This window comes from Ostrinia furnacalis, unplaced genomic scaffold (assembly GCF_004193835.3).
Source record: "Ostrinia furnacalis isolate ACB-3 unplaced genomic scaffold, ASM419383v2 OfSCF2680, whole genome shotgun sequence".
NCBI classification, from domain to species: domain Eukaryota; kingdom Metazoa; phylum Arthropoda; class Insecta; order Lepidoptera; family Crambidae; genus Ostrinia; species Ostrinia furnacalis.
In genome coordinates, this window is record NW_021132919.1 from 1 (window position 1) to 144179 (window position 144179).

General features: G+C 38.0%; 2 protein-coding genes across 4 annotated transcripts; one reads left to right on the plus strand and one right to left on the minus strand.

The window, feature by feature from the left end:
* Positions 1 to 3502: 3502 nt before the first annotated feature.
* On the minus strand, positions 3503 to 103323 carry FMRFaR (FMRFamide receptor). 3 transcript variants are annotated; one of them, XM_028309265.1, is made up of 5 exons: positions 103178 to 103323; positions 81328 to 81426; positions 52359 to 52421; positions 9023 to 9058; positions 3503 to 5084 (listed from the first exon to the last, which is right to left on the minus strand). In XM_028309265.1, exon 5 carries the CDS (start codon positions 4994 to 4996, stop codon positions 3719 to 3721), a length of 1278 nt encoding a protein of 425 aa, XP_028165066.1. In that variant the 5' UTR covers positions 4997 to 5084; positions 9023 to 9058; positions 52359 to 52421; positions 81328 to 81426; positions 103178 to 103323; the 3' UTR covers positions 3503 to 3718. The 3 variants fall into 3 exon arrangements, with proteins under 3 accessions (XP_028165066.1, XP_028165067.1, XP_028165065.1); XM_028309266.1 differs by having other exon boundaries at positions 103132 to 103323; XM_028309264.1 differs by having other exon boundaries at positions 103080 to 103323.
* Positions 6751 to 8376, plus strand: LOC114356152 (trypsin alpha). Its single transcript, XM_028309267.1, has 4 exons — positions 6751 to 7185; positions 7544 to 7718; positions 7835 to 8020; positions 8100 to 8376. Exons 1-4 carry the CDS (start codon positions 6812 to 6814, stop codon positions 8373 to 8375), a joined length of 1011 nt encoding a protein of 336 aa, XP_028165068.1. The 5' UTR covers positions 6751 to 6811; the 3' UTR covers position 8376.
* Positions 103324 to 144179: the final 40856 nt, after the last annotated feature.

The following is a 144179-nucleotide window of genomic DNA, read 5'->3' on the forward strand; positions in this document are numbered from 1 at the left end:
CAGATAGATAAAAAAATGAAATTACATACATACATACATAGAATAAAGTGGGCGGTACAAAATTATAGATGAAATAAGATTATAAATACATTACATTTTATTTACTTATTACATATATTTAACAGTTACATCTTTGATTAAATAACATAAGAATAGAAACATAAATATAAATAAATTATAAAATACGACTATAAAATCGTTCGCAGTAAAGTTTTTCGATGTAACGTAACATCGCAGTAACAAGGCATCGATATAACAAGGCTTCGCAGTATAGTAACATCGCAGAAAGGTTTTCGAAGAAACTAACTTCGATGTAACGTTTGTCGCACTCACGTAGGTAACCCAGAACAGGGTGAGTAGATTTTGTGTCACAGTGTTTACCACAGGACTCCTCCAAAACAGAGTCCTTAATGATCTCCAAATATAATAATATGTAACACCTAAATGTACTATTAAGGAAGCAATAAACATTATTGAGTATTGAAAACAGTAGGATCGATTCTCATGATTTTGTGTTTGTTATTTTTCATGCCCCTAGTTGCAAATCAATGCTTACTGGATCAGCTGGATGTATTATAGGTAAACGCCAAAATTAGACAACAATACACATTTCATATAGCGGGGATTACTTAGAAACCGCAAGACCACATTCAAATTATTTATGGTTCTATTTTACTGGTTTTACTATCTTTGAATGAATGTACTGTAGTGTTCTTCTTCAGACGTTGATGTTAGCATAAGTAAGGCTTCCATCGTCCATAGGAGGAACGTTTGACGCTGACCTCGTACGCCCAACGTACGCCGCGTACAGCGTATAATAGGAGACCATAGCCACATCAAATGGTGTGGCTAACTCAATTTTGTAGCTTTTGTGGTTGATTATATTGTACTGTGTTGAGAGTATGTGGTACTTACCTAATGCGAAGAATAATACCGCAATTGCAACTCCGTGCATTTATTTCCACACAAATAAAGGCACACACACACACACACCACACGTCTGTCAATAGCACAAGAAGAAGGAGAAGCGACAGTTCACAGCAAAGAAAGTTATAAAGAACACACAATTAAGAAGATCAGAGTTAATTAAAGTACTCGATTCTAACAATATTATGCACAAGAGGGTAGCTAGAAGAAAAGCTGGCGCACGAGCGACGCGCGGTCGGCGCGGGGCAGCGATGTTGACTGGCGAGCCGAGGCGCGCTCGCGCCGCTCGCTGGGTGCGGAACTGCGGACGCGCTAGCTAGCTATAGGCTATAGGCACTTTTAGTGCGACAGCTCTGAAATGTTCCCATGTATTGTGGTGAGCCCACTCATAACACCAAGCATATTAGCTCAACACGAGGGGCTACTAATAGTTAAATATTAGTGAAATGTAAAGTTAAAGTTAAAAAATGTACTAAAAGTCAAGCTAACCATTGCTCGAAAATTTTTTTTTTCTGATATTTAACCACTTGTCATTTGACATCTGTCAAATTTGACTATTGAACTGTCCTTGCCAGTGACAGCGGGGCGCCACCATCAAAATACCGGATCGCTGGTTCCGATTTTTGCCATATTGGAAACTATGTAGTTGAACGATGGTGGCGCGATGATGGCGGTGGGACATTCAGTGTAGGTCATCTATATTGGTTATTTTATCTAGGAATCAAAAAACTAAGCCTTAGTTTGGTGGGGAAAATAATTGTCGTGATCTATACTTTTTTACTTTTGCAGAAATGATCACATATAACTAATAAATAATAAACTACCCTGATACTTCGGCACTCCCCCATCGGTAGGTCGTCGGTAATACTTTCAATAGCAGTTAATTTATGCTACGTTACGACGCGTCATTAAAGCGCCATTTGTTAGTTTTGAGAGTTTATTTAAAAAAAAAAAACATATTTTACAATACACATTGAAAACAACTTAACTCGTTTGAGGTCGAAATGGCTTTTTCGATTTTTTCTTAGTAACTTAGAAATTAGACTTTAATGGAGCCTATCCATCGAATTTACAAAGGCTATGATAAATAAATTTACTATAGCATGATTTGAGAACTCATTTGTTTACCGCTTACCTTTACTTACATAGTCCGTAGAAGTCGCACCCGGCCGCGCGTCGTCGGGCCTCGCTCACCTCCAGTCGGCGCGACAGCCGGTAATTAACGAGTAAATCGGCGTCACGCCTCCGACGGCGACGGCGGGAATTTTTAATATCGTCCCACGGCTCGGGCCGCTTAATTCCCTTTATTGCAGTGTCAACACGCACTCCCTTCATTTAACAGCGATCATTATAATCGGATACATAATTAACTCGCCTCTGCGCAGTGGCGTCTTTCCGTTCTATACATAGCCAGAACGCAAGGGTGTGAAACTAATCGAGTATAGTTTGGAGATGACTTTTTTTACTAAGCTCCTCCAAACTATACACGACCAGTACGCATATGCTGCGTACTGCTCGCGTATACTTTGTAGTGACTTAGGGCAAANAAAGACGCTGCGCAGTGTGCACCGCTAAACATTCGCACTTTCTTGTGGGTTATACAAGGGAAAGTATGTACTCTTAATACTGTAGATAGAAAATTTTACTCAAAAACTTTGCCTTTACTGTTGAAAAGAAATAGAACTGCATTCAAAGAGTTCCAAAAAGATTGCCACACCCGGGAATCGAACCAACTAAAATTTGTTAAAAATTAACATTCTGTATATTTATTGCATTGATCGTTAATATAAGGATGATTTTGTTTTTATCCACAACGAAGAAGCTCTTGGCCTGTATCTCACCTGATGGTAAGTGATGATCAGGCCGAAGGTGGAAGCGAGTTTCACTCGGAATCCTTAACCACGGGGGAACTGGCTATCTTACCTCTAACTGCCGGAACACAACAATGCTGTTAACATTGTTGTTATGGCGACAGACTTAGGTAAGATGGTGGTAGCTAGCCAGGCGGACTTAGAACAAGCCCTACCACCAACCAAACCGAAGAGAAAAATCTGCCCCACTGGGAATCGAACCCGGGACCTCTGCGTCGGAAGTAGGTGGTCTTACCATGAATATCTCATTTAAATTGGCATTTAGCATGGATATATCATTTTAAAGACGTGTTTAACGTCTGTTGAAGTTTTTTTTAATAACACCAATTAGTTTACTTTGATTTTCGAGTATATTTATTGATACTATAGGTTACGGATAGAATGGTAAAAATGTTAGGTAATTTATACTTACTTCATTTATACTTACGTACACATACTTAATTCAGTTACCTAATTAAGATATTTCAGTCAGAAGATTAATTTTTCAATACAAATCGGGTAGATTTGCTAGTTCACAAAGTATAAATATAAATAAATAGAGTCAAATAAAACGTTTATTTGTTGAGAAACATCGAGGCCGCTCGGCGGCTTCTGCTCGCGCTCACATGAGGTATCAGTAACGAGATAATAAGTAACTATTTACAAAACAATACATTATCTATCAGTAACAATTATTTGATAAAGGTAACATTATTTTAAGAGTGGTCAAACCTCGTGGCTTGCTCTCAAATCCCTGCATAGAATGTCACATTATTGAGAAACAGAGTACAGAATCGCCAAAGTGGCATTTTAGTCATTTATCACTTGTACAGTTGTCCTCGCACTTTCGCGGTACTTTTTGCGTTTACAGTTCACGTGCAGCACAGATGCCACTCAATAGTCTGTGACGTCTCGTCCGGACAGCCGACGCTCGAGCCGGTTCAGAAGTGCACGCGCGAGTGGCCGTTCCAGCGCGCGGCGGCGGGCGGCGGCGTGTCGGGCTGCAGCGAGGCGCTGGTGAGCTCGGTGAGCGGCGCGGGGTAGTACACGGTGGGCGCGGGGCAGGGCGAGCGGCGCGCGCGCCCCGTCGCGCCCGTCGCGCCCGTCACACCCGTCGCGCTGCGGCTCGAGCGCGCCTCCGAGCGCCGCAGCGTGCCGTTGCGCGCCAGCCGCAGCGACACGCGCTCGCCGCACGACGCGAACGAGTCGTCGCGCGTGTGCTCCGGCGAGTCGCGCGTGCCGCGCCGCCAGATGCCGCCGCTGCAGAACATCTTCAGGAACACCCGCTTGAACTTCTCGCCGAAGATCACGTAGATGACGAAGTTGACGCTGCTGTTTATGGTCACCAGCAGGTTGCTCGTCTTCACCAGCGGGTCGAGCTTCTCGAGCTGGTTCTCGAAGAAGAGCTCGAACGAGTTGGTGACGAGCGGCAGGATGTTGCACAGGAAGAACACGAGCACGACGACCAGCAGCATGGTGGCGAGCCCGATCTCGCGGCGCTGCACGCGCGACAGGCGCGCGCGCTCGGCCTGCGCGCGCCGCACCTGCCGCACGATGCACGCGTTGAGCGCCGCCAGCGCCGAGAACGGCACGATGTACATCACGATCAGGTACATCCAGTGGATGTACACGGCCACGTACGCCTCGGTGCGGAACTCCTCGTCGGGCTTCACGCAGTACACCAGCTCGCCGGCGTCGGAGCTCTCGTACACCTCGGCCTCGAACAGCTTGGGGAAGTTGTAGGCGATCGCGAAGGTGGCCGTGCCGAACACGTAGAGGCGCGCGCGCGAGGACGTGCACAGCGCCTTGGCGCGGAAGGGGTGGCACACGGCCACCCAGCGCTCGATGGTCACGATGAGCGTGAGGTACACGGACATGGTCTGCGCCGCGTTGGCGATGGGGTACGCGTAGGGCGTGATCTTGGGGCAGATGTGGTAGTAGTAGAAGCGCAGGCGGCCCGTGTAGGGGTACACGGCCGTGAGCCCGAACAGCAGCACGGACGTGAGGATGAGCACGGTGTCGCAGGCCGCCAGCCCCACGAGCAGGCAGTTGACGGAGGAGCGCATCTGCGGCCGCGACAGCACCAGCACGGACAGCGCGTTGCCCAGCAGCCCGCCGGCGCCGATGCAGTTGAGCAGCACGCCGTTGACCACGAAGCGGAACAGCTTGTCGGACTCCTCCACGCCCCAGTCGGAGTCGCAGCCCTCGGACGCGTTCATGCTGCGCCCGCGCGCGCGCCGCCCGCGCCCGCGCGCATCTCGCAGCGCCGCGTCAACACGCGCGGCCGCGCCGGCTCCGCCTCGCCATCTGCGGGGAACAAAATTATTCTTGTAAATGTCTGTACCATTCTAGCTGCTGTGACCTATAATTCCCTTATTATTGTTCAAATATACCTACTTAGTTCGAAATTATTCCCCCCTAAATATTTAATACTACTGAAACACAGGTTTTTAACCTAGCTCAGGCTACAAAAGACTATGAACCGTATATGTAAACTCTAGCATAATAAGTTCTTGTAATGCTCTTATTTTTAATGAATAAACTATTTATTATTATTAAAAATACGTCCCCCCCCCCTCTAAAAAGTAAATTGTTGGCTTGAAAAATCTGGGAAAATTCGTATAGCCCGACCAGGAACATAAAAACCCTCGCCATGTTGCGGAAAACTAATGGTACTAATTTCTTTTAATGGCAACAGTAACTGAAAACTTCATTGACATGTCACCTTGCATGTCAGTCTATTGCTGTCAAAGTGTAAACAAACTTTATTTTAAATGTGCGCAATTGATTTTGTGAATTAAATTGCTAAAATCTTTTTATAGTCGTGAAAGAAAAGTGGTTCACAATGTGTTAAAGTATTTGTCGAAGAGAAATACTAAGGGTTCGGACAATATTTTCATTGAATAATGTTTCCGACAAAGGTTGTCAAATTGACTGACATTTTTATCGTATATGTAGTACAGTCCACTATGAAAATTAGCTGTGGTTTGTTTCAGCTACCTATTTTAAAATATTTTGTCACTGTCGTGTTGAATTTTATGGAATTAGGAAAGAAGTACCGAGTTTGAAGCGTTCATGAGCAGACATTGCAGTTGAATATTCAAGTTCTGAATTTGATTATTGATGAATAATAAAATAAATCCTACCAGCTCGATTGATGGTTTCATTTAATTTATTTAAACCAGGTTACCTATAATTATATTTTTTCGTTAATTTATGAAAATATCAAATTAGCCCGTAATCCTGAATCCTGATACATAAAGTTAGCCTATTAATTTAACACAGGTACGACTGTACTCAGTGTTGCACTATCAAATGCAATTGACGCGCCTCTATGCCAGGGTTTTTATGTTCCTGGTCAGGCTATAATAATAATAATGCTTTTCATGAACTTTTAAGAAAAACTATAACGGTTAAGATACATCACTTAGTTTAAGAGTAATAGTTATTTGACTCATGTATTATAGAATTTCTTAAGCAGTAAAAAACCTTAGAAGAAAATTTAATATGAAAAGTGACTTTAGATGAAGTAATTGCTTCCTTCTGAAATACGTGTATATTGTGGTAATGACGGACAACTACGGAACCCTATCGGTGGCACGACACGCACTTGGCCAATTTTTTCTTGGCTAATAATGTAACAAGCATTATTTTAAATACATTTAACTTGATTGAACGGTTTGGTTAGTTACATCAGTTACATCCACAATTCAGTTCAACATAATTTGTGAACCACAGGTAAGTTTCCAGCAATTCGTTTTAGGCAAACGTGGTGGAGTATCCACACTTAGCTGGCATTATTATGTAACGGTCGGAGGTGCAATACTTGGCTTACTTTTGCCATTTTATAGCAGTAAGCATAGGGCTCCATTAAAAAAATGAATGAATAAAATCTCCATGATGAAAACTGATCAAATATCTATTAAAAATCTGTCTCCCGTCATGCAAACGTCAATAGTGACTCCTACGTCAACTAAGAAGCGATTAAAAATGAAGTTTCAGTGTTTGTTTAGTAGTGCGTGCGTGCAGGAGCAATGCTAGGAGCCGCAGCGGTGGTGCTGCTCGCATGGGCGGGCTGCGCGGCGGCGCTGCGCCAGGCCAACGGCAGCCGCTACGGGTTCTACCGCAGCATGGGCAACCAGGGGCTGTGGAGCGCCGAGAGCGAGCTGGCGACGCGGCGCGTGTTCGGCGGCGCGGCGGCCGAGCTGGCGGCCTTCCCGGCGGCGTGCGCGCTGCTGGACCGCTACTGGACGGCGCGCTGCTCGGCCGCCGTGCTGGCGCCGCGCTGGGCGCTCACGGCCGCGCACTGCGTGTCGCCGCGCGTCGCCTACGTCAAGTTCAACGCGCGCCGGCCCTCCTCGCCCGACGGGGACGTCGCGGCTGTCCATTATCTTTACAGGCATCCTGGGTAGGTTGACGTCACAATACTGCGATACGTTCATAGTCCATGCTCAGTGCTGATAGCCATGTTTGTATACGTATTGTCCCGTAGTTTCTCTGCACTGCCTCCCGTCCGTACAGTGCCTCTTTCTTTATCTCGGCCAACAGTACAGATTTATGTACTGTTGTTAATTTTATAACAAAAGTATCATTTTAATTATCTATCAACTTTTTGCTTTGAATTCTAGTAAGTTGTTAATTTCGGAGGCCAAGGTTCACTTTGGGTCGCTGCGCCATCTCAGTTAGATAGTTATTAATGTAGTCCTAGCCCAGTAGAGGCTTAACGAAGTTCGTTCGGCGGGCGCTGAGAGCGTGTGTTACCGCAGCTACAAGGTGGTGCAGGAGGACGAGGGCCGCGGGCCCGACGTGACGCTGCTGCACCACGACGTGGGGCTGGTGCGCACGCGCGCCGCCATGGCGCTGGCCGCGCGCGCCGCCGCCGACCCGCTGCGCGCCATGCGCCTCTACAACCCCGTCGACCTCAAGAACGAGGAGGTGGAGGTCAGCACGAGCCCATTCTTGATGATTCTCGTGACAAAATAATGAACGACGATTTTGCATGCATCCAAAGTGATTTATTATTATGAAGTAACTTATTATTTCTTATTTATTGTCAGGTTCTAGGTTTTGGACGAACGGAGCGCTCGATTCTGGGCGAGGAGCTGTTCAGCGTGAAGCTGCAGCTGGTGTTCTGCGAGCGCGGCGCGTGGTTCCACTGCGTGTGCGGCGTGGCGGGCGGGCGCGACGCGCGCGGCGTGTGCTCCGGCGACTCCGGCGGCCCCGTGCTGTACCGCGGCGTGCAGGTGACGCGGCGCTCGCCCTGCTCACTGTCGCCGGCGTGACCGACTCCACGGCCTTCTGCATCGTCTGTGTTTGGCGCAGGTGGGCGTGACGTCGATGGGCCCGCTGGAGTGCGCGCGCGCGGGCGTCGCGGCGGGCGGCGGCGGCGGCGGCGGCGGCGGGGGCGGCGCGCTGCAGCCGGCGGCGGGCGCCACGAGCGTGTTCACGGCGCTGTACAACTACGCCGACCTCATCAACGCCACCATCCACGACACGGACGCGGCGCTGCGCATGCGCATGATCGGCGCCGCGCCGCCGCGCGCGCTCGCGCCCGCCGCCTTCTTGCCGCTGATACTGACGATCATGCCGGCAAGGTGAATGCTCCCACTTTTGTTTTAAATGATTTTGTCAATAGATTTATTTGAAAATTATTTTTGTTTTATTACTGTTCTGAGTTTGTTTGTTTCGAGTTCGAAGGATATTAATTTGATAATCAGCATGTTTGTTTGAAAATTTTGCTACCTACCAAAAGAAAATTATTTATTTATTTTATTTTTTATTTTTATTTATTTATTTTTTATTTTATTTATCTACCAAAAGAAAATTATAATAATACTCCTACAACTTGGTAGAAAATTTTGAATAAATTATAAGAAAAAAAATCTTAAGCACACTATGCCTAAGAGTATATTAAATCCCACCAAAAACATTCTGTAAAAAACTAGCCAAGTCTCGATGGAGCTGCTTGTTTATCTCTAAAAAGTAATGAAATCAAGACAAAGTCGTGCCAAGTCTATGGTTCTTTACTGCGATTTCTTTATTATTATAGTTAATGTTGTGTGACTTGGCCGTTGAAGGGTACAAAACCAGGTGCTCCATGACACCATTGCACCAATCTGCCAGTCAATTGTAGGCTTAATAAANCTTCGCGCTCGACTTGGCGGGGGCACTGCCGTGCCCCCAGATATTAAATAAATCTGGGAAGAGGCGAAATAAAAAGAACCCAACTCAATAAACTGACTTACCGTTAAAAGAAGTTGCCGCCGGAGCCGCATTTGTCCCTGAAACAAGTAACGCTCTGGTCATTACCAACTCCACAAAATTTTATTTGTAGCGTCATACCCGAAAAAAGAGTTACTCGGATCGAAGTTTTTTGCGGTATTGTTTGTAGCTTTGGAAATAAAAGCTTGGAATAATTATGGTGTGATAAAACCTATGGATAAAACTCAACCGGTACTGATCAAAGCTCAACCAGTTGGCGGTTTAAACTAAGTAACCGCTTTCATTCATACAAATTGCCTTTTATCTTTTGAAGAAATCAACGCTCTTAAATATTTTCACATTAATTAATATCGAAGTAGCGAAGTAGGTGACTTTCAAACGAACACTTGCTGAACGCGGCAAGTAAACTAGTTACAGTTTTGCTCGAACAATTAATTGTGTTGCTTCGGAACTTTTCATATCGTAGCTCCGACTCGGGCTCGCGGCGGACACACTTCGGAAATTAACGTAAATGAACGGCGCTATTTATTTTCCGTTCACCGAAGTTATAATATAAAGACACTTCTGTTATTCAGTCTTTACCTAATAGAAAATGTTTTCACTTTGAATTTTAAGGCTGCGGAAAGATGGTCATCTTTTTGCTTTAAAAACTCGCGCTGGGCGGTTTCACTCGGACTCGGCCAAAGAAACTTCGAATACATAAAACAAGCGCCTGTCAAAAGTTTAGAATTTGGACTCTAAAATTAGTCGTAAGGTAAACTTAATCACAAGTGTGGGGCTTGCTACGTGCTACGATAATGTTTTGGCTACGGGTTATTATATTATTATGCTACGGTTTCACAATTGCGTTGCTCTATACTTTGCTAAGAACTGCTTATTTGTTTGGTAGAGGTCAACGTGTCATGACGAAGCTTTTGATGGGGTGCCACTTTACATGCAGATTCTTAATGAGTATATGTACATGATTATGTGATTACAGCGCCGGGGAGCGCCACGCGTGAGATTGAGCGCGTCGGCGGACGCAGTGGGAGTTTCATTTGCATGTATATTGTGACGACACTTTTTTAAAATCTTCATTCGATTTAAATTGGAACTTCCTTCCATTAGAAGGGATTGTCTGAGTTAGGGTTAATTAAGGCGCGTAATGGCCGGCCTATGCAAAACGTATTGTGTAAATTGATTAGCAAATGTACCGGACGAGTAACGAATGGCGCGGTCCAGGAGGCGCTCAATTTGCCCACCCTTATCTAAATCTCTATTTGTAGAACAATTTATGAGCACCGCAAACAAAGCTTACTGCTCCGCGTTCCTTCGTAGAATCGCAAAATAAGCCCTATTTGTGATACGGGAGAACGCAAAACAGATTGCAAACGCGTTGTGAAACGGGCCCTGCTGACTCTAGAAACTAACAAACGTGAGCCCTTCCGAGTACACACTTAGCAATAATAAAATGTAACCAAGATCAAGAGGTTCAGCGGCCGAAGGTTTCAGCTACTATCGAACCAAGTCTGCCGTCGCTTTATGGCAACGGACTCGCGTTATTTATGTTAACAAAATTACCTGCCTGATCCTCACGCGACTGGAATGAGTATTACATTATCTGTGGTATTACCTTATTTATTGATTACGAGTTACAAAAATAGCAAGCAGATTTTGTTTCTGAAAGGACATTGGGAACTTTAATATGAGAAAATGCCCCACGGCGGACAAAGATGAAACGTATTTTATTTCAAAGCTTTATACTTGTAGGTATATTCACTTAAAGCGCTATGTTGTGAGATATGGGAATTCTGAGATATGACGAGTCTAAGTTTAAAATATATTTGTCTAAAATGATTTGATATTTTTACATGTTACGTTGTTGGCATTGCAGAGTAACCAATAAAAGTAAATAAAATAATATAAATAAATAAAAAATATAAATAAAATAATATAAATAAAATAATATAAATAAATAAAATATTATAAATACTTAAATTAATATTAGACAACATCTCATATATTACTCCAACCCAAAATAAGTAGCTAAGGCATTTGTGTTATGGAAATCGGGAACGACGAACCACAACACACCCAAACCAGAGACAATGTGAAAAGATCGTTATCTATATTGTCCCGGCCGGGAATCGAACCCGGGACCTCAGGATTGGCCCGGCACACCTTGAAAACCGGTGTGTGCGCCTCTCCGCCACGGAGGTCGTCAAAAATGTTACCTAAATGTAAAATAAAATAAAATATTAAAACTTCATTTTCTCAATATTCCCATATAAGAGAGAAAAAAAAATGCACGGAAATTCATTGGATATTAGTATGTATCATCTGTGATAGGTTTCGTTTGTGTCCGCTACTTTTCGAAAAGTGGGGCAAAAAGTTCCCAATGTCATTTTCAACGTTTTTTCTATTGACGTATATCGTTAATTACATTATAACTCTCTTCTTGCGAGCTGGAAGATCAGTTTTATAAAATAATGCCGTGGTACTTCGCGCCTGCTGTCACACGGCGGCTTGCTACTATACCACAAATCACCTCTCCCGCTCCGCTCCAGCGCCGCAGGAATCTACTTGGTTATGCGTTATCCCTGTAGATGGTGATATTGATACAGTTCCAGCTGGTAGAGTGAGTCCCAGTTTATTATTTGCGGGTGGGCGCTACCAGGCCGAGGCCGAGTGCGGTGCGACGCTCACACGCGGCAGAATATCCGGAGCGTTTGCAAAATATGCCGCTCGTGAGGGCCCGTAATGAGAGAGCTTCGCACCGCACAAAAATAAACGATAATCTATTGAACTAAGGTCGAAATTGTCGCGGCGGGGCGGCGAAAGTGATTTATGTCCCGGCATCGGGTTCGGCACAAGGATGCGTAATTCTTCACTCGAATCGATTTGCGGATCGTTACGACCCAATTCGACCTGTAAATCGCATCATCCATGGAAAATACGTCGGCTAAATCAATGTAAGATGAAAGTCTTTACACCCTAACAATCCCTGCTGGTTGGAAGTGACGACGCAGTGATAGCCAGGAAATAATATTCTATTTTCAACCGACTTCAAAAAAGGAGGAGGTTCTCAATTCGACCCGTATGTTTTTTTTTTTTTCTATGTTTGTTACGCGATAACTCCGCCAATTATGAACCGATTTGAACAAATCTTTTTTCGGCGTATAGGTAATACCTCAAGGGTGGTCCCATTTAAATTTAATAATAAAAAAAACAACCCCCAAGGGTGGAAAATTGGGGATGAACTTTTTTATACGCAATATCTCCACCAATTATAAACCAATTTGAACGATTATTTTTTTGTTGAATAGGCATTATGAAAAGGGTGGTTTCATGCGAATTTGAAGAAAATATTTCACCCCCAAGGGTGGAAAATTGGGGATGAACTTTTTTATACGCAATATCTCCGCCGATTATGTATGATACCAATTTTTTTTGGTCTCAGTGTACTGCCTACCTTCAGTGGTAACATCAAGGTAATAATTAGTTAACTAAAAAGCAAGAAATAAGTAAAATTTTATAAAAAAAAATAAAACCGACTCCAAAAAACCTTACACTAAAACGTAGAAAAATTATTACTAATTACCTACTTATTTATTAGGACGAATTATTAATATTTATGTAGGTATACCATGATTGATACTTTTGGAGTCGGTGCAAAGATTATGAAACATGTAAAGTTTGCCTGCACCGACTCCAAAAGTATCAATCATGGTATACCTACATAAATATTAATAATTCGTCCTAATAAATAAGTAGGTAATTAGTAATAATTTTTCTACGTTTTAGTGTAGGTTTTTTTGGAGTCGGTTTTATTTTTTTTTGTACTCTCGTATATTTTACTAGATAATATCACAGATAATATATACAACATCTTATCTGTTGAAAAGATTTTTTTTTAATCTGTACGTGTAAAATAAATATACGCGCATTCGATTATATTATTCATCGACATTATAGCTCGCACTAAATGTTTCGGTAACTCTTTTATAATGCGAACAGCTAGGGACTGGAATTCGCTTCCTGCTGCTGTCTTTCCTGAACACTATAATCCGAGCCTTTTTAAGGCGAGAGTGAATAGGCACTTACAGGGCAGATATGTACCATCCTAGACTGCATCTCACTTAACACCGGGTGCGGTCAAATACCTGTCATGTTATGCATTAAAAAATTATATTACATAATATTTGCCACTGTTATTTTTTACAATACAAATATAATAAAATTATTGTAATAAATAAATATGGTTAAAAAAACCGATGCATTATTAACATTTTTATAATGCAATAATTTATTACAATGCAGTGTATGAAGATCTCGAAGCAGGTTTCGTAGCATACTTGCTACGACGCGTTCATGCTACGACAGACAATTGCTACGGAATACAATTGATTTATTATCGTAGCAAAGCCGCTTATTTACTTCTCGTTCCTAACAGTCCGAGTCTCCTTAATTTCAATGTAGATAACGTTTACTCACGATCCTAAAGGGCAGATAAAGTAATTTACAGAGAGTAAAAATTGATAATCCAATTACTTGGCTTCATCAGTGCTATCTGGAGGCTCCTTGGCTATTAAATAATCCGAAACGGAGATGGTCGTAGATAAGCGGAGGTAATTAACGTTTTAACGGTTGGTGATTTGCGTAAACAATTGTACCTAAGGTACTCAGTGCTGTGAGCAAATAGAGGGGAGGTCGGCGGCAGCGGCGTGCGCGGGAGGCGCTTGCGACTACTGAAACAGAATCGCTTTCCAAATTTCGATCCGTCTACTTTGCACTAATAACTGAGAAACCAGTGGTTAAATAGTAAACAATTGTTAGTTTGATTGAACGAATCGCAGGAACTAATGCTCCAAATCGGTTAAATATTTTTGTGAAAAGGTTATAGGCCTTGAACTATCAGTCTATAATCAGTAGTAGCAGATTAATGACAAATTTTGCGAAAACGGGAATTACCTACATTCGTTTATTTCACAGAACAACACGTTATTTGGTTATACGAGTAATAAAATAAACTCAATTGCAACCTTCGAAGCCTATTCGTATACATCATACATTATGAGTATTATGTATCGGCGTTAATGACGCGTTTTGGTCGCGCTTAAACTACACGATTTATCCATTAGCAATCCTATACGACTGCGAACTCTTTCACATTCCTAGCGAGTAACGTTCGAGTGCCCTCACTCAAAGTAAAATCGTTTAATAGGATTTATGCATTTCTTTGTCAATGAGTTTCATATTTCGTTAGCTATTACCTAGGTAATAATAAGTTTAACAACATAATTAGGTATATTTTCTAGTTTCATTCTTAAATATAACCTTCTTTTATAAAAAGTAATTAATACTAACTATTAGCTTAACTGGATGTAAGGTAGGTAGAAAGTAGGTACTACAATTTTTTATGCATGGTTGTATGCGCTGATGCAATTATTATGGTATACACGTACATAAAGTTTGCAACGCGAACATAATTAATAGAATGGGATGCGGCATGCAAACTATTGGCGACTCGCTCTCGCTGCCCTCGCCGCCAAGGGGTTCATTCGCTTGATGTTTGTATACCGCGCGGCAGTGACGCCGGGAGGCCGGGACGCACCGCGAGTACCCATTTCTCCGTCGCTACCTTGAAATGCCACGATGTACGTGAAGTAATGAGAATGTTAGAAATATATCCAGCCCACACACCCCACGCGGGTCCTGTTTAAACTGTAGTAATTACACCTACATGATGATTTACCCCGCTTCATGAATTTGCGTACGTGTTCCATAATTAATAAACGTGCGTTCTTACATTGTTCATTAATTTGGACCTAATTAATAATACTCAAAAGTACTAGTACCTATCTCATTTGGTTGTATTTATTTATCACGTTAATTTGCCCTAGTCCGGCTTGCACAAAACGTTCCTTTTCGGCGTTTTTCCCCTCCCATACCTAGGTATCCTAGAGACTAGAGTACTTTAGTCCAAAAATGCTATTACAGAGTGCCGGTTGAGTTCAATTGATCCGTAGTCCATCAGAGTAGCTATTAGCGCTCGCTCCGAGTGCTCGCGCTCACCTGCCCCCCTAGACAAAACGCACTTTTTGATCGAATCGAAAATCGAATCCGTCAAAACTCCATACAAAAAAGGGGCTTTTCGACCACTTTTCGACTGGTTTGCGATTATAATTTGCATTTTGTCTAGACCCACTGCGCTCGCCGCGTGTCCGAACCCGGAATACTAATCGTTGGGCCGAGCTGCGACGACATATTTTTAAATTCCGAAACGTGACCTGCGTAGCATGAAGCGATCAACCTCAGCCCGGTATCAATAAACTATTTTTATAAACATTATGGAAGGCAGGATTCTAAATAAATGGGTAGTTGTTTCGTTGCGAATGTTTTGTACAGTATACGGAATTTAATATTCGGACTTTGTATAAACATTATGAACTCCCGATAGAGTCGTTTCAGAATTAATAAATGTTAACATTATTTCAAGTAAGTTATTGTAAGTAAACGGAGGTCGCGGTTCAAGGCTCAACGATATCCCAGCGTTTTAATGGGATGGGGACTAATATCAGGCATTAGTGCGGCGGCGCAGCCTGCGGAGACCAGTAAGCATAACAGAAACTGACTGACTAAATTGTCTATGTTCTATTTTTTTTTTTTGCTATGGTGGCCTACACTGTATGTAATCTATACTAATACCTATTATAAATGCAAAAGTAACTCTGTCTGTCTGTCTGTCTCTCTTTTACGCCTAAACTACTGAACCGATTTTGATTAAATTTGGCAGGGACATAGTTTGAGTCCCGGGAAAGGACATAGGATAGTTTTTATCCCGGTTTTTGAAACAGGGACGCGCGCGATAAAGTATTTCTGTAACAGATAAAATTCAACGTGGGCGAAGCCGCGGGCGGAAAGCTAGTAATTAATAAAATAATTGTGGGTGTCTATTATAGTAATTTTCTGCTTTTCAGAAAACAATCGAAGCGAATATAAGAATTAAGCGATAGATAACTGTGAAAATATTTTATTTTAAGTGCTAAATTAAATAAAGTTTAACGAAGTTTAAAACTATATGAAAAGGCAAATACCACTCGCTGATTGATCACGAAATCTCAAAAACTATAACACCTACAAACTTGAAATTTGGCAGGTAGGTTCCTTATAGAGTGTAGACATCAGCTAAGAACTAATTTTTATGAAACTCCATCCCTAAAGGGTTAAAACGGGGTCCACGCATACGAATTCACGTGGCCGCGTGTATGCTCAATATAAACGGGCCGTTGTTGCCGGGCTGCGTGCGGCGAGCGGGTATGCACTTAATGAACTCGAAGCCGCCGTGATTCCCGCGCGCCGGCGCTGCACGCTGCTCGCTGCACAGGCACTGGACATTCTCATCGTTCCACCTAGGTATTTGCAACGCGAGCTTCATTTGAAAATTGCAATGATTTATTCTTATAAAATATCGACTATGTATTTGTAATTAATCATATTGTTCCTAATAAATATTTTGAAGTAATTATTATAATATTGATAAAGTAGTAGTCAAAATTTTGCTTGCAAACGGATCAACAATCACCTATGTTATGAGAAAATTATTTTAGTTGATAAAGTTAAATTATACCTAATGTAGAACTTGTCAACATATTATGATGGATGCCGTGTTCGCATGAGGTGTCCGATCACGGCGTGGGCAGTCGGGCTGTCGCGGCGATGATCTGCCGACTCGATGGAAAGTTTCTGGCGCCACATCGGCCACTAATCGAGTACTCGTTACTCGATTAGATTCTAGAAGGAAGCGGGTGTGAATAAAGGGCGCCATTCTTTCTTCATTAAAAGTTCTCCGGCAGACGCCAGCCAGCTGCCGCGGTCACCGCGAGACAGCCGCTAACTTTTGTAATTAGGCGAAAGCAGTAAATAACGTACGTCGTGTGCTTGTTTATTATTTATATAAAAATATTATGTGAGTAAAGACAGAAGAATCGAGGCTCAAAATTTTTACCTGACTGCTCGACGCAAAGAAGGGTTAATAAAGTAAAGTAAATTAACTAATATAAATAAATAAAGCCAAATATTATGTATTTATCAGTTGAATATTTCGCTTTCACTTACTAGTGAATGCTAAGCCGGCGCAGTGCCGTTACGACCATATAATTACCATTCTACAAGGCGACCCACAATTTGCACTCCGTCGGTGTCATTAACTCTGAGTTAATATCTGTAAACGTTCGAGTACTTCCACACTTTAACGATTTTAAAAACTTTCATCTTAATCTATTCATCAAAAGTTTTATGGATATGAAAGTAACTTTGAACTTTCTTGCCTTTTTCGCCGTTTAAATTTGGAAATTCTAACATATTCTATTCAATTACTGATATGCAAGTCAATGCAATCAGTTTGTGCCGAGCACGGCCCGCCCGGGCTGGCGTGGCGGCCGCAGTGTCGCGGGCGGGCGGCCGCAATGTCGCGGGCGGGCGGCCGCAGTGTCGCGGGCGGGCGCACAGGGCGTCGCGGGCAGTTGCCGATCGGTTATTAGTAATTAAGCTACGCTGAGCCGATTATTGTTTGCGGCCGGCCGCGCTGAGCTCCGAGCAGATGCGATTTACATCTAACCTTTTGTCTATGGGCGCTTAACTGGAGAAGTCTGAAATAGAGCAAGGTTTAGGTCTGCATCCTTAACAAGTAAACTCTAAGGAAAAACACTAGGCTGAGTTGCACTACGTAACTTTAACCGTGACTATAACGATAATCAGTGTATTTTGTATGGAGTTTGACAGATTTTTTACATTTGTTAAAGTCAAAGTAAGGTGGTACAACTCAGCCTTAAACTGTTGGTCTGTTATTATTAGCGGTTGTAAATTGTGTATTTAACATCTGGGTTCTGTACTCATTAACTTTTTCTTCTAGAAAATTTCACTGATTTAATGTAAAACACAAAATTAACAACAGCATACATTAATGTTCATTGTTCAGTGTTTTACTTACGTTAGAAAAATGTAAGCCAGTTCTAGTTCTTGAAAAGAGGTGGAGTATTAAATACTCGTACTACCTTCAGGTTGATTGAAAGAAGTTGTGTGAACGAGAGATAAGAAAAACTTCAGCGACTTCATTTAAGTTGTTTGAGTACTCGCAACTTCGTTCCAGGAATCACAATACTGTAAGATGCATAAATGTTGTCAAGTAGGCATAACAATATTTTGATTTTTGAATGCATAGGTGTAGGTGATTGTAACCATTTAAGAACAAAATACCTACTAAAAATATGTAGTTAAAATTCCCACGTGTTTGCGTTATTTGCTAGCAACTAGGCTCATTGACTGTTGTTTTCGAGGTGTGCCCGTGGCGACGAGGCCGCGTCATTACACGCCCCGCACGTATCACGCTACCTACGAGTACATTGAGATAGCTCCGGTTACGGCGCCGTTACTCTGCGTGATTATACACGGCGTTATTACTATGCGCACTTACTGTTTGCCGGTGCTAATCTTAAAATAACATTGTTGTGAAATATTAAATTAAAAATATTTTTTTAACTTCATAGGAATATTATTTGCAGTGCATGGGGACGCGGTGAGGTGACAAAGTAGTGCAGCTGACTGCTCTCCGAATCGCATCGAAATGTTCCTTATATTAAATGCGTAGTGGCGCTATATCTTTTATGCCTCATAACCTTTGGCATATTGGAATCCTAAAGAGAACGTTAAAACTGTCATAACTCGATTTATTACAGAAACTCTTCCTTATAACCCGACTGAGGTTGAGGATTGTGATGCGAGTTAAAATTACGCAGAAAAATGAAGCATTTTGCAATATTGTTCTTGAGTATGACTAACATTTTGCTGCAGCTGACATTTTCAGCACTAAATCGTATTTTTTAATATTAATTATAAAATATTATTTTAAAAACTAGATTAGCTTTGGTCCGAAACTTTGCGCGGGTGATTTTTGGTCTTTGATAGAAAAAAACTATTTATTTAAATCACAATTAAAGTTATGAGAAAGAGTGTCCATTATATTTTATGTAGATCTCATTCTTTCATCATCATCATCATCATTTCAGCCACAGGACGTCCACTGCTGAACATAGGCCTCCCCCAATGACTTCCACATCGCACGGTTGGTAGCGGCCTGCATCCAGCGCCTTCCCGCTACCTTTATCAGGTCGTCGGTCCACCTTGTGGGTGGACGTCCCACGCTGCGTTTTCCGGTACGTGGCCTCCATTCCAGAACCTTGCTGCCCCATCGGCCGTCAGTTCTGCGTACTATGTGCCCTGCCCACTGCCACTTCAGCTTGCTGATCCGTCGGGCTATGTCAGCGACTTTAGTTCGTTTACGGATCTCCTCATTTCTGATTCGATCTCGTAAAGAAACACCGAGCATAGCCCTCTCCATAGCACGCTGTGCAACTTTGAGCTTCTGTATAAGGCCTATAGTGAGGGGCCACGTTTCCGAGCCATAAGTCATCACAGGTAACACACATTGGTTGTAGACTTTCGTCTTCAGGCACTGGGGTATTTTGGACGAAAAGATGTTGCGTAGTTTCCCGAACGCTGCCCAGCCGAGTTGGATTCGACGATTGACCTCCTTCTCGAAATTGGACCTACCTAGCTGGATCGTTTGTCCGAGGTAGACATACTTGTCAACAATCTCAAGAATCGAGCTCCCAACCGACACCGGGTAGGGCGCAACATGGACGTTCGACATAAGCTTCGTTTTGTCCATGTTCATCCGAAGGCCTACCTGTTGGGAAACTCGATTAAGGTCTTCGAGCATGGTGCCGAGGTCCTCCAGCGATTCTGCCATGACCACGATATCGTCGGCAAACCGAAGGTGAGTGATGTACTCGCCGTTAACGTTTATGCCGTATCCTTTCCATTCCAGGAGTTTGAAAGCGTCTTCCAATGCCGCGGTGAAGAGTTTCGGAGATATAACATCTCCCTGTCTTACGCCTCGCTGTAGAGGAATCGCCCTCGTGCTTTGCTCCTGTACTCGGACCGACATGGTGGCGTTTTTGTACAAGCACTTTAGTACCTCGATGTACCGATAGTCGATACGGCACCGCTGGAGAGACTGCAGCACTGCCCACGTCTCAATCGAATCAAAGGCCTTCTCATAGTCCACGAACGCCAAGCATAGTGGCAAGTTATACTCCTCAGTCTTCTGTATAACTTGTCGCAGCGTATGGATGTGGTCTATGGTACTATAACCTTTCCGGAAACCGGCTTGTTCGGGAGGCTGGAAGTCATCGAACCTACGTGCGAGACGATTCGTGATGACTCTCGAAAACAGCTTGTAAACATGGCTCAGAAGCGAGATGGGTCTGTAATTCTTCAGTAAGGTGTTATCTCCTTTCTTGAAGAAAAGCAACTCATTCTTTAATAAAACAAAAAACTCTACATCACGGTTTTCGGCACAAACCGCTCGTTATGAGCTCTGCAATGATTAATTATCGGAATACATAGAATTAGCTGCCTAGTTTTATATTGCTGTGTAATCCTGCTTGGCATCAGGTGTTTAATTGCACCTACCCACCTACTACTGTGTATTTATTATTATTACTAGTCGGGTAAAAAGATTATGAGACATTTAGAGGGTCCTTAAGACCAAAATATTTGACGATTTGTACTATTTAATAGTTTATACAAACAAAAAAAAAATACTTTGACTTACTATTGGTGCAGTTAACAGTAAGCACATGTGATCAATTATGGAGGTGCACAATGTGTTAGTGTCAATAAGTGAGACACAGATACACGCCTGTATTCACAAACGATGCTTGCTTAAGTGGAGCACCAAATCGAATGCACATACTCTGTGATTGGTTCGTGTATCACCCTGTGCGTCCACGCGTACTATGAGACTTCGTAGTAATGTTTGTGAATACGGGCGACAGAGTGGTAATGATTAATAGATATTGCTGGAGTCGTCCCGCGCGGTGCAGCCCGGCGGCAGGACGGGCGGCCGGGCGGCCACCAATCATGCTGTCACATTCAGCGCGTAATTGCTTCGCCGGCGATCGCGCAGTCCACCCAGATTGCGACGGTCGACGACAGTAGGTATTCAATCGACCTGATGCATACCAAAGTATGTTTCAGATAGTTTTCAACATGGAGAATTCATCTAACCTTTAATAACTTCACGCGCGCGGGAATTAGGCAGTCAGGCAGGAGGCGTCTGACGTCAAATGATTTATACTCGTACATATTAACGACACAAAGTTTTTTTATTAATTAATTTATGTAACTCAGTATTAAACTAAGACAGAAGTCGTGATCGAGGGAATAATAAAAGTAAGGATTTGCATCCAATGGAGCGGTTCATTCACTTTAACAATAAGCAAATGCTGCGATTCCTGGAAAATGGAATTCTTTGACTCGTAAGATATTAACTCAGCGGGAGATTTGTCGTCTCCGCCATGACGCCGCCGCGCCGCACGCACGCACGCGGTTCAACAGCACGGATATTGCCCGAGCCCGCCGAGGACCGTTTGCATAAGCAATACAGTTTTATTAGCGCACAGGGAATCCCTCTATTCCGATATTTTTCAACCTAATCTCTGAATGTTACTTTTATTATGTTCTATGGTATAGAATTACGTGAAACGAACAATGGGAGGAAAGAAAGATGAGAAGAAAAGAGGTGCTCTGGAATGCATCGACTAATGCGGAGAAACGTCAACTCGATGTAAAAACGAATACGACACTCGCATATACAGTTAAAAGAATATAATATATAATAAGGTAACAGAATTCCTTCATTCATTCCATTGAACAATCTATTAGTATTTCAAAACTAGTAAACCATACCCTATGTATAATTTTAAACTCACACGCACAAGTTATTAAAGCCGTATTTAGAATTTGTTTTCGAAAATCTTAATATTTGTGTGCGTTAAAGATATTAATTATGTATTTAGGTATATATATACTCATCGGCATTTCCGACAAAATATTTTTAATCACGCCTACGAGTATGTATCATCCTTTGATGAAAAAAATATTACCAAGGCACTTTACTTATGACCGAAGCTCGCACTATTTCTTGCATAATTTGGTATTTAATCATGAAGCTAACCAGAAAAGTTTGGTGCCATTAATTCCAAGTGGCTCCCCGGAAGGCTGCAGCGGCCTCTGATACGCGGAGACGTTATTTATAGTGTGGTCGCGGCGCCGGCATCAGCTGCTGCAGATAAGTCGTAACGAGCGGTTACGAGATTACTGATGAAGATTCGGCGAAACAACGCGCAACACATTTAACCGAAATAGTAACCATTACGTACAAATAACCGCTTTTATTAGAGGGCATATAAATCAGTACCTACTTTAGCGGCTTCTTGACAGGTAGTACTTTCCTGTAAAAAACTTTTTTTTTTACTTGAAACCCGTGTTTCTCTATTTTAGAAAAAACTTTTTTGTTTAACTCATATGGCAAATAAAATCAACACTAGGGTTCCTTAACTTGGAAATTGACATAAAAAGGCTGCTCGGTAAACTTGTTCGATTTAATTCGGAAACTCCTGAAAGCTTTAAACAACAGTTGACAAAACATTTGAATTTCTTGCTTCAATACATACATCTTTGTTCTTACACAATCAAAAACTTATTACTTAAAGGCCTGACTTGCTGACAATTGAAAAGTGGACTTGAGCAATGCCTCTTAGTTTGCTTAGTAGTAGGTAGAGTAGCAATAACTAATGTAAGTTTTATAACCTAGGTTAGGTACATAAAATATTTCTACCATCTAAAATACCTATATGTATATTGTAATGGTTTGCTAGTACGAGTATGGTAGCAATATTGCAACTAGCTTAAGTTGTAGAAATCTTCATTTTGTCGAATTTTAAAGATAAGAAGATAAACGCGGAAACAAAGCGGCATCATCAGGCGACCTACCCTCCGTTTCCTTGTCACGTTACCTCCTCTGGCAAATTACAGTCAATGAAAACAAACATGTTGATCTTTTGGTTATTGTAACTGTAATACAATTTCACTCCGTTCGACCCTTCACAAACTAATAAATAACCAAACCGCACGCTATAGGTCAAAGCCACGTCTGTTTATATAGAATTACCGCTCAATCGAATAAAGTTCGGGGAAAAATAAATAATAATAGAAAATAGGCAAAGGCAGTAATGTAGTTACTTTTGTTTTATTTTGGCTCTCATTTTTAGTATCTCAGCAGCTGAAATACGACTAATATATTTTTTGCATTTGCATTCAGCTCAGAGGACTATTCCATTGACTAACGAGTCGCAGGGTAGGCTGCGAGCATTTGGCAAGTCGCTGCTGTGCATGGAGGCCGCGCGCCAGCCTTTTAGCTAATGAGAGCAGGGCGCGCGTAATGACGGCCCTTTGACTCACCGCTCACAGCACGCGCGACTGCCGATTGTGTATGCACAGTGCACGTAACATGAAGCGTTTGTGGAGGAATCTCTATGATATCGCGAATACCATGTTATTGTTCCGTGTGGCAGCTTCATGTTAATTGGTTAATTAGAATTTCTAGCAATGTAATAGGTAACAGCTTTTGCCTGCAGCGTCGCTGGCGTGAATTTTGGTCTGTTACAGAATGATTAACGAACGGATCGTGGTGTTGTTGTGATGATGGTCTGTTTTCTCTTAGTTTAGTTTTTAAAGAAAATATTTTCTGTTCATGTCTATTTGATCTAAGTAGGTATTACTATTGGTTTGTATTATTGAAATTCAAATTCGTTAATTTCATTAACTTACCCTGAGTTGCTCTATCTTACTATAACAGTAACAGTAACTATAACAGTAACCGACGTTTTTTGTATGGAGTCCGACAGATTTTTAACGTGTATTAAAGTTATAGTAAGATGGTGCAACTCAGCCTTAGCCTAGTTCAGTTAAAAGTTGTTGGCGCTTCCTGTTAAGCAACAGATGTTGCTTATGCTAGGAAGCACCGCTCTTCCATAGCAAGATTAACAGTAATATTGGTAATATGTAGGTACCTAGATTTTATAAATCCAATAGCTTAATCATTTAAGTCGTTAATCTTCCTTCAGTGCATATTCAAATGGATCTCTCACACGCAAGCCCCGACATGGGCCTCTGTTTTTGCAAACCTTTCTTGAAATCTCACGACGTGTACTAACCCGTTTTACTTTCCGAATTCCAGAGATCGAATACAGAGTTTTATGGTTCGTTTTTCCCATTCCGGAACTTTTACGAGGCCTTGCGGCGCCGCGCCTCGTAGCTGGCTGCGGAGTCAGGTCCCGCCAAATGAGTGTATGTGGAAGGAAACTGTAAGCGCTAAATTGTATTCCTGAACTAGTTACCTCTGTTTGTATTCATCCGAGAGATTTCATTATTGAAAATCCATTTGGACCTTCATTCTACGAGTATTCCGTCTATACCAAATGGACTTCCGATCAATGGTGGAAGTGTTGAAAGGACATTGGGAACTTTAATATGAGAAAATGCCCCACGGCGGACAAAGATGAAACGTATTTTATTTCAAAGCTTTATACTTGTAGGTATATTCACTTAAAGCGCTATGTTGTGATATATGGGAATTCTGAGATATGACGAGTCTAAGTTGAAAATATATTTGTCTAAAATGATTTGTAATTTTTATATGTTATGTTGTTTGGCATTGCAGAGTAACCAATAAAAGTAAATAAAATAATATAAATAAATAAAAAATATAAATAAAATAATATAAATAAATAAAATATTATAAATACTTCAATTAATATTAGACAACATCTCATATATTACTCCAACCCAAAATAAGTAGCTAAGGCTAAGGCATTTGTGTTATGGAAATCGGGAACGACGAACCACAACACACCTAAACCAGAGACAATGTTTTCTATATTGTCCCAGCCGGGAATCGAACCCGGGACCTCAGGATTGGCCCGGCACAACTTGAAAACCGGTGTGTGCGCCTCTCCGCCACCGAGGTCGTCAAAAATGTTACCTAAATGTAAAATAAAATAAAATATTAAAAGTTCATTTTCTCAATATTCCCATATAAGAGAGAGAAAAAAATGCACGGAAATTCATTGGATATTAGTATGTATCATCTGTGATAGGTTTCGTTTGTGTCCGCTACTTTTCGAAAAGTGGGGCAAAAAGTTCCCAATGTCATTTTGACCATATTTCGTCTGAGTCATTTTTAATTATAATTAAAACGTAATAAGTTTGAGACATTATATTTAAATGTTATTGGTTAGTGATGATTTATTTAGTTACTGAAATACATATTATATTGACTTGTATAATTAGCTAAGATCAATATGCGTAAGTAAATAGCATTGTGATACGTGTTGCAGAAAAGTCTGTCAATTGGTTCTCGTGTCATGCTCGTATACCTAATAACAAGCAATTAAGAAAACGTTTGCTTTTTAGAGATAATTTGTGCTAATTTTAAATAAAATAAATAAATGAAAAAAACGCATTTCAATTGTAGATTGCTTTACTCGTAAATTCTAACCAACCAATTCACTCGCTGCAAATCGTTTCAAATATTGCAGCGATTATTGCGTGAAATTGTGGACGAGTCGTGCGAATAATGGGCGACGACCGGCGGCCGAGCGTCCGTCTCCCGGCACAATGCTCGTGAAAAATGACGCGCCTAGTAATTAATGTGCGTCAGGAACACCCACACTTGTCTCTCTGTCATACGGTTTGCAATGCAGGTAGCTCAACACCTAGCATTATTAAACCCTTAAAGCTACATATACTCGTACCTACCTATTTACCTCGTATGGGGATTTTTTTATGCACAACGTGAAGCCTCTTGGCCTGCATCTCACCTGATGGAAAGTGGTGGAAATCCTCAACCACAAAGAAACTGTCTATCTTACCTCCAACTGCTGGAACACAACAATGCTGTTAACATTAGAGACTTAGGTAAAATTATGGTAGCTAGCCAGGTAAAATTAGAACAAGCCATACCACCAGCCAAACCGATCAGAAAAATCTGCATCCCACTGGGAAACCCGGAAATCGGACAAGGGACCTCTGCGTCTGAATCAGATGGTTTTACCACTAGATCACAGAGGTAACTGTACCGACGCGACGCTGAATTGAGCTCTGAATCTTAAATATGTATAAAAGTGATAGGTATTATGAGATGTTTCACTGTCAAAAAAGGAAAAAGCACTGTTTCTCGTTGTCTGTGGAAAAGCTCTTAACACTAGGATTTATACTTAAATAACCGAACAACTACATGGATTGTCGCAAAGTTAAAGCCTAGGTAAAAGGAAGCAAATGTACAGTATGCAGAAGGCAATAAGATAGTTTCCAAGATTCACGCATCCCTTATACGAGTATTATTATCATCATAAGTAGATTCAACCCCTTATTTCCCATTCGGCGTCGCGGCCTCAGTCCCGGCGACAGCGAGTGTACACTTACAAAGCGAATATTACACGATCGGACCGATGTAATCTGAACATGACAACCACTAAGGGGGCAATATAGCTTGTACCTATGGATTTTTCCTTAATATTATTGTCATGTATTTTTATCGAACGATTATTACAGTTAAATTAATTCCAGCTTCGATTGGACCATTGTATTAACTCAAAGCATTATGCAGATCGAATCCCACTATTGCAAAAGCTTGTCGCCGTGGTCGTGAAGTGCACGAAGGCCACGTCGGAGGCGCTGCGGGCGCGCTGGAGGAGCCTTCATTAGCATGTCGTTGAGCTGCGGCCGGGCGGGCGCTGGCGACGTCACGCTGGACCAGCATTACCATATGCAAAATCCAAGTAACCACACTAATTCACGCTCGACAAATGCAAATTCTAATACATACAACTTTCCAAACTGAATACGATTACATCTCGATGTCGACTCATACTACAGCGAAAGTATCCTCGATCCGAATTAAATTGGATTTGGGCCTTTGACGGTATTTTATATATCCCAAAAAAGTTGTGGGAGCTATGTAATATTTGAAGTTACGGAGTTTATGTACCTACTACCAGTACCTATCTAAAATAAATAACAGAAACAAAGTTGATTCAATATAGGTAACTAAAAATTTTTGTGATTTGAAACAACTTAACGGCTTGCTCTGGTAAAGTAAACATATTTTTTTCACAACGAGGAAGGAGAACTATGGTTTTTCATATAATCTTTTGCTAAGACGACACCATAATATTTAGACTCGCACCGCACTGTCAAGTAGGTAGTTATTAAATCTCATGTAGAGTCAAGCTTATAACTCTAGACGCCCTAAATCCACAAGGCCTAGGTAAATTCACAAACTCTACACCTTACTCAAAATATGTGACTTGGTCGTTTCGTTACCGCCTCATAGGCATACGATGAAAAATGTCTTAACTGTTCATTTATTTTCTGTTAGATACAATATTTCTTGTATAGTTTTTGTTAACGGCTATAGAGTTCTACAGTAGTGCTACATTTCTTGTAATGCACGATATGTACTTTTTAGATTATTCATCCCGTTTTCAGCGTGAAATCAATATTGACACAGTTATACCACTGCCAATTTTTTGCCACTAAAATGACATACAAAGTAAAAACGGTTCAAATTCATGTTTGTACTGAGAGTAAAATGTGTCAATACTCTGTTTTGTAGAGTTAGCAAAGACCACGCCCGCGTAGGTGGTCCCTGACTGAAAGGTCGCGAATAATAGTTGTGGGAGGGCGCCAGTTTGGCATGCATGAACTATATGAACATACATTTTCTTTGTTTTTTACTGGATATTGGTAAAGTACAAACTTTTACCTACTCGTACTTATTAGAGGTAGGTAGTTTTATTAGTATTTGTAAATTGATATTTTCTTAAAATAAATTATTATTATTTGATGAGATATAATTAACAAGATCAGGCGTTACTTTGCGGTAATCCATAATTAGATAGGTATGATAGTCGGTGGGTGCGGGTGGTGTGGTTGAGTGCTTGTGCCGGCGTCACTAAGCGAAAATCTTAAGCTAAGTAATTTAATATTCTTAATACATAATCTAATATTTAATGAGTTCGTTATTATTTTATATTTAGATAAATAAATGGAATAAATTAGAAAGGCTTAAAACAGAGAGAAATAATTTTACAGGATTTTCGACTGTGATAATTTGATCATTATTATCAATAACAAACTTATTCATATTGCATAATTCCAACAAAAGTGCTACATCGCAATATCGTCGCGTGGCGCGGGCCGCTCGAGGCGCGGCGGCACTCGTAAGCAGTTCGGAATATATTAACCGGATCAGTTCAAATATAATTTCTCGTCCCGCCTCCAATTCTATAGAGATTTAGTGGAGTGTGATCGAATTTCTACCTAAATACGAGGACGCGGGTTCGCTTATCGGAAAAACTATTACCCAGGAATTCCAGCTATTCTAGGGATGGCGTAAAATCATATTAGTGTAGTCTAACATAGTTGTACTGATTCGGGGGTTGAAATCTAATAAATACGTCGATCGATCTGTACTCGTTTGCTAATAAAGGTGAGCAGACGACTCATTGCATTTGACCCTTAGTTTCTATAGGTACAATGGCAAAAAAAATTGGGATCACAAACTCTGTCGATGAATGGAGACAATATTTACATTCTTACGAGTTTGTACGGAATCCCCGGTGCGCGTATCCGACTTGCACTTGGCCGATTTTTTACCGAGTAGTAATTATGTAGGTAAGTAGAGAGAGATATTGGGTACACTGGTCTGCAAAATGGATTCATACCATAGGATCTCACCTCTGCACAGGCAAGCTGCCTGGACGGCATCCAGTGGAGGCTCCATCACTCACCCGAAACACTCCGACGGACCGTGAATCACGGCTTATGCTAATGACTCTTCGCTCGAAGAAAAACTTTCTCAAATATTCGTAAATACTCGTAATGACTTCTGAAACAAGCTTCGACCTCACTGTGCAATGTAGGTACAAAGTAGCTTGGCTCACTCATTCATGTCTATGTCATCTCTAGTGAGTGCATTACATATTCATGGACGCGTGTTTTCATAGAACTGTACACAGACTCTTGAATGAATATAAATTAGTAAAATACTCACTACTCAGAGATATAACTCAAGTAGAAGCTTGTCTGACTTCTAAAGCCTATCCTACTAAAATTTAATGTGACAGTTTGTGAGAGTGGATGGATAGATGGATGAATGTTTTAATAATGCTAAACGAATTTTAATGCAATTTGGCAATGAATGAGAACCACATGATAGTTTTTAACTATCCCGATTTTATAAAATGGAACACGCGCGCAATAATATTTATTGTGACAAACCGAATTGTACGCGGGAGAATCCGCGGGCAACACTTTATACAGTAAAAATGTCTTAGAAAAAAGTTCTTAAAATTACAAAAGAAGTTGCTTGAATGGCGAAAGTTTTTGTTGTTAGCAATAATGAACCTTTACAACCCCCGAAGGTTCTATAAATGTCGTGGTTTCTATAAATTCTTTCAAATAGATCTTAGGTGGGGGTGATCTTCTCTTTGGGCTTCTTTCAGCTTTTATCACAGCAAGCCCTTTTTGGAGACTTAACCCTTTATCCTAAAAATGATTTAATATCTGGGGGCACGGCAGTGCCCCCACCAAGTCGAGCAAAAAAGCGGCACGGCCGTACCATCCTTTTCTCGAAGCAATTCAGGCCATTTTCGACCGCCTGTAACTTCGTTGTGGATAAAACTAGAAGGCTGAATTTTCATTAGCTATGCAGGCATTGTAAAGACACGGTATATTTAAAATTTCATTCAATTTGAACCAGTAGTTTAAGAATTATAACGGGTCAAAGTTACTTAATTTTGTCACTCACTGACTATCCCATCAAAAACAATACTTGTCAAAAAAACCAAGTCTCGCAACTCAGTTGTTCTACGGTAAAAAGTTGTGAGATCCATGTAATACCAAGTCCAGGCCAGGAAATCTTTAACGTTTTACATAAATATATTGACTTGGCCATCGCATGAAAACACGTGTAAATTAAATTATTTAGTGCGATGGCCAAGTCAATAATTTATGTAAAACGTTAAAGATTTCCTGGCCTGGACTTGGTATTACATGGATCTCACAACTTTTTACCGTAGAACAACTGAGTTGCGAGACTTGGTTTTTTTGACAAGTATTGTTTTTGATGGGATCTGAGTAGTCTTGTAGGTAATAACGTAAGTAGGTATATAAAAAACATTTTATCCGGTAGTAAGGGTTATCACTTAATTTGACTCAAAACAATTTAATTAGATTTCTTGTTTAATAATTTAGTTGTTATTGAAGACTATTTTTCCCGTGGCTTCGCTCGCGAGTAATTATAATACCGTCTATCTATATTTATAGGTTATGTTATTCTGTGTGCCTACCATGAGTTTACGTTAGGTGCGCTCGCTAGCGACTGCGTAAAAAAATTACATTTAAATGTATGACATATTGTGCAGCGCCCCTAGCGGCTACTTTCAAGAAATAAAATCTTCATATAATTTTTTGACGTATTCGCTAGCGAGCTCACCTAACGTAAACTCATGGTAGGCACACTGATGTCTTATAAAAACAGTTACTGTAACGTTTCAACAAAATCCTTTGAGTAGTTTTTCGTGAGAGCGTAATAAAATCCATCCATCCTCTCAATTTTTGTCATTTACGAGTGTAATATTAGTGGGAAGTCATTGTGGCCGCGGGTGCGAAGTGGCGGGAAATGAGCGCGGAGTGCTGCGTGCCGGGACTCCGGAGTGCCTGGGGGCACTCTCCCCGCGACGTGCCCTCTCGATGGAACTCGTAATCCCTTACCCGCCGCTCGCAGAGTGCAGGAAACTTCTGCGACCACGAAGTTATGCAGTGGCTCAACGCATCAAGCGCTGGGGTCATAACGTGAAGTGCATCTTTGTGTAAAACTCCTCACTTAGTGTGCTGTAACATGAGCAAGTGGTTCAAGAGTATGTTCAGAACTTTCAAGTTGTTGCTCTGTGAAGCCCCATGAATATAATACGTAGTGCTACACTGTACCTACACCTGCTTGCTATTCGTTTTCACGAGAGTGTACTAGGTACGACGTTGTTTGTAAGTTTTATAAAAAAGTATTTTTGAAATGCATAGATTAGATATACTTGAAGGAAAAGCATCACACAGACTTGAGTAGCTGCAGCTGAACAATGCGTTGCCAAATGACTACGACTATAATATCTGTATAAATAATATTACTTTTCGGATTGTGCTAAAAAAACCTACTGACGGAAGTTAAACATTTTATTGAACTTAATCGTTTCTCCCGATGGTGTTTCAAAACTGTGGAGTGACCCTCTTGAGATCGTTTCCACTATGGTAGTCGTATGTCATGTGATGGATGAAGGCCTCAACCGGTCCAGCCTTTGCGGAGATTGCCTCTCCTATTACTAATAGATCTGCGAGTAATACACTGGGCCACATCAGATGAGATTGGGCTATTAAATCATATCCCGTACATAAAAACAGGATGGGAATTTACCCTCAGATATATTACGTTTCCATTATCGATTGGTATCTCGTAGTTTGACGTCAGACGGCTTACAGTAAATGAATACAAATGTTTGTTGCGATTAACTCAAACCTACAGTCCCTACCCGAATGACCCTAAGTCATTTGGGTCTTCTTACCCTTACTATACACATACGGGTAAGTATTGTACGAGTTTTTGTTTCTAGTTCATACCTACAAACGTCCACGATAGCCCTTCTTTTGCAGTTTGTGTGTCGTTTCTCAAAAGTATTGAAACTTGAGACTTCCAGCACAGCTGCGAGCTCCTTTGCCAACATATAACAATAGTGAAGGCTTTCATAATACCTATCGATGGTGATCACTGCTTACCTGCTGTACCTACTAAGTTACTAATAGTAACGTTACCAAATAACTACTGATGATCATAGTACACATTCATAAAAGAACATGTCAACATAAGAGAGTCTCGAAGGTTGACTCATGTTATAGATAATATGATAAGCTGTTACCCAACTTCCAGAGTTTTTATTTTTTTGCAAATGTTAATTTAAAGGGATTTAGATAAAGTAGCTGTATAGCAATCTTTAAAGCTTCACACTCTGCAAACGAATGGCCATGGGCTTGATCGAATGCCCATGTAACATAGATAGATACTACTTATTTTACGTTATAAGTAAATGTAAGATTTAATAATCTTGTGACATATCTTTTAATTAGTATCTGAGTGATTTTATCGTCATTTATCCACCTTGCATCAAAAGTCATCACTATTGAAAAGTTTATGTGTCGACAGCGCAAGCAAAAATTGGCAGCGAGCGGCCGGTGTCGAGAGCCATCCAATATCCGAGCGGGACGCTTTATTGAAACTCCGCGATGGACAAAGGATACCTACGAGTACAATAAACAAGTCGTTAAAACTCGCCGCAACTAATCGCGCGCACGCACTCATTCAGCTCTGGGAACTTTTTCGACACAACAATGTTACAGACGAAACTTAATAATTGGCTGAGGATCCAAACTTAGTATCGCGGTCTCCTCAGTCAAGGCATTAGGCGAAGTGCTTAAAGACACGCCATAAACTAAAATTCTTCATTACACTCTTCGAGCTGCCGACTCGTGTTATAATTACTTCGGGAACAATCCCGCCTCAGTGTAGGTAAGTTGACCCGATGTAGGATAAATGGATTATGAAGTTAGTTTTTAGTTAGCTCGTGTCAGCAAGTAAATTTCTTACTGTATCTTCCCGCGTTATAATAACAAAATAGGTAGCCATTCGGAACCAGAAAGTATTCTGTTCAGCAATTGTTATAAAGGATGTGCAAATAAAACGAGAATCGACTGTTTACAATGTTTTGCCGCGATACACAATCAATCCTCAATTTGAGTGTAGAGTCACGTTTAAAGATATGAACGAAAGGGGTGAGTTGTGCAAAATATCAAATGGAAAATAAGCACATAATATTTGACTTTTTTTTTCGTCAAGAAATGCATGAAACATATTTTTTTACCCCTACACGCTCCCATTCAGTTCACAGTGAATAATAAAATATTCTTCAGTGCGACATTAAGAAAGGTGGACTGCAGTTGCAAGCCAAAAGATGGGAGACGCTTTAAAAGAAACAGTGTCGTAAATATTATGAACCGTTTAAGTAAAAGTTTAACTAATTTATGATTGCATCAAAAATACTATCATTATCTTATTCAAAGGAATGTTAATCCTAATTTCTTGTTTCGCCAATTAAAAGCAAGTTTTATCACTAACATACCCGTAGAGGCCAGCTTAAACTCAAACACGTTGACCGGACTAATGAAATGGCTAATGCAATCAACTAACAGGCGGCCCGCGCCCGCCCGCGACCACCTGCATCTGCTAAATTATATTTGCATTAGAGATACACGCTACTCTGGAGATTGTCCTTGTATATTGCCCTTAACTAAGTCATCAATTCCCAATAAGTAATTAGATATGTAGCTTATCATATGAGTGTTAAAGACCATAATGAGTCATATCATTTAATACTCTTATGATAAGTGTACCAGTCTTTAAAGATATGATTTTAACGTCTACGTTACCAGTCTTTAAAGATATGATTAATAAAGAGTTCATAACGGTTAGAATACAAGGATACCTTCCTATACCCGCGCGTTGGTCTCTCAGACCGACGAACTAATAATTCGGAGATTTTTCAAAAAGTATTATCTCTATGACTTTGCGGTTCTTAGTAGCTTCATGATTTGTGGCCAGCCATTGTTTAGTGTTGGGCGATCGCTGCTGCCAAATGTATGTGTGTCACTTTTGGCTGTTATTCGGTCTGTGAGACCGACGCGGGTATACGTGTAACTACTTCAGGTATGTTACTATTGTTTTATTTTACAATATTACTCAATAAAATGTATTGTCATACTTTAGTGGCGTTTCATATCAATTAAGTATTACTGTATTTTATTATTATTAATTTGTTTTAGCCATTTTTGTCGTCACAATGAACGAAGAAAGGATAAGGGCGCTGTTAGAATGTGAAGATTCGGACTCCAACTATGATGACCAGAGTGACAGTGATGAGGTGGTGGATGATTTAGAAGTGCAGGAGAACAACACTGATTCTGAGCAGAAGGGTGATTTGTCAGATGAAAAAAGTATTTTTGTCATTATACGAGCATGCAGTTATGGTATATTCCGGTTATTATTCTACTGAAACCACTAGTGTTAAATACTGTTTTGTTCTTTTATATTACTAAGGATACTTCCATTTATTAAATTTTATAGTAATTTTTAGGCTTCTAAAGAAAAAAAGTTTATTTTTGTTATTAAATTAAGACTGATGTAAAATTTTGTTTGAATTTTAAGTCTGATTTAAAGGCTGATTAAAATAAAATATCTATAAATATAAAATGTGTTTTAATTTTTTTATGCAGTTAATACCTTAACGTATAATTTAAAGCAAATTATAGTACAATACAGTACACAATTATACTATAAAACACAATCTCAACTTTCGGTCTGAGAGACCGTGCGCGGGTATATGTGTAATGCTTTTTGGCGCGGGTATACGAAGGTTAAGAATAGAATAGTGAATTATGTTGACTAGTCAGAATCCACCTTGACAATCCAGTGTCTCAAAAAACGGAAATATTTATTTACTCATGCAACATAAAAAAAGAACATCACATCTTACATTTACATGTAAAATAAAAACTAGTTCAGTCGCTTTTAATATTAGCTACCTACCTACTTGGAAACAGCACGACGTAATGTTCAACATCAAAATGTCAATGTCAATGGGATCGCAATAGACGTTGCATTTCCATAATAGGGCGCCGATTTTCCTTGTCACGGAGTCTGATAGAACGCTCTCGGGAAGAAGGCTGACGCGGCTTTTTTCAGTAATTAATGACGCAAATTGATTTCACGGCTGCTCCGGGCATTAATAACTCGCCGCGCGGCCATTATTGAGACGTGATACCTACTTAATGCTCGGCTAACTTTTTGCGGACTCACTGAGGACAAGGCTGAACTTGAACAATGCTGGAGTGAAACACATTAATATAACTGGAGTTTAGAACAAGTAGAAGTAGAAATTGCTATATTTTGTGGGGAAAAAAAAACAGAAGAGTTAATTGTAATAATACCTACTCGTAAAACATTTACAAAGGATATTTAATATGTGTGGTAATTAACAAAGTGGATGAAGATAACTCGTATCATTAAATTCATAAAATAAATGTTTAGGATAGGTAGGTACTCGGTTTTAGGTCAGTTTCTCATTAATACGAAACATAAAATAAAAAGTATAATTTTAATTATCAGTATAGCTGACCATTATTTTTGACTTTTACGGTATACAAATAATCCTCATTACAAAAATGTTGAAATAAAAGTCGTGCTCATTAATTTAATTATTTTTAATTACGCAGACCATCATTACAAACTAAGGCAGTTACCGCAACGGAAGGAAACTTCTTAGGCTGTGTGCGGAAAATCGTTTTTAGGGCTACTATACAATAATAATACAGCCTGATATTTCATAATGGTAAAACTTGAACAAAACTTTAACAAAAGAAAAACAAAGCAGCTACAGTTTAACTTCTGAATTGTCGCATGTTGTTATTTCATTAATTGAATGGGGATCTTTACTCTTACACTAAATTATTAATGGAAAATATCAATTTTAGTTAGCCTTAGTTTGCCTGTAACGGTGTAAATATTTTATAAACATTACTTAAACAAAAAAAAGTAACGCATGAAATTGATTTACGCTATACCTGTATAAAATTGTTACATAAGCGAAGCATGTTTTAGGTAATAGAGGCAATTAATTTAGATTAGTTTCGCTTTCGGTAGCACCGCGTAGGTTCAGTGTGAACCCTTATAATAACGCAAAGCTTGCGAATTAGTTTCAATTGTTCTGCCGCGCCTACATCCTTGATCGCAAACTATTCCGAAATCATCCAGGCGTAGGTACTACTAAGCTAGTTATTTTGCAATCGAAACAAAAGTGGAGAAGGAAAACGGGGAAATCTAAGCATTTCCCCGTAAATGTTTTTTACAATTTCAATTGAATTTTACTTCATACCACCATTCCGTAGCAGTAATGGAATGAATAAATGTTGACTATTACGAGTCTTCTTGGTTAGGTAGCTTTCTCGAGGCTGCAAAGAAAGAATTTAATCATGTCTTCATTCCAAAAGGGATTTACTTGAATTAACAAAACGCTGCACTTCATTGAGGAACTTTTAGAGCGAAACTTTGTAATGGATCTGCAAATGAGGATATCAGAGAGCGCCGGAGTTAGGGCGCGTCCACACAAACGCAGTAGGTATTCAGAGTATCTCAACTACACGTTGCATTTTTATTACACAATGCGTGGGAGGCGCAATCCGAGTTGTTTCTGAAACATCGAGGTTTTTAGCAGACTATTTGCATGTGCGAGAGGATTGAAATGGTAAATATATTTTTTATTACCCAGCCCAGTGGCGAAAATAAAAAAGAAAACGAAAATACACATTTACAAAAGATTCTTTGGTGTAGTTATAGTAATATTTAGATATTGTTTTGGCACACGATCACGCCCTAAAGAAAACCACGTCAACGGCGAGTCGGCGCGTGACCGTGTTGAAACTTTTAATTGCTGGAGATGTTCACGACATCAATTTCCTACAAATTAAAATCACTTTGGGTGACATCATGAACACTACAGTATATGCATTTTAATTAATTAAATAAATAATAACATTATTTTGCTCTTAGTAATTTTCACACTTAAAAAGGTACTTACCTACATTTACATACGTAGGTATAGGTACCTAATAATCATGATAAAACAATTGTTTCATAAGATCGTCTTTGATGAATGACGATTGACACAGAATAATTTAGTCAAATACTTAAAATACTGTACTGTAGCAAAAATTAAAAGTAGGCTTGCTACCTAGTTCTTTAAATCATAATAATATTATATTTTGTCGTCATTAAAATTTCTTAGCGAATAGAGTCCCTTCTCTATATAATTTTGTCTCATGTTCAAATCTGACGGCTAACAAACTAAAAATTTTTTGCATTTTTTATAATCGTACATTCAGCCTCTAACATAATCCTCCTCTAATGCCTTGGTTCAAAACCAAGGTAGGTAGGTATCGTAATACTAAATACACAGAGATTGATTGCTCGTATACTCGTATGTTTCTGATAATAAACAGGGCTCATTGTTCTGAAATACTTTCTTAAAACCAACCAAACAACGGCGCTTGTCCTCATTGTAATAATAATACCACCTTCAACTTTTTAGAAAACTAATTCATCATAATGAACACAATACCTACGTCGACTGCGATCCCGAATAAAATTATACGAAGTAAAAGGTCTCAAAGAGAGCGACCCGAAAAGCGAGCGTTTTAGAAAACCAAAAATAAAACTATCACGAATGTTATTTTGACTAGGCTTTCTTACTTAATGAGATAACAATTTATGGTTTTTAGAAGAAGTGATGTTCTCTATTAGATCCCGTCGTCGCCGGGTCGTGATCTTAATAGCCGAGGCGCAGTCTTTGTGTTGGTGCGTGTCGCGGAGGAACAATATAATTTGTCTTTGATCAGCGACGCACCGCGGCGGCCTTTGACGGTAGCTAATCTGCATGTTCGGGCGGTCCTGAAATACCACACTTTCCGGCGGGTTCTCGTTAGGCTCGTCGAATGGATACATTGTTAAATGTATAATTATATTTGGACACAATGTGCGTCTCGTCTCGACTATCTCCTTTGATAGTCGACTGTGGTTTAGAATAGTTTTGTGGCGGATGGCCGCTTTCAATATACATATTATTATTTGTAAATATTAATGTTATTATACGTGTAATTAAATAGAGTGGATATCTGCTAGTCTGACTCTACTTTAACTTCGTAAAATAAATAGTTGCAATAGATAAGACTAACGTTTACCATTTTTATGGAAGCAAGACAAAGTATCAGCCGCTTGCAATGATTTATCTCGTTGCAAAAAATTGGGTTTGAGTCTAATCTGTACAAAACAATAGATCACCCTAATCTGAAAACCCCTTAGATGAGATCGTTATCAATAGGAAACCCATGCTACATAAAAATAGGTCTGATATCTATCACAATGAAAATTTGTTCCATCATCATTCTCTACCACGACTTAAGTAGGTATATCAGTGAGACAAGAGTTGAATTTCTATTGAAAGGGTTAATAAATAAATTAGGACCTCTGAAAATTTACTACCTACCTGCTCACAATCCAATTTATTCCAAAATTATTGGGTAACTAACTAGATAATGTGTCGTTCGCGCGCGCTGGAGGTTTATAATATCTGCATTTGTTATCGCTTTGGCATAGCAATTCCAATAACAAACGTCACTTTCTCTAGGATGGGTGTTTATTGTTTCGCAACGTCGAAAACAAGCCAAACCGCGTATCGCTTGATAAAACAGATTAAATAAATGCACGCGAAGCGTCCTCTGCTGAACTAGCGCTGCCAACACTATCCAACAATTGGCTAACTGTCGCCATTTTACTGTGTCCTATTTCTGTATAAGCTGGCTTATTTCGTGATTTGTTAAAATTGCGAAACCAGAACTGTCTGGAATGTAACGTAATAGACTTAAAATACGAGTTCAAGCTAACACTCGTCTGAAGCGGGAAGATAAGACGAAAGCGCTCTGTCGACATTCGTGAAGCTCAAGTTTCTACATAAATCATGGCTATTGGTAGCACCAATAAGTGCAGGGAAGCGGTCCCTAAGCGCTTTCGTTATGATTTGTAGGGCAGAAAGTATCGAGGTTCTTAGTCATGAACATGAACACACACATATTAAATGTGTCATATTTTTTTAAATCAGGTCGTTTCTGTCTAATTAGAGTTCAATTTATCTTTCATCGCAGATGTGCAACTTGAAAAGAACTCTATTTTTTATTTCTCAATTATTTTATTCTACTATTACTTGAACCCTATAACATTTTTATCACAATTAGCAATCTTTAGCAGCACGCGGCGCGCGCCAATACCTCGAAACATTCACCAGAGAGGTGATAATAAGGTGTAATAATCGTCCTTCTGGCGCAGTCGGGTAATTAAGCTGATAGTGATTAATTAAATTCTAATTCACTATTACAATTCAAAGCCAAGAATTGTGATTAATGACGATAAGGTCTATCAAACAAATACTTTGATGTGGGTAACTATTCTTCGGCAAAATAAACAATTCCAAGCAAACAGCTCTACGAAATTTTATTAAGATTACCTACATATTTGTGATGAATACCAGTTTGAGTGCAGAGTGCTTACTGTGTCAGTTTTCTATTTGAATATTTTAGTCACGGGTGGAGTGCGAGTGGAAGTTGCTAAGTTCGTTAGGAGTCCTCGGTCAAGAGTCGCCGACCACCGTGCACCGCCGTAACCTAATTGCCGCTGCTGATCAAATGTTAATGTTCCTTCAATGTCTTAAAGAAAGGCCCATTTAAAGCTGTTATTTTATCTAATCTTTAATGTAAACTTGTAGGTGTATAATATTTTGTAGACAGATATTATTTATATTAGATTTTGAACAATAAGGTATTTAATTTAAATATCTAACATTATTTGCAAACTACATCAAAATACCAATAACACTGAAAAAAAGGTAAACCGTTTAAGATTCTACGTTTTTACATTTCTGAAGAATTCTTACCATTTATGATAAAATCTTTCCTGAAGGGAAAATAAGATTCAGGGACTTTATCTTCCCTTTCATCTCTGGCAAAGGTCAGCCTCTTAGCGACATGTCGTATCGAATAGATTACCGTATTGCCTTTTCAGTAAACAACAGTAAATCATGGCTTAGGCAGATACAATAAGCTTTCTAATAGAAATAACATTTTATTGTTTACTTTGTCCCTGATTTAAGAGCAAAAAGAGCGTAAAGAAAAGATTTCGAGGGCAATAAAACTCTTGCTATGGGGCTTGTTGTTTGGCAGTCACTCTAATGGCTGAGACCAGCAACTTATATCGCGCTGACGTATGTACAGCTGTTCTCTACAAAGAAGCATATTGACTTTGACCAAAAACCTTGTAAATACAATAATAATCAGACATTGTTTTCATCTAACAAGCAAATATCTAGCTCTAACTTGTATTACTATGATGACTAAATAGAATGATAATGATGGCAACAAAATTACAAATAAACCGACTATCTCGGTATCTGCCGGTATGTTTGTACTCATAACAACTAACATTTGAGCTCTATGGGGCTCGTAAGTGCAATTTGTATTTGATATTGAAGAATATCGGAATAGGGTATGTATTCTACTTCTTATCGGGATCAATGGCTTAATAAATAAAATGATCGTGACATTACGGCTAACGCGCGTGTTCTCGCCAACAATAAAAGCGTGTAGTTTGGAGGAATTGAGAAAGAGGCCGAGTGGACAAAAAGAGGTTATGAAAGGGGTAATTGCCTCCCGTCGAGCCTCCTCGGGCTCCGGTGCCAACTGACGTAAGCGGCTCACCGAGTACTAACACTTATGGCAACATTAACTGGATGTAGAAAAATAGTAAAGCAGTAGATACAACATTTGATTTAAAACTCTTGCTTCATTAAGGAGGGCAAGATTAATCACATGGAATATTGGATGGTGCTAACAAAAGTTAGGTCTATTGTAAATTCAGAACAAAATCACAAAATTTAAATAAATTCGTGCTGATATTACAGGAGAAAATTTGTGTTAAAATTTTGATTGAATAAATATTATTTTATTCATGAGTTTAGTTATCGTTCAACTCTATATTTTCAGTTTTCAGTTTATAAAGAGTTTTCAGAAGTTTAATATCTATAAAAAAAACTGATATATTTTATAAATGAATTTAATTTAGTGGGCTTTCCCATTATTAAGCACTGAATGCTCTTTAATTAATGAAAATAACAAACATTTATTTGCAGACTAATTAATTTTCCTGTCATTCACCCTGAAACTGCTCCATTTACGATCATTTGTTTACACTGAAATTTACTTGTAGATCATGGCTAAAATGACACGCCACACTTTCGTGGATCTATCGCAAATGTAAATGGCGCGGCGGTGTAAATGAATTGAACATGCGAGCCTGTCCGAGAACCCAATGTAAAAGGCGCGATGAAACATAGCGCTTGATCAAAGAGCCTGCGGCGAGTGCGGGTGCTGCACTCGCAGGCTAACTTAAATAATACCTCTACGACTATGTTCAAGTTGTTACATTTAAATACTCTGTTAGATTATTATTACTTATTTTATTACAAAAAACTATGAAAAAACTAGTTATGAAAAAATGGTTGTAAACATCCAATAGAAACGAAAACGGGCAGAAGTTTTTGTCAACGGCCACCTGACTGAATTTATATTTTTCCAAATTATACGCTTCCCAAATAGACGTGAAGCAAAGTGTGATCAAAAGGCGGGCGAGCGGACCTTTCCCTTAACGAAATGGAAACCCTTTTGAATGACTATCCAAGCAAAAAACTGAAATTATTGTCGACGAAACCGTTCGTGCTCGTGAATCATTTCAGCGAGGGTTTTATTGTAGAACAAGATAAAACACTTATCGCGATGGAAGCGAGAAATTTATAATTTGCGGTGCGCGGGCGAGAATAACGACGCGTCGCTGCCAAAACTTTTCAATTTTTTACTCATAAAAAAATTATAAGCGTCATTAATGGCCCGCGATCGCAGGGAGCCATAGCGTATTTTTTCGGTATTCGCGTTGAACAATAGATGAAACGCGGTAGGCACTCTCCGACGCGACCTCGGTGTGCGCGATGCACAATAATATTCTCAGTTGTGTAATGAGGCTACTTGCTACGGCGATGCATTGCTAGCTTTGCTGAGTCGAATCACTGCAAATGTTAAAAAGTTGTATTGTGACAATCATACACTTTCTGATATCTAAATAAACACACATGTAGTATATCAGTACCGCAATCTTACTGACTCCACTTTAATTTGATTGCAACTCTCGTAACGCACAATTTATTCACATTCCATGGGCGAAATTTTTTTTATATTAGCGATGGCCTCCTTAAGAGGGCCGTTAATAGGCTATCAAAAAGAACTTCAGAGCTGTCCTCATTATTCCATCGTTTCACAGTTTTGACGAGTCCCAAATTAAATTGAGCATATCCGCTTCAGATTAAATTTACCAGTCTCTTTCAATAATAAGGTTAAAGTTGTTTAAGCGTACAATAGCTTTACTTGTGAAATTGTGATTACAATGAGTAGTGTTATGGGCTATGTGCATAGTTTTAACAAGGCTGCAGTATATTAAATTAACCATACTTAAACCAAAACTGATATTATTTTATCAATTATGTTTGGGAAACATACAGTTACAATGGTTATTTATTAGGTGAAGTAAAATAATGCACTAATCAATTAATTTTCCTCCATTAAGCACACACATAAAGTTGGGTAGATCACGGGAATATATTTTTTTTATGTGACAGGAGGCAAACGAGCAGACGGATCACCTGATGGTAAGTGATTACCGTCGCCCATAGACACCCGCAGACCCAGGGGCGTTACAGGTATTTTGTTGTAAAAATATGAAGTTGGGTACATATAAAACTTTTGTAAATATTGTAAAGCTGCAAGCACTGCGGCGCCCCGTAGCCCGCGGCTCTCCTAACTTCCATTATAAAATTGAAGAGCTCTCTTACATATAAATGAGACTTTACCAAAAATGATTCTACATAGGTACGTGTATGATATGAAGACACCCTACATATGTATTAATAATTTTTATAAAAAAATAAAACCGACTCCAAAAAACTAACACTAAAAAGTAGAAAAATAATTACCTACTAATTACTTATTTATTAGGACGAATTAATATTTATGTTATACCATGATTGATACTTTTGGAGTCGGTGCAGGCAAACTTCACACGTTTCATAATCTTGGCACCGACTCCAAAAGTATCAATCATGGTATAACATAAATATTAATTCGTCCTAATAAATAAGTAATTACCTAGTAGGTAATTATTTTTCTACTTTTTAGTGTTAGTTTTTTGGAGTCGGTTTTATTTTTTTATAAAAATTAACTTATTTCTTGCTTTTTAGTTAACTAATTATTAACTTGATGTTACCACTGAAGGTAGGCAGTACATTGAGACTATATTCTTCATGTCAAGTGTAAAATAATATTCCCTACAAAATACAGGTTATCATATCGGCAACCTAAAAAGACCTTAAACCGTCAGCCTACCTTAAAAACATAAAATAATACCACTATGGGTCTAATTGTACCTATAATATTTAAAAAAATATCCTCCAACTCCTAAGCGTTAAGGAGTTGACCAGTTCATCATGATGAGATTATGACTATCTGATGCAAACACTTGAATAAATTTAGAAACTATAGTCATCTATAAAATTAAAAGAATTATCCTCCAACTCCCAAGCATTGAGGAGTTGTACCTTCTATCATCAGCTCATCAATATGAGATGATGATTTTTAGGAGCAAATACTTGAATAAATTAAGAAAAAATATGAAAAACTATATACGTGCCTATAAAATTTGAGGGTTGCCCTCGATTTCCCTAGGATCCCATCATCAGATCCTGACTTGTTGACAATGGGACCACCTCAGAAGTGTACCCTATCGAACAAAAAAAAATTTTGAAAATCGGTCCACAATTGACGGAGTAATCGGTGAACATACATAGAAAAAAAAAATACATACAGCCGAACATATAACCTCCTCCTTTTTTGAAGTCGGTTAAAAATGCAGGATAATATAAGCGGTACCCAGCGACTTAAAACATTTTTTCATGAATACTCTTATGTGCAACAGTACAAGTATAGGTATAGCCATAAAACATTTACTCGTAAATCCATGGGAATTTTCAGACCCACTCTTATAAAAGTTACTTATTAATGGTACATTACCTCTAAAGGATTTTGTCATCTATTTTGTCTTCAAACTTTTTTTCTTAAAAGTGAGGGTAAATGCGATTATCCCGCCGTTAGTGGAAACCATCGGGCACCTTAAACACGAGTAAGCCGATTGGCGCCACCGGATAACAGGCCTCACTCACTACCGGCTCTGCCTCACATCCGGAGCTGAACCCGAAGTTTGTGTCGGAGGCTCTACCCGATGGATTCCGGTTTCTAATCGAAACTGTCGCAGCTCAGAAAATGTTTTATATCAGGTTAGTTAAAGATAGGATCAACTAAACTATTGTAGATTTGAAGTAAATAATACGTAAGTAATACGGACAAGCAAATTCACAAATTATAATAGCCCACCAGAAACCAATTGGAAATTATCAGATGTTGAGTTTAACTGAGTGTCAACAACGTTGACGAGCTTTAAGCACGCGATACTTTGCTCGATCAAAATATCATCTATACTATCTATACTAATATTATAAAGCTGAAGAGTTTGTTTGTTTGTTTGTTTGTTTGTTTGTTTGTTTGATTGAACGCGCTAATCTCAGGAACTACTGGACCGATTTGAAAAATTCTTTTTGTGTTGGATAGCCCGTTAGTTCCTGAAGGCTTTAGGCTATATATCATCACGCTAAGACCAATAGGAGCGGAGCACCAATGAAGAATGTTTCAAATCAGTGATTTTTTTCCTTTTGAGAGCTGACGCTGCGTAAACGGTTAAAGTTTCGCAAAAATCATGTATGACAGGATTGTTCCCCTTTAAAAGTTCTAAAAAAAAGTCCGCGATAGTATATGTCTATCTTTTAAGGTTGGCTCATAGTAACCCTTTTTATGCAAAAAGAAATCTGTTTTATATTAATGCATTATTTGCGGAGGTTTTTTCATAAACATGATATTAATCCTTATCCAAATAAATAAGTTATTCATCACAAGTATTTAATTTTAAACATACTTGCCCTTTACACCATTCGATTTCAATAAATATCTCAGGAGATATCGCAGTTTTAAAATATCATCGCAGCAAAATAATGATCAAGTACTGCGCGCGCCACTGATGGATCAATGCACAACCTAAACCGCTGATCGTAGAGACCTGAAACTTGGACGGTGTGTTCTTTGTAAGACGTAAGCATCTGATAAGAAAGGATTTTCCAAAATTCTACCCCTAAGGAGGTAAAAAGGGGGGGCAAAGTTTGTATGGGATAACGAGATTCCTTCGTTCAATTCATAAGCATTCTATAACAGAATTAATGGAAGATGTGTTTCGTATTTTAGTGAAATGCACCCCCTAACTATGTTAAAAAGGGGTAGAAAGTTATTTTAGTGGTGATTTGCTTCAAAGTTGATATTAATTACTCATTAGTGCATTTTTTTTACAATCATGTCATGTTAAAGACTATCATACTCTAGGGGCTTAACCTCGGAGTGGGTGCCCGCTGCGTGCGCTCGCCTAACAATGCATAGTAATGCATGACGGTCAATTCATGCCGCGGGCACCTGCTTGCGCTGTGTACATAAACTCATTTTCGCGCGAGAGTTTTGGCGGAGGCCCTCGAGGTAGTGGGAGTAGTCTTGAGGAAGAGCTCCTTCTCACACGGCCAGTGGCATGCTAGAAGCTTGGTGATTCTAGCACCCGTAGGAAAATAAAAAAAAAGTTTACCAATAATACTGCGGTAGGTGTAGTTTTCGATTTCGTTGTAAAAAGATAATACCACCGATCAAAGGCCGAGCTGCATATTCATAAAATATAAGAAAATTTTATTTTCATGTTTATTTAACCTTTAAGATTTTTATATTTTATAAGTATTCAAACATTTAGATAATAACGTTAAAAACATTTAAAAATCGTATGAGAACGTTTTCGACTTCTCCGCGGACGAAGTCGCGGGCAAAAGCTATTTGTAAAATAATTAGACTAAATTATTAAAAGTGCCTACCCAAAGTCATTATTCCACGCGGACGAAGTCGCGGGCACAGCTAGTCATAAATAAAATTAATCTACATCCATTTGTCTTGCACATACAATGAACCAGATGTTGAATATACGAGTAGTTACTGAACTTTTAAAGTTTTACATTAAAGTTTTACATCTTATTAATGAAAAATGTATTAAAAATGTGTTGTTGGTAGATCACTATCAATAAAATAAAAGACCTATTAATAATGTTTCTAAAAACAATGCATCTTAAAATTGCCCACCGAGTGAATCTGAAAGTCCTCTGAAATCTGAGGATTACGTTTGCGATTTTACTTCAAATCTATTGGAGATAAACTAATACAAATTATTGTACACTTTATCTTGAAAATAAATAATTTAAAATAATTATACAACTTTGTAACACTATCGCATCGATGTGACCGCAACGTACTGTCCGTGAATATCATGATAATAGACATGTTAAATCAATAGTACGAGTGTGGCAAAAAATGCCTTTACTGGTTTTATTAATTTTGATTCTGCTACGAAGCGAGCAGATGTCACAAGTGACACAAGAGACGATGCATCGAAATGGCTTCGGGGAAGATTAGGTGGAGGAGATAATCGCGTATAAGATGGACCCATTAATATCTCGAAAGTATTCGCAGCACAATATTTGTGCAGTTGATGAATGGGAATTCGCGCACTAATCTTAATTAATGGCGGCGCTTGTCAGACGCCGTCAATTGCCACGATTAATTACATCGCCGCAGCGATACTCGCGCAGGAACAAAAGTATACCAACAATTCATTACCAAATATGAAGATTATTCAATGACTTTCATGCTTTTGTTCTTCGAACTCACTTTTTCACTCAGGTTGGGAAAATATCGGAATGTCGTAGGTTTTTCAGGATTGTTTAAAAATAAAAGCTGTCTATGTAATTAAACTACGCGACAATTGCTATAAAACCGTCTGCCAGGAGGTTCGCGTGTCGTCAACACTTACACCTGTTTGGATAAATGTTTAATATTTATGTCTTTCAGGAAATACTTGTTTTTACTGGCCATTCATTTTCTTAGTTTTTAACTGGTTAAATTAGTAACTTACAATTCAAACATACACGCAAACAATCGTATCCTTTTAAATATTAGTAAATAATCGAGCACCTGTGTCGCAAGTAGCCAGGGCAAGGTAAACACGCGCGCTGTAAGCTCTCTGCAGCCGCTCGTGACATCGGCTAAGCCGCGCGCTATCGCCCAAACACACGTTTAAAAATATGGCCGCCCAACTGCAGCGCAAATGCGACACAAATAAACATTAAAGTATCTATTCTAAACGGAACACACGTTGTGGAGGATTATTTTCAACAATATTTGTTTTTATTTTATGAAAACAAATCTGTTATGCTAGATTTAAATGTTTTTGATGCTGCTACAAAATAATTTGAGTTCCTAGTAGGTACCTGTACATTTTGTATCATCAATTCAGTTTTACAAGAAAATACTGGGCATGTTTAATATAGGATACTAGTTTAGTGTAAACTTGCTGGTGATCTATTTAAATAAAAAAATAATAGGACTTTTATGCTAACTAAAGTAACTACGATAAAATAAGAGAATTCCTAAATAATCTTATGATGCAATAAAGATTTATAACTATAACTATTTGCTAATTGATCCATTCATTTTGTAATTGATTTCGCATTTGAATTGAGAATGGAGTGTCATCGCGCACCAGCTCCAGCCCGAGCTTCACAGTCCGCCGCATCGGAAAATGAGGACTTATGAACAGCTATTAGGCGCGGCTAAGTGAATTTAATGTTTCAAAGATTTAGACCCTTCAGGCTAACTGTTTTATAACTACGTTAAAAGCAGAGTCCTTTACTCAAACTAAAAAGTTTGACAGAAGTTTGAATTTAACTCGGCCGTGTTTCAGCAGGCTTTGATCTTTAGTCCAAGATTATAGCTATTTATCTTTTGAATCTGTTTATTTCAAATCACTTCTGACATTCATAGGAGGTCGCACATTTCTTGCGCGTTGTAAAAATTGCCCATTGAAACATGAAACAGCATTTGATTTGATATTGTTGTGCTTCATGGGGTTCGAAAATATACATAGAGCATCTCATCTCACTTGCCACCACAACTCCACGGTACTACTAATACAGTTACAAGTAGGTAGGTATATTTACCTACTTATGTATTTAGTCATACCTACACGTAGCTGAAATTCCCTGTCCCTATTTCCCTGACCTGCCCTAATAATGTCGGAAGAAACCGGACATCAATTTAAGTTTGGAATCTAAATATTTGTGACATACTTGTATCGTTCTGCTCTAGGGACGCGTCCTTAAAACTTATCCAATCAAGCGCGAGCAGTACATGGGCAGGACAACTCCCAAGGATCCCGCCCTTTGAAGGTACTTAACGGAACTATTCAACGTAAACACAGTCCCACAGAAACCCATCTATTGCAGGTTACGTATGCCGAGATAGTCTTGACGTTGTGACGATGATGTGGGTCAGTAGCACCGCTTTACATGGTGTCAAATCAAAATTAAACAATCAATGCGAGTTAATCTTTTAACTATAGGATTTATTTTTGTTTATTTATTTTTGATAATTGTTTTCTTCCCTTTTTCAAGTTACTAAATGAATAGTTCAGCGATTGAAAATACCCTACGTTACCAGCTGTTACGTGAAATTAGAAGACTGATGATGATGATGATGTCCTTGGGATATTGCCGAGATCATTTTTGTCATAAGTATTAAGACCTTTTGTCGAGGCCCAAAAATTGGGAAACATCATTAATTTTGATGCAAGTTCTTTATGTCCGGATCTATTTTGAGATGTATGAGAAATAGTGCCGCCTTTGGCCTCCCGTGTGAGTCTACGAGGTGTTTCTATTTTATGCCACATAATATTCTCGGTGTAATACTATTTTAAAGCGCCGACGGCGAGACGGAAGCGGCGGCCGCGCCAGCTGTCTTGACACGCGCCGGCCACGTCACCTCATTGATACACTATTCTCAACGCGCTACTGAACTGACCACTGTATCGGAAAAACTAGATTTACCAATACATTCTAGTTGAAAAGCGCTTTAATATGCATGTAGCATTTATATGAGAAGAGGTGAGTTTCGTGTAGTATAAACTGATTTATTCCATGACACAAGTATCTAGCTGTGAGATCGTAAACTGGAATGAAACACACTACAAACCCTTCCTTAAACAGCAACTTCCAGCTCATTTACGAATTACCTACATTACTTTTATTTTCTTCCTGATCTTGATCAAAGCATAGGATTGTGAGGTGAGTAGTACTAAAGGAAAATCTATACCTAAAACTAACTCTAAATTATACCTGTAAATAAGTAAGTTTCTTTGTACTCGAATCTAGTAAAATAAGGATTTCCAATTAACAGTTAAATATACTTAGTGTAATTATCTATACTATACGGATTACGGACCGGGTGTGACTAGCACGACCACTCTGGCAAGAGTGTATAGCGATGAAGAAGAAGAAGAAATACTTTGTTTCTAAATATACCTAAGTACTTTGTTAACCCTATCCACCGATTTGAAACCCCGAACCACCGAAGAGGCAATAGTATAATCTGGCAATCAGTTTATCATACCCGTTATTTAAATACTTCTTGGTAAGTACATATTTACTAAGATAAACTTACTAGGTCTGAGAAAAGAGTATAAATCCTTTTGTCGACCCTATTTCCAGAATAATGGCAAACCTAAAGAGGGTGTAAAACCTAGAAATACTACTCTCGCTTCCTTCCCCTCAAAGAAAATACTGCCTAATAAAACGGAAAGCCATTGATTCTGTTGTATTCGATGTGCCGAGAGCACACGTGCGCCATCTATCGTAAACCTGTTATGATCGTGTTCTGTGTCGTAAAGTGTTGTGAGCCCATAAATAACTTTCGCATGTCCCCTAAAACTTTATCTGACAATAAGACGCTCTGTCCGTAGTTTTTGTGGTTGGTCCATCTATAAACCGGCCCTTATGTCTCGTCAATAGTTTTTGTGAATGGGTTTCGAGAGTTTTTCAGCTTGACAACGTCTTGAGAAGATTTTACTTAACATTTCTTTTTAAAAAAACCTAATTTCTTTTCTACATGTCTAGTCGGGTTGAGAGAGCATAGTGTCCTTGCTATTGCTGCATGAGTCTTAAAAAAACTTTGCAGTTGTCTGTTACAGAACACATTATTATGTGTTAAATTCTGGTACTAAAATAACTTGACAAAGTTCACGCGTCATATTAATTAGCTCGAAGATTGATGAACAGGCAATAGGAAGCTTCGGGACATCGATCTTCGTGACAATATGGCGGCAAAGTGCCCAAAGTGACCGAATGGGCGCGACGGGAAAATATTACTTAGGTGACCGCTTCATGTCGGCTTGTCAGGTGCCGAGGCTTGAGTAATCACTTATCGTTAGGGACCCACTAAATGGAACCTCAGCGGTGACTCTGCGGTGTCTTTACAGGCTGTTGATTTCAGTACCTTTATCGACTTGAGACGTCGGCTCCAGTCGATCACAATTAGATACATTGATTCATTTACATAAACTTTGGATTATTAGTATTTAGTTAAGTAACCCTTGAGGTTTCATCGACATTCCAACAACTATTAATGATGGAAGACAAATGTGCGAAGAGAAACATTATGTGTCAACATGAAAGGCATGATTTAAAATGTTTCAAGTATTTTCATCAAGCGCAATTTTTAGGGGAAAGTGAAGTTTTCCCAACATATAAACATAAAAACCACTGAAAATTTCAAACTACAATAAAATCATTGCAGCGAAGCGAAAATGGGTTCAGAAACTGGATAACAATCTCTATCTACCATATTATTACTTAATCTTACGTTTAATACAATTTGGTCTCAAGTGAAAGACGCATGTCCACATAATGCCGACGATGTTTACCATTTTGGATTTGTTAATGGAAATTAGTAAAAAAATAGTAACGTGTGCTCTGCGAACTATGCGAGTACCTACTGAGCCCCTAGCCTCCTGATCATATTATACACGATTGCTAATGATAACAAGTGACGCCAGTTGACAACAACAAGCCACGGAAATATGACTCGGGGAGGAGTCGGGAACATGACGGATGACAGCCATGACAGCACACGGTTACTGGACGCGGTGAGAGGACAAGTGTAAGATAACGGCGTTGTACTCTTGTAAATTTCATGGTCTCTTACGAGTACATTATAATAATATTGCACCCTATGTATGAGGCATAACATTAAACATCAAAATATTAACACTATAGAAGTATAGATACTGTGCAATGAAATTATATTTTGAAAAATCTCAGAAGACCAATGTGCATAATGTGGAGGTATAAACAGGCACTCTATCTAAATTACTGTGTCTTCAGACAAAATCTACGGTTGACCTCTCAACGAAGAAATAGAAAAGAAGGCGGATGGATTTCAGTCCTAAACAATGAGATGAGTAGGTACATATGGAGCATACAATTTTAAAACCTATTTAATCAGGTTTTGAAGGCATAACGGTATACCTACCGATCAGATTATCTTTACATGATTTTACACCGCCAAATTAACACAGCAGATTTTTATGCCCATGCTAACTCGATTATCTCATGGCCCATTTGGGTTTTGAAGTGACAGGAATGACGTAGAGGCCGGATGCTGGCGCGCTGCCACCGCATCAGCCCGCGGGCGACATTCCGCTGCCCTTCAACCTGACCTCTGTAGGTCAACTTGTACGTGGATAAAGTAGTCAGTTTTGGATCATCCCTTGAAACAGAAACGGATGGTCTATACGACTTTTGTTCTGTAATGAATTGTATTGAAATATTTGTGCATTCCAAAAGGAGTTCAGTGTACCTACCATGAGTTTACGTTAGGTGTGCTCGCTAGCGAGTACGTCAAAAATCTCTATGAAGATTTTGTTTCTTAAAAGTAGCCACTAGGGGCGCTGCACAATATGTCATACAATTAATGTCATTTTTTTACGCAGTCGCTAGCGAGCACACCTAACGTAAACTCATGGTAAGCGCACAGACTTCAAGTTCTAGGCAATCGTAATCGCTTTGTATCGGCAGATCAAAGCGCATCGCATGCCGATGCCACGATGATCCAAACTTCATAATTTTCCAATGTTCTTCTATGCTGGGAGCATGCGCTGACAAACTTTCAGCTTTTAAAATAACGTAGGTCTGGCGTTCACTAGCTAGTTATCTAGTTTACTAAAAAAAGTCTATACCAGAAAATCGAGTATATGAACGTTCTAATATCACTCCCCATATCTTTTTATTTTATCGGCCTACGCCTCAAATACTGGCTGAAATATTATGTAAAAGAGCCGATATGTATTGAAATGTATTTCCGAGTAAGACCAACGCTTTCCCTGTAGGAATGGAAATGAAACAAATCACTAGACAATTCTTATTTTCTGTCTCCCACTAGTCGTTTGTTTTGCAAGTATTGTTACAAATTCATTCATTCGCCCGTCCATTGCAGTGATAAACTTTCTTTGGATCGACCATACAATTAGATTCCACAAATGAAACTACGTATAGTACGTACAGTAAATAGGTACGCATGATTTGAACTTACCTCAATTATTTGGTCCAAAGAGCTATAAAGCGTTCGCGGAGCATTAGCGGCGGTGTCAGGTCCCTGTAAAGAACACATAAAAAGTTAGTTAAACTTACACCGTGTTGTATATTATTGTGCGTAAGTAGTGTTGTTGTGTAGACAACTCTACATAAGTGTTGTTTGCGAATTTTAGTTACATTTTGAATAGCATTAAAGAAAAAAGAGCTCTTGACTAGATAAGTAAATATTTAATGAATATAGAATACTGGATGTACCTAAGTATGTGAAGTATTTTCCAAAATACCAAGTTGACAAACTCTACTTCCCGAGGTTTTCGTCCAAACGCAAAAAAAAATCGAGTGGTTATGCGGGCGTTGGTAGTTAAACAAATAAAAACTGTGGTTTAAAACTTGCTTCGCTCGAAACGAATTCGAAAACAACGAATATAAACTCTTGCGTAAATAAAATTTTCTTTTAGGTTTTTGTTTTAGAAAAAAGTAAGGCCATACGCTAGTGATATGAAATAAATATTTAAACAAAATAAAAGGTAGGTACATAGGTATTTTCCACAAAAAACTATCAGTTTTCGTATTACTGTGGTGCGACTGTGCGAGTAGATACGAGTATCAAATAGTATTTTTAGAAAGTAATTATTGCCTTGATAGCGATCGCTAACAAATTGATATTAGCCCGCGACGAGTCGCCATGTCCGGGCCCGGCCGATGCTATCGCGCGGTATGACTAATGGTCCCTTAATTGAACCGCCTTTAAAGGCCTTTTAAATTGATCAATATCCAACAATTTAATTATTTTCAGGAATAAAACTATAATTGCGTGTTCCAAAGCGATTTAAAAGCGATATCTATATTTTTGCATCAACTTCATGATGCTTGACAATTACCGATGTTTGTTCAAATTCGAACAGAATAAGATTGTATTCACAGCCCACAAATTTATGTTTAAAGATATTTCATTGACTGGAAAATAATTAGCGTTAGGAAGCGTGCCAAGTCGGGGCCGATGCTGACGGCTTCTCTTTTTACAACGCCTCGGGGAAGCGCATAGTTGTTATTGTGAGTTAGTGGCTAGGAATAGTAAACGATCGTCAAGTATTCGCATTTCTCTGTTCATAAAAAGCCCATAAATTCTATTTGATTCAAAATGCTTGGACTGAGGGATTTACCTAAAACGACATATTTACGAAAGTCAAACGCTCCATTTATGTAGGGTACGTAGTAAATCCATTCTATACTTTATGGAGCATGTAATTTTTATTTCCGGTTTAATGTCCTTGTGTGTAATCAGCTTTGGGATCACCTAAAAGTGCTTTATAAAGCCTATTTAAAATAAATGAGTTTTATGAGTTTTTTAAAATAAAAGCTTTTTATGAACGGCTCCAGTGGATTCTAGGCCTAGAAAATGTCTTCTCTTCTATTAGTGAACATTTCTCAATAAATAAATAATAAAATAAATAATTGTCTACCTACCTATAGGACTGCTCCTAAATTGACCTCACACCACCGTAAATCGAACGTCAAATTCATTCGAGATCGAAATATCACGTGACTTGTCGTCGGTTTAGCACGTCGGTTCTAATTTAAGCGGTTCTTTTATCGTCAGTTAACGTAGAAAGCCACTTGTCTGTGGGCTGTAATCCTATTTGCGTACTTGCGACTGGAATAGAGTTCTTTCTTTATGTAAATGTTATGTAAACATAAAAAACTTCGCGTTGGCTTCTCAATAAATCTAAAATTACAGTTATGTGTTCAGCTGTACGATGTTTGTTGGCATACATTCAATTGGAATCAAGACATTTCTAGTGATAAGAATACCTTTAAAACGTCTGTTAATGATCCCGATCAGTCTCGAATGTATTTTGTTTTATTACTAATCGATTACTAGGTTGTGACTGTGATTGTCCGAGTGGAATGCATACTCGTATGTGAACTGCAATGCATAATATAGTACTTATTTCTCAAATATAAAAAGAGTTTTGTAGGAATACTTACAGAATGCAGATGTAACTATTCAGTATTATGATTTCTACACAAGGAAAATCCTTGTGCTACGACGTTAGTCCGCGTAGTAATCGAAAGACCACTACTGCGTTCTCCGCCTCATAACACCGTTCCGTTCGTGTCATTAACAAAAGTTGGTAATACCAAAAAATCCCAAACGAATGATCAGTTGGCAGGTGAAAACCAATAGCATCGCCTTCTTGTACACTAACAAGAGCAATCAGCAGAGGATTCAGAAACAGAAATCTATTTGGATTATGACCTCCAAGTTCTAAAGGATCAATCAGTGTTGTAAGGTCAGAGTATTGAAGTATCGTCCAACTAGCGAGCTAGTCCGGCGCTGTATCGGGTGGCATTTAAATGAGTGTCGCCATCTGTGGCGTAATTAGCGCCAAGTTGGAGGCTCGCGCCGCCGCCTCGGGGAAATCAAACTGTGTTCACGTCAAACTAACTCCTCCTCTTGTCACTCAGAAGAAAGTTTGCAATTTACAACCGAGTTGTGAATAGAAATAGATTTGTATTTATCGTTAAATAGCTTATTAGATCATAAAATACATCTATGTTAGTAAAATCAGTAAGCTATTCTTATTATTGACTTGTAGTTCATATTTATAGCAATAATACAGCAGTTAGGTGGTATCTATTTTTTACCTTTTTACCTACCTGAAAATATTTAACCTCTATGATTAATTCACTTATAATAGGTGCGTACAGTGTTGATTTATGACTGAAAGTTGGTAAGGTACCTAATATTCACGCAATACACATTTATTCATCTGTTTGGCGCCAAGCTAAATCAATCACCGTAAAAGTAACCTTCGAGTTATTAAAAACAAACAGCGAACCGTTCCTGTATCTTAATAGAGCCGCGCCGGCTTCAATCATCCTCTATCGGCGATAAATTACTTTATTTTTAAACGTTTTTACGAAGATTTATATCGTCGCCGCGGCCTCGCTCTTGTAACGATGCTGTGCGCGTGATGGAAGCGTCGCATTAGTCTTGCGCCGACCAGCGTCACTCCGCAGGTAGTTATTTGCCAGCTTGTTAGAAATGTTATTACGAAATCGCAACACTCGAGATTCGAATGTTTATATTTGCGGTAGTAAAAACGTAGATTTTTTAAATTTAAATTTCGCGTTGGTTACGACTGCGCCGAAGGAGGGTTATTCGCTTTGTTACTTCATAATAAAAAGTAGCAGATAAAATGAAAAGTTATGAAATGAAATGAAATGAAATTATTTATTTGCAGAATGTGGTACATTAGATATTATAGTTATGCGATAACTATTACTTTGTAAATAAAACTATTATGAGTAAGGCCCAGAACAGACGGTGAAACGCAACTGCAACGAAACTGCAACTTTCTGATGATTCTGATAAATGAAACTGAAACTGAAAGTTTCAAACTGGTCGGGTCATGTGTGGTCTCTCAACGGACGCTATGGCAGAAACTTAGATGAAACTCAAAAGTAACTAGCAGTTGCATTTTCGTTGCAGTTGCGTTTCACCGTCTGTTCTGGGCCTAATACTCGTATATGAAACTACATTGTGCTTTTATAATGACGCTCATAAATCTGCTCCAAAAGCCGAATTTCGGCAAAATAGCACAATTTTCATAATGTAATAATAAACAGGTGATGATTTACGCGTGTATTAAATACATTCAATTGTTGGCAATTCATCCAATTAGGACGGGTTTACAACTGAAATAATCGAGTTATTATCCATGATGGTTATTTAAAACACGTATCCCGAGGGCAGACTACCACAATCGGATGCAATGCGCGGTATGTTCACTTCCCAAGCATAAACTCGGGAACCAATAAGTCTGGGAAATTGAGAGCTTCCAGGAAACTCATGATAGAAAAAAGAGCAATTTTAGTTTAAAATAAATTTAGATCAAGATGGTAAACTACTGAAAATTTCCTGAAAGGATTCAAAGGTGTGATAATTCGGCACGAGCACTGCTCCCGCGCGCACTGTCGCACGCGGCACGAGCCAGCCGGGCGGGTGGAGACAAACAAGATTCAGAGCTTATTAATACGCAACAACCGATGGCGAATTAATTCCATTCCTCTTAGTTTGCAATACAAAACAGACGTTATGCTGAAGCCACACAACATTTTCTGCTCTTACTGTAAAATAGTAATACTGACTGCCCGGCGATAAATCACTTTCTGTGACAATGCGATATTTACTCGGGTGAAGCCGCGAGAGAAGCTAGCAGATTAACCAAATAGCGGCACCGTTCAAGAGCTCGATGAGACCTTAACGACTAGCGTAAGAAACAAACGAGACCTTTTGTATGATCTCGAAAAAGCAGTTCTGTGTTATAGACACACTATGTTAGCAAAAATGAATTTTGTAGCAGCATGGCCGCTACTCCAGCGCTGCGGCGGCGCGGCCCGGTGCGGCGCGGCCTAATGGACCCGCCTCCGCGGAGGTGACAATTCAATGGCTCGGCTCCTCGGCGCCTCCGGAGAGAGTTATGTCCGTGAATGCCTTCCGGGAATTTACAGGTTCATCAAAGGACCCTCCAGTGACGACACAGTTCTCTACAATTTGGTAATTGTTCTAAAAGCTTTTCATCGACACGACATCACTTCTACGCGCATGCATCATAATATGTTTATCTAGTTTTATGTTCAACCATAATTTTATTAGGATTTGGCGAAACGCCATGGCATTCCCACTCTCTTTCTCGTACCTACTTACGCTATGTTTATGTTCTCACTCTCTACATTTACATAATTTCATTCACAAGGTGAAATTACCAATGTGTACCTACTAATATCCTAAATTAGAACAGTAAATTACACCGCTGCGTTTGTCTTTTGCACAGTGTCAAAATCCGTATCGTGCCATTCTATCTATTTTTATTCGCAAATGTAAACGCCGGTTATGAACCGAGTGAACAGCAAATTCACTTTATTTTAAATTAACTAGGTAGCTATTTATTGTTCTAGGGACTTTAAACATTTACTACTTACGAGTATTTACAGTCAGGCATTAAATTTTATTTTATCTTGTATATTATCTCTTTGGATATCCAAATAATGCATTATGATGCATGGTATAAACTACCTAGCATGTAAAGCGTCAATTGTATTACGACTTGGCTGGATGACGCCAACGAAGGCGATGTATGTACATCACGATTTGATTCTGCATTTTTATTCACAGCACTTTCAGCCGCCACGAAATATACAATTTAGTGGCGATAAAGTTTTATCTCCCACTGAATTGATTTGTTTTTCAATATTTTGGCCTTTGAAATTTCGGGACGCATGTTTACAAGCGCAGAGTCAGTTAAAACGACGCCTGTATAAAGGATTGTCCGCAGATAAGCAAGACTTTTGCCTGGCATTTCCTTCACAAGTCTTCAAACTTTCTGTGTAAGGGTGACCCTTTTTGTTTCAGGGTAATGTTATTAAGCGAAAAGTATACGAAACAAGGAAAATTATGAGCTTAGACTTGATTTGTACCTACTCGTTCTTTTATGCAAAATAAGAATAAAAGGTCGACTCTACAAAGTAGGGTTTTTCTTATTAGCAGAAGCTTTTTCTCTTTTTATTAGTTAAAAACAATGAATCAAAATTTTGCGTGAGTTAACAATACGGGGTCATTTATTTCAAAGACGAAAAAAACAAAATGTTATTGCATAACACTTAACGTGTTGAACTTGAACTTGAAGACTAAAGATTGATGGAGCTTACGTTAAGAACATAGTCATCACCTTGCTCGCTCTACCCCGCACCGAACGCAAACTTATTTCAATAGAAATATTATAAACCTAGTTATTAGCTATTCAAATGATAATACGAGTAGAACTAAGTAAATGCCATGTTAGCTACCTAGTTGCCGTAAAGCGTGTGAAGTTACAACGTGTACTTTGCAGCTAAGTGCGCGTCTCCGTGAAAGCTCCGAGGCATTGTAAAACAATTTGTGCGCTTCCGCTTCGCGTTGACGACTATGGGACAAGTTTCAGCGCAGCGAAGTTACTTCGACTCCGTGCGAAGACGTCAAATCATCTCGCATGTAGGTGAACCCGACACGAGACGACCTTCACTTCGCAGTTAGTAACGTTTACGCACAAGAGATTGCTTTGGAATAAGTATATTGGACATGAAAAGGTTTGCAAATAAAACGAAATACGAAGTAAAAGAGTTACGTGTTTGTGGCAACCTTTTTATTTATACACTTCTTGCTTTTATATCGAGCTTTAGTTAAATGGAACACGAAAAGTTAGTAGCAAACTATAGTAGTATTCTTTTCAGATAGACAGGTGTTAAAAAGGGATTACCTAAAAGTATTTACCTTAAAAAAAAATATAAAAAAAAATAAAACCGACTCCATAAAACCTACACGCAAAAGTAGAAAAATAATTACTAATTACCTACTTATTTATTAGGACGAATGATTAATATTTATGTAGGTATACCATGATTGATACTTCTGGAGTCGGTGCCAAGATTATGAAACATGTAAAGTTTGCCTGCACCTTTCTTGCTTTTTAGTTAACTAATTATTAACTTGATGTTACCACTGAAGGTAGGCAGTACATTGAGACCATATTCTTCATGTCTAGTGTAAAATAACATTCTTTACACAAAATACAGGTTACCATATAGGAAAATTAAAAAGACCTTAAACGGTCAGCCCACCTTAAAAACATGAAAGAATACAACTGTTGGTCTATTTGTACTTATAATATTTAAAGAATTATCCTACAACTCCTAAGCATTAAGGAGTTGTACCTACCATGACCAGATTTTCTTCAAATTCGCATGAGACCACCCTTTTGATAATACCTATTCAACAAAAAAATAATCGTTCAAATTGGTTCATAATCGGCGGAGATATTGCGTATAAAAAAGTTCATCCCCAATTTTCCACCCATGGGGGTGAAATATTTTCTTCAAATTCGCATGAAACCATCCTTTTGATAATACCTATTCAACAAAAAAATAATCGTTCAAATTGGTTTATAATCGGCGGAGATATTGCGTATAAAAAAGTTCATCCCCAATTTTCCACCCTTGGGGGTTGTTTTTTTTATTATTAAATTTAAATGGGACCACCCTTGAGGTATTACCTTTATGCCGAAAAAAGATTTTTTCAAATCGGTTCATAATTGGCGGAGTTATCGCGTAACAAACATAGAAAAAAAAACATACGGGTCGAATTGAGAACCTCCTCCTTTTTTGAAGTCGGTTGAAAAGTAAGGCTGCTGGTAGCCTGATAGTATAGCAAGTATTTTACAATACGCTCTTATTGGTATGAAAGTACTATTGTTAAGTGCAAAATCACAAAGTGCATAATATTGTAACAGCAAGTCAACAAAATAGAAACTATAATTAAATAGTGATTTGTCATGAAATGGTTTTTTATAATATATCGTAGTGAAATAAAGAAAAATGGCCGCATGCGCGGGCGCAGCGTCCTTGCAGCTGTCGCCGGCTGTCGGCGTCGACGCGGGTCGCGGCGGAACATTTTACAGTGTTTTCTGTTATTTTCGTTTTTATAAACGGTCCACCTGAAGGCCCGTCTTTCAAACACCTGTTATTATTTCGTTGGTTACATCGTAGTGGCAACCTTGTTAGAATCGACTATTTATAACTGGAATATGAAGTCATATAAACATGTATAACACTAGACTGAGTTGCACCTTCTTCCAATTAGGCCGTAACTATGACAATAACTGGTCTTCTTGTATGGAATTAGACAGATTTCTGACGTTTGTTAAAGTTAAAATAAGCTAGTGCAACTCAGCCTAAAAGTATTTTAATTAAAAAATAAAATAATAAATAAATAAATAAATATCCTTGGACATTTTACACTGCGCTTCTAGTCCCAAACTAAGCAAAGCTTGTACTATGGGTACTAGACAACGGATATAAACATACTTAAATACTTTTTTTTTGTAAATACATACTTATTATACATAGAAAACACTCAGTCCAATACAAACAAATACATATGTTCATACACACAAATGTTTGTACTGTGCGGGATCGAACCCGCTACCTCCGGAATAGTAGTCCGTTTCGAACCACTACAAACGGCCGACAATTGTTAGTTACTACTTTTTGTAGTTGAGGTTTAAAAAGAGATCTTAGGAAATGATCTTTAGTAATATACGAAAATTTCCCTGGAATTAGGGAACTAAAGTTTAACAATTCTAACGCTAAGTGGTGCTTAGTATAAATTATATTTAGTTATGATTAAAATTAATTAAAAAATACAATGCAAGCGCCAACCCCATACGCATAACTTTCATCAACATTAGCGATCGCTCGCTATCAGGTGACCGGCGCCGATTCGCCCTCACTCCACTTAATCCCATCCATCAGCGACGTCTCTCGTCACGGCGGACTGTCGACACTCGACATGCTTGCGGCGACCGAACTGCAGTTTATTTGCGGCGACGTCACTCCGAGCCTACGCCGTGCGCCGCGCGGCAGCATCACCCGCGAGACAGCCCGACACGGAAACACGACACGTGGCTCTATTTTGACATTTAACTAAATATAGATTAGTATTTATAGATGCTCTACCTAAAACCACAGAATAATAATAAGTACTACGTACAGATTTTTTACTTCGCGAAGGTATTTAAAAAAATTTATGCTCAATGTCCTTAACAATATGGTGTAATTTAGCCTGTCTCAAGAGTCAAGCACCATTTTGTTGACAAACGTCAGTGATCGGCACTGCGCCGAAGCTATAGGGCTGTGACTTCGGTAAAATGAAGTGACGTGAGGTGCCAAACTGCGGAAAATGGCGGAGGAAATACATGATTTAGCATGAATTATCATGAATAATATTAACTACTTATTTACCTCTCAGTGTCTTGAGGCAACTTTAAAAAGTACATTCTGTGTTTTTATTATTACTATTACTGCACAGTATTTAGTACACCATTTTCTGAATTTTCTTCCATCATACACAAGAATACGCGTGCTTAAGTCAATGTTCGCTCGTATGTGAGGCCTTGTCGAATAGTATCCTGTAGGTGGGCCATCGTGCGTGTTTTGTTTTCGATGTAAACTCGCGGAGATGAACAGGCCTGCTAAAACTAAAAGACATACGAAAGATAAGCCCAAAGATATTAGGACTGCTTTAACGAATGTTTTTTTTATTTGCCAGATTTATAAATTGAATGATTTTCCAAGTGATTACAAGCCCAAAAAAGATAGTGGCTATTTAAAAAGGTTTTTCTGAACTTAATGTAGAGATTACTATTAGGACTTATGGACTTGGGATGGTTTAGGATAAGCAAGAAAAAGAGTGGACTTCGGAAAATCGAACCTATCCTCGGTTTTTTAATTTGTTTGAAATTCTAATATATCTATAGTATCTGTGATTAAAGTACTATCTATATCTATACTTATAATAAATCTGTAGAGAGGTCAATTCTGTACATGAAATATATTTTCAAAATAACTATCAGGAGGTGATTAGTGATCGATACTGATGCCAAAAATGCAATCAGTAAAATTTTTGTCTGTCTGTCTGTCTGTCTGTCTGTCTGTATGTTCCTTATAGAAACAAAAACCACTTGACGGATTTTAACGAAACTTGGTACAATTATTATTCATACTCTTGGGCAGGTTATAGGATACTTAGGAATTCCCACGGGAACGGGAATTAGCGGGAAAATCCTTTTGTACGAAAAATCTAAACCGCTTAAGTTAGACGCTTAAAATTTGGCATGCAGGTACCTTAGTAAACTTAAAGCTTAATTACAACAGGATATTGCAAAATTCCCATGGGAACGGGAGTTAGTAGGAAAAAACATTTGTATGAAAAAATCTAAACCGCGTAAGATATACTCTTGAAATTTGGCATGCAGGTACCTTAGTAAACTTAAAACTTAGTTGCAACAGGATATTGCAAAATTCCCACGGGAACGGGAGTTAGCGGGAAAAAACATTTGTATGAAAACGAGTAAAACGAGATCCACGCGCACGAAGTCGCGGGCGGCCGCTAGTTATACATAAATCTCTATTTTGAGTAATGACATCATTGATGCATTATCTCGATATGAAAGAATTTTGCCCCCATTTTACCTACACGCTTCCCAATAGTAGGTCATCTCACTCCAGTCATTTGTCCAAATGTGTCCTGTTGTTCATCATGGCCATTGCGAAGGATAATGGCGCCCGCGTGTTGCAAGTTTTACGACCTATTTAAGAGGGGAATCTGTTTTTGCTTCCGTTGCCAGACAGAATATAACATTGGTGATAAACTTAAAAGGTTATTATTACAAATGTCCTTTAAAACGAAAATAATTATAACATGATAAAAAAATCGGTATTTACAGCTAAGATTGTCTTCTTACTACAATTCAATTAAAATGCGTACGTTTTACTACTGGTGTAATATAAAATAATTTACCATTTAATTAATAATGTTTAACGAAACACGTTTTTATAGAAAGAGAGGTTTGTAATCATTTTAATAATTAAATGGTTCACTTTGGTAGTACCTACTCATAAATTAATTGAAATATAATATAGCATTACTTTCTACTATTCGAGTAAAATCTGGTCTATTTTCTTATTACCTCACTAATTGGCGCGAGACGGTTTGTTTCAATAATCAAAAGCAAATTGACTTCTAAAACATCGTGAAGAACAATTACTACGACTACGAGACGAGAGAGAGAGTGTAGTAGTAATAATATAGTAACAATGAAAGATCTATTATAGAATGCTCGATTCCGTCGGCAAATATTTCACCCATTAGGAACGGGTTTGCAAAGTGTGTTGTCACTGGAAACAATTAGGAGTAAGACGAGGTTAGCTTTCCCCACTTCACCCAATCTCGGTAACACATGGAGGTCCCGCGTGATATACGAGGGCCACGGCGGTATTCTTCGGAAACATTTTTCATTCACCTTAGCACAATTTCGCGAGGATTTTTATAGAGTTCCGTATGACAGAATACTTTGCATGTATTTTTGCAAACACATTAAGAAACACTAAAGTTCTGTTTAAAAAAATAACATCATATTATTTACCATTGCTAGCCTTAAGCTTATCTATAAGTTTTAAGGTGCCAGTGTTTTCTATTCTTCCTCGACGTCGACCGTACGGTAATATTCAAGACATTCACAAACATGAAAGTAAACGAACATCGTTAGAAGCGCCGGCTGTTCACACGAATACTATGTAGAGTTCCTGTAACAAAAGTACGTAGTTCTTTGTATTTTCTATTATTGGTTCTTCAAAGTTCACCCCACGGAACTCTAATTGCTGTATCCCTCTCGTGCGTGTCCTCTTTTTTCCTACTCAATAAAATAAACAATATTTTCTTCGCGCCGTAAATCTCAATTCCAGTCGTGTTCGAGCAAACTTCTCCGATTCAATTCTCATAATGGCGTATCATATTTTCAAAGTCGGGAATATACAAACGCTACTCAGCGTCAGCCTCTCCTGCTGAAAGCTCTAGTCAATATAAATATGATCTAAATGTTTCAATTTTCTCCCGACGGTGACGCTAGCAAAAGGAAAGGAATGTTTGTGACCTAGCTGCCGTCTGAGGCGACACGAGCATGACATTCTCGATCACAATACAAATACAAGTGAACATAAATAAAAAGATAAATGTATCTCAGAGGACAGAGGAGCTTAAGTAAACAAGACAAATATTATTTTTAACAAAAAAATGTGTCTCTTCACAAAATGTATGCATCCATTTTATTCGTACTTCAAACTATTACTTAAAAGCTTTATTTATAAATACTCTTGTGCGGTAAAGTTGTTCTACGGTAAACCTTTACTGAATGAATATGGCTAATTAATATTGTTTGAATGCCTTTTATTGATTGAAAAATAATAAAATTAGAACACGTTTTATTATGTTATTATTAAACGTTCATCAGTTAAAAGTGTTTGTCGACTGCATGCAGCCGATCGATTTCGCTTAAGATCGATGGAAAGGTATTTGTTTAGCAGAACCTAGGCTGCAATGTGAATGGGACGTTCGCCGAGCGGGGACACCCCAAGGCGGCCGGACGGAGGATTGCTCCCCTTTACCCGACCGCGCAAAATTAATACTTTTTGTTCGCGCGATGCTGGCGCCGCACATTTTTGTGTTTCGTCTTGAAAGCGTGAAAAGTGTGTTACAAATTGAATACAATTACGCCATTTCCAACTGCTGTGAATTTCAACTCTGTTTTTTAACCCTTAACTGGTATCGTAAATTGGACATACGTAACTGGTATCGTGGGGGCCGCGCGGCCCCCATACTATGTTTGCTTCTAGGAAACATGTTTTACCTATATACTTGAATAAATGCTCATAAATGATATATATCAGGCTTTTTCTGTGTAATCATTTAGTTTTTATTGTATTAAATCTTCTTACTTACATACTTCAAGACATTACATAATAGTAAAAATTTTTTACATAATATTTTTTTAACTTTACAAATATCTATGAAACCTATCGTTTAGAAAGTTATAACCAAAAATTTTATTATTTTATTTAATCCATAATAATGTGAACTTAATAATAAATAACGTTTTATTGTAATGTTTAATAAAAATAATAAATATTTTATAAAAATAAATACATAAATATTATGTTGACAAACATTGGCAGGTGCTGGTGGATTTTCAGACCACTTGTATTTATTTTTTCATAATATTTCGATTGACTAGGTCCTACAACATCTTAATTTTCACTCTCTGAAGAAAAAACTTGAAAATCAGAATCAATATACTCATTATCGACCGAATATTGGTTATTGGGTCTTCACAATGACCTATAATTTTATTATCACTATATCCTTCTTCTGGCGTACTACTAATCACTAACTTGGAATCAAAAACTTCGTTCTATGTATCTTCTATTGTTTTATCAGTTATAAGTTATCAATACTGCAAAAAAACAAAAAACAAATAAAAATTGCCATGAAAAAAAAACTAACGTAACTGGTATCGTGGGGGCCGCGCGGACCCCAACACGTGCATATCTTCGTCCTGGTGAATGATGCAGTGCTGAAACGCCTGGACCAGACGCGAGTAGCGCCGAAATGAGAATACCAAAAATATTGACTGCCCACGATGCGTAGCTTCTTAGAAATCAAAGAAAACGTCATGCGTGGGGGCCGCGCGGCCCCCACGATACCAGTTAAGGGTTAAATTAATTCGAACAAATGTTTTTTGTTCATCGTTTTGCATTGTTCTAACTTTTTGGTTGCTGAATGTCCAACTTTTTTATTTGCTAGGCAACAACGTGGCTCGTATGCCGTTAAAGCTAAACGAGTGTGGTTTAATTCACTTTAAACTTTAATTCGTTGCTTTATTCTTATTACCTGTCATATAGGTACCTACAAGTAATGGATCTAAACAATAGAAGACCTGTCTGAAAGACCGTTTTTGAGCAGTAAAACTAAAACGTTTAATTTTTTCCAGTTTATTTTAAATAATATAGGACATTTTGATATCATCAGTGCTTGAACCCAAACAATAACAATTTCAATCCGAAAGCCGAAAGTTCGCAAAATTTAACAACTTAATTGGTAATGATGAAACAATTGTACACATCTACCACAAAATTACAAAATAAAACTAATTGATACATTTTAATTGGTTAAGTACCACGATTTAATTATGTGGGCTTAATCATCATCTCAAGTAATACAGTTACCAAATAAGTGAAAAGGTGTAATAAAATACCACCAAATATCGTGAGTCACATTCACGGCTGGATATTTGTGGCCACTCCTAATAGGAGCGCAGACTCCAAAATAGGCACCCGCATTGTTTCGTACTCTACTAAATATAGGCAGGCTGATTCCACTCTATAACTGCTGCTCTTGGCTACCCTACTGCTTTCAAATGTAAAATATATAAGTACATATAACTCTCGTTTTCTTAATTTTGATATTTAGGACAATATTTTCATTCGGAGTGATAACAAAGCCTGATTCAACAGGATTCACGATTCATTATGTTGGCAACTTAAGTTTTACTCAATCCACAATTCGCACGTTTCACGTTGATAGTCAGTCAACACGTCACGTGTGACGCCGAGTACAATGAAGTGATCTGATTGCAAATGACTCAAGCCCGACCACCGAGCAGAGCGGTAAGTCAAATCAGACCACTGTCCCGCTGTCCCGCGCAGACATTACATTATTCAAGGTTAACGCATCAGGGAGAGATGGCCAATAGAATACTCATTACCCGAGACTTCAGTGGCCCATCGCAGATATTGTAATAATGTCATTACGTGTAAGTTCAGACGCTTTATTGGCTAGGTAGTCTACAACTTTTGTTCAAATTGTTCACCGTTCATTAGAGAGGCAGGATTGTCGTACGCGAGCTGTCGAGCGTCACCTTCGCTTCGGTCCCGCGCGCCAGCTGTTCCCGGGTGGTCAAGGCCCGCGTCAGCGCGCGTCACGCGACGTCACGCGCGCGCCAGCACGCCGCGCCGCTCGCAGATTAAACCGCGCGACCAAAATACCTAAGTGGGCGCCGCGCCGAAGCGTAAAAATGATACGAGAATACCTTGCTCTATATAATAAATCCGATTAGACATCAAACGAACACTTGAGGCGACGAGATCTTATACAATTTCCTACATCGTCATACATTCCTCGATAGATACGGATAATGTATTTATGTAAGGATTATTTTGAATGCTTATAATACGTGGTAATGTTTAAAAGAAAAAATCTGGTACTAAACGCCGTGAGAATAAACATATCTTTCTTAAACGTGTCAAAGACATAATTCCGTTGGTCTTTCATAATACTACAAAAAGCCTAACGCTGATTGCCAACATCCGAGGGAAGTCGGCTTACAAGAAATAGACCCGTATACGACCAGTTGACCGACCGAAAAAAATCTACGCTGAGATGAGCTTGCAGGGAAACTCGTTAACGTTTTTCTTGGGTGAGTGAAAAAATATAAGCATTTAGTAAAAAGCGTGTTCGAATACACAAAGCAGAGGTTCACACTTCGCTAAATCCGAGCCTCGGGGCGCTCGCGAACGGATTCAAACGCCGAAATAAAGACGCACGGCCGTGCGCCCCCCGGACCTTTGATGTGGCCGCCTCCAGTCACGTCGCTCCACTATCAACTTGCTGTTTACTCCCCAGTGATTCACGGTGTAGGTCCGCCGGATGTTTATGAGATATAATTAACACGAAGCGACGACGAGCGAATGACAAAAATACATTGTGATGTATAAATACCCCGAGCCCGTGAAAGCGACCGGGAGACTTTTTGCCGACGGTGTCCAGACAAAGCCGAGATTGCTCGTGATAGCGGTCGAGCAGCGGGACTAACCCTCATTTAATTTCGGTTACCCGTCAGAGTAATCTCAACTAATCTAACTCATTTCAGTCAAACATTGGTATCATCATTCAATCGTCGAAGCGACCACTCGAGTCTTATCACTTTTCTTCATGATTCTGAAGCAAGCTTTTTTTCATCTATGAACACTAGGGTGGTCCTTATTCCTACGAAAAAAATTTTTTTTTTTAATATTTTGCGGGGCACCACGTAATTTGAATATATACCATATGAAAGTCTTTCATTATTTTTTTTTTAATTTTTAAAAGACATTTAGGGGTCGCTACCAAGGTTTGAATTTTAAGTAAAAACAAAATCTGTATTTGTTAGATTCATTTATTTTTAAAGCCAAAGCCAAATAAAAATATTACAAAATTATTGTTGTTGCTATGAACTAAGATATTATGTACAATGTACATATTTGAATCAATTATTTTTAAGATTATAAGAGTTTACTTGTTAGTATCTCGACGCGTCGGTACCATGGTCGGTATAGAAGAGGGGTTGAGGGGAGAAGGGGACAAGAAGCGATTGTCTATTCTATCTATGCGATGTTCATTTGCACGTAAAATGTGATATAAACACTTAAATAAAACATTTATGAAACCATGATTTAAGATTTTCAAAGCTTTTGTAAATATTTTGACAGCTGGTAGCGACCTCTAAATCTTAACTAAAAAAAAAAACAAAAAAAGCTAATTTCATATTTAGAGGTATATAATCGAATGAGAAAGTGCCCCGGGGATAATTCAAAAGTCGAAAAATAAGGACCACCCTAATGAACACGTCTAAGTTGATTGATTGCATTGTATTCAAAACTCATCAAACAGTTTTTTGGCTTTGAAAGATAAATAATAAGCGAAAAGGTCAATACCATTTAGCCTTTGAATTTGATGTAGCATCTTTACGTGTTGTTACATCTTTAAAGAAGTAACAAAACGAAATAACACAATTTGAGATTTTTCACATTTACATAATTAAGTATTTTTTGTAGAAAAGGGTTTGTTTTATTTTGCTGAAACGGAACAGCCCGCATCGGTTCACTGTTTGCGCACAAAGCGCTGTAATGTTCGCGGCTGGCGTCTGACCGGAACGCGGTTACACACGGCTGCCAGAAATCCTTTAATCTGTCGTCCCCTAAAAGAAAAAACAAGCGATAAAAGTCACCGGCGACGCGGAAGGAGCATATTGGCGGCGTTATTGCGCGCACGCCTCACGGCTCACGCCACGCTCACGCCACGCCACGCCACGCCACGCCACGCCACGCCACGCTCACGCCTCAAGCCTCGCGCGAGCGAGACGCTCAGTGGCGCCGTCCTATCGCCAATTACAGCACAATCGACAGATAATAGCGTCTGCTCCATACCGAACCGCACGATTTATCACGCTCCTTAACAATGCGAACTATTTATAGGATCCTGTAACTCGATTAGAAGTTATTCAGTTGCTACGAATTACATGATATGAATCCAATTAAGATTAGAAATATCTTACTTGATATGTGATTTAAGTATACGATAAATTCCTGAAAGAATAGTTATAAAAATAAATGTACTTAGCTACGAGTACCTAACTATATATTTTATTTTTTAATACACCTACTAACCTCTTCTCGTAGCTCACTGATGTGGATTTGGCATCGTTAAAATAAGACCTGTACGTCTCACGGCAACTACTGCAGCATGAGTTATGGAGGAGCCTGACATATTTAAAAACAGTGTAGTTTCAGAATATCTTGAAAGTGTAGTACTCGTAGATAGTTGTAAAAGTGGACGTCCAATTAGTTCTGGCAAATTTAGCCCAAGGATTTCAGAGCGCGGCGTCACAGGGCGTCGGGGTGCCATGAGAGAATATCCGCGGTTCGTGTCTGATTGGGAATTGAAAAATCGTGAGCACGCGAACATCCATGAAACCAATTACGTACAATAACAGTTTGTATAGGAATATTGAATAGTGCTCACGTTTATGGCAGTGAAGCATTTTATTCATTTCTGTATTTATTTTGCATATTTTCTCAATAAACTCGGTGTAGTTTGATAACAAAGTGCTTCGTACAGCATTTCTGATAGGTACCTGACCACCATAATTTTGTCACTGTAAAAACTTCTCGTGTCGTGATAGATTTTTATGCAACAGCTTAGACATTTGTTTTACGGCCACTGAGCAGCTCGGGCTCCGCCCGCCCGGTCAAACCATGTGTCTGCTTGCTTACGTCTGTTTGCACGCCTTGGGCGGTTCACTTCACCCCAAATATTGCGAACCAACAAGAGAGGCGGTGAAAAAATGCCCTGAACATTGATCAAACAGTACAGCAAGATTTATATCGAGATGTCACATCAACAGTGAAGATAAAAGCGGCAATAAATCAAACATTATTGACATGCGGTAGAACCCGACCAACATTAACATATTCATTCATCTAATACAACCACAATGGTCGCTTGTAACAATTTGAACGATTGCTTTGATTTACTAGGTGAAAACATAATTAAAGTAGGTAAGTAAGCAACAAACTATTTCTAAGAAACACGTAAAACAAAACATCCATTGTAGAAAACAGTGCTGTACAGTTTCGGGAATATTCTTCATTTTCTATGCTCTTCATCGCGAGGGCTGCGATCCCGTGTGTTTGATAGATATTATCAGAAAATACAGCATTTAATTAACTACGTAGGAAGTCTACCTAATCGCAGATACAATAAATCTTAACTCTAGTGTTTAACAAAAACAAAAAGAAGTAACATTTTGTTAAATCCAAATAAGGTTCGAGGAGGGTAAGTTTTAAGATTACATCAAAATAATTAATTACATTTGCAAAGTTTCTAATTTATAAGTAAAAGATAAAAGATCATTTATTCACATTTAAGTAGCATGTATTTACTGAGCAAGCTCCATTTATGGTTCTTTTCGAGTTTTAGAAGTGTAAACAAACTTAAGTTTGCTTTTAATCTACCTTAAAAATGCCAGCTTTAATTTAATTTGTGCTGGGCCTCCAAGTATGCAGGAGGCGTGACGCCTGCCTCGTGTAAAATGCAAAGGGTCGCCGGGCGCAGGGCGTCTTCTGTCAATTCATACTCCAGGCACTTTAATAAAGGCGGTTTTAAGAACAGAACATTCCAGTCGTTTAATTAGTTAAAGAAAGTTTCATTGGGCCCATTTCGCGAAGCGTTTATCGGATCCGATTAGCAAATTTATGACGATTGGAATAAAAGTTGGCCGTCTGTTGAATGGGTTCAGGCCAAAGAATATCCAATTAAATTACTTTTTTGCAAAGTTACTTTTTGTTAGAAGTAAATGAGTGAAAAATAATGTTTTTTTTATTCCTGCCAGTTTTAAATGACTGCTTTTAAATAAACAAACTTTGATTATGGAAAATAAATAAAAAATGCATTAAAAGCGAGGAAAAGTAAATTGAACTACCAGTGCAGCAAAGGTCACTGAAGCAGAGAGCTGAATAAGCATTATCTCAAGTATTTATGTCCTTGACTCAAGTAGGTACCAAGAGTCGGCTTTCATTGTAAAATTGTCAATGCTTCTCTCAAATCAAAGACAAAAACATGTCATTTTATAAGGATTAGCTTTGCTGCCGCTTCTCATTGGCGGCAGCACTGTCGCGCGATAAAAATGCCCACATTTATTTATTCTGTTAACGCCTGAAGACGGCCGTTATAAGGCTGTACTTGTTTCCGAGCCGGAATGGCAACCATTAATTTTATTTCTGTTATACTGTTGGTGGCACATTATAGCGAGATACAGCAGCTCGGATTGATTTCTGTGGCATATTTTACTTAAATAATAATCCAAAATATAAGATAAATATTTTACAATATTGTGTCACTTTTTTTTAATTTAGGACATGTAACTATTACTTTATGTTTAACGAAAAAAGCCTAGGTCCCTGCGGATCTACTGGAATAAGCTGTACACTGTGCTGCTGCTGTATATTGCCTCAGCGGAAAATCCGCAAAAAGTTAAAAGGAAATTGAAGTTGTTGTGTTGAGCTGTCATTTTAAATGATTACCCCGAGTTTCGCGCATTTAGCTACTTAAAAATACCACTCAGTGAATTTTGAAGTTTGTTTCCATCTCGGAATATACCCAGCGTTTTGGAGACCAGACGAAGCTGAACTTTGTTAGCCTAAAGCTCGGTGCAAATTTCCGAAAGGCGTAGGTTCGTAATGTGGCGGGCGTCCCGCCGCGGGCGCAGGGGCGGACGCTGACTGGCACAAATTGGCGCTCGCGGCGACGGCCGCCGCTGCCGGGCAATTACTGTAATCGACACCTGTTGTGCCGCCCACTACCATTCGGCTAATTGGCTTGAACGGCGAACATCGTCATCAAACGTTGGGTCCGAAAATATTGAGCCGCAGTGCCTTTGCCAGGGCAGGACACCCTGTTCCAAAATGTTTATACATCGATGACAAGTGACAAGTGTTCTTACAATTATTAAGGTATGTACATTTAAGTTCGTGTAACTTGAAATATTAATAATCAGAAATATTAAATCGAAACAATACCTAATTGATAAAAATGTAGGATCAACAAAATGGCTTAGCGTGGTCCGAATGAAACCATATTTCTTTTCGGATAATCAAGTTAATTTACTTAAACCGTATAGAAATATTAAATGTCTTTATACTTTGTGTGCTTGATCTCAGAGTCGAACCGTAAGCCACTAAATCGAGGCGAATATTTTACTGTAATGGGCTCTGATTTTTAAGTATACATTAAGAAGCAATTTATTCAGAATATATTTACATAACTTTTCCAGAAGCTCAACAAATTGCACGTTTATTATTTAGATGCACTTCTGCTCGATTTCAAGATTAACCATTCAAACAGAGTGAATTTATGAGAAGCGCTGGGCTAAAATCTCCTTATATTTTGACAAATGAACAAAAGAGTAATGACGTTTATCAGCGAGGGCCGGTTTCGCCCAAATTGTTTAATTTGATTCCGGTTTGTTTGGACGCAGATTAAAAAATATTGTCCGCGGAAGAAAGGAGCCATTACGCGGCGTCCCTGCTTCTTAATTAAAGCGGAGAGCGATGACGAAGCCGGCCGAAAGTTAAGAAAAACTGCCGCAAATAATGCTTTATTTGCAATTTAAAACAGTGTTAAAAACAATTACGTATTTTAAAGTCTTGAGATAAAGTTAATTACGTTAAAAAGCTCTTACATTTTATAAATACTGACCCCCTTCAGGTAAGACCCATTTCAAATGAGTGGTGGGTTCTTAAGTTCTGCTTTGTTGTGGAGAAAAAAATTTGAGTTTCGATTCTGATGACTGGCACCACGACCGAACGTATGATACGTGGACCCTACGTAACTGACTATATGTCACACTTCCGAAGACGATCTCAATCAAAGTTCATCGCTGCCTACACAAAACATATTCCTGAAATAGGTATCAAGAATGGTAGGTAAGTTAAACTTTTTATTCTACTAATTAAAAACGACCAAAAAATTGTAACTGCAACACAAGCGTGGTGGACCGACGACATCATAAAGGTAGCAGGAAGGCGCTGGACGCAGGCCGCTACTAACTGGGCAACATGGAAAGCATTGGGGGAGGGCTATGTTCAGCAATGGAGGTCCTATGGCTGAGATGATGATGATGATGAACACAAGCGTTTCAATTGCACTTCCATTCTAGACTTTCAAATGCCAATCGTTATCGTGTCGCCAGGTCACGTGACCGCGGGCGCGCTTCACCAATCGTGCATAAACACAAAGGGTTGGTTAGCGAGCATTGATCCCACCGAAAATAGACTGCACCTTTGAGTGGGCGCGAAAAGTAAAATATTCGCGGTAGTGCAGAGCCCGTGTCGGAAGCGCGAAAAAAAACAAATAAAGCATACTGAATGGAGCTAAAAAGACTACTTAATTCTATCCCTCGACCATTGATATAATGTAAGGAGTGCACTGATGTCGTCAGTGTCACGCCAAGACCAGAACATAATTGTGTCAGTTCTTCAAATCTTATAAATTATCATGATAGCATGTTACATAAAAATAAATACGGTTTGTTATGCAGTTTTAAAGGTCACTCTATAATCAATTTATGTAGTGTTTCAATGACCACGCTTCCGTTAAATTTTATGTAAGCTATTATTTTATTAATTAATATAACATGCCGCACCGTAACTGTATTTACCGCTGTCTTATTAGCGCTAATGTACCTACAAGTAATTAGTAGCTGCGAAATACGAGTATGTATATTATTTGCATAGCAAATATAGTCATTCGAAATTGACCTAAACATACAACTTTACTGTATGTACGATTAGCTCTACCTAGTTACGTTTGAAATATATTCGTACGTTAGGTCATTTTGTCTGCGCCACGTTCGTGAAAACATAGAAAAATTAAAATATCTGTCCCTGAACGTGTTGATATCGTTTCTCATACGTTTGTTTCCGCGCGGCGACACGCGCCCGGGCCGCGCCCGCGCTTCACGTAACAGCGAGCTTAAATATAATCGCTCATTTAAATAAAGTTATTTGTGATTGCTCACTGAACGCAAGACAGGTGTAAAATTAAATGGCTTGCACTCGAGTGGACGCCGAATCAACCTGTCGGAAAATATTGCGATAGTCACAACGTATCTAGATTAATATTCTATGCATATATTAACGATCACGGCGCAATTCGGAACACCGAAAACAATAAGTAAAGAATAAAGATATAAACATAATTTAACTGTGTTTACCACACACACATCGTAAGAATAGAAGGCGCCGGGTAGAAAGTAAAGTGTAAGATGCATAAAGCCCGTCAGAACTTAACACTTTACTCTTAGGTGTCGAACTTACTCAAAAGCCATTGAAAGCGTGTCAACAGTTTGTACATCCACCATATTAAGACATTGTCTTCTAAAGTTATGTTTGTAAGTCAGGAACTTCCTCTGAAATACATTCAATGGGAATGACTGAAAGAGTCCTTATTAACCCCCGACTACATTCGGAGGGTGCGAGGCGCGTAGTCACCGCCGTAGCTTCGTAGCAGCGTTGCTACGGCTCTCCGTGCGTAGCGCCTCTGTGCGTAGCGCTGCAATCTGCACGTGGATTTTATTATGTACGAATAGGCTTGCACTCTCTATTACTTTGTGTGGTTTGTTTCAACTTCTATCCGATCTAATTACCACTTGGATATTGAAACTCATACGAGTACTACTTCATCAGATTATACCCTATGGTATTCACTCTATAAAAGAATTAATAAAAGTCATGGAATTTCGAATGATAGGTTTTCTGATAGCAATGTCTACCAAATTCCGTATATGAGGAATTACGTTCCGCAGCCAGCGGCTGCAGCGCGGCCCTTCGCTCCGCGGCGTCTGTCGCGGGACAATTAACCGCAACCAAATTAATTAACTCCTTTCGTCATCGCGTTAATTAGACTTGTCTGTTATCTCATTTGTTTTCCCTAACGTCACGTATCCGTGGGATTATATTGCTGTAAAACTTTGTTCTTTCCTTATGTTATTTAATTAAATGCCTTTTGTTACTTTAACAAACAGCATCATGAAGTGGCATGTTTTTAATTACAAAGAAAGTTGTTTGCTTTCTTATTATGTTCTGACAAACGTCCTTATACATATGTACTCGTACCTAGTTGCTATTGTTATTGTTACAATTAGTCTTGTCGTTTCACTCTACTAAAATTGGAGATTGTCAAAGTTATATTAGTTACAAGCTGTGCCCGCCACTTCGTTAACATGGAAATCGTTTCCAACCTCCAAGACCTCTCATTAATACGAGACCGTTCAGTTGAGGGGTCGAACTATATGAATTTGCATCATAAATCAATGAACTTGGGTAATAAATACACACATAAGTACATACATACTGACTAAACTCTTTAAGATAAATACTCAATAGTTTAGTGCAGTGTTTTTCAACCTTTTTCATGACGCGACCCCCCTGGTATGAAAAAATATTTCGCGACCCCCCGACCGCTCGCTTTTTTTTCATGCATTTTATAATGTTACAAAGATATTGTAGGGACTGAATATTTCAATCCATACAATATTTTATGCATTTGGATAATTAGATTTCGGATAAATCATCATTATAACTTTACTGATTCTTTTACTGAGGTAGTTTTAACGACCTCTCGCGACCCCCTTACAAAGGTTAGGCGACCCCCCAGGGGGTCGCGACCTACAGGTTGAAAAACACTGGTAGTGATTAGAGAAATGGAGACTCTACGACCCAATCAAGTCTTTGCATTGATTGCGCTGAGTTGCACAAATTAAAAAGTTGTAGCTGTCTTGTTTAGTAAGAAAAATGAAGTTTTGAATAAACCTGACTGTCCAAACATATTATTATATATGACTCTCGCATATTTATTTAATCACAAGTCAACATTTTCATTCTACCAGCGATCCTCGCCACATCATTTCAAACTCTACCAATAGAAAGTGTTACAATTATATTTTGGCATTGAAGGTTAAAAATACTTTCTATCAGTAATAAATGGATGCAAGAAGAAGCTGAATTCTCCAAAATACAGGGTGTTTCAGGTGCACTCAAAGTCAGTAACTGGACGCTGAAGGGGCAGCTCGTTAACGTGCCACCGAATTCAGTTGGTAGTGGATGTATCAAGTAACTGTACGTACGTAGCTCCGGACAAACAATGAATTAATATGTTCTCTTGATTTCCAGGACAAAGTTGTAATGAGTACATGTTCTTTCTAACAGAGGTATTCTCTTGTGAGACCCGCGGCGCAGGTCACCTAAAATAGGATCTTCTCCGTAAAATTATTCCGATATATGGCCTCTACCCGGCGCTGCCACATAATCTAGAATTTCTTTGTAAGTGAAAGAGGTACTACCCGTTCGCGCTAAGTTTGCCGGTCCGTGGAATGCGCGTCCCCTCCCCAACCACGATTAAACTCAATTAGTTAGTGATTAAACGCAATTTTATCAATATTAATAAATAAAAAATATTTTCAATATAGTTTGCTATAGTTATAGACGCTTCCCTTCGAGTGACGTCATGTCGCCAGCGGCAAACTTATCGCGAACGGATAGTAGACATAGCTCAATAATTATTTCGATATCCGTTTGTAAAGTAGGACCCTGTAGAGACATCTTACAAAAATGTTATATCGTAAATAAACTTATGTTAATATAAATTTACTTACGTACATTGCAAATACGAGTATCACAAAACGTACTTAAAAGGCTCGCAAGCAGTGAGTAGAAAATACGAACTCCAAAAAACTAAGTAAACTGTTTGTAAACTATAGTGGATAAATGCTTTTATTCCCAAGTGCCGTCTGTTTGAATAATGGGCTGTTTTATTCCCAGTATCGCGAATGTAAAAATGTTTAAAGATAACATCCCTGTGATTATTTTACTTCTAAGCTGTTTCATTTTTTTTAGTGTAATTCATTCTAGTACAATCACTTTGAATTATATAAAAAAAAACTACATACCTAATTGTACTTAATAAAAATAAAGATTATTATTCAATTAATACTATTTTGAAATTACAAAACAAATAATTCTAATAAATATCAAAATGCTGTTAAATTTAATGTTATTCAAATACTCGTTAGGTATCATTAAAACAACAACCGAAACTTAGTAACTGCCGATCGATTGTAAAATGTTATCGCACAAAGCTCGGTGTTCCTCTTAACCTGTAAACTTGATATTAGTATTACTTACTCGCCAAGTTTGTGGGCGGCTTTGTCGAAACGATCATTGTTCCATAATTTATCGGCTGTTGCTTGCGACTTCAGATTGGCCGGGAGGTTTAATATTTAATTATCACGTTTCCCGGGCCCTTGATTGACATTGATTTTCTTTCATCGCCCTGAATCTTTATTGAAAGATGTTATTTATTTTGCGATGTTGATTTTAACTCTATGGATTGACTTCATGGAGTGAATTAGCAGTGGTTTTGAGAAAAGCGAAAGAGGAGCCGTTACAAAGTTCAGACCAAAAGTTTTATCGATTAGAAACGTAGTCATAAGAATAATACGAGTACAAGCCATTTGAACAGTGCGGTCGGGCATCACTGTCCGCGGGGATAAACAGGCGGACAGCTAGAATGGATTAGTGGTAATTGTCGTAATAAGAAAAGGCATAAAACTAATTTAACAGTGGAGACTTGTTGACACTGTACTGTCAAGTCAGTGTCAAATCCATTAGTAAGTGGCCTTGATTCTGGGTGATTATTAGGCACATACCTTCTTATCTAAACATTAATATAACAGTGCTAGGAAGTAAGGAAATTGGTGACAAAAAGAAGCGAGTTTATAGACAATGCCTCCGAGTTTATAACAGTTATTTCCCAAATGATTCTCATTTTCGTTTGGGGTGACTACAGCCCAATAAAAAATGAATATTACGTACGAGTATTTAGGTTGGCTCTTGTTTGTATCATGCAGGTATATCAAAGTAAATAATATCCTCGTACATAAAGTAACGTGTCAAACGATGAATCTGTTAATGTCATCTCCAATTCATTCCAATAGCAACATTCCCATAAGTCGTCGTCGACGCAAGCCCCGGGCCCGGCTTCGTAAGTCCCGCTAAGTGCGAAGGTTGGCCGCCCCTAGACACGTGTAAATCTGCTGAGGCCGCCCCATCGCCTCGGCCCGCTGCGAGCTTGTGCCCGCGTCGCTTTACGACTCGATTTCATTCACTTGTTAAACCACCACATTCCATGTCAAGTAAATGATCTTACAGAGCCGGGAGCTGAAACCCTTTGAGATTTTATATTTATGTTTACTAAATCAGGCTGAAACAAGGATTTAAAAGTTTTTACATTATTAATATTAATCTCCAAAACCGCTTCAAAAAGCTTCCCATTTATTCCAAGAACAACAATTTTACAAAATAAGAGTTAGTATGAAAGAGACTATTTTGATAAGTCATATTTACGAACAAACTTTGAACCACGACCCTTCAGGGTCCATAAAGCAGAGTTTAATAAGCCATAGTTCGGAAACTCTAAGAGTTTAAGCCGCAGCCCCCAGGGCGACGTAAGTACTAGTTTAATAAAATAAAGTGAGTATCCAATCCATTTTGGCGGATTCCCGGCGCCCGCGAGTCCTGGAGGTCGCGGCGACACAAACCATACGTCTCGAGCATAATGAGCTAGGTCGCGGTTGCCGTGCGGGCCAGCACCAGAGAAGAACTGACACAACTGCTGGAAGGATCGTCGAATTTTAAGTGGACGGACCGACCTACTGACCATCACCAACTGCTCCTGGTTGCTGGCTGCTGCTGGTGAGTATTAAAAGTACAGCGGGGTTGGTAGAGCGGGTCACACATTTCGGAGCCTCGCAAACTCCTTAAATGATGTGATACCAAAAAGGTCATTTTTATGATTCGTGCATCTTCTGTGCATTTTTTTATTGTGTATTTCGAATTTACCTAAAAATGTTTGCGGAATCCTACCTCGCTGAGAGGGTTGTCCACAATTTCGTTTGCTTCGGTTTCTGATCAAAACCTCTAATGAAGGTGAACTAACCAAATAACAAATGTCAATAGTGTTTTCATTTTGTTTATTGAAGCTAAAGATTCAAAGCCGATAAAAGTTGACATTGAACAGTTGGTCTAAATTCGTTTGTTAGAATTAAGGGGGGTCCTTATTATTATTAGAAAAAGTATGGAAATGTAATTGAAACCAATGTTTGTCCTGGGTTTGATTTTTTTGCAATAACGTAGGGCGTGTTTTAGAGTTGATGAATCTATTAAATGTTTATGATGGTCAATTTTGAGGATTTAAAGGGCAACATGAAAAACAATTACTCAAATAAATAGAATGAGGCATCAATTACTCACGGACTCTCATGCTCCAACTTGTGCTTGGCGTAGTTTGGCGTTTTTAACTAAGTTGCCCACATTTCGCATCAAACTAATAAATCGTTTCTCGTTTTACGACTCAATTCAAAATATATATACCACTATAACTACAGTTATTATCTTAATTTTCTATTGTATTTAGACGTTTAATGATAGATATTAATATAACTACGCTTAACAACATAATCCTCTAAAGTAAAATCCCGGAGAGTTCGCAAACTTAGTTGTACTTAAGCTAGTTCTAAGCTCGCTGCTTAACAAAAGAATATTTCTGAGATAAAATCGCATAATTTGCTTATCTTAAAGAACTTGCAAGAATACTCGTATTGTCGTGACTCTGAATAAGTTTATATGAACCACGTAGTTACTTTTTATAGAAATGCATAATAAAAGATGCACCGAAATACTTGGTGTCTTGATATTAGAAATTACATATCTCGTAGATACCAGACAATCAATCCTGTGCGAGCTCTCTGATTATTTAAAAAAAAAAAGACAAGTATCGAACTACGAACTGCGTCTAAGGCGATTCTCTGCGGCGCGCAACGTTACGCATATTTATAAACTTTTATTGGTGTCTATTAAAACGCCCATTAAAGATAGCCAGTTTTCGATGGATCAATTTGGATAACGGTCGGGTGGCAAATTGCGTAGCTATATCAAGTCCCGTAAAGCGTTAAGTACAAGCACTCCACTGAGTAGTTACTTAGACTGCGCTCACGCAAGCGGATTTGCTATAAACATTTTAAATGAATTGAGAGCCAATGATACCAATCTGACAGTATAATCATAAATAACAGAGTTCTGAGATAAAATAAAATAAAATAAATAACAAGAATAGTGAAATATTTATGTAAGAATACTTTTAGCTTACAATGAAATTCCGTAGATGCTTGCGATATCAATTATATATTGGAATTGGAATATATTTAGACATTTTTATCAAAGGATTGCGCAATAAACCTTTTAGTCAAATACTAAATTCAGAAAAGCTGCCGTTGAAAATCATAAAAGGCTCTGCCAATATAATAACAGAAGTTTCGCGTATATTGTTTCTAACAAAGCGAATATCAGGTTTATAATTTACGTAATATCGGACTAAAATAGAATTGAAACTCGTGCTAGCTACCATTACTTCAAATCACAAACAAAATATTTAAGTCGTAGCCATAGACTAGTACCTACTTAATATTCAAGTTTGTGAAGATGGATGGTTTTTTCTCTTTCCGCAAATAGAAACTAGGTACCTACTGATAGGATTTGCATGAAATTACTGTATATTTATTGCATTAAAACATTGTCTTGGTAAATTAAGTAAAGAAAAGTCTAAAATACATTTTGTATTTCAAATGTTTCATAGCTTGATGGCAGGTAATATGTAGAGATTGGTGTAATCTGAAGCTTTCTGAAAAGGATTTGTTGCGTTTTAGAGATTAAACTGCCTAGATTGAACCGCGCCGAATGTTTTCACTGCTCTTTCAGCTATTTACTTTGTGTCGCGCAATAAAGAATACTCGTCATTAAAAGGCCCACTCGTCGGTTATTGTGGTTGGTTTTTATTAAAGCACTTCATTATCTTCAGGCTGAGAATTAGATCCAAAAATATCAATTGTTCTGAGATGATCGATTCGTTCGTGCCTTTGTAATCTACTTATTTAATTAGTTAGAACCCTAAACCAAATGGAAATACTTGAAGTGCTTTGTTATTAATACTAAACAAGTCAATAAGAACAACATTTTCAAGTAGGATACTTGAAACTGTAGTGTACCCATTCATTACTCACCAACTTTCTGATACAAAATTATAACAATCTAAAGTCTAAACTTACCCGCCTTCGCGTCTCAACGGTCCGCTGTTCCCAAAACTTCTTGATATTTGTTCTCGTTCACCACTTTATTAAAATACACCATACATCCTTGAGTGATATCTGAAACAGAACAAAATCAATATTAAATAAATAATGCAAATAACTCTAATCTAAAATAAATAAATTCGAATTCAAATTCTTAATTGTTCCATGTTGGTTTACAAAAGTTCTTAAAATATGAACAAATAATTAAAACTAATCTATGTAGTTATTCTAGTGGTCGCCAGTGGTGACCGAGCCAGTAACACGGCTGCCATGGTATTTCAAATGGTTTCTACCAATGGGGCTGGGTTCATCGAGCGCCGGTTATCTATCAGTTGGTCTTCCTATTGTCAGTGGTTTATCAATTCTCAGCATTGACAAGGAAGCGCCATTAATTAACTTCCTGCTAATTTGTCAATATTCCGCGAATAATTGAATGGGGTGTATTAATACATTGCATTGTTACTACGGAACCGATTTAAATGAGTGAGCATTCGTATCAATCTTGAGTTACCGTTAAAGGGAAATGGTAAATGCAACAATAATGCTCTATTTTAAAAAATATCACCGAAAATTTTAGGCTTCTCGAAGAAAGAGATTTTTTTTAAAATATAACATCCTTTTCGAGCGGGAGGCGGCATTATTTTCATGATCGGACAAATATCACTGGAATTGATTCACAACCACAATCCTAACCAAACTGATCCCGAGCACACAGAGTTGTCTTCTTTGCTTTGTGTTGCGTGAACCCGTATTATCCGCGTCAAGGACGAGATCCAAATGCGATTCGCCGATAAATAAACATGAACATTTTCCACTAACCATCTGCGAGGGCGCGGTCACGGCAGCGCGTGAAGCCGAGCGGGGATTACCATTAGATTTACCTATTACTGCCCGGAACTATTAAACAAATGAACGCAACCCGAAAACTTTAAGGAGTTTACAGACTAGGTGTACGAAAAGCACAAATAAAATGGAACTATCATTAATGTTCTTAAAAGGGCTAATAAAGAATTTGAATAATATTGCTCATCATCTTCATTAATACCTTAGGCCTTATCTTTAATACAGTAGGTACCTACGTGAACTGGAATTTAGAATTTTGGAAAACCCAGTTTTAAATATTCAATATTTGCTAAAATTTCGATTGTATGGCGATACGGTTTGTAAGTAAATATCTTGCGGGACGTATTAAAGTGGTCACTCTATTAATATTCTAGCTCTTCTTCTCTAATACTAAATCTTCATTAGATAATGAATAAATAATGTGCCAAAACCCCACAGCCTAAAAAAAGCCTAATATGAAAACGCCAAACGACCCACTGTCAGCCGTAGACCTCATTTGAAATGAAAAATTAATTATGAATTCTCTGTATCTACCCTCGCTCGACACACAAAGTATCCGCGGCTCTTTGATTGAGGACGAAAGGATCTAAATTCAATTCCAGAAGCTTAGCATAAGCCTATCTTATTTGTCTGGGAAATCACGACCCACTTATTATGTCTCGCTTTCAACTTTCGGTTTATTCTGTTTGTTTGTACTACTCCCTTCGGGTTATCCTCGTCTTAAATTGTCTGTTAGTGTCATTTTGCTGTACTGCGAGCCACCGAAAGTGTGTGTTACGGCTGCGTAGAGCGCTGCGTGGGCCTGAGCTCGCGTTGCGTGTTATAGAAAATCACTTAGCCCCGCTCTAGTAAATTTCGATCAATTTCTATGATGTTAAGAACATATTTGTGATAATGCCGCCCACATTTTTGGCAGCTAAATGGTATCGTTTTGTTGCTGTTTACTTTGTACAATAAATGTGTACAATAAAAATGAGATAAAGTTTTGATGGGCATTATAGAAAAATGTGTTTGGATTAATATTTGCTTGGGACAGTACTAACTATTAGGTATCTAAAAGGAAACAATTGACATGTTTTTTTTTTCTTACATAAATAAAGATGAAAAACAAAAAACTTTAAATTAATAAAACTCTTGAAAACTGGTAGATTGATTTAGGTGATCTCTTTTTGATTTGATGGCAATTGACGGCATACACACAGGTCTACTTATGTATAGGCACAGATCACCTTAGTTAGTCTGTATTTGTAACATGAAGTTGGTGAAAATAAAAATATAAATTATTTAAACTTTATCTCTAACTAAAGTTACCTTCAGTTAGTTAAATCAGGGACTATTCCTACCCCTCGTTTCCACCTTCGTAGCTAGATTCTACAGCTTGGCCGCCAATAAGATAATTGACCTAAAATCTCACTTGCTGTTAGTCCAGAATAACTAACATTTTAGATATCCGACCCGCATTCCACACCGAAACCACCTTTAGTTCGCTGGTAGCTCACGATAAGGATTTGTTGAATTTAAAATTTCGTTTCTATCGCAACTATCGCTTTGGCTTGGGCTTGATCTGCTCTAGACCAGGATCAGACAATCTTAATGTTCTTGTAGAAGCCTTGAACGTGAGCGCTGTTAAATATCCACTTTAAATTCATTTCATTTTTATGATAATATATTGCAAAGCGTTTGACAATATTTATGGTAAATGCCTACTTAAGTTTAAAATTCACAAAAACCGTTTTTATTAGAACAGCAGAGTTAGCTTTCAGTCTCAAGTATTAATACCTAATGTAAGCAATACTTTGGAGATTGCACGTAATATCCAAGCGCAAATAGATGTTTGGCGATCGGACCTACTTCATATTTCTTCGAACAACACACGCTCAAAAGTTTTCCCAACTCCGGCTAATGTCACTTAAGTTAACAAGCCAGGAAAGGGCTAGAGAGAGGCTTATTAAGTAGATTATTATTTGAAAGATACACTTCCACGCAACAAAGTGCTTGGGTCGCGTTTTCTATGTAAATGCATGAGTGGAACTGGACAAGACGCCACTGACAAGGAAGTCGTAAACGAAGTCTACAAAGGAGGCTTGCTTCTTTTACGACTGACCCAATTACACCATGAAATAGACAACGACTTCCCCATTCATCCATGGCAATCCTTTGGCCGACAAAGCTAACTCATTAACATACTGGAGAGCCACCGTGCCCGCGCACTCCCACGCATACCAATTAGCGGGTCGAACAATGGTTCATTAGCGACATTATGGCGGTCATCGCGGGCTGGTTTACTATCATATGTTTAAATGCGTGTGGTAGTAAGGGGTGGTCTTAAAATGAACCAGTATTTACAAAATATTGTCTAAAAATAATTTTCAATAGGTAATATTTATTGCTGGCTATCATATTGTTATACACACTTGAACCCTTAATGTTCAGCAGTTGTATTTGCAATATTGCGCAATTGTTTGTTATCCCAAATAAAATAAAATAAATAAATAAACCCTGCGAGCACTTTATTTAATAATTGACTCAAAACTCTTAACAAGTTTTCAACATTCTTAAATCAATAAAAAATGCGATGTCATATGTAAGTTATTATTTCTCTAAAGAGTGTTTGAGGTTTTGGATACAAAAAGGAACACGTTGTGTATATGTAGCCTAATTTCCAAATTCTTAATTATTATATATGTATGTGTTTAAATTGAAATAAGAAACGTGCATATTGCACACCCTGTATACATTGAACTCATGAAGTGATTGCTATTTTATTCGTTTTGCGCGCACGTACGCGCAGTATTTATCCAAAGATTACATCATTTCATTGATTGTGTCGGATAGGCTACGCCACCACACTTCATAACATCATAACTCTGCTGTGAAGCACGATAGTCGATGCACACCAACTACGAGTATGTCAATATTGTCAATGTAACAATATCTAACCGTGTTATTGGAACAAAAGCAAGATGACAATGCATGCACATAATATCTATGCATGCAGACGAACTGGCGCAGTCTCCTCCGCGATCAAAATGCGAATGGCGCGATGTGTGACCAGCTGCAAATTGACACAATTTTTCAATCTCCTCAATTCAGACTCAGCAAAAAGCAATTTGAATGTAGGGCCGTGGCCTTTCTACGGGCGGGGAGAAGTTCTGATGGATCATATTTTCCCACTAACATGGTAAAATAATGCTCCGTCCTTTCGGATATCAAGCTCGCTCGTCTATATTCTATTTTGTCGTCAAACTTCTTATGAGCGCGATACGATGAAAATAGTGGCTAGTGACGATGGTTTTTCGATAGCATCGAAAAACCGGTTGGGTCATAAAAACTAATCTACATTTGAGGAAAGATGCATATTTTTATTTAATAGTTTTTGGTATTAGGAGTTCCAGGCAATGGACAGACTTCGTATTAGGTACTTACGTACAGGACAAAATTATTCTTGCGTATTTGTGTACGTATTAATGCATTAAATACTGCCAGAGCACGACTTGCAATCATCGATAGTTATTTTATCGATAAGTACACAGTTCCCGTCACTAGATATAAACGCTGGCGCGATACTCCGGGATTCATTGGCCGTAAGCGTGCGAGTGATGCGATGCGAAGTATACAGAGTGTTGATTTCATTGTTCGGAATATTTACGGAGGGAGCTCATCAATGCGAATGACTTGTATGGGTCAACAACAACGTCGTAAAAACGGTCATGCTCCATCACTGTCGAGATACGCATAATTTTGTAGGGTGAGGCGATAACTCTTGAGAACCCAGAGATTCTATATTAAGAATGAATAAGTAGAAAATCCTTATTTTATGACTTTTTACTTGATCTTGATAAAAAAAATCTCATCTCGTGGAGAAGTGAGCTTGACTGAAGATGTCTATTTAAGATCCCTAGCATACATACTCTCCTGGAGTATTTAATGGACATCCTGTACCCTCTACAGTGGGCCCGGCAGGATTAGCCCGGGAGCCGGCGCGGCGCCGCGGCTCGGGCCGTCGAGAGCTGAGCAAGCTTCCCGGTATACTCATTAATGGCCACTAAGAGCGTTGCCACATAAACCCAAGCGGTACTTACTGCTCAATCTGCTTTGGCCTATACAATACCTAATAGTTTAGTTTATTAGCTAATAGTTTTTACTTTTTATGAGCTGTAAAAATTCTGTTTTTCCGTCCTACACACAGGAATAAAAGGTTTTATCATGATATCATGCGTAAAGCTTTCGTGCAAGTTTTTATACTTTTACCTACCTACTAGTAAATACCTATGTTCATTCATAAAATACAAAACTGTTATTAGTCGTGATCACGATTAATAACAGAACTCGATGATGACGCTAATGATTCATCCGACCGATTTATACGGACACCAGTTTCACACCTGCTTTAAGCTTAGTATCATAAGATCACGCACTCCAAGCTCCAAGCACTTTCGATATTAGAGGTTTTCTTTCATTCAGAGGAGAATTTTCTAAAATAACTTTGATCACATCTACATTCGACAGAAGGTGAGCTCTCTTTGCTTCTTGTAGTGATGTAAATATTTGAATATTGTTTAAAATCTGGCGAAAAATGTGAGCACCAAGTGCGCCTGCCATAAGCTGGTCGCTAACGTGACTTAAAAAAGACGTTAAACGATGATTTAGCCGCACGAGTGTGTGACGCCAGCACGCGAGCACGAGAAACCCCCTTCAAATGAGATTGCCGAATTATTTATGACACAATCTGTTACCAATTTACAAGATAATGTGTTGTTTTATCGCTGTAACCAGTTTTGGAAGCGGTATGATCTGATAACTCAATTTCCTGATGATGGTTTGTAATTAAATTGGTATGTTGGGTTTGATATTAAACTTGAGGAAGCTTAACAAACAAGCACTGTAATAAATAGGCTCTTTTGTTAATTAAACACTTGGTACCATTATAGGTTAAAATTACATCTAATGCCGATATTTACTTGTATGTAAATTAAACCTACCTAAGTACTTGTACCTATCATTGTTGAGTGCCTAAATGTATAATTCAGTTTAAATTACTAAGGCTGGGTTGCACCATCTTAATTTTACTTTGACAAACGTCAAAAATCTGTCATACTCCATACAAAAAGCACCGGTTATCGTTAAAGTTAGGTGGTGCAACTCAGCCTAAGTATTTTAAAGAAACTGTATATTTTGGATACGCAACCTCTGAGGACTGCTGCTGTGCCTCGATATAAAGGTATAGGAGGTATATACCTCCAGTTTATATAAACAGGTTAATCTTCAAGCGTACGAATAAATCATGCATGTTGACTAAACCGCGAAATCAAAACTTTCAGGTCCGAACCCGAACAAAGTAGATATTCATTTAGCGCACACATCCCACTTTCTCATATACATATGTATCCACGCACACACTGCCCCATATACATATTTATACGGCATTAAATCGCGACAGTGCTAAGTTACGACGGGTCCCTGCACTTAAAGCGGGAATCCAAGACGGGCTAATGTAATGCCCAACTCGTGGTGTTAATATGTTTAAAACTGAAATAAAACAGACTTTCTCCAGCCAGACTAAGGCTGGCCACTCACGGATCGCTGGGAAAAGCCTAAAAGCCTTGAACCCACAATACAGGGTGTTTGGCGCATCGTGTGCCAAAATGATTTGGCGGATAGAATGGGTCATTTCCTATATTTTCAGCCCCCATAACACGTTCCATGCCAGGCGGCTACTTTTATATTAATTTTTTTAGTAATTTCACCAAAATACCCAAATCGCATCATTTAATTTCGATTTAAAAAAAATCTACTAGGCGTAGCCTCAAAGTAAATATTTTGTTTTGATGTGCATTGATGTAGGGTTGCATCAAATCTAAATTTACTGGCAAATATCATCTAGTTTTTTAAAAATCAGCTTTGAAGTTTTCCGACAAGTTAAAAATGGACTGAACATTTAAGTTTACATGACTATAAAAAAATAAATGAAAGAGATAGCGATCTTCGGATTTTATCAAAACTTTTCTAGTTTATCCCCATTCAAACGGTATACTAATCTTGTTTAAATAATAACAATAACTTCACAAAATCCTTAAATTAGTGAAACTTCAAAGTTGAATTAAAAAAAAAACTAGATGATATTTGCCAGTAAATTTAGATTTGATGCAACTCTACATCAATGCACGTCAAAACAAAATATTTACTTTGAAGCTACGCCTAGTAGTTTTTTTTAAATCGAAATTAAATGATGCGATTTGGGTATTTTGGTGAAATTACTAAAAAAATTAATATAAAAGTAGCGGCCTGGCATGGAACGTGTTATGGGGGCTGAAAATATAGGAAATGACCCATTCTATCCGCCAAATCATTTTGGCACACGATGCGCCAAACACCCTGTATATGAGCTGCGAATTATATTCCCTTGTGCGATTTGACTTCTCTGTATATCCTCATAATATTCAATTTGCCATTGTAATTCTGGCATGCCGTTGTAAACGTTAGTTATCAATGATTGTACATACATTGACCTATCTGATTGGTAAACAGTCTGCGAAATGACCAATCATCAACCCGTTAATGCTCGCCCGTGTGTGGCCAACCTTAAGTAGAAAAGTTTCACTGAATATGTGCTAGAGATTCTCCCACGAGATTATTTAAATGAGGTTATGTGGAAAGTTGGAGTGAACCCTTATGAGTGCGTGGTTATCTTCTTCTAATAACATCAGGATTTATCTTACCACCCTAGCGACAGTGGTGCCACCATTTTGATCATCTGTAACTTTACGTGACAAACAAAAAAAGATGAGTAAAAATGCATTTAAAATTCTAATAATTTTACAAAAGATGTAATACATTTACATGTAATATGTTATTGTATTATTTTTATTAATATTCAAATTTTAACCGAAACGGGTTTAGATTTGAAAAAATATATTATTAAATAACTGTGGACTGGTTTGTCGTTTTAATAATCCTCATGCGTTATCTAAACAACCTGCCTCAATTGGCGTAGATTGGCCAGTAGAATAAGTAATTGGTATCGTTTGCGAATCTATCATTATGGGGCTAATAAAAGTAAAGTGGCTCAGACCGGTCGCCGGCGCGGGCGCCCCGGGCAGTGAGGTGAGAATATCACAGTTATGAAAGGCACATCTTTCTCCACGTTTTTGCGTTAAGTATTATGGCATGAAACCAGTCTGTGGCTGACTAAATGTGAATTCTCAATGGGCTAACCAGTTTTACGTAGAGCGAAATTCCATTAGAATTTAGGTGAGCACGCGCTTCTATTATGCCAAATCAAAATGTTAGTATGAACAAGTTTTGCTGTTCTCTTTTGCTGCTCTAAGCGGCTAGTGAGCGAGGGACCAGCTGAGTTGCCGGATGTGAATATGTACTGCACTTATTAATCTCTCAGACGCCGCGCGACAATACCAAACTTTTGAAAGTGGTGAGATGAAAAATGTCCTGAGGAATTTTGAGCTACTATAAGTATTAGTCAAAACCGAAGTTTACCGAATACTTACAACACTTTCCTTGACAGTAAACTGCTATAGCCGTCATAACAATTAAGCTTCTATTGTGTCTGGGTTACTGTCCGGGAAACTGTTAATATCAAATATGTAATACCTATTTCGAATCATTAAAGATTATTGAATGATAATCACATTTTTATGATCGTATATTAACAGTTCTGTTCAAATTATGTGTTTAAAAATAAAATAGTATCAATACTACCTATTGTCGGATAGGTGTAGAAAAAATTTGTACATACGAGACTAACATGAGAGGTAGTCCCTATAATTTGGGTTGAGTGATAGTGCCTCTATAATTTGGTGTTACCTCCCGATGCGAATTTAGTCACATTTCTAAGTCACGTCCAATAGATTCCGAGCTCTGCGGGCAGCGCCGGCCCCAATGGCATCTATCTTCACGTTCGCTGCCCATGCCCGGCGCAAATTTGGCACAAATGGAACTTATTGGGCTCGGACTCCACTCGAAATTCAACTGAATCCGATACCAAAGAGAACTTTAGGCACATACTTACAACTTTAGATACAACTTTAGACAAACACTTGGAAATAAGATGCACTGTCACTGTACCTACGTGTAGGGGAATGTTAGTCGTTGCACTGTTATAATACTATAATACTAATGTGTATATTCATACATACGTGTTTTCTACGCGCATCTATGTTCATTCAAAGGATTTCAAACCAATACGGCAACTTGTTTTAAAATTATGTGCTGGGAGATGGATTAGTTAGGTATAAAATTACTTACTTCATCTTATGGGCTATTATAATAGCCCAACGCTGCTCAAAACACCGTTCAAAACTTTCAAGATTATTAAATAAACTATATTTTACGAGAATTCGACTAAGCTTTAAGCACAGAAATCATTGTCATTATTGTAGTATAAAGTTCATTTCATATTACGTTGGTAGGGCAGCTCTAAGGTTGCGAGCAAATCTTACTTAACTCCTTCACCCCTATAATCGACGCATTAATACGAATATTGTAATTTCGCTCCTGGAATAGAGATATCGATATCTTACGCCTCGGCTTGTTGGAATAGTGATCGAATGGAATTTGATCACAAACTTAGATAAGCTCAGTCGATTTACTCAAGACGGAATCGGGCTTCGGGAGTATTATTCGGGAATTAGGATATTTGACGAACAAACTCTGCAAAGTCAGACGTGACTAGATGTAGTAGGTGCCGTCTCATAGAGCTGAACGTTACCGGAGGAGATAAACTTGTCTTCAGTTTAAACTTACGTCCTATCTATTCTACTAGTACTCTAGGTAGATCAATGGTTTACTCGTAGTACGTAAAGCAACAATTGGGCAATTACATACCAATCATTTTAAGACACTAAAATACACAAAATTCTCGCTATGAAAACTCAATTACTTAGTTTCCGACTGGCGAAAACGTGACGTCATAAGTTTGTTTTTACCAACAAAATCGCATTTCTGCATTTAGACAGCACATAAAAAGTATGTCAATTGACGAATGATGTCAACCAGCCATACTCGTATATTTCTATAGTTTCAAATGTTGTTGAAGTTTGTTGTGAATGATCTCCCAAGTTTACTTGCACATTTCAAAAACATAGTTTAAATATAAATTGTGTCTTATTGACTCATCAAGAATCTCCATGACAGAACAAAGCCGTGATTGATAAATGGGTTACCGTGGTGGGCCGCAGGAGCGACTGTGCCTGCGCAGCGAAATCACAACTCGGCCCGAGGGAGCTCGCAGAATACGCGGGCAGAAATGGAGCGACGCCGCAATCAAGGTAAGAGGCCGCCTTGTAACGCAGAGTGCTTCGCGCTGCACTACTATGACATATGGCCTTTTTATTTACACTTTAATAAGGATTTTCAGCAGTTTGAAAATTTTAAAAGATAAACATTTAACACAATATAGGGAACTGATTTATCTTTCACGCAAGAACAACATACTCGTATTAAGTTTTTTTTATAAGTCTAGGATAGTAAGGGAGAGTCCGCTAATTTGGACCAGTTTTTTTCAATCCCATTTTACACATAGTTTTCTTTTGTTTTTGCTAATGTCCATGGTAATAAAAGATAAATTATTCAACTTTCTATTTCATTACTATTAATTAACATGATTGTTGTATATTTAGCACAAATTAACAAAATACGAGCTCAGAGCTTCGGTCCAATTCAGCCAACCGGTTCGATAATTTGTACCACTGGGTTACTAAATTGGATTTGAATAAATTTCAAGCCTATAAAAAACTATGGCAAAATATTATACGATACATTCTTAAAAAAAAAGGAAACGAAAAGAAACAGTAGTTAATAACATAGACAATCGATATTGTTTTACACGTTATCACGATTTTGAGTACAAGTTTTGTAATTCTAATTATCGTAACGCACACTTGTACCTTATCTACTTTGCCAGTATTTTGCTTTCATTTATTGTTAGTCAAACATAACTACGCTATTATAACTTCAAAATATGATTTACAAAAAAAAATTCAAAATCCTTTGGTAAAGTTCCATACAACTTGATGTGGTACAATTAAGCCGACTAGGTGATAGTGCTTTTAAAAAATCGGTAAAAAAATATAGCATAAAAGTACCGAAAAAGTTTCAAAAAATTGTAATCCACACTAATTTACGCTTCTAAATAATATATTAGAAACACCATGTGATTAAATTTAACAAAATTACAAACTAAACATGCATTGTCAAAAGTTACTTGAAAACAATGAAAAAATACTTTTCAAAATAAAACACACGTGTTTGTTGTCACGGCAAAAACCACATGGCCGATATTAATTGAATTTAGTTGTGTATCGCTGAGTGTTGCAATTACAGACATTCAATAAATACTTTACGAAATATGAGGGTGGTACAATTTACCCGGCGGTACAATATACCGAACTCTCCCCTACATATCTGCCCTGTAAGTGCCTATTCACTCTCGCCTTGAAAAGTGTTCTATTAATCCAGTTCCTCAATCATAAAATAACTATTTTGAAATCCTGAGATCATAAATTCCCACAATTAGGAGAGTAAAACTTGCTGAAAGATAACTACATATCATGAAAAGTCATGAGATAGCAATTTGTTGTCACTTTGATCTTTCAAGAACATTTTATTATTTACTTATGATCATATAATTATATTTTTATTATTTATCCGTGAAAAATATGCGTAACTACCTAGCTGTTTTCACTGGCTATCTCCAGTCGGTCGTAAACTGAGCAATAATTTATATCCGCGTGCAAATGTAACTCCACAACTATTGCAAAAATACTTTAATATCAATAAGACCCTCGTCGAGTGGATCGCCAGTAGCTTTTGTATCGATTCGAAGCAGTGCAGACTAAATCGAGTCTAAAAGTATTGGGACGTGTAACGGACGTAGAAAATAAATGTCTTGAGAAATAGAGCTGGCTACTACTTGCAAGCAGTGCACTTGTTTCATTTCTTGGAAACTATGCATGTATGCAATACATATTTTTACAAGCTATGCTATATAGGCACTATATGTATGCTATAAAAGTGTCAAAGACATTGACACACATGTATAACATAGAGCTTTTACTCTATCTAAAAGCTCTTTGTTTAAAAGTTACCTTAGCGTACATACGTTTCATAGCCATCAAACGAGTGTACTTTTATCTCGTACTTCCAATCATCTAAATTACTTTAGCGGTTTTTGTTTAGGTATAAAGTCGGTATTTTGTAAAAAAAATAACACTTTAAATATATACTTATCATATTATCATCATAAGATATTGAGATAAAATCATTATAAATTTCAAGCAGTTATTATTTGATAGTCCCGGAAGACACAAATTCGCGTTATAAAAGTTTGCAAGAGGCGCGGCCCACGGCTATGAAATACTATTTTGCTACTGGATCACAAATCACTACGATATGACCTACAGAACAGGCACAAATGTAGTAGGATCACCGCATTAATAAGAGAAAATACAAACACACACATCAACGCAGTGTGCTGACTGCGACTTAGTGGTTGCAATTTTAGACAGCATTTCAAGCTAATAACTCAATTTAAAAATAATTTGATACTTTAAAGGGAACGCTAAGACCAGACTGTTATGCTAGTATTACGCTCACATGAGTAGGTAATGGTAGCTATTGCTACATTTAATAATTGAAATTAAACACCATTAAAATATTTGACTTTGAAAACGTGTCCAAGAAAATAATGGCCAGAATTTCCAGTCAGATCCAGATAGGGATAGCCCTAATACTTCCACAAAGAAAACCCAATTACGCTTCTTTGTGTTGCAAAGTGATTCAAGGATAATTAATAACATAAAATTACCTAGGTAATATTTTTCATGTCAATATGTAAGTAAGTTTAATTCACGTGTATTAGATTGAATGAAGAACCTACTGGATATTTTTTAAGTCTGTGTCACTAGTGTGAATATATTTAAGAGTTTCGCCGATTCGTGTTTAAAGAATACATAATGGGCAAAGGACATGCTTCTTCAGATCTCGGCACACGTTCATTATATTATCGCCATGGATATTAATATTTAGTCGCCTTGAAATTTTCACTTGACGTTTCATTTTACAAAATATAGGCCATGCTCGATATTTTATTTCGCCAACGCGTATAAAATCATCCGCCATTGTACGTACACTTGACAATAGCTACTGGTCCCGTGCCAATGACATCCGCGAGCATCACAACACAGAAATAAAAATATGCTATAAATAGCTATTGATATTTAGTATCATCAACGTGAAAGTGTACTTGTTTTTATATGGTACTGACGCACTCTGAATCATAGACTATTATTTATAAGTACTTTAAGTAAACCATGTACTTGTTTCTTTTAATAAAATAAGTGCTCTTTAAATGTCACTTTACTGAAAATAAAATGTTTTTTTTATTATTTTAGATAATACTTAGTAGGTATATCTTGTTGCCGAAACCAACATTATACAACCATATACTTAGGTATTATGTTGGTGACTACACTAGTTGCTGGTAAACGCTCACCTATACATAGAATTGCTGATTAGCACATATTAGCATTCCTGCAAACAGATGTCAGCGACTACCATTGACACCGACTGGTCCCTGGAGATGTGTCTCTCTCTGACTTTGATTACAAGGCTCGTCGGTTTCAGTGAATATCTCAATTAAATTTTCATAAAAAAGAGCTTGGCGTACCTACTATATCAAGCGAAAGATACTCGTAGTTGCCTACATACATGTAACGAAAACAATTTGATTTATTTTGGTTATACTGGGTGAAAAACGGAATAGTATAATAAGTTACAGCATATATCGACTACGAAACCCTTTGACAAGTCGTCCCAGTGCCGGCACTAAAAGTGGCGCGCTCATCGACGGGCCCTTCGCTGACGCGTGATGGATCTGTGTCGGGGCAGATGTGATCACTCTTAGGCACTCGGTTCCTATTAGGTACCCACGCACGAACTAGGAAAAGGTGCTGACACAAGATAACCTCATATACCTATCTCGTTACACTCATCATTTCTGATAAATATTCATCCTTTGATTATGTAATAATACTTGAGGCGAATAAACTCGTTAATATAAGAACAGCGCAAATACATTGTTTCTCCGAAAGACTAATTGGAATCACAGAAAAGGTAATTTCATTAGAAACCCTACCTTGACTACCTACTGCCCCTTGGGACTAATTAGCATCAATAAGAAACGGCGCAAGCTTTTTCTGATCGTTAATATTATCTACATAGTTTAGATCATTATTTGTGTAATTTTCGCAATAAAACTGTATAAAACCGCTTGTGGATGTTTTGTGGTGACTATAGATAGGGCTCTTTTTAGGCATTTGAATAGCAGCATTATTAACATATTAACAGAGTTTGTGACAAACTTAGACACGTCTCACAAAAATTTAATTAAGTCTCACAAATTAGATCTTTTGTTTCGTCCGATTGAGGCCCAAAGCAGACAAAAAACAGACCCTATGTTTGTTCGTGAAATACAATAATGTCCCGAGGCAGTCGTCCCCGGGGAAGTGCCTATTGGAAGTATTTTTTTCATTTTATTAACCTCAGGCTGCCTGTAGCTTCGTCCCCTGCGGTCGCGCGGCAACTGTGCTGTAAGTAGCGCTAGCGACGCAGGTTTCAGCCAAGCTTAACGAGTTTGACGCGGTTATCTTCTTCCTTTTCTCGTAATCCCGCTGACTGGTTATGGTTGGTTGACTTGGGGCAGGTTTGATGGGTCTAAAGGTCGAAGAATCATATTTTTACAGACTGACCTTTTATAATCGGATTAATTTTGGAATGGCCTCCTACTAAACATTTTAGTTAAAAGATTCCCAAAAGACAGACCTGTTAGCTCAGATTTCTGTCCCCAAATATACACAAACCAACAAGGATTTCAAGCTTTGACTAACTTACCTAACTAATCTTTGACTAAGCTAGTCAAATGTGAATATCGCCCACTATAGTAAAACCAGAGCACTGCGTAATCTGGTAACATTACTAAATAACAGTCGGATCTGGTATAATTAATAGTCGGCCAAGTAATTATCCTGTGGCAGAAATATGATCCACTTAATGGACAATAATCTCGGCAAACAATGATAAGGATGATTGCCCCAATGAAAGGCCACTCATCGACAAACATTGCAGGCCAACTCTCTTCTTGCCACGAGTACCTAACGTAGGTCAATATCGTCACGCTATAGAGATCATCGAAAGATAAACAAGCAATACAGTAAACCTTTTAAATTTAAATGATTGATAGCTACAGAATATTGTCACACGGGCTGTGTCCTACGATATGTCCATATCCATACTTTTCATAAGACATGTAGAGTTTTCTGATGGCAAAGAATCTAAATGAAAGTGGGAAGAGTTGTAGCCATACGAGTGATTCGACAGATTGGCGCCCTCGTGCCATATCTCAAATATAGTTGGGGGCTGGCGCAGCGCTACACACAAAGATTGAGAATCCCACACACGTAACTGCCATATTACCCTTGAGTGCGCAACTAAGAACTGAAACATTGTGCTTTCAGCCATGTAACCATCTTAAAATATCTGTATTAAATAATTCTAATTAATAAATAATTCTGCAAATCCATCGTATTTGATATTAAGTTAGCATTTTTAAAAGATTGCTCAAGGTTATATGTAGTATCTCCCCTTAATAAACCTTTCGGTACCTAACTGATTACGAAAAAATAAATCCGCGCGGGTAAAACTTCAAGGACTATTCCCTTTTCTAGAAGGTTTGCCACGAATAAAGCCAATTGTATTGCATTCCTAAAGTTCCTTTGATCTTGGCCTCGATCAAACTCTACAAATAATCCCATCTCTACAAATAAAACTACAAAAATGCTTTTTTTTTTCAATGTTCTGAGGGTTAAACCGTTTCTCAAACCTAATGAAGTCGGTTAAAAACTTCAACAATATTTCAAACATCAATTGTTGATACAGTAAAGACTAGTCTATAAAATCAATCAAGACAGATTCAATGATAAATAAACCCGTCTGGAGAAAAAATAGCTTTACTCTATGATTTATTATCGCTATGGTTTCATATCTGATTTCGTTGATGAATGAATTATTTACTCACATTAACCAATTCGTTGCTAAACAAAACAAATATCTGACCTAAAATATTTTGGGAGTAAACCACCAAATAAACTATGCAGAAATGACATAGGTACAGTACTGTCCTCCAGACAATTTTTCCAATTTTAGTTTTTGTAAAACCTTCGATAAGTTATTTTATTGAATACAATAATAGCTAATTCAAGCATGAATGTTTACCAAATCGTAAATATTTTTTCGGTAAAATTGTGGAATATACCACACAGTACTAATTTTGAAGTCTTGCCACGATAAGTAGCCCCATAAAATTTGGACGCGTAAACAATATTACCCATTATCCGAAACAAAAGGAAAGCATTAAGAGAAACACTCGTAAACAAAGGCAGGGAAAGGGTACACAAGGAAAAAACAAAGTGTTACAGCATCGGTAACAAAGACAAGGAATTAATAGCTTAAGGTGAAATTAGCATGAAGGATTATTTGAAGGTAAAATATGAGTCCTAATCCCCGCTTGGACTTATTTGTGGCAGCCGTGCAGGTGTGTTTGTGTCACCTCGTGTGTCGGGGCTACAGAAACATTAATACCTTTCTACATTAATAGGTTCAGAGAAGACATAAAAAACCTTTTCTACTTTGTCTACTGATGGGTTTATATTTAGATCAACTCCGTCTAAAACAAACAAATTGGGACGTAAAGCTTAGCAAAAAAGTAACTTTCTTCACCATGTTTTTATTGGACAGCTGTGGAACACTTTATACGGTGACCCTATTTATTACTTGTTGCTGAATTTTTATTCTGTTATTATTAAACATTGTTCATAATTCTTATTGTCTCTACATGATAAATTTTATTTAAGATTAATTATTAATTACTTTTGTCTCCAAGTAAGCTGCTATAACGTAGAATGAAAAGTAGGAAAAATACTGGCATTATCTTGAGTTATTTATCTGTGCGCGACAAATAATGGGGCAATTGGGGAATTCGTTAAGCTTATAAGCTTCGTTTCATACTGATATTCAATTTGCGGAGAAAAGCGTGGTGGAAGTCGTCAATTCATACTAAAATTATTTAAGAGGTCAAGATGATTGTTTAATGTTAAAATATGAAAGTAGGTACATTATCATCTACACTTCTACAGAATACCTACATAGATAGATTAGATAAATAATATCTAACATAATCGCTATAACATAGCTATAATATAAATCTGAAAAATTCCTGAAAATGACGTGACAAATTATGGGATAATTTCACCTCCCATTCCCATTTCCGGAGTAACTGCGGAGCCAAAAATTCCGGAAGAAAGTTAAACTCTCATTAGAGTCACAACAAAATCGATTTGAAGAAAATAGGAGTTCGGAACTAAGATTGACGTCCCGCTGTGCCACCAAAAATGTATATGTAATTATGTAGCCTTTACATAATTAGATACATGATGGACAGATATGTTTGCAAGTGTACATCTCCCATGGAATAAGAATTAATCGGATAACCGGTAGAAGAAACAAGGATACAGGAATGAAAATATGAAAAACTAAATACAATGAAAAATCTTCTTCAAAAATATACGCTATTGAATATGCTGATGCAATTTTTTTACTTGTTTTCTGCTGTGACCTGTGACCGACTTCGTTTGCGATTGTTTCTGCGGAACAATGGCGATAGAGATCGCACAGCTTCCTCATAACGAATGTATTTCCCTAACGAACGCACTAATTACCGATGAGTTATGAACACTGCGGTCGGAACTCGCTCTACATTTCTGCTACTAGTTCCAGTTGCTCCGAGCAGTCGCCGTCAAGACCACAAATTCACCGGTAAAGTGAAAAAGCGGGCACTTAAGTGCATCGTATCATAATGTTGATATCAATCCACTTCAAGCATGGTGTGGGCCGTAATACCCCTAATATTGCAGGATTTATGAGCCGCCACAGGCGGTTGTGCCGCGATCGGTAAACGTAACGGTCCATATTTCTTATCGGAATGTCAGATTGATCCATACATACAACTTTAACTGAAATAAAGTCAATTATTTCACTACTTTATCCATCCTAAATGAGAATCCAACCTGACACCTCTGAGACAAAAGAATACATGATACGATCGCCAACACATATCAATTTACCTATAAAATTACTAATAAAAAAAATTACATATCTACTTATTGATATCGTATCATCCTTGTCTTACTGTAGTATTCCACCGACACCTACATAGATCCAATTTGTATGCTACTACAATACAACCTGCTTCCAATCGTTATCCAAGTAATGGGAAAATTGTATCACAGCTGAAAACGTCGTCCTAGACAAGACTACCTTCATGTTAATAATGTTCATGCATATTCATAGTACTAAAGCTCGGGCAAGCCGTTGGCAATATTTCATATTAATGCACCAAACTTCAACAAAGCAAACTGACGTAACTACTTCATACATAATTGTCTGGAACTTAGCAGAAGTGGCGCTCGTAACTGGCCTTCTGACTAAGTGCGTAAGTAATATAATATCACAGCTTCCTACGAACAAAGCTCCGAGACACAACCACTTACGTCACGAAGTGACTGAGTGCCTCCCAGCACACCCAGACGCAGGACAATTTGGATAAGTTAAGAAGAAAATGCGTTGAAAGTATCGCACTATACCATCGGTCCATAAACAAATACATAGAACGTATCTAGGTTATTATAGCAACCGACAAACACTATCAATTTTTATATCCGTAATTTCAGGAAGCAAATAAAGGCACTGTGAAATACGCGTTGACAGATTTGACGCATATTTTATGCCCTGTATATTCCTATCGCGCCAAACGCGACGTAATGGGCGCCGCTCCGTGCCGCGTACACCGCCCCAATAAACGGAGCTCGGTGTCTTATACAATGTCAAAGAACTAGTTAATTTATACAGCGAAGCGAAATTAAACGACTTAATATAACACTAAAGAATGGAGACGAGAAGTTATGAGAACTCAAACAATAAGTAGAATTGACAAATTCATGATTAAAGACCAGTCTACGCGTAGGTAGGTACTTGTAGATTAATTTAGACAGGAAATTAATTTGACTAAATTGGACACTAAAATGATACAGTGTGTCAGATCACAATGAAACACGGACAAGAAAGTATCATAAAACATGTTCCCCTTTTAGCTGCATGAAAATTTTATGATATAAATAAGTATGCGTCAGGCTACATAGTTACTGTTGTGTTCGAGCTACCTGAAAACAGATGTTTACCGGGGTGTATTCATAATATACCTAAAATACATATTATAAGCACTGGACACACATCAGCATACTTAGTTCAGACTAAGAATGCAACCTGTCTGGAACCCACTGCGTCCAATTTGATTAACAACAGTTTACGTCGAAAATCCATAACGGAATAAAAACAACAGCTATCAGAACTGTGGACTGAGATTGATGCATTGAAATTGGTCGACTGCCAGTGCCACAAGCATTGATAAAGTGGTTTTAAATAGAGAGAAATTGTGTTTTCTGCAGCACGTAGACCGTGCAACGAGTAGGTTTTAATCACTGTCGACGTTGTTAAAGACCTTTGTGTGCGCCGCGAAAAAAATGCACAACGTGTGATGTAATGACACAACACGCGCAAGGGAGCACCATGTCGGGTAGTTGCTAAAATGTGATCTATTCATTTATTAAAAACTACGCTACTACCGATTTTCATTCCTTATTATTATCCTGGAGCAGTTACTAAATGAGTAGAGGCAGGAGACACAGAATATGTACCTGTTAGTAAGTAGCCAAAGGCTTGTCGTAGCGTGGGTGAGACATAAACGAGCATTATGTTAAAGACTAGCTTTCCGCCCGCGGCTTCGCGCGCGTGGTCTACATTATCTACATATTTTACGGAACCCTATTTTTTTCCAAAATAAAATTAAGCCTATGTTACTTGTGGATAATGCAGCTTACGAATGGTGAAAGAATTTTTAAAAACGGTCCAGTAGTTTTTGAGCCTATTCATTACAACCAAACAAACAAACAAAGTTTTCCTCTTTATAATATTAGTGTATATGACAAAAATGCTTTACAGTGTCGTCACTGAAACGATTTCGTTATAAACACGACTTTATCACTTTGTAAATGAATTTCCCAGAACATGTTTGGAAGTGAGTCTAATTTAAATTTTAATAAGATTTTCGATAAACCACAGAAAAACAAGATAGGTTAAACTTTTAATAGTATCACAACCTGCTTCTAAGATTGGTAGGTAAATAAATTGATGAACGTTTTGGCTGTATTGGCTTTCCACCGCTTTTGGTCATAATGTTGCCATAGCGCGTGCAGTGAAGCCACTTCCTTGCGCGAGCGCACCCACGGGCCATCTTGCACAAAGCGATAACGGTATTGTATCCGAGGAAGCCACCTGGTGCTGTGCAACTGAAACCTTGATCTTAAACTTTAAGTACCTACTTCAGTTATCGTTCCCCAGTGCAACAACAAGCGGTTGATGTATGACCGCCTAGAGTCTAGACCAGTCACTCTATACAGTGCACCCGCGGGCCGTTTCTCGCGAGCGGCGTAGTAACGAAATCTTGATAATGCTGTTTTTATTATCGCCCGTATTTGGGACAATTGGTGTTTAGAATAGACATTAAACCAAACATGTCACGTTTGTTTTAGTAATTTCCATATTTGTCAGGTCGAACATAATTAGGGTAAAGAACAACGAAGCCACCGTGTTGCGAGTCTTCATCTGAAGCCAATGGGCCCACCGGTAACATTATACCTACACCTAAGTGCATGTTTATTGTAGAGCCCTAGCAAGTTTGTAACATGAATTATGGTACATTTAACTTATCACTTTCATCCTGTCACCAATAGATTGGAACATGCTATTTGTAGTTTAATTAATGTCAATAGAAAACAGTGCGAGTGCTTTATCGCAGGAAAAATATTTAGCAAGTTAATTCCTATCATCCTAAAGTTGAGTATATTAGGACAATATGTTAGGTATTTTGATTTAAAACCAAATCAAAGCTTTCAAATAAAGCAGATCATTTGGTAGCCGAGCAGGCTTTGTTTGCTTATGTACCCACCTCCAGTGCCTAAGTAATTACTCCAAACTGAGCAATAACTTTGAAACCTTTCGATATCGACAACATTGTCTATTTTGCGCCCTTTTGGCAAAATGAATAAGTTGAAGGGTCCGAGTTTACAAAATGGCCCCAAGCGATACAAATTCTTATACTAGCAATATAAATAAATTGCTCGAATAAAACCTAAATATTTTTCATTACACATAATTGAGTTCGGGAAACTGAAGCGACGCCAACAATTTTCAAAGAAGGTTAAGTTTTACCGAGTCTAATAAAGTTTTCGCAATCTAAAGACATTCTTTCAATTTTTCGACATTAAAAATAAAATTTCAGTGTTAAGGAACTTGAAGGTCTTAAAAATATAAGTGGATTGGAACTTTGTTGAGAAGATGAATCATTCTTATGTAACTTTCATCAGTTTTAGCATTTTTGAGATTGCGGATATTTCATGAAAGTGTCTTTCAGAAACTTGAAATGGCACTTAATCCTGCAATTTGTGGAAAATAGTTCTGAAAATATTTCTAATATGGAAGAATGCATAACCACTTATTTTTCCGTCAAATATTTTTAACGACTTCCTTCGAATTTCTCACTTTAAAAAACCTTTTAAGATAAACTGACTTTCCCGAAAATTTTAAAGTTATTATTTCTTGTTTTAAGCCATATAAAGTGTGCAGTAAAATATACTTTTAGTTTCGCATTTTGTACTTTCAAAAAAGTTTTAACCTAGCCAATTAAAAAAATAACAACTCACGATCAGTTTCGTCCGCCTTACGAAATAAAAAAAGTTTGACCAACTTTCTTACACTTGACAAACTCGTGAAAACTCCGGAAAAATCTCACACAACTTACAATAACGTGTTGGGTGCACTTCACAATCGTGTTCACTGTCACACACGCACTGCACTGTCACTGCGCGTCCCGCGGCGGAGCGGCGACGGTCGAGGACGGCCGGGCGCGGCGGGCGAGCGAGGCGAATGGCGCGCTGGGCCGTTCTGGCGCGAAGCCGCGCGCCCGCGAGAGATACTGAGATGAAATGCATCGCTCAAATGTATCTAACTACAAGAAATTATGTAAAATAAGTATAATTTCTAATATAAAAATGGATCGCAAAATGTGTTGGTAAGAGCATAACTCAAGTCTGGACCAATTTTAAAAAGTCTTTTTTTTTATTGTTCATTGAAGTCCAAGGATGGTTTTCACGGCGAGAAAAATTCGAATCATTTCCGGGAAAACACTGGTCGAAGCCGCGGGTGGGAAGCTAGTTACAAAATAAAAAAGTTCTATAGAAGAAACTTGATGTTCATGGAAGTTTAACTTGATTGAAACTATTTTGTTATCTAACTTTTTGTTTAATCCCGCGATTTAAATAGTTTTTTTCTAGGCTGCCGACACTCGAAATCAATCATTGATTTTCAAATGTGTTAAGTAATTACCTACTCAATTAGACACCGCGAATATTTTAAGCAGGTCATCAGAACAGCTCGATCTGGTTTTTTTTGGTGAACATGTTTTATGTATAAATTAATGGCTTCTTTGGCGAATAAGACCGGTCTAATTCTTGAATATGTTACATTTCGCATGGTTTAGTTAACCGTACAGTTAGATTAAATTATGAATATTTACAACAGCATTAGTTTTTTAATTGTACACGTCAATGTTCTTTTTTTCTTGTTCAGTGCGTTTATTCGAATCCCAATAGAAACGTGTATCATTCTCAGTATGTAATACAATTTTATAGTTTCAGCTTTACATTCCAGAAATGATACCGCCAGGGAACAATTTTTCAAACTATTTTATTAATAAAGCCCATATCTGCAGTTTCAATTTAAACTGTAAGGAAATACTTCAGATAAACATTGTCGTAAGCCTAAGCGTTATCTACCCACTTGTATTTCTGGCAGATAATTTCATTTCTAACTTTGTTAAAGATACTCGTATTAATTAATTGAATTAACGTTTGGTATACCTGCTTTTTGTTCGTTATAATTCATGCCAGCTATGTTTTACTTATAACAGGAAAGTATACGGTAGTTTGAAACGAAAATGATCTCAAAAAATAATTATGCATAACATTTCAATGATACTTAACTTAAAAACGTTTTCTAGAACGGCCCTGACTTATTACCCTCAATGTTTGTGGAAAGGTTTGCAATGCAATGAAAACGCAAAATTATTTACGAGCTGGCCCGAGTCACTGTATAATAGGGCCTGCACTGAAATAGCAGGCGCATAAAAATGCGTTGAACTAAGAATGGGCTGTAACGTACTACGCTGCGCTGGGCCGATGCCAGCCGCGACCACGCGGGGCCATACTGAGGGAACAGAAGGGACGCTCCACGTGCCTTGCAGATCATTTCAGACGCTCTACGATGCTTGATCTCAAATTCTGACACCGGAGATCTTACAATCATCGTAACAGAAGAACTAGTGATCATATTTTACTCCTTCTTTCACAGCGGCTTCATCAAGGGCGCAAGATTTGCTAAGAATTTATTTTTTTCATTTTTCCAGCAACAATGCAAGGTCAAGGGATTTTCATCCTTTCCAACTTGTAATTTACATAAAAACTACATATAAAAAGAAATGCTGTCAATCAATAAAATCATGACTATATTACGGACCTACTGTATTTAAAGATTCCCATTGTGGCCACTCGTAAATTAGAAAATCGATGTTTATGACCGTTTTATCGGAGCCCGTATTTTTCGTATTTTAGCAATATTTGGAAACCGCCTACGTTTACCCGCAGTTTCACAAACATTCATAATTTAACTTGTTTTATTTGATTTGTCACCAAATGGCGTTGTATTTTTCCAAATTGCTAAATTGCGTGACATTCATACTGCAACGTATTTTGCTTAATTGCCTCTCTGACACCAGCCCAAAATGCTAACGTAGTTGGCTTGCTATCTACGAGACCTGATTTGTAGTACCCACCACCACTATTGCTAACTTCTATGACGCTCCTGGATTGAGATTGATATAGGTATTCTTAATTCATTACTTCTCCCTCGTCAGCTAAGAAATATTGGGTCCAATCTCGGCATCTCATTCCTAATGGCCCCCTCCTTCCTGGAACACCCTGTGTGTCTGTTAGTTACATTATACTATCGACGATCCGCCCATTGAGCGTCACCATAGTTCCCGGCATCTGTTTGTTCTAGCCGGCGATATTGTGCGTAATCGCTGGGAATCGAATATGGTAACACAATAAATGTGCGGTCTGGCGCGATGGCGGCGGGACTATTGCGCCACAGTGAAAATAGATATTTCATTTGCAGGTCCGATGGTATCCACGACTATATTATTCATTGAATTAATGCTACTATTCATGTTGTGTTTTGTAATGAACTAAGGGTAGTTCTGTTCTGGGGAATTGTGCTCATACAATAAGAATAGAATCTTTAAAAAAAGGCATGAAATAACAATTACGAATCACGAACCTAATATGATTCCAAAAGCAGGTGACAAACGACAATACCACGAAATAACATTGAATATAGAAGCAAATTGTATAATTAAAATGTCATTAATATTAATATTGACATGAATTGGAGTGTACTCGTACCCACTCAAGTATCTCAATGGACCACGCAATCTGTTTAGCGGGGTCGTTGATTTTTGTCAGCTTCAATAAAAATTAACGATGTGTTTTACGGTTCCCTGTACATCCGCCAGAGACGGAACCATCGGCAACACGGCAGAGAAGTAACGCAGTAATACCACTTCACCTAAAGTGATTTTGAATTAACCTTACGAAAGGCATGACCACTGACCGCCCCTTCGAAATCGTTAAAATAACTGCAAGCGGTTAGTAAAAGTTTGTCCTATGCCCGTTTTCACCATCAATCCCTAACTTTTAAGTGACCCCTATGGTAACATTATAACAGGAATTTTGTTACAATAAGGGTCACTTAAAAATTAGGGATTGATGGTGAAAACGGGCACTAGACTCATTTACTTTCTAGGTAGGTATCTGGGAAGTTAAATTGACTAGTACCTACTGAGGCAAGTAACAACCATATAGCAAGAAAGAGTAGAGTTTAGCATTTTAAAATCAATTTATATGTGAATCGAAAAATAAAATTAAATAAATAAAATACAATGAGTCGATTTTCGGTATAGGTACTCGTAGAACCCACCACATATTTCTTGTACGATGTATTCGCACAGCACAGTCGATTAGTTCAACAATCATCGTGTAAACGTTATGTAAATGTAAATGATTGGCAATCCGTGAAACAGGCAATTTAGATTCGCTGTGTAATGGCGGGACGCGGCGCGGCGTCCCGGCCCCGGCGCGGAACAAAGATTTATCTGGCCCGGCCGCGACCGCGCTCGCTGATGTACCCCGTCCACAGGTCAGCAACTCTATCTAATATGCAGCCACTTTTCTTGCCGCGACTCTTATGTCCCAGAGCATCGTTACTCTGAACGAGAGGATCGGGATCGGAATACATGTAGAGCCGAAATTACATCAACTTAACATACTCACTCGTACATTTAGTAGCTCAAGCTCTGCATTAAGATGATACTCGTACAGCTGACTAGTTTTCAATATAATTTTGTCGAAAAACGAGCTTCAAAGACATCTAATGCAAATTCACAAACTACGAAAGACGAGTTAATATCTGCATAAACAGTGATACAAAAATAGAATTTGGCAGACCGATAAGAACATTAGTATGATAACAACTTGGATGACAAAACCGGTCCCCACATCGCATCACCACATCCTACTAGAAAAAATTTGCAAGTCGTCTGCGGCTACAAAATGTAGCTCGAACTTCTGACAAAGCAGCGTGTAATCAAAAACTTTTCGTGTAAACGAAAAGGACGTGCTGAAGGGAATTTTGGACGGCAAATTGTATGTTGTTTATACGAGCGCTCCTAATCATGTTTAATTTTGGTTACATAGGGCGCACTCTACAGGTGGGAGAGTCTTAATCGCGTCGATCGTATTACGCATACGATTCAATTATACTTACCATCTGAATGTTAAACCCTCCCCATCATAACTGTAATCTTGAGTTTAATTAATTAATCATGTTAAAGCATCTAAAAATACGCGATAAACTAGCGGCCAACTGACAACTCGTAACTACGAGTATTCTTAGCACAAGTACGCGGGATAATTTCGGAGTCACTTTTGAAGGGATATTTTAGGACAAAGGAATAAAGCTGAAGGCTGCTTGAAAGGATTAGGGAGCATCGCTTCGGCTGAGGCGGCATGTCGGCGATGGGCGCTGCGAAAGTCTTTTATGAAGGGAAATAATTAAGTATACGAGGCGAGCAAGGAATTCGGGACACAATATAAACCTTATTCTTGTCGATATAACAAAAGCTATGGTTACATATTAATATTTTACCGAATATTATTTTAAGACAGGAAGACGATTGCAGCTTTCCTCCAGTTAATAAAAGCACATTGTGTAGCTAAAGCCTTAAATAGTGATGAATGAAAAAAATGAAGTCTAACTCGCATGAAAATCATCTTTTATTCTTGACACCAACATTCACAATCACTTAACGGCCTTACAGTATTGTAAGTGAGCCAATACATTGGTCCGAAGTGTAGTCCCGAGCCGGCTTAATGAATAGATAACAGCGTGTCCGCGCGGGACAATGAATAGGGCCCTGATTGGACACCGCCACTCCGCACAGCCCAGTGCACTCCGCCGGGCTCCAATGGGAAACTTTACCCTCTGATTTTGATGAATGTTGAACCTAAGTAATTATTACCTTTGAAACACATTAGTCTATTTTAAACAGGCATAGGTACGAACTGATTATTTAGATATCTCATTTTAACTTTATTAAACAGGTAGCCTTTGATTGCCCGAGCGTGTTTTGTTCGTTTTGTATTAAAAAGGAAATTAATTATGATCTTTTGTCTAAATTGCGCCATTCCAAGTTGTTATATTTCTTCTGATTTCGAGTATTTTGTGGTGTACAATAAACAATACATCTCAAACAGTACTCCTATCTTACTTTTGTACCAATTATGTAATATAATTTCGGAATATCGTTAAATTATTCCCAGTAGGCACTCTACGAAAATATTGAGGCACATTTACCTTATTACACCTAAGAGGAACGAGTATCAAGAGTATACTTCCATTATTTTAATAACAAGATATTGCAAAAAATGTTGTACGTGCTTTGAAATGAAATTAATAAAATGAAAAATAAAATGTCTCAATAGGACAGTTAAAATTTAAGCTTATATCGCGTCTATAAAATCCTCTATAAGAGCAATAGTCCTTACTCCTTACCTATAATATCACCGATTCAAAAGTAATACCAGATTAAATTAATGATCAGGTCCCTACATTGAAGGCACCTGGCGACGGTCGCGGTACCGACCCGAGGCCCGCCGCGCGGGGCCTCAGTGCAACCCATAACCCAGGAGGAGAAGCCAGCCCGCTTCTTGTTGGATGGGGCAATAAAAAATAACGTGGTAATTTTTTTACACTATATAAAATATCTATGTTTTACTCCTATTTCATTCCTTGCCTTGGTGACCAGTCTACAAAATACATTATAGAAGAAATAAATTATTGTAATTTTTACTGAAATTCTTCAAGTTGCTGATGATAAAGAACATTATTAAGTGCATTAATTTCAAATAACATCACATGTTTAGGCGCCACTACGAATACCCTATTTTATTGGCATGCGTCAAATGTGCCCTACGCACCACACTAGCTCGGCTCGAATGTCGCTCCACTTCACCCGTGGGAACAAATTGCAGGACGAAAATAAACGTTACTAAAAATTCAACAGCATCGAATTTCATACAGGTAAATATTTTAAACATTAATGTACACACACTTCTCACACTTTATTAAACTTGAACATGCAAACTAAACGATTACCATGACTCATAATAAAAATAATGTAGAGATATTATTTTTCTTCTTGTTTTATTTTTGGTTCCAGTCTTCCGTGTTCCGCATAATGTAAATATGCACTCTCTAGACCCTACTTCGCAAACGAATCCAATAACTAGATTCTATTTTATGTGTCTCCTCTCTACAAGTTCTACTTGAGTGATAGAGACGGATAAAGAAATGTTTGCAATAGTTTGGTAGGGTAGCCCCGACCTGTCATCACCCCACCAATCAAAACTGTATCTGCACAGTAAAACCAGCGAGTGGATTATGAACTTGTCTGTAAACACTTTAGATATTGGAGGTAAGCTATGCGGCAATACAGAACAATATAGAAGGCCTGTGTAGTAAAAGTAGGTAGGTATATAATTAATTATGATCATAGCTATTAGACGAATTACGAGATAGACGACTGACTCGTCAATTTCGCGCATTATTATTTTTCTCTTTGACTTCTTCCAGAAATCAATTAGCTAATTACAATATTATCAAACGCTATCTTTTTATTGCGATTTCTACATCGTTAGTTGAATTAGTCTACCTACTAATCTACATGGAGTAGATTTCAGTCTACAATTTTCAGATTGAAAACTGTGAACAATTATAATATCGTTTGCTCTATCTGCATATCAAATCCAGGTTATTGTGGAGTGTGCAGCGGCCTTACTGCTCGCACTCTGCACTACTTGCTATGCTATAGCTTCGGCGGAGGTGCGAAGTGAGACACCGCTGCGCGCGCGCCGCTAAATATACGCGGACTTTGTCCTACTGCATTGTAGCGTGGGCAAGATCAAGAGCTATTTTAGTCTAGTAAAATAAATTAGAAAGTCTTCAATTAAGTAGTTTCGTAACTTATCAACTGTATGTAGGCCTAATTAACACATTATTACAATTCGAAGACAAATAGAAATATCGAAATCAATATGGAGAATTGTGTTTTGCGTCAATCGATGGCTCATAATACAAAATAAAGGGAAATATTTTATGAAAACTACCAATTTTCAGCAAAAAATTATTACTAAATTAACAAGCCGTATTACTTATTCGTAAGTATTAAAGTACTTATTATTCTGTGGTATTAATCGATGGCTCATAATACGATATAAAGGAAAATATTTTATCAAAACTACTAATTTTCAGCAAAGCAATTATTAAATTCATAAACCACATATCTACTCATACGTAGATACCTATTACGCATGTAAAATCCCTTCCACTAAAATGACTAGTTCGTTTTACAGTCACAACAAATATACATTAAACTACGTTACATTTACCATCTCATTTTAAAATCATTATCATCCAATAAGTATTTGTGAAAAAACCATATAGAAGCGATGAGCTAAAATGTACAGATACTAGGAAAAAGGATAAAGAAAGAGCTTTAGCAACAAATTGTAGACAAAATTGATACAAACCGTGGAGTCGTTTTGAACTTATCGTTCGTTCGTTTCAGCCAAATGACGTCCACAGCTGGACAAAGGCCTCCTCCAAGGTTTTCCACAGTGCACGGTCCTGCGCTGCCCGCATCCAGGCTTATGTTTTAACAAAAAAGCCTTCATTTAATTATTCAATACATACGCGTATAATAAACTCAAGAAATATTATAATACACATCATTAAGTATAATTTATATTTAGCGATAAATTCTGGTAGTCCCATAATTTTGCTTTGTTTGTAATTTATTGGCACATAACCGAGGAGAAAGATTTATGCTCATGAGAAACAAAGTCAAAGTCACAAAGTTCTCATGAATTATCATAATTTTCACCGATTACTTATTAAATACTTAAGTAAGTAGCTAAATTGTTTTCAATACCTATATAAAGTGGCAGATATTATTTTGATTACAAAAAAATTAACCAGGTAGCATATTTTGTTTATTTTGAAAATTTTGCCTAACTAGCATAATTTCAATAATTAAGATTACCGGCGTTATCTGCTTGTATTAGTAAACGTATAGTCATAGTCATAGTCATAGTCATTTATTCCATAAATAATAACATTATCGTATTGGAAATATTACAAAAAACATGAAAATTAAAAAAAAAAATATATAACATAACTACATAACTACATAAAAATTATATAACATAATTATAACATAACTACGTGAAACGCACCACCAACCAAAGTTAGAAACATTGCTGCAAATGCAATACCTACAATACAACTGCAATGACTAGTGTTACGACGTCAAACTATCCGGAGATGTCCACTAGTGCTGGTTTTGAATTCGATGCCACTCCAATCTTCCTGGAGGGCGGGCGGAAGCTGGGCGGCATTGTGTCGCTCGCTCCGTACGGGGACGCTTTAATTGCTGCCACGACTGCACACGCTTCACATGGCTATTATCGCTATAGTAAACGTCTTGCTTGAGATAATTGAAGCAATTATACTCGGAACAATACTACCGATAAAGCTTAGTTAAACGGTTGTTACACCTAAATACTGGTCGATGAAGTAGTTAAATCAAAAAAACCAACATCTAATTAAATTATACATCAGAACGCTGGGCAATGCACTGTGGTCGGAGTTTTCTAAAGGATTAAAAACTGGCTAGACACCTAGACTTTCGTGAATAGAACCTAGTTAGCAATCTAAAACTTTATAGCAGCGAGATAGTCTTTGAAGTATCTAAAAACTAATAAAGTGTGTACTTTCTTAGCTTCTGAAAAGAATATCATACGACTGAAAAACGAAAAAGAAGTGATGTTCATACAACCAACTAGTGATAAATGGACAAATGCAATTCATAAACAACAGAAAGATATTAGTCCAGTCAATAAAGCATTATAGATGGAAATCCGTGGAACACAAATTCTGACTTCGGGACTTTATTTAGGCTAGTTAGGAGGTGAACATAGCAAAAGTCCCCGCCCTTAGCCCTTGAGCCGGCGGGGAGAGGGGGGTTTAAAGGTACCACTTTTCGGTTTTTCGCTTAATCCTCGAAAACTATGCGTCCTAGTGACATCACTACTATGAACCAAAAAAAGCTTATTCAATTTGCTACAGGTGAGATATTCAAGTTTTTCTATATCTTGTATAGTTTTCACGGCATCTGCTTTAGAAGGTCTGTAATATTGGAAATTTTATTTTTGTCTTACATGTTCCCATCAGGAGAAAATCGACTAAATCAATATTGATCAAACATTCTAGACATGCGGGAGCATGTTAAGCCTAGTTCCAGGGAGGGGACTGCACCGTGCCTATATTTAGACGAACCACTTGCAGCCACTTTTGACTCCTCTTCACTCAAAAACTACTGTGCATTAACACTTTAAATTTGGCTCATGTGTTGAGACTTACGAGATAAACATCAGCTTCAAATTTCATAAATATACCTCAAACGTTTCTTAAGGTATTGACGTCCGAAAATCTACATGTCTGACTTATAGACCAAATTCTAACCACTTCCAGATGACCTTGAAGGTTCAAATTTGGCATCCAGATAGGTAGATGTGTAAATACAAAGGAAGAAATAAAAAACCAGTAAATTTTAACATTTCACAAGTAATAGATAGATTTTAGTGTCCTAAATGTCGATTTTTGAACGTCAATACCTAAATAACCGTTTGAGGTATATTTATGAAATTTGAAGCTGATGTTTATATTGTAAGTCTCAATACATGAGCCAAATTTGAAGTGTTAATGCACAGTAGTTTTTGAGTGATGAGGAGTCAAAAGTGGCTGCAAGTGGTTCGTCTAAATATACGCACGGTGCAGTCCCCTCCCTGGAACTACGCTTAACATGCCTCCGCATGTCTAGAATGTTTGCTCAATGTTGATTTAGTCGATTTTCTTCTGATGGGAACATGTAAGACAAAATTAAAATTTCCAATATTACAGACCTTCTAGAGCAGATGCCGCGAAAACTATACAAGATATAGAAAAACTTGATTATCTCACCTGTAGTAAATTAAATAAGCTTTTTTCGGTTCATAGTAGTCATGTCACTAGGATGCATAGTTTCCGAGGATTAAGAAAAAAACCGAAAAGTGGTACCTTTAAACCCCCCTCACCCCGCCGGCTAAAGGGCTAAGGGCGGGGACTTTTGCTATGTTCACCTCCTAACTAGTCTAAATAAAGTCCCGAGGTCAGATATTGTGTTCCACGGATTTCTCTCTACACCGTCGTTAAGGCATTCATTGACTGGACTATATGTATACCAAGATGTTAACAAAACATTGTGTTCTTAAAACACAACCAAAAAGAGTTTATGTACAATGCATCGTCATTGTCAAATTCATTATTCATTTCCAACTGTGTACATACGTAATTCTAATAATTATAAAAAATAAGAACATATGAATCTAGATTTGTACGATAATCGTTAACAAGTACGGCTTCGTATTATTTTTTCTCATATGTTAGTTTTGTACAAACAAACCTTAGAATCAATTTCAAATCTATAGACGTCCATTTTCGCTCCTCGACAAATAAAATTACTACCAGGAAAATTTCAACTTCATGAATCCCCAATCAGTGTATCTTTAGAATTTTCCAGCAAAAATACTAAATAACAAGTGGCTTGTCATGAAAAGACGTCGGAACAAGCTCATGGATGCCCGCCCTTGAGCAATGCGATAGGTAATTTTAGGCAATTACTTAGCAAAATGAAACGCCATTGTGAGAAGATGGCTCCTGCCAATACGAGAGTCATGGCGGCCGTTGCTCAAGACACTCAAAGGATAATAAACGTTCATCAAAAAAAGTCGCTGTATTACAGAGTTTCGGCCGCTTTTCTTTGCGATTTTAATACCTGTCTAAGTCTATTTGCCTTATTTTCTCGGTCTTAGATTTTAAATAATTCACAAAATAAATTATTATACCTAACTTAAATAAGTATAGGATATAATGTTACCAATAGTGAAATTATTATTGACTGTAATATTGATGACCACATAGCAAACTAAGACGTAGTCCCTTACTATGGGTCTCATATGAAGGCTCAATTTCACCCAAAGGGTGATGGAGCGTGCTATTCTCAGAGTTTCCGTAAGTACCCGACATTACCCGTGGAAATGCCAATTTATTTCAGCTTGGCAGTGGGTGGGGCACGTAGCTCGTAGAACTGATGGCCGTCGGGACAGAAAAGTTTGCGAATGGCACAACCACGGACCGGAAGACTTACTCGTAGTATCTTGTAGGCCTCCCATTCGGTGGAGTAACGATCTGGTTGAAGATCGTGAGAAACCCCTAGATACAAGCAGCATCAGACTATTACTTATCATAATTACGGTTTCTACTACAATTCAACAGAAAAAACCATTTTCAAACATATTCTAATATAATTTTAAAATGTCAACTATCAAATGTTAGCAACGAAAGGATTAACGCTGATTTGGCTATCAAATTACACCTGAGGAACGCGGGGAGTCGTACGGGATAACAAAAATTATTTCTATGAGGCATTCGAACGTTGGCCGCGAGATAGAACGCCATGAGCCGAGAGCCTTCTAAAGTATTAGTGTGTTATGTACCGATGATTGATGGCTTGATTTGGTAAATTATGGTATTGGTGAATAAGTTGGTTTCAGACTATTTGTATTTAATACCCAATTTGTGAGTGAGTATGTGTATGAATTTAACACAAACTTATATTTTCTATTCCAACAAATCGTTGCTATTGGAAGCGCTCGCAGTGTTGTTGTTGCGCCGACAGTGTTGTCGCCGGCTATGGAACAACAACCGGCAGCGAGCGGGAACAGAAAGTCAACATACCCGCAGACGCGGAAGGACACACGGACTGGCTGCACAATTTGTAGCGGCGACTACAGTGATTTATCGAGTTCCTGTATACTCAGACTACGACTAGATTCGTCGACTAGCGTTACGGAAATTTTCAGCTTTTTAAATGTTTACTCTAAGGAAGCATTTTATTATTACAAACTTCTATTTCGTACCAGGGTGAATTTCATACTAATTTAATAAATGAAAAATATGACTTCCTGTTACATTATTATTTATCATCAAAATACGAATGAAACAATAAACGTTTATCTAAAATTGACAAAAGTATTAATATCGCTGTTTGACATTCAAAGCCGTAGGAGGTAAATTGAACTCTTGTTGCTCGGCGCCAGATAATTCCCTTTCGCGTGTTTGTTCCCGAGCCTGTGTAATCTAAACGGAATTAATTCGCGATACACCGGAGCGAGCGCGGGCCGACATGTCTCGGCGTGATACAATATTATTTTGAACACCAAGTCGTTGAGAGTGCGGATAAAGCGCCGGAGCAAATAACGAATTATGTATACTCATATGCATATTATTATATTATACTATCTATACTTATAATAAATCTGTAGAGAGGTCAATTCTGTACATGAAATATATTTTCAAAATAACTATCAGGGGGTGATTAGTGATCGATACTGATGCCAAAAATGCAATCAGTAAAATTTTTGTCTGTCTGTCTGTCTATCTGTCTGTCTGTCTGTCTGTCTGTCTGTATGTTCCTTATAGAAACAAAAACTACTTGACGGATTTTAACGAAACTTGGTACAATTATTCTTCATACTCCTGGGCAGGTTATAGGATACTTAGGAATTCCCACGGGAACGGGCATTAGCGGGAAAATCCTTTTGTATGAAAAATCTAAACCGCTTAAGTTAGACGCTTAAAATTTGGCATGCAGGTCCCTTAGTAAACTTAAAGCTTAGTTACAACAGGATATTGCGAAATTCCAACGGGAACGGGAGTAAGCGGGAAAAAACATTTGTATGAAAAAATTTAAACCGCGTAAAGGTTCGGACAAACCAACGCGATCACAGCGCGATCAACCGGCGTGCAGCGATGGCGATCAATGCATTTAGGTCTGGTCGCCATCGCTGCACGCCGGCTGATCGCGCTGTGATCGCGTTGGTTTGTCCGAACCCTAAGATAGATGAAGGGGGTAAAACGGGATCCACGCGTACGAAGTCGCGGGCGGCCGCTAGTATTAAGTAAGTCTAGATATATACAACGGATATTTCATTTTCATATAGGTACATGAATTTCCTTGTGTTACAGCAACCTTGGCATTTACAAATTATCATTACGTTTCATCGTCAGTATGTTCCACTTATAGCTTAATTACTCACGTTCGCGTTGTTAGTAGAGCTTCACATTAAAAGATTATTTTATTCGACGCCCTAATATGAATCAACGCCCTGATATGAATTGATTTTTTTAAAGGAAATTAACGTATGAACGTCAGGAAATCAATTCCATAAGAGGTTTCCTTCCTTCTTTTATTGTGTGAGAATAAATCTAATAGCACTTCGTATATTTCGAATTAAGCATTTAGAAGTGAAAAACGGCACAATGCAATTTGATAAAACCCGAGGTTAATCTGTCTCTTTTCAAAGATTTATTAAAATCCCCGACTTATGTCCTTAGTATTATTTATCTCGAACGTATTTATTATGCCGAGATTACTTCCAAATTCTCCCAATATTTCGTTGAAAGAGAAATAATGATATCAAAAGATTGATTTCTTTGCTTTTTCGTGTTATAATTTTATATTTCAGGATAGCGAATCGATCACTTTCATAAGGTTACTAAGCCAATAAACTGTTTTACTATTCACGGTTCTTACTTCGTGTGATGTACGCCTGGCCACGTGTCTGCCCAATGCCAAATTGGTCGTTCGTCAAAGGTTTTGTGCACTGACTTTTGGCACCTTCTGTCTGACTCTGAGATGCTGTCATAAGCAGAAACAAAAGACAGAGCTGAATACGGGAACCGTGACGCATTTCAATTAAATCTCTTTCACTGGAGTCATTCATGAACGGAAACTGATAATTAAAATGCTACAGTAGTTTTAGGTGCTGATTTATATAAATATCAGTGACTAATAAATTATGGGATACCTATTAGTGACCAGCCGGTATCACAGCGACGGGACAAGGCCGTGGGAGCACCGATAGCGCGGCGGAACGACGCCCACCGCGCGCCCGAAGGACTTTGACGCATATTTGTATTTGTGGAAATACAACAGGTATTCATACTCTGCCTATACATGAGGATCGGCAGACTGAAGCGCTTCGTCAACGATGTCTATAAGTAATAGGTGCGCGCACTATTGCTGCACCTTTTCGCTTTATGGGACCAAATGACACGTGTGATCTGATTATCCAATTTAATATTTGTTTAAAGAAATCAAATAAAAATAAACACCCGCAAACCATTAATCACCAAAGGAAGGAGTTATACCAATGCTTTTCTCCTAAGATCTCAATACATGCTTCATTTGGTTAAAAAACACTGTTGGTGGTTCAGCCAAGATAGACAGTTTTAATTGATTTGAAGTTATTTAAATTCATAGTAAAGAATGAGCACACAGCACGCACACAGCACGCATAATTGACGGCCGATGGGGCAGCAAGGTTCTGGAATCGAGGTCTCGCACCGACCGAGCGCAGCGTGGGACTTCCGCCCACAAGGTTGACAGATGACCTTATAAAGGTTGCAGGATGGCGCTGGATGCAGGCCACTATCAACAGGCCAATCTGAAAATCATTGGAAGAAGCCTATGTTCAACAGTGGATGTCTTGTGGCTGAAATTATGACCTCTACAATTTTTAACGAATCATGCTAGCAAATACTATGACGGCACCGTCTTAATACTATCTACATTTTTTACGGCAATAATATAAAATCAGAAATACATGTTCGTTCTAAGACGTACATCGAACTTGTATCACAATCGTTTGTGGTCGTCGCCTCAGTGACCGATATTGGCCGGCGTCAATTGGCGCAGTTAGCGGCCATTACCGGCCCCGGCCTGGGGCCACTCGCGCCAATCACCGGCAAGTGGCAAATGATGCCTAGTCGATGTTGGGCAACGGGTTTCTGAAAAAGATTTAGTGGGAAGTCCTAGCCAATCCTTTTTATCTTTTAGGTCAAAATATGTTCAGTTCCAAGTAAAGGTTAAACTTTTTCAATATACAATCACTTAGTTATTTAAAAGCAAAATATCTGTTCATGCCTTTTCATGCTGACAGTTTACACTTCGAAACAAATTTTGATAAACAGCAAATTAATGGATAACAAAATACTAAACGCGGATGTTGTCGTGGAAAACTGATAGTTGACGTAAAAGCCCAGCACAAATTCGGCGTCTTTTTCAAAGTGAGTGGCACGTATTGTTACCCAAGTTAAGCCTTTCCTGACAATTTCATTTTGGTGTCAAACAAACTATAAAGGACACAATCTATTCTATGCCCTTAAATGTCCAGTACAATGTATTATGTAGGCGGCTGGGATGGGACGCGTTGTCGTTGATTGGGATGAATAGCCCCAAAATTCAAAACCTTCTCCTGACGTCATCTATGACCGGGCTATTTACGGCGACCTCCACCTACGTTGTTTTGCCTTCATTTGTTACAGATACAAAAAATATTGTTCGTGTTATGGTAAGAATAAAACTACCTATAGAACTAACTAACTGGAATCAGCTACTTAACTAACTTTAAAAACTAATCGACATGAGCTGAGAAGCAGTTTTAATTGTTTACTATAACTATAGGTTCAGTCGTAGTTTCTTTTATTTATACTAGGGCAACTTACAGAAAAAAATATTACTGTCGCATAAAACACGAAAAAACATCACTTCAGGAGCCGTCTAAAGCCGTGCCTCCGTCCCGGGCGCCGGCGCGGGACGTCCCGGCTTAACCTTATTGTCCAATAAGAGAAATCTCATTTATCCCTCGTAGAGTACGTTAAGCCCACCCCGTTACTACATCTGTTAGTGGTCATTACAACAGCCATGTCCGGCGCCATGGCCTCGTAAAGTCTGACTCCGTTGTTACAGCCTACAAGTATAAGAAACCTAACACTGCACAAATGCTAGAAAAGAAGTGGGTATTATTAGGAAAATTATGAAGAACAAAGCACCGCAGCCCTCCGTCCCTCCGGACGTGCCTCGGATCTAAGGGGTTAATTACTTCATTGTGCGCGACAGCACAAAGAAAACGGCCGAACCGTATAAAACTTCCTTATTGCGTGGACTCAGGACGCATTAACTGCGGGGATTGACTGCTTTGCTACGATAGACGTGTCTTTATGAGCGCTAAAGATATAAAATGCTAAAATAAACTATGAGTTGCACAAGAATCGATTCCATTTGCGTCAGTACATGGACTAGTTAAAGAACAAGATAAGAACCTTACTGTTGACCATTCTGATAAGTAACGATAGAAATTAAAACAACTTTTGAGGTTAGTGATCCGGAAAGAACTAGCGGACCTCGATTCGATCTCTAGCGTTGTGATTGGTTGAATTTAAATATTTGGGCCAACAATCACGACCTTTAATATAAATTCAAATTTTGGGTCGTTTCACAATACAGGCTTTCGAGGGCCGAGTTAGATGTTTACAGCTGATAAGAGTTATCAACGTTCACCGCAGAACACAGGAGTGGTGTTAGTCACCATGCAGCGATGGCGTGGCATCGTTAACCCCTTGATGGCCGGGCATCCGCGGAACTCTACTAATGAGGTGTTCAAGTCGCTCTGTACAACTGCAACCGCACTTACAGTTACCTAGAGTTGCAATAAAGCAATAACTGTAACCATGTGAGCTTGTAGCTATATTAGAAGACGTTGGTTTCAATGTTTATTTCAGTTCCGGGATCTCACATCTCTATCAGAACTCTACAATGTTTGTTTCTCGTATAAAAATAATTAGGTCTAAAACGAATGATGTCCAGTCTAGTCACAATAAACAAAACTTTATAACAATTATGTATAATATAAAATACAATAAGTTATCATTAAAATTTGTAGTCTCTCTCGTTCTCAAATCTAAATAACAACTCGTACGAACAAGGCAACTCCTTGCAAGCGCTGTCTGACTCGCGTGATTGAAAGGTGCAGTTATTCCTCTTTAATTACTCCTCTACTGAAACTAGCTCGAATATCACTCGTAATTTAATTAGTCTACAAGTTAACTCTAGCTCGATTATACTCACATTCGCCGAACGATGTTTGCTCAGATTCAAGTCAAATAATAAACTATAAATATTGTAATGTGACATGCAATACACATTTTTAATTTGAATTTAAATAAGCAACACTCCTACATAATGTTAAAAGTCCTTTGGCTTTACACGTGTATAATAACGCGTGTGCTATCGGAATTAAAAGTTAAATTAAATGCAGCAACGTAGTAGAAGAAGTAGTAAAATAATATTTGCCCAAGCTCCTCGTAAGGCTCCACCATCTCTTTTTCAAAACAAAAGTATTGGTTAAATTAAAAGTTTAAACAAATTAAAAACAACCTGTTCTAAAATAATATTTCAAATTTTAATTAGGGATTTACTTCTATGATTTGAGGGGCTTTACATGTTGATCATACGAAAAGCGCGTCTTATATGTATGAAATGTATGCGCAAACAGACGCTAGCTGTGCAAGAGCACGCGACGCGCGACAGACAGACTGATGGCGGATTAGAACCGACACCGACCGCCGCAAGCAACGGATAGCAGCCACGACAGATGCAGTCCAGGTCACAACCACCGACCGAAGAACCAAGGAGGAACAAGTGGTAGACGATGAAAATTAATACTTTGTTTAACTGCCAGTTTAACATAACAAAGATAAGCCATCATTTTATACCTAACCTTGATAATAATCCTGGCCTGGTCTCTTTCAGCTACAAACGCATTTTTGAAGGGTAACGAGCACATAGTCTAAATAATGTTATTTAATAAGACGATTAATTTTTAAATTAATTTAAGTGGCTGTGGCGGCCAAATATGTCGTAACAGCGGATTGCCTAATTCTACCAGTGCGGATTATTGCTTGTAAAGCGGTTTGCAATTCGAAATAATTTTCAACCTCGTAGATATTCGATCCGTAAGATCGCAGAACATATTTGAGCAAACGTTCACATTGAAATTATGAAGATAATTTATCAGCGATTTTATACGACTGCGTAATATGGCGATGTAATATTTCTGAAAAAAATATGCTTTATAGGAAAGCATATAAAAGATCAAAGGCAGATAATATTTTCATTAAATTCATTGGATACTCCCACGCCTCAAATTTAGTAATAGAACTTCATGTCTCGCTAACAACACTAATATGAATGAGTTTTTACAATTGAATAGGAAATAATAAGAAAAATCGTTGACAATCCCGGAAGCTAAACCCGCGCCGGCGGCCGCCGCTTTCCGCGCGGGACAGGTGCCAGCTTCGCCGATATTTGAACATTTCGACGCTCCAGTTTACTACAGGTAACAAACGTTTCCCGGGATATGACATTATTATTTTTTATGAGTATTAATAAAATACGTAAAAGGTACGAAATTGACAAACTTTGTTTTTTTCAAGTATGAAATGATACTTACATACAATTTTTCTCCATTCATTCATGTTTTCGAAATATACTTCAACTTACTTACCTACCTATAGTAAAAACACAGATACCATAGAAATAGGCGAGAGGTACGATATTCAAACTAATAATTTAACGATTCAAAAACGCTAATAAATCCTATAACGGTCCTTTCATCACCGCCCTAAGTGTACAATTCAGTCCGATAAAGGATCGCGGGCAAAGCCTTATGGCGGAATCAAATGCAAATACTGTGGGGGATTATAGATATAACGGTGCGGCTGAGCCCGAGGGGACTCGATATTTGATAGTGAAAAATTCACTCTTTATCTGCTGGAATTTATTGCTTCAGAGCGATATTTCACCGCGCGTATCTTGTAACGACGTAAACTATTGTCTTATAGATTCCGGAAAATCTTCTTATGTGGCTTACTAGTTATTTCCGCGGATTCGCTTGGAATTATATTATGGACGTTGTACTGGCACATAAGTATATCATGTCCTAATGAAACTAGCTTATTTAAACGAAATGAATCAGACTTATTGACAAACGTAGAGCTTGCATTGGCGTAGCCTTCGAAACATCTGAAAACCATTCTCAGAGATGAGTTCGTATCTGATATAGCTGTAAAAAGCGTGGTTTCCGAAGCAAGTCAATTAGCTGCTAACGCACTGTCGCCTCGTCGCGGAGGACAAGGCTAGCGAGAACTATCGTTTTCTACACTTTGAATCGGTGTTGACTATCGTTGTGACCTCTACAATCAAGCAAGAGCTGGAAGGTCCATCAGACAACACATTAAAGCACTCGCAGAGAAAAGAAACCGTTTATTTTAAAATCACTTACCCTCGTCAGCGGGCGGGGATAGTTAATGTTTTAGTAGTTCTAAGAAAACAATTTATTCTACATTAGCTCGGATCCGAGTCTTAAATATAAGTTAAGAAAGTCCGAGTTTTCCTAAATATTGCTTATAAATAGTAGATTAAAACGAATCAAAGTAAAAACATTTTCCTATCAAAATATTGGCGAAAAAATTCGGCACTTTTTTTATTCGGGCCTCGCTACAGAATATTAATTTTTTGCTGTTCCTCTTTTATAGGAGTGTTTCTGTTTATGACGTGCCCAAACTAAGAATTTCATTTAGCGCCTCTCCGACGAGCCGCTTGTCGCTGCTAATGGCCATTTGTTGACAAATAATACACAAAAGCAAATTGTATTTCACAAAGACGACCTGATATCGTAAATAGGTAGCTCCTATTTTAGGAAAACGGAAAATAAGTTAATGGACTCTCCAATAAGATGTCGCTGAATAGATTTTAAGCGACTATTTAAACGTGACTAAATAAATATCGTATTACACTTACGTAAATATTTGCATGTGACTTATGAGAACCACTTTAATACACAGAATATGATACTAAATACCGCAATGTTGTTATAACAGTCAAAAAATAAAAAAGGAAATAAGTATATTTCTCCATTGATACTAAGAAAGGAAATTTTAAAAATTCACTTTACAGTGTTCATCAAAAACCTTTTTGTGACCCATACACTTACTGAAAACTTTTTATTTTATAATATTTTTTATTTTTAGTAGGCACTAAAGAAAACATTCTCAATAAATGTGGCAAAAATAAAAAGGATTAAGAGCCACAGAATACGTTGGTAGAGTAGTGTTAATTTTTAATTTCCTTTAAATGAAACAGCTAGGTACCATTGTTCTAGATAAAACGGGAAATAATACTTTTAAAACTCTTAAAATGAACACTAAGTACCTAGAAAGTTAAAGTAAAATCTACGAGAAAATAACAACATTAGCAAACAAACGCCGGCCTCGCTCGGAGGTCGGAGATAAGGAAGCGCCGGAGGAGGAAGACATCCACTCAGCTCAGCTCCGCCGCTGGTATAGGTACACTTTCTGTGCATGGCTCAAATATCTCCGGACGAGCACAAATTCCACGCGCTCGCAAAACAAAATCCCCTTGTAAGACAATGAAAATTATGTTTTATTCCATTTCATCCTCCACTTACACTTGAGAACGACCCGGTGCAACTGCACCATAAATCATTTGTATCCATCAACCACCACCGTCACTATCACCATGGCTGGTGATGGCTGAAGATGCTGAATCAAAAATTAGAGAGCCATCGGTAACCTTTCTTTTTTAAGCATAGCTTTACCACTTGGTATTTACTTACCACTATTTAAAACATTTAGCAGAACAGATATAAACATTACATAAAAAGTTTTCATAGTCTTAAAGCCACCAACCACTAGGTATTAGGAGTATAAGAAAATTTATCAAAGCAAATACAGACTCTCGCCAGTAATTGAATTATTTAATTATTTTGTGTTTCAAAAGGATTTGTTACTAAATTACCATGAAAACTTTATCAAAGAATTACCTAATTACTTTATCCAATAGAGTACGGTAAACTACACAAACTTAAAAACAAAACTCAAAGCAACAAAAATGTATTTTCCTATTATAACATGGGAAAGTTTTTATGGATGTTAATTAGCATGTTTGTTTGTCTTTCACGCAAAAACTAATGAACGGATTTTGACGTAAGTGTCATTGTTTATACATCTGATTATCATACAGGTTATAATTTATAATGATCTGTGAAAATCTAATTTCATGCGGGCGAAGCCATGGGCTTAAGCTAGTTGACAATATTAACCATGTAGAGGAATTTAAATCGAAAACAATCATATATACTCAACATCAAATAAACCGCACCTTCCGCGACGCGAACTTTAACGATTTTCTTCTGACACAATCATGGTGCCCCAACAATATTGGTGTTATTTGAAAGCTCAATAAATATCCTTAAAGAAAAACACAATTAATTTCTTAATAAATGATTATTATATACCATAAATGTGACTTGAAAAAATACCTCACTTTGGGCCCACCTATGGGATCAATGAGACCAATTTTTATGGTTATAAAACCAGATAATGATCTCACGTGTCCTCTTTAACAGATGGGTAGCGATTAATCCCAACTTAACAGTTTTAAAGCCATAAAAATTGGCTCTAGCGTAGGGGAGATGGGCCCAAAGCGGGTAACTTAAGGTTTATGTCAATAAAAAAGACGTTACTGCAGTTGCAAAGTTATATATTTTTAATAATTCGTACAAGTATGTATCAAACTTTGTAATAAAAACTAAAAATCACTTCTCTTGTAACAAATCACTTCACAAATTTAAGAACTAATCAGTCGGTCATTTTACCCGGTTTGCCCGCAGGGGGTGCCCAAAGCGGGTATGGCCCCTGGGGCAAAACGGGTCGAGACTGGGCAAGGCGAGTTACTGACGTTGTCTTTGGCTTTCTTAATGTTAGTTGGGGATATCTCTTTTCAAAGGCTTTACACCAATCTTCTCCAGCAGTTTGATTTTTGAAAGGGTGCGGAATTCTATTGCTCTCTGTATATTGATATACGTGAGATAAAAATCCGATTTTTTCAGACCAAAAACAACAACAAAAAAAGATTATCCATGTGAAACAAGGCTTCTATCAATTCAGATTCTTGTTCAGCCAAAACAACAAAAATTACCTATGAAACTACCATTTTTGTATCCATATATAATTAGAATAAGAATAAAAAGCGGTTACCCGTTTTACCCATACCCGCTTTGCCCAAAAGATACTTTTTCACGTTTTGTAAAATAATCTCAAAATCTTTATCAGAAATGTTGCTCAAACAATAAGAATTCTACGCTATTTTAATGAAGAATAATACACAAGTAACAGATTCAACACAACTTTAAACAGAATGAAGTAATTCATATTCACATATCTTGATATTTTTTTGTGAAACAGGCAAATAAAAACATTCGCGTCTCGGAGCTCCGCCGCGCGTCGTCGATGTTTCGGCCAAACTGATTCGTGTCGAAACGAGTGCGGGCATTGCCACGAAACGCACACATGTGCACAATCGGCTTGTATATGTGAATAACGAAGGCTACCCGCTTTGGGCGGTATACCCGCTTTGGGCACACCTCCCCTAACTACTTATTTTTTGAAGAAGTGACTCTGGATCCTTCTAAAGACACATTTTTGGGGTAAAAACCTTTCCTTTAATGAAATGAAGGTTAGAACTAGGCTTTTAAATGGTGCCAATATTGGTGGGAAGTGGGGATGCATACGTTTGAAAATGCTTGTCGCGGGAGGTGCGATTTATTTGATGTCGAGTGTAGAAACTATTACACACGATATTTTCCCAAAGCAAAGATTTTTGGCAAATTCAACAGCAGAGCTTCAATTCGATTTGAACATAATATTACTGTATCTTTACGCATCAGTAAGAAAGACAACCTCGTAAGTTTTAATTCCTAACAAAAGCTTTCTAAAATATATAATTATTATAAGTGTGCAAATTGGGATCATAAACAATTTAACAGTTCATTGCCCATATTCATGGCTCTCTAAAAATAACTCCGACCCTTGATATATTTAATAAAGCGTAGAATAAAAAGTTATTTAACAAAGCCGTAAAGTTTTGCAATAAAAATTAGCAGTTCCCAGCGGCCGGTAACCGCAACAAAGGAACACCACGCAAGCCGAAACTCGTTAAGAGCTACGTACGATGACTTTCGACGACAAAAATGCCGCTAAAGTTGTAAACTTCGCTTTAAATCGTGTCATAACACTTTCGCTGTGTTGTGCGGAGAGACCCACGATATTTTCGGTTTTATATCGCATTCACTAAGGTACTGTAACGTCGACTGACTGAAGTGACCGCGGTAACAATTCATTTCTATTGTGTCGATTCGCTGGTATTTGAAGGGCTAGTTAACCAAAAATTAAATAAAACTAACATGTACTAAGTACCTACTTACAAGTCTACGAACGAAAACTTCTATCACATTGCACTGCGTCTTCTGAGAAAATCTATGACAACCTTCATAAGAAATTATGCGTCAATGTTAGTCGACATACAGCGCAACGCTCTTATATTAAGATCGCACTCTTGTTACCTTTCGTCCCGTGGAACTGACTTCGTTCGGATGCCAGATGTTTGTTCTGACACTGCTCATTAACAAACACGCTCAAGTTTATGAGTAATAATCTCAATGAACTCATTTCTTTCCATCAGTGATGTAAATTAAAGTCGCATCGTGTAAACTTGCGGGTAATGAGAGTCGCCCACAAAGCGAGCGCGTAACGACGCGAGAAGCTAACCAATTTATTAAAAAGCATGAGTCGGGCGCTGCTAGCGATAACACATCGAGCACAGCGCCACGACAAGGAGCAAAGCCGCTCTACCTAAACTTCATCTTGTATGATCAATTGAGACGACGGCGATGCCCACTACTAGCGCACTACGCCGAACAGCTATTGAAAATAGAGACCTTTTCGGAGCAAACTGACTGTACAAGAGCTAAAGACACTATATTCCTTAAACAATATTGAGATCTTGAAAGAGTAAGTAATCATTTAATTGAAAATTTACAGTCACCATTGATTTTTCATCTGCGTGCCGCTAATTTTAAACTGAAAGCTTAAACAGGTAAGCGAGAGCTACACAAAAACCGTTAGCGCCTCGGTAAACCACTTTGTAATGTGCAAGAATTAATTAATTATATGAAATATTGTACCTACCTACATTAGTTAGCTCGTTTTTATTCAGTGAAAGTGAGGCTGCTGCCTGCAAATGAGTTATGTCCTAGGGCTTCCTACGCACTCAGGTCAGATTGCCAAATTGCGTAATTTACCAAACCCTACTGACTCTCCAAGGATGTTTCATAAATCTTCAGAAGCCTACCAACACCAAAGTGATTTATTACCTTTTTTGCATAAAAGTAGCTAAGCTACCTATTGTGTTTAATATGCTAACACCTACGCGGTGTGCCAAGTTATGATAACATCGAAAAATCCCCGCAAAGGCTTTTTGCCTTTAAATAAAGATTAATATCTTAAAATTTTTACATAAGAAAAACGAAAAGACTGTTCGAATATTTAACATTTTGATAAAAAAGGTAATCATTAATTTTACTACATTACAAATAAAAGTTATGTAATATTCAAAAGATTGAGTTCCGTAGCATAATATGGCAGATTAACCACTGACCCTTTTACTGCACGCAGTACAATTTAAATGTGAAGACTGGAAAACAATATGTAATCGTCGTATTGTTTAGCATAACGTGTAAGCAGCGAGGAGCTGCTCACTTGACGTGGGACGTAAAAATGACAATAAATGTAGTGCGCAAAAGTAACTTTTATTATCGCCGAGCCTCACATAGTGTCTACCATTTACTTTAGTGTCGCACATTACGTGTCAAAGTAGGTAAAATAATATAATCGTATACATGAAGCTCTGCTCTTGAAAACAATTTCCACGCGCGCGATGTTGCCAGCACAGCCAGAGCTCATAAAACAAGACTAAGGCCTGTTTCACCGGTTCCATCAAGTTTCAGATTACTGCCATATAACACTAATACCGCTGCTGACTTTATCCAAGACCGGGAAACAGAAAGTTGTAGTTTATCTGACAGTTAACTCCAAAAAGCTCACAAGGGATTTTATCAGTACTTAGTGATGGAACAGGTCTTTAATATTTCGCGCCCAACGTTCGTTCCCGCCGCCTGCCCGAGGCGCGCCGAGCACAAATTGAACGTTACCTAATATCTCGCCTGTACAAGCGACATTCCTTAAGCCACTTCATTCTTTTAATAACGTGTCCCTTAAATCACCCAAATGGCCCATAAAAAGTGTATTTACGCGAAGTGATTTAAATTATCCGTCGGCAGGACTTTTGTTCGCTGTAGTAAACACGGTGGCTTATCTGTGGAGGATGAATACAGTGGAAATGTCTTCAAATCCAAATTGTGGCCGAAATCAGTGTTTTATTAAAGTGAAAAGAAGTGACATTGCATATGCAACGCGAAAGTTTAAAATTAATTATTTAATATTCATTCCCATTCCATGAGTAGAAAAACTGTGTGTAATTTCTGCCTAATAAAATCTTGAAACTTGTGGTTTGTAGGTGCCTACATACAGCTATAGAGTTCTTATTCAGTGAAGCAAATTATTACATCATTATTTTGGCTTCAATCAAAATAAAGACCTGAAATATCGTGAACTGTGTAATTAAATGAAAACTTATTAATATGAGCACGTAATTAAAAACTGGCGGGTCCTAGATATAATACTTTATGAAAACAACGTTGGGACCCTTCCCTGAATGTTTCTGGTTAATGACTGCGTGTAGAGTGGGGAGGCAAGTTCCCCCATTCACACACTATCATTTACGTTTATAATGGGAAATTCTACTTAACCGTAAAGGATAGGATATGATAACTTTGTATGGTTGTTTGACCTATTTCGCAGCCTTGAATCACTTTTCTTTAGTAGATTCATAACAGTATCCTTCTGATTTCTGATTTTCATCTCTATATTCGATTGTTGTTGTTATTGTTGTTAGCTATTGTATTCTTAAACGCTGTTTTAGAAACATAGCGTGACTGTAAGTAGTCGATCCGCGACATACTAACTGAGGTCTCGTCAAAGCGACCGCAATCATCGCGCTTGTAGCGTAATTGCGCCTGCCCACAATGGGCGCGTGAACAAAAGGCGATTGATGTCCACACTGATAAGAACTACAAGCGCCTTGTGCTAATTGCCATTGCTACTCGAGTTGCCCTATGGACACAACCTTTACGAGCAGTTATGCATTGTAACTTCTGATGCCGTAGCAGCATACTCGTAGTTATGATCAGCTGAGCACCATCTTACTTTTACTTCATTGACAAACGTCAAAAATCTGTCAAACTCCATAAAATAACAATGAACGGTGCTCATTGTTATTGTTACGGTTAAAAAGGTGGTGCAACTCAGCGGTTTAAGTAAAGCCTTTGATAAATATAATTTAAACATACGGTATGTGCACTTCAAATGTGTAACAGATACCAGGAGCACTCAGAAGTAATACTCAATATGAAAATTGAACCGGATACTCTTTATCTTCCTAGAGAGCAAAGTATGTATATCATTGCGTATTGACAAGAGTATTGAGTGACACTGTGTGTGATACATTCAATAATTCGGAAACAAATCATTTCACTGCTGTCCCAGCAGCCAGTAATTGCAGTCCATTGATCACGCGTGCCACTGATACATCACGGGCGTCCGCGCTCAATTACTGCTGCGGTCGGGCCGCGTCGCCGCCGATACATGCTCGCGTTTAATGAAAACTGATGTGTGTGATTGACAAATGTGAAAATTAATCTGTTAACGTCACCGAGTTATTACTTGAAAACTTTCCATGACAGTAACATGATTATTCGAAATGGAAAACATGTTGTCGACTCATTTCATAATAAGGACAAAATAAAAATATGTAAGAATTTTGAAATCTGATGAATTTGGTAAGAATGTATTCGTACATAACCTACTAAAACGTTGTAGTAAATACACGAAAACTAATATTTAGGTAACTGTACAATAATAAGATCAAATACACTCAGGAAAGTAGGTACCCACCTACTTGTGTTGTAATTTGTTTTGTTGAAAGCAAGAGCGAAGGTCTTCCACTCGGCATTAGCATACAAACGATATGAACTGACCGCATCTAAACTTTAACAATATCGTTACTCCAAATTACAAGTATCCGACCAGAAAATGACGGTAATAACCGAAAGGTTTTCCTCTAAGCATTATAAGAAGAGAATAGTTGTTTGAAATTTCATTAAAAAACAACAGTAACGTCTAAACCTGTGCTAGATTAAAATAGAGACCATTCTCATAAGCAGAGCTTGGAAACTGTTTAGTTTTTATGTTTCTGAATTAAGCTGATTACCGAAGCACGGCAAAATATTTATTTTCAGACGAGCTGGTAGAACTAAGAGCATTTGCTAGATTTTCAACCGTTTTAAATATGTAGAGGCTAACCCGGTTTTGACTCACGTAGTCAGCCAGCTCAGCTGCGTGAAATTGCGTTTCCTTGAATCAAAAGCTATCCTGGAATGAATGGAAAGTGAGCTCGTCACTGTTGTGGTTCGCCCACGACTCACAACTTCACAAGGCTGCACCTCGTATTGACTTTAAATCCGAGGCCTGTCAAGCTCGCAACTTCGGCTCAATAACACTCCGTGCCAAAACAATTTCCACTCCACTTCGAAAGCAAATATTTACTGAAACTACTAGCTTTTGTTGTTGGAGGCATTATCTAAATACGAGCACTAATATTTATTCTATTCCGAACCATGAATACCAAAGAGTAGAAGCAATATATGGCGTTTTTACTCCCTTTTTATACACTCGTGCTCTTATTAGTATTTTATTATGATAACTTCAGTCTTTTTATTCTAAGCTAGAATAAAGTAATTTTCTCCTTCGTTGAATAAGATTATCTTTGTACTTACTCGTATATTCTCATGTTAATGATGTAGGTATGTTATATATTTAGGTAACCTACCTACTATATAACTTTTTTCTTTGTAAATATAACAAAATAATATTTATTTATTTATTTATAAGATCGTATTATTGCACGGATTTGCACGCACATCTCTGCTGTTGAGTTAATTAATTATTTTTTGACAAAATCCTGTGAAAAGATTGCTCTTTTGCTCTTTACGAATAATAATCGCCCGCAGTATTGAAAAAATACGGCTTTTGTTCTAAATTATTTCTATAAATAAGTTTTCGGTGGCAATATTGAGATGAAATATATTGGACCCCTGAACGACAGCGCTGACAGAGACGGGGGTCGCGGGTCCCTCAACTAGCCTTCGGTAAAATATTGTCTACCAAATTATTGTCGTTATCTTCTTTTTACAGCTTACAATCTGAAAACAAAATAACGTCTAATAATAGGCATACAGCGAGCAGCGTTCGCAGATGCCACCACACGGTCTAATATAAAAGTCATAAAAGTTATTTACTTTTTCAATTAGGCTTTTAAAAAGCGCTTTTAGACCCCTACCACGCTTCAGGACAATAATATCGGTCAGTCGGTTTTAAATGGATTCTACGATATAATCGCCAAGCTGAAACGATAGGTATTAGTGAAGATGCTAACAAATACTAAATATTCAGTTTTTATAAATAAAATCCTTCTACGTGTACCTATTCAAAACGAAGAATTGCAATGGTTTGGTTGATGAGGAGTGTATCGCCAGTTGGACATTCATCAATGTCACAATTTTTTGCGTGGATCTTGTACCGTGAACTGCGCAATGCCCGTGGGGGCGCTCTGTAATAGTGACGCGTAAAATAGTTGTAAAACGAAGTTAATTATCGAGCTACGAGCTTCGCCGGACACTTCGCATGTTTATTTCATATTATCATGAACTATGCTGTAAAGAAGTAATAGCTGCGCGCCGGGCGAGGCACCTGCACCCAACCACGTGAGGTCCTTACGACCGAGCCAACATATTGTCTCTTTAGGACAAACACTATCGCCTACTGGGTGCCAATGTCTTAGAAAAATAGGGTAGATAAGACGAAGAAAAAGATGAGGAAAGAATCTCAAAAATTAGGAAGAAGTTAAAATCATTCGTCTCGAATAGGATTTTAAATATTTCATGTGGATGAAGATTTCAGACACCCTAATGTGAGGCTAATAAGCGCTTATCTTTAAAGTGTTCCCGCTTTATGAAGGGCGGGCGTGTGATGCGTGAGGTAAACACTTTTTTTATTGGGCGGAAAAATATGGGTTGGAAAAAATTTTAGGCCAAAAACTATACACACTTACCTAAATATCAGGATTAAATAAAATAAAAGTAGCATTTATTTGTTCTATGAAGCAAAAGATAATGAATATACTTTTTTAATTAAATAGGATTTTAGTCGCAAAAAATCCAATATTATGTGTATGCGTCCTTTATGTTATACAAGCTTGTGTATGCAGAAAGAAGTTGAAAAAGTAATAAACTACATATAAAGCGACCTTATTATTTTAAGTTCTTTATTCAACTCTCGATATCACTTTTCTATTGTCTTCAATATGAAATACAAAAATGTCATGCGATATTCTCTGCTGGTAAAAACGTACTTTCATTGAAAATGCCCTTTACAATGCTTTTTACTGAAATGCTTTGTCTCTACTCTGCAGAATGAAATGCAATGATGAGTCCACACATATTTTGTGTGCATTAAAATTTGTACTGTAATACAAAGTTACTCGTACATAATATTTTAATAATATTTATTTGTAAGAAAATTAAACGTCATAAATCAAGAAAATTAACCACATACTGATGGGTTATATCTACAGCTAAGTCGACGATACTGGTGTCACCCGAGACGACATCAAAGGTCCCAAAGCTCGGCGGGGCGGCCAAAAGGCGCGCCGATTGCCTCCGTAAACGTGTCCTAACCGTGAACCAATATTTTGCTGCACAATATTTATCTACCCGCCATTTGCCGTAACACAATGTTAACACCGGCGATTGATCAAACAATGTGCGTCCTTTGGCGGGCTTCCGCGCCGCCGGCCGCCGGCCGTCATTAGCGCCACACGCTCGCGCCGCAGTTATTAGGGGCCTAAACACACCCGATACTTCCACCAATATGCGACAAACAAGGGTCATAACGCCTCCACCAGGGACACAAACAATCAAGAGACAGACGAACGTCAAACTACAGGATCTTTTATAGGGTAAACAAAACAAAAAGAAATTGTTATTGGTGCCTAATTAAACGAATTCTATAGCTAACCATTCTCTCTACAGAGTATCATAAAGGCTCCATTGTTGCTCTCAACTATCATAAAACGAATAGCTTCATTATTAATTTGTTATAGGAAATCATCATACAATAGGACTGGAGAACAGTAGCTACACAAGAGCTTTCATTAGCCGGTGTCTTTTCTCCTGATAAATAAATGTCACCTGACATTCCTCAATCTTGTGAACCTAAATCCAAATCTTCGATGGATTCGCGCATTAAGGATTTATAATGACATAAGCGAGGCCCATATACGCTCCACGCTCCACCTTATCCCAAATCTGTTGCGAGTGTATAGCTGAAAGATAGTGCAGGTAAGTGCCCGACCTTTTCCAGATATTATCAAGACCCTGTATCTTCTGACTTTGCTTAACGATGTACCTACCAACTACTACTAGTGATATTCTCTGAGGTCTACTTCAAATGTGTCGCGTTTGTGATATCAACCCGTGGTAGGATCGTTGTAAGGGCGCGACCGCGGCGTGGTTTGAAGTCCCATAACCATTGAGGGGAGGTGTGGTAGTAACAGTTTATTCTCGCGCCGCACTAGCGCGGCGGTGATTAGCGTATACGATGTCCGTCCCTTGCGGATTTCCGCGTCACTGGGTAATCCGGCGCCTTCATTAGCGAGATATCATCGAGCCAGTAATTGGAATAGCCCATACTTTAGTTCTGTTGTCAAGATGGGGTTGACTTAGTTCAAAACTTTTGGCATTTATCGGAAATAAGTGCCACTTGGTCTAAACTGAATAAATATTTTTGATTTTGATTGATTTTGATTTTGAAATGCAAAAGGTAACTAGAAAGCCTTGTATTTTAGAAATAAATGACACCACAGTATACCATTTCCGACTTTTAGTATAGAATATTTGAGTTTAACTTCCCTTTTTACACAAATCTTTAACTCGAATTGCCATTTCATGCCGAATGAAATAATGGCTGCCTTCAAAGGTACCCATCAATTTTCTCAATTGCCCGACAAAATACTCTGATTGTAAAATAAAACGGACCGAATTGATTCTCGTTAGCCGAACGACTAAATATTTGTGAGGAAACTCACGAAGTAAACGAACAACAGTAGCAATACAATTCTTAATTAATTATTAAGAGTCGTAAATAAAGGGGTTTTGCAAATTAATCCAGTTAAATAATTTTTATACACCAAAAATACACGTAATACAAAATCTACAATGTTTCAAAAATATTCGTACGTATGTTAACGTATTTGGAAATGGAGATATAATTATTATGAAGGTACTCTCTTAGAATAGATATGATAGTTTTCTTTCGTGAAATGTTATTAATTACTGGTTGGAAAAGGTTTTATTCGTTACAGGCCGTTCACTGATCCTGGGATCAGCGTACCAAAATACCTTTAATTTAGTAAGTTAGTTAAGTGGAAAGGCCGGTGTCGCCGTGTTTACTCCAAAACGTGTGAAATTGAGCGCGCGCCCAACAACGCTGTTGATAGGGCGATTGCCCAATGGCGCGGGCGCGCGATAGCTGCGTAGGGCGCGTCTACGCGTACGGTTCTCGGCCTGCATTTAAAAGATTTATTTTCCGACAGTCGTCGTTTTCCTATTCTTGCACACAATTAGCAGCTACATTTAAAACAACTCACTAATTTTGGCAAAATGAGAGAATACCTAGTACGCAACTCCTGGATCAAGAAAATCTGAAATTGAATTCACTTGTAAATAACTAAAAAGCTCTTAACCCTCATCATCTACTTAGTGTATAAGTAAAACAAGTGAGAAGTCGAATATAAGCCATTCCGAGCCCTCTCGAAAAATAAATTACATGCCCTAAGCTCGAGACGAGTTGGGGCAAGGCAGTCAGTCTGGAGTAGAATAAACAACGCAATCAACATTTTACAAGACAGTTATAATTTCAGAATATACCTACAGTGAAATCACGAGTAGGTCTCAGTACGTAACTACATACTCAACACACAAAGTCAGTATTTTGCCTAGTCGGCATTGCGGAATATCTTACTCCAATATGCCCTCTAAGGGATTTTTAAGCTAACGCAACTAAGTCCAATTATCCNCGTACAATCTTAAATTGCACATTGATAAACCAACAAGAATAAAAAACTGTATAGACAACATTGCAAGTAATATACCAGATGCTAAAGGAGATGTTCACGACCTGGGTATCTCGGACCATACAGCTCAATCTTTAACTTTTACAGTAGAAAAAAAAGTAATCCAAGTCACAACTTATACTAGAACCAAGAGAGATTTTAGTGCGGAAAATCGAACGAAATTTAAAGAATGTTTATCATCTCTATCGTGGCACTCAGTGTATAATGCGGCCAATATAAATACAGCTTATGATGAATTTTTAGAGATAATTTCGTTGTTCTTTGAACTATGTTTTCCTAAAATAGAAATTAAAATAAAATTAAGGAAAAATCGAGCCGTCTGGATTACAAAGGGTTTAAAAATATCTTGCAGAACAAACAGACGCCTTCGCTATAACTATTACCATAAAAAAACTGTTGACTATAAAAATAAATTTATACAATACAATAAAACGTTAAAAAGGTGTATTAATTACTCTATACAATCACAAAATAAAGAACATCTTAAAAAATCTAAAAATAAGTGCAAAGCTGCTTGGAATATAATTAAACATGACGAAAACTACTTAAATTATAATATTGACGAAATAAAAAATATGGATAAACTAATTAATGACCCTGAAGAAATTGCAATTTTATTTAATGACACTTTTATTGACATGAATAATAAATCGAAATCTAATTCCTTTAATTTTTGTGACAGTTGAATTATCCTGTTTTCGCCGAAGAGATTTAAGGTCCCTCCCAACCCGAAGATTTCTATATCTTCTTCCCTGGAGGTAAACGTCAATGTCATCTCTTCTCTAAATATAATGAGACCGCTCGGACACCGAGCCCACAGCGTGGTAGGGGTGGGGTTGCCCGCTCTTTTGTTTTTTAATTCTACTACGCTGAATATTGTGTGCGGATTGGGTTGTCGTACAGGGGTACTACATGGTAAAATAAATCTCTTCGGCGAAAACAGGATAATTTAGATCGAACTTCACTTGGTAAGTTCGTTTGATCATTCAAATATAACTTATACACTCGCACTATAGCCACATACTCGTATACTAATGTTCAGTTTAAACTTCATTATTGACAAACGGAGTTGAGCTAGCTCTGAAAATGCTACCTTTCGATTTCGCCGTTTGAGCCATCAAAATCTTATCATTTCTATGATTTAGTGTATTTGTATATAAGTTATTAGTCTCTAGAAATAGAATTCCAAATCATCAACCACCAAAGTCTACTTGTAGTGTGGTCACAGCTTTGCTCTATTGAAAGTCTTGCCTAAACATAATGTTTTCTAGCAAACAAATAGTGCTTGGACATGCACTTCTCGGAACGTGAACAAGAACACAGTGGGAGTAGGATGTTGTAGCATGCAACTACTGACTCAGAAACACTCACATAGTTTGCAAATAATGGAAAAACATACAAGGCGGTCAGGGAAAATATCCCTTTCGGTTATTTCAGTTGTTGTTCCGAAAAATGTAAAACTAAACGGTTTTGCAAATCTTATAAGATTATAAAAAAAACCTTTTACTGAACTAAATCTATCTAATCTTTAAACTGCGATCTAATTTTGTATTTACGTAAGCACGTAAGTTATACAAAAAATACTTTTTTTTTCTTTTCTTTTTTTTATGCATTACAAGGCAGGTATTTGACCACAATCGCACCTGATGTTAGTGGGATTCAGTCTAGGATGGTACATATCTGCCCTGTAAGTGCCTATTCACTCTCTTAATTTAAATTTCACCCTATAGTATAATTAAAAACAACAAATCTCAGTATAATGTTTCAAAAAGACTGAGATGAGAATACAAGACAGCTGCCAATTTACCGTCACTTCTAAGTGCTCCTAAGTGAACAACTTATACTCGTACGTAAGTTGCCTGAATATCATTTCTTTCACAGCGCCGCTGCACGGCTCGGTCAGCGAGCAAAGGAATAAAGCAAACAGCTAGGTACTCACGGTAACCACGCGCCGCTCGCCTGGTAAGTATTACAGCCCAACTGGTTATCCTAAAACAAATAAGTTATTGCTTTATAAATCAGAAGAATAAATAAATCTTACCTAATAATTGGTTATATACGTTTAAATCAACTTTAACAAGCGATTTTTAAACAGCGCGCCTCGTGGACATATAACACTGTAAGGTATCGAAATCGTTCAATCCTGCATAATATTTTTAGTACGATTCATTTCAAACTTTAATATTATTATGGTTACCAGACGATGAGAACGCGATTTGATACCCCATGCTAATTATGTAATAATGGAATATCGCGTCAGAAATTGGCCTTTTCTAAGAGTTGCTTTTCCAAAACTTTCGTTCGTTAACAAAAAATAGACATTTGCCCTTTCTCTCAAGTCATCGGGTTAGCCAAGTGTGAAATTAGTTGGAATCAAGTTTAGAGCTCGGTACCTCCGTGGCGCAGAAACTTCGGCTACTAACAACAAAACTCCCTGTTTACTCTACCATAGTAATAATAACACAACTTGTATTATTAAGCACCTCATTTTTTAGGTAATTTTATTAAACTTGATTTCAAATCAATTAGGCAGGTACAGAAATTATTTATCGTACAAACAAAATCTTTCATCTCTCACAGCAGATACTCTCACAGGTATCTTTTCATTCGTGATTTTCAGCCACTGAAATACTCATAAAATAAAATTCATAAAAATTAAAATTCATAAAATTCATTTATTTTTGCAAATAGGCTTTAAAAAAGCGCTTTTACACGTCCCAATATTAACCCTACCACTGCTTCGGGACAATAAATGGGCCAGTGCTGAGAAGAAGCAGCGCAAGAAACTCAGTCACTATTGTCAGCCTCCTTTTTAAGGTTTTACAGTCTTTAAAATATACAAATTATAGTCATAAGTATTAATGCGAGCTAGGTAGTTAAACATTCCAAACATTTTTATCCTTTATATAATCATCAACTTTATAGTAGCCCTTTTTCATTAAGGTGCTTTTGATATGTGCTTTAAATTTATGAATGGGCAATTCTACAACAGTTTGTGGTAATTTATTGAAAAGTTTAATACATTTCCCCATAAATGAATTACCAATCTTGTGCAGTCTGAAATTTGGAACGGCAAGTTTATTTTTGTTTCTTGTATTGAACTTGTGTAAATCACTCTTTCTAGTAAATTGCTCTATATTTTTGCGAACATATAAAAGGTTTTCATAAATGAACTGTGAAGCTACTGTCAGTATATTAATCTCCGGCATACTGTCAAAATACACAATCCTTTGTTAGTCACTCAACTCATGTCCGCTGTGGAGCAGCCTTTGCAAATATGAATAAAGATTACACAAAAATGCAGCTGAAACCTTTAGCCGCAGTCCCTATCAACAACGTTGCTTTGATGAATGCTTTGTAAACATCGCAAACCCCTCAGGATTTTTGATGAATTCATATGAGTTCATTTTCTGCATAGAAGCCTACACGAGGCCTCATCCACTCCCCGGTGTATCTTGATTGCGACTTCGGAACAGTAATTGCCTCCGAAGTATTAAGTGTTAATGACCAGGTTCCAACCTGTCCCTAGAGATAATCGAGTGTGTTTGTGTTTGAAAGGGTACAATGTAAACAAAGAGCAGCTGTTAATATTCACAACTGTATTTATTTTAATTGACAAATCAAAAATAAATACTCCAATATCGTTATCGACGCATGACTACACAAAACCATTACAAACTCTAGCAAAGCATAAATCATAAAGCGCCCTATTCGATCTCCTTTGTTTTCTCTACATAAACAACAAACAATAATACGTATTTTAAATTCATCTGAGCTACGGCACGGGTTCGTTATCCCATAAGGTTAAGCCTTGAAAATTGTTTCATATTAATTGCGTGGTTCTGTCCCGAGGTGGTTATTAGCATAAAGTTGCGGCCATATTGTTGTGCGCGTGTCACGTGTCAATGTTGTCGTGAGCGCCGCCATTGCGCGTTATGTCATTATTTGCTCCGGTTATCGGGCCGACTGAGATTATAATTGGTGTGACGTGCTGAGGGTAAACATAATGGTGATTAGTTTAATATGATTATTTTGATGTCGAAATATTATGTTATTCAATTACTCCCAGCTACGACGAAACGACCAAGGTACAAGATACTGTGATTATAAAATTAATGACAGTAATTTAATGTGCGACAGCTTATAATAAAATAGTCACTTTTATTAGTAAAAAATGCATTAACAACATTAAAAAAATATACTTTAACAATGGCTACCTGCTGTTTCGGGTCAAACCACTAGCCGTATTGTAATTTGTTTTAAAAGCTTTGTTTGAACTTCTAAAAGTTATTCTAAATCCCTAACTAGGCTTATGTGAATTTTGAACGTAATAGTCAATTTTTAGCTCGTGGGATGGTAATTTATACGCCGTCGGTCGCGAATCTTTCGCCTAATTCGCCGCGAGCATGCGCGATCACGCGCGGAGAACGAACAACGTCGTTTGTATCGTGAGCTCGTGAGCTCATCAGCCTTGTCCTTTAGATATTTTGAGTATGTCAACAGACATATTCGGTTTATTTTACTAAATCCGTTTTATTAGATAATATTTTTTATGGTTTGAAAATAGGTTTAGGATGGTTTAACTTTCAGTATTGTACGTACATACAATAAAATGGTAATCCCACAAATGTTATCAAAATCAAAAATCAAAATCAAAAATATTTATTCAGTTTAGACCACAAGTGGCACTTATGAACGTCAACAGAAAATAATAAAAAAGAAAAGGTAGCCCTTATGAGGCACTTTACATGTCTCCTTATCTTTTGGGCCCTACCAGCGCTTCGAGACAAACATATGGCAAGTGCTGAGAAGAAAGAGAGTTATTTCCAATAGACCTCTCTATGTACTTTCTAATAACAAAAATAAAATTATTTACTTTTTGAAATCCATTTCTACAAGGGCTTAGCATTCCAATGCTACGAGAAGCTACGAAACTCAAGCCTACTACGGAATCTGCAGCGGCGTAGCTACGGACTACGTAACAACAAACTACGAAATGTTGCTACGAATCTGAGCTTTAACGGGGCGCGCTCTGGCATTTTTTGCGTCTAAATCACTGCACGTTTATGTCAGCTTAGAGGCCACCTGCTAACATAACAGCATAACAAAGCGTGAATACAAAATGGACCGGCAAATATCTAAAGTACATTATAGTGTAGGATGACAATCGGCGTCGTCCGAGCGCTCGCTAACCCTATTAAGGTCGACCGCGAACTATGCTAACCGAATTACAGGATTGCGGTACATTAGGGTTCAGGGTTGACAACTTAACATTGCATTTAACGAAAAGTAGTTGGACGTTCCGTATTATGCAGTAAGGATAAATCAGAGAATAACAACATGTTTTCAAATATTATTATGAAAACGCGTAAATATATTTGCTTTTTTCTGAACCATTTTATTGTACAGAAAAAAGCCATGTACATGCCCACATTTAAATGTGGTTTTCATTATGTCCGACAATAATTTAATCCCTTGATTTTTTTATTTAAGTAGACATCCCTAGAGTATAACACAGTTCAGCTACCCTTTATAAAATTATTTAAGTGCCAATTTAGAGCAAAAAGGGACACCGAGTGAGTAATTAGCCAGTTGCGGATTAGTTGGGACATTCGCAACAGTCGTTTAGGCCCGCCCGGGGCTCGCGGACTGACGACTGAATATAAAATAAACATATTAATATTAGCCCCTGAGGGCCGTCACTTTATATTCATTTACAATTACAAATATAATTGTATCATGCTTAAAACAGACGCGATAATTTATTCTCCCAGAATATCTACAGAAACACGATTCAAAAGCAGAACAAGTTTGAACTGTAATGAAAAGGTACAGGGTACCTGTAGGAATCCCAATCCCAAGTTTACAAACTAATAAGACGATGACTGATACTTTGGAATTCTTAAGCTGAGTTATTTCGATAACAATAAATTAGAGTTACCCACACTACATACTTAGGGTTTTGTTGACTGTTCTATTAAATAAAATAAAAAATACCAAAAATTATGTATTTTAGAATACGTGACAATCTTGATCCCGAACTTGAATTGGTTTAATAAGGCAATTCTGTTTCAAAAATATCTAGATACAATATAGCTTTTCAAATTGAATATTGATATTAACCCACTTTAATTTGCGCTTCTTTCATTTTGTAGCAAAAGTTACATGCATAGCAAAGTGATGCGATCTAAGAATTGGCGTCCTGAATTGTATAAATTTTATATCAGTCTTCTCTAAATTAGCTTGAGATTGTATTCGAGTACCGCCCTGAATAAACACTTCACTGTCTGGATCAAGTTACGACTACATACTGAGTAAATGACAAATTCACAATCACCACTTTAATTTTGCAATTGAATGTAACAACTGAATAACCATGCAAAATCTCTTTAAAGGAGGTCGTCGGGCTTGAAGCGACATACCAACGATGGATATGACTTTCCCTTTTACAGTGGTAGTCTTACGTCGAGAACAAATAACCCAAAACTTAATTTGCCATACCAGATTCGAAAGCTAAATTAACTAAATTGCGTCTCTCGCAAATTTTCGATCGGATTTTTTCCGCACGAATATAATTGTATTTTCACCAGCTGGCTACAGAGGTCTTTGTTTCGGCTAAAACAACTTTTTTAATGACTCTCTGAAATTTTCCAACAAAGGACATTGTCAGAAACCGCCTATAAAATCGCCAAAAAACATTAACCCATCATAATTATTTTCTATTTTTTTTAATACATTAAGCACCCTTTCGTTCTAATGGACACTTAAGCATTGAAAAATTAAATAAATAAGTCTTTTAACGTTTATTCTATATTACTATTACAACTTCCGGACGTTTTGGTGCGTGGCATGGTCTAAAACCTATCAAGTTCCATAATTTTTGCCGATAAAATCTGTACGAGGCATTACCGTACTTTACTGCTGGGAGTCCATGTATAGTGATGTTCCTGCGGCCATCATAGACAATAAAATATCGATTTTGAAAATAAAATAAATCGATTAAACTGCTTTGAAGACTAGATTTGCGTTAAAAGCTAAAAAGATATTGACACTATTACAAGAAGCTATCTAAAGTGTCCAACTGGTCGAAGGTCGTAAATAAAATAAAAATAATTAGGACCATAAACTGATATTCATGGTATCATAACTGTAAAAGTGTCAGAATCCTAAAAGTGGAATGCCGAGTTGTATTTCTAAAACTTGTTCTATTATTTTATACTATTTGGCTGCGACTCGGCGTGACGACAATACAAAACATTTTTCGCGAATCGGTGTTCATACATTCACTTAATACATTAGACGATATGTTGTCATAAACGACATATTATAAAATCGCTGTGATTTAATATTCTTAATCATTAATTTTATGGCAAGTGTCCATCAGGAATCATTGTTCTTACACACAGAATCGTATTATTTCGCTTTCGGGTAGTAATATGTCAAAATTGTTGGTTCTTAGGCGAACAATGTATGGAGAACGAACATTGTCCTTTATTTTTCAATGGGTCGGCATTCCGATTTTAAATGAAATCACTCGTCAGAAAGCTGCTCATTTAGCGATATGTATATGTATTATTACATACTTGGTAAAGCAATTTCAGAAGTCAAATAAATGAAGTATGAACGCACAGAAGGGCCACTCGTAAATATTAATTACATCTAGATTCTGTATATTAAGTATTACATTTTATTCATAATTTTAAAACATCACACGTAAGTCTATTTAGAGAAAAAAACGACCTATTAATTTTCGAAATCGGCTTAGGCTAGCAAGAAATTGAATCGAATTATTCTCAGCTGTACTTTTACACCATCGTGGCCTTAAAAATGAGCAAGATAGGCTGCCAATGTGACCTTAGGAACAAGAGTAAAGTAATAATTACCAGCCAGACGTCATCCCACCTTCCAGAAGCCTCAGGAGCTTCTTGGTAGGTACTATGGTGCTTGGTAATTATTAAGCTTAAATAATAAATACGCATTACGCAAATAAAAACATTACTTCTGCACGCTTGGACAGAAATAATTTTGTGTCTCATGATGCTGGACCGGTCCTGCTGCCCCTACTTCTCTAAGTTGTACCTAAGTTTTACCACAGAATAAGTAATAGTACAGGTACAGAAGGATTACTCCGCAAGACGATTTAAATAAATGCGAGTCTTGCTACGACGCGATACAGTGGAATTCAGCTCGCACAGCACTACGTACCTACAATTTTATTCACCTACAAGTTTTGTCTCTTTCTATCGCGTGCCTCTGAACTCTTCTTACGCTGTTAGGGTTGCTGTCTAGTGAAAAAAATATTAATCTACTTATTTGTAATGAGGTACGTATGTAGGTAAGTATGCATTCATTATGGAAAACCTTGGGAGAGGCCTTTTTCCAGCAGTGGACGTCATTTGGCTGAAACGAACGAACGAATTCTGAACAGTAGTCATGGTAGGTTAGGTTCCTATACTATCCTAAGAATTATTGATTACCTACATGGCCAACATACCTTTCAGCATCTTTGGGAAGCGAAAAAAAAAGATAAATCTGGTAGATTTCTTTTCGAATTTAAACACCCGAACGCCGCACAGTATTTCTTTCTCTTTATGTCCATTTTTAAATAATACTTCGATCATAGAATTATAATCATACTACAACGCACGCCAGCGTCCTGACGGGCGCGCGCGTGACACTCGACTGATATAATACCCGCCGGCGGGGCGCTTCGCTGTAGGTAATTATCGGATGTACCGCGCGGAGTGAGCCAGGCCTGGTTTTACGCAATAATGTCATAATAATATCATTCATACTATAACTTTATTGCTTCTGGAGGTCTCGCTCCATTGTTTAAACTTAT

Excerpts from the sequence above, each read along its gene's own strand:
- FMRFaR (XM_028309265.1), bottom strand. The coding sequence starts at position 4,996 with ATGAACGCGTCCGAGGGCTGCGACTCCGACTGGGGCGTGGAGGAGTCC.
- LOC114356152 (XM_028309267.1), top strand. The coding sequence starts at position 6,812 with ATGCTAGGAGCCGCAGCGGTGGTGCTGCTCGCATGGGCGGGCTGCGCG. Across the intron at positions 7,186-7,543 it reads TATCTTTACAGGCATCCTGG|CTACAAGGTGGTGCAGGAGG; the intron begins GTAGGTTGACGT and ends GTGTTACCGCAG. Across the intron at positions 8,021-8,099 it reads TGCTGTACCGCGGCGTGCAG|GTGGGCGTGACGTCGATGGG; the intron begins GTGACGCGGCGC and ends TGTTTGGCGCAG.